The sequence below is a fragment of the Ylistrum balloti genome, unplaced genomic scaffold (assembly GCF_031769215.1).
Source record: "Ylistrum balloti isolate Yb309-2 unplaced genomic scaffold, AGI_CSIRO_Ybal_v1 Utg370388, whole genome shotgun sequence".
Lineage (NCBI taxonomy): Eukaryota > Metazoa > Mollusca > Bivalvia > Pectinida > Pectinidae > Ylistrum > Ylistrum balloti.
Window position 1 is genome coordinate 33179 of NW_026782269.1, and position 126854 is coordinate 160032.

The 126854-nt window shown below is 35.2% G+C and overlaps 7 protein-coding genes and 1 non-coding gene across 8 annotated transcripts; 5 read left to right on the forward strand and 3 right to left on the reverse strand.

The window, feature by feature from the left end:
* The first annotated feature begins 13513 nt into the window (after positions 1-13513).
* On the forward strand, positions 13514-28927 carry LOC132554249 (ankyrin repeat domain-containing protein SOWAHC-like). Its single transcript, XM_060218556.1, has 9 exons — positions 13514-13637; positions 18772-18833; positions 19978-20253; positions 22700-22858; positions 24543-24605; positions 25181-25282; positions 25842-25853; positions 28191-28280; positions 28913-28927. The coding sequence occupies exons 1-9, from the start codon at positions 13514-13516 to the stop codon at positions 28925-28927; spliced, it is 903 nt and encodes a 300-aa protein (XP_060074539.1).
* Positions 28928-29349: 422 nt separating this feature from the next.
* On the forward strand, positions 29350-43300 carry LOC132554260 (ankyrin repeat domain-containing protein SOWAHA-like). Its single transcript, XM_060218568.1, has 6 exons — positions 29350-29461; positions 29548-29628; positions 39229-39264; positions 40347-40597; positions 41500-41606; positions 42042-43300. The coding sequence occupies exons 1-6, from the start codon at positions 29350-29352 to the stop codon at positions 42112-42114; spliced, it is 660 nt and encodes a 219-aa protein (XP_060074551.1). The 3' UTR covers positions 42115-43300.
* Positions 43301-45871: 2571 nt separating this feature from the next.
* On the forward strand, positions 45872-52040 carry LOC132554261 (uncharacterized). The gene is made up of 7 exons (XM_060218569.1): positions 45872-46000; positions 48736-48865; positions 49251-49363; positions 50048-50169; positions 51007-51095; positions 51213-51266; positions 52012-52040. Exons 1-7 carry the CDS (start codon positions 45872-45874, stop codon positions 52038-52040), a joined length of 666 nt encoding a protein of 221 aa, XP_060074552.1.
* Positions 52041-52072: 32 nt separating this feature from the next.
* Positions 52073-68663, reverse strand: LOC132554244 (T-cell immunomodulatory protein-like). Its single transcript, XM_060218550.1, has 17 exons — positions 68477-68663; positions 67589-67813; positions 66997-67051; positions 66349-66417; positions 65773-65888; positions 64028-64074; positions 62925-63015; positions 62091-62170; positions 61575-61750; positions 60664-60820; positions 60211-60316; positions 59063-59106; positions 58260-58338; positions 57489-57610; positions 56803-56885; positions 55541-55658; positions 52073-54424 (listed from the first exon to the last, which is right to left on the reverse strand). The coding sequence occupies exons 1-17, from the start codon at positions 68661-68663 to the stop codon at positions 54365-54367; spliced, it is 1815 nt and encodes a 604-aa protein (XP_060074533.1). The 3' UTR covers positions 52073-54364.
* A 130-nt stretch (positions 68664-68793) lies between these two features.
* Positions 68794-96543, forward strand: LOC132554239 (phosphorylase b kinase regulatory subunit beta-like). Its single transcript, XM_060218545.1, has 23 exons — positions 68794-69148; positions 69568-69712; positions 69879-69978; positions 70403-70510; positions 71106-71165; positions 72618-72754; positions 73069-73228; positions 73514-73711; positions 74089-74146; positions 75444-75521; positions 75997-76155; positions 76576-76673; positions 77077-77307; positions 78127-78231; positions 83357-83439; positions 85178-85268; positions 86292-86462; positions 86717-86992; positions 89083-89285; positions 90679-90937; positions 91722-91829; positions 94611-94685; positions 95286-96543. The coding sequence occupies exons 1-23, from the start codon at positions 69013-69015 to the stop codon at positions 95487-95489; spliced, it is 3243 nt and encodes a 1080-aa protein (XP_060074528.1). The 5' UTR covers positions 68794-69012; the 3' UTR covers positions 95490-96543.
* A 3365-nt stretch (positions 96544-99908) lies between these two features.
* On the reverse strand, positions 99909-104655 carry LOC132554238 (tumor protein p53-inducible nuclear protein 1-like). Its single transcript, XM_060218544.1, has 3 exons — positions 104528-104655; positions 103559-103690; positions 99909-103217 (listed from the first exon to the last, which is right to left on the reverse strand). Exons 2-3 carry the CDS (start codon positions 103680-103682, stop codon positions 102520-102522), a joined length of 822 nt encoding a protein of 273 aa, XP_060074527.1. The 5' UTR covers positions 103683-103690; positions 104528-104655; the 3' UTR covers positions 99909-102519.
* A 1222-nt stretch (positions 104656-105877) lies between these two features.
* Positions 105878-105964, reverse strand: Trnastop-uca (transfer RNA opal suppressor (anticodon UCA)). The gene has a single exon. It is a non-coding gene; the product is annotated as a tRNA-Sec (tRNA).
* An 8752-nt stretch (positions 105965-114716) lies between these two features.
* Positions 114717-121318, forward strand: LOC132554254 (MOG interacting and ectopic P-granules protein 1-like; the record flags this gene model as incomplete). The annotated part of the gene is made up of 1 exon (XM_060218561.1): positions 114717-121318. A coding segment is annotated over one exon (3915 nt), but the record flags the coding sequence as incomplete, so codon positions are not given.
* Between the last annotated feature and the right edge of the window lie 5536 nt (positions 121319-126854).

Genomic DNA, 126854 nt, shown 5'->3' on the forward strand with positions numbered 1-126854 from the left:
TATATATATCATTGTTTGTATGGACTACTGGAATAATCGATATTGATTTTTCTATTCGATGCTTGACTATATATATATATCATTGTTTGTATGGACTGCTGGAATAATCGATATTGATTTTTCTATTCGATGCTTGACTATATATATATCATTGTTTGTACGGACTACTGGGATAATCGATATTGATTTTTCTATTCGATGCTTGACTATATATATATCATTGTTTGTATGGACTACTGGAATAATCGATATTGATTTTTCTATTCGATGCTTGACTATATATATATCATTGTTTGTATGGACTACTGGAATAATCGATATTGATTTTTCTATTCGATGCTTGACTATATATATATCATTGTTTGTATGGACTACTGGGACGATCGATATTGATTTTTCTATCCGATGCTTGACTATATATATATCATTGTTTGTATGGACTGCTGGAATAATCGATATTGATTTTTCTATTCGATGTTTGACTATATATATATCATTGTTTGTACGGACTACTGGGATAATCGATATTGATTTTTCTATTCGATGCTTGACTATATATATATCATTGTTTGTACGGACTACTGGGATAATCGATATTGGTTTTTCTATTCGATGCTTGACTATATATATATCATTGTTTGTATGGACTGCTGGAATAATCGATATTGATTTTTCTATTCGATGTTTGACTATATATATATCATTGTTTGTATGGACTGCTGGAATAATCGATATTGATTTTTCTATTCGATGTTTGACTATATATATATCATTGTTTGTACGGACTGCTGGAATAATCGATATTGATTTTTCTATTCGATGCTTGACTATATATATATCATTGTTTGTACGGACTACTGGGATAATCGATATTGATTTTTCTATTCGATGCTTGACTATATATATATCATTGTTTGTACGGACTACTGGGATAATCGATATTGATTTTTCTATTCGATGCTTGACTATATATATATCATTGTTTGTACGGACTACTGGGATAATCGATATTGATTTTTCTATCCGATGCTTGACTATTTACATATAAACACATTATCTCACTCCTCTTTACAGTGTTGGCTTTTATGAATGAAAGATAACCTTTCTTTCGTGATTGTTATAGTTCTGAGCACGTTTTCAACACATCCTAGAAAAATGGACAAATTGGCTACCATTGCCTTTACGAACATGTGTAACAATCCCAGGAGATGTTTGGGTTTGTGTAATTGAAATGGCTGGTAAAGTTACGTACGGATAATGAGATCCTACGGGTATAGTGAGAGAGTGTAAGACATCGACACGTGAGTAGCAGAACTTGGTGTCCCTCCTGGACCAGAATGTGTCGCTTCTCACATTAGCACACGTCTGACAAACAGGCGAAATCTTAACCAAAGCAGCAAGAACCATCCAGTGTTCCTTACAATGCCATGTTGTCTCTCGAATACTTTTGTTGACCTTGTCTTAAATATGTATAAAAAGAAAGCATTGTCCTCGTAGGTTTTCATTTCTACCACAATATAACTGTTCATAAATATATGAAACAAAGTGTAAATACGGAGCATCTCGAGTGATGTAATTTGAATGAAAATGTCCTGTTCCGGTCATATATTAGCTAATATTGACACTTCTAATACTACATAGTGAGGCTGGCATAAAAGATTTCCATCCGTCATCAAAAATAAATCCAACATACTCGAGTAACTGAGGTTTTGGTGAATCATTTTCGACTTAAGAAGACTTTACCGATGACGAAGTAACGGGCAGTCTGCTTATTACATATATCGAGATGTAAGGCAACTTGTTTATGAAGGTTCTACGATATTGAGAGAAATGGATTTGGAATTTCAAAACACTAGACAGGGAAATGGGGCAAAATGAGAACATGCTGGATTAAACTGACATCGTTTAAATCGGATTAATTTCACTGGAACTGTCATTAAAAAAACCGATTGCTCAGCCCCTCCCCAAGCCCTCTGTTTGATAGATATGTAAGGATGTCTGCAGACGCATTGATCCTTGTTTGGAAACACTTTTACGACTTCATGTTTGCAAAGAGTACTGGTCTTGACTAATCATCAAGGAAACCCTCAATGCACATCATCCTATTTTACCCAATACGGTATTATCCTAATGATGTTGCAGAGTTATGTGGATCCTGGCCTTCATCTCTGGTTTAATTGCCGACACTGTTTGTTGCACAGCCATGTCGTTTCATGTGATTAAATCAGAGTTACATTAATGTATAGGTACATTTATAGTCCGTGGGAGAAAGAATGAAATGTTGATATCAGCTTAAATAAAAGTAGTCCGAGGGGAACATCATCTTCATAAAAAATAATTTTCTGCGAAAACAATTCAATTTTTTCTTGTACACTGCGATAACCTGGGGTTTACAAGGATTTTAAAAGTTTGATCACACCGAAAGGGTTTCTGTCTATTTACGGTGAGACGTCAATGGCATCTATACACGTATAAATGTTGTAATAAGAAGAGATACCGACATTACAATGGCATGTTCCAAAACTCTTATGTTTCGTAGCTCCATAAACATAAAACTTGTGTTGACTATAGTGTAATGATTTAATGACCACTGATCTGACGACATCTTTGCGTGTTCTGTGAAAGCTTCGCTGATAACATTCAATGAAGCCTAACTGATTGAGAAGACGACCGGTTATTTTTCTAGTCCATGGTATAATAAGAAAAATTGATATCTGACTGCGTTCCGCTTTAATGCATTTCGATGTAATCGCTCATTCTGATAAATTATTGTCGGAAGATGAAGCGCTATTTACGTGAACATGACAAATATAGATACGTTTTCTACTATACCACTGGGAACTGTCAATAAAGGTATGTGGGGATTCTTTTTACTACCCACATAGATATATTTTCTTTTGGATTAATGGTTAGAATTTGATTCTGTAATTTTACTGGAGATTAACACAAATCCATTACGTTCGAAACTTCAGGGAACTCTTTGTTTAATATATCGTTAGCTCGACCCTCTATCCGTGAATTCTTACACTCCGATTGAATGATAAATCAGACTGCATCGTAAAAGTGCTGTCGCCCCTGTAGAACACGTTTGTGATGGTGAAAGTGTAGAAAACAGTAATAACATTTGATATTTCTAATCGTTGGTGACGAGATGGGTGATAATCCGTATCATATCCTGGCCTATTTATCGTAAAAGTTCTGTCGTCCCTGTAGAACACGTTTGTGATGGTGAAAGTGTAGAAAACAGTAATAACATTTGATATTTCTAAATGTCGGTCACGAGATGGGTGATAATCCGTATCATATCCTGGCCTATTTATCGTAAAAGTTCTGTCGTTCTGTCGAATCAGGACAGACTTTACTACACACATAGTATGTTAGCAATACCTCTGACAGGAATCAGGACAGACTTAACTACACACATAGTATGTTAGCAATACATCTGACAAGAATCAGGAGGGATTAAAAATGATAAATGAAGCTGGAGACAAAAATAAACCTTGTTTAGTTTAGAATCAAAAGCAATCTCCTCTTATGGGCGACATGTGGTCATTATAATTCTTTGATCAGATAAAAGTCCAGAGAGACTTCAAGCAGTGCCATCTCGACAATGATTGGTGTGTTTATAACCTAATGGCTGTTACCCTGACGACTAGTGTGGTATCACTGTCGACTCCAGTGAATCGGAAACATTGATGACAAACGTAAATTTAATTCATCAAGACAACTTACGCATCACATGAAGTATACCAAAACATAACACAACCCTCTCTCTCCGTCTCTCTCTCTATCTCTATTTAGTTGTATGATAAACTCTTATTGATTTTTATATCAAAAATTGTACATAAGTTTTATGTGAGAAGGTATGGAAAATACCAACATGTCAACAGAATCTTGATTCAAAATCAAATTCTACGAAACGAGGGCAAGAACAATTGACAAGCTGACCACTTAAAGAGTACAAGCGTTGCGCTAGGGTAAGCGCCTTTTGCTTCGTTGGTAATACCCGCCATTTGAATTGTGGTAAAGCAACTACGTGTACGTGTAATGTCATGTTCCATAAAGAGAACAATGTCTAAAGAAACGGAGATCCTAGAGAGCCTCAAACATGTCTGTGAAACTTCATATCAAAGAAGATGAAGATTTCCCAGTGAGACCGTTGCGGCAAGTTATTGTGAAGTATTTATGTGAAATTAATTAAAAAAGATAAGTTTGGTTTTTTTATTTCGTAACAGTTTGGAAAGGCCATTTACACGTATGATTTATTAATCTGTAAATCAATCTATATGACTTTTTTATTCCATTTCATGTGGTAAGAGTGATCGATACAGAACACAGATATTCTTTAAGAATTTTGGGGGAATATTCATGGCCAAACAGGGACACACGCTAAGCTTAACGACACGAAAATATCACTGGCAACAGTGCTTAGCACAGCTTTCCTAATGGTTCACCCACACAGAACGGTCAAAAAAGGTCAACACAGTAGCCTTAAGTCTCCTCCATCTAATAGGGTTAATTAAAACAACGCCGCGGATTTAGCGTATTCCTAGCCTAGTGACACCATCATCTCTGGCAACATCAGTATTTTATCACACAAATTGGGTGGAATGTAGGGTTGGGGCGTAAGTGACAGGTTGGGGGGGGGGGGGGTGTGGAGGTGATGGGGTAGAATTTTTATCTCAAACCTTCATAAGATAATCATTTCTATCCATTGAAACGTGATAGTATTTGATTTTTTAAACAATAATTCAAAATATGTTACTTCATTGTAAATATCTATGACCTTTATGAAATATCACCTCATCTTGTCAGAGTCATGGACTACGGGATCATTTGTTATTGCGTCTAGTAAAAAGCAGTAATTACTGGTTTCACTTCTTGTGAGTTATTGATCTCAATGGTATGGTGCGACCTTGAAGCCGCAAATTGTTACCGCTAGGAAGGATCAGACACGTCTTTCTGTAGGTAAACTGTTTTCAAAAATGCTGCAATTTAAAAAAAACGCATTAAAGATAGAAAACCGGAAATGAAATATACAGTGACAGGTTTTCAATAACACTAAAGCAATTGTCTGTTGGATGTTTTGTTTAAAGTGACGTGAAAATCATGCTTCTTTCACAACAGGAGATAGATCAGATGTCTCCTGTACGTCTTTGTCATTTCCGGTGTAGGGGTCTCTGTAAAGACAAGCATTCATATGGAATCTTCTTTTGTGAAACTTTTTGTAAAAGAAATGTGTTTTTATTTCGTTAGGACTAATCGACTTTTGAATAAAACCGTAATTCTATCCACAAAATCGTCTTTTCACAACATTCGAGATTGTAAGTGGTAGACACACCTGGTAGATTTTTAATCCATGCATGCCAATTCATTCGAATAGTGGCACAGATCGGAATATACACATGTACTTTTTGAAATTATTAGATATATGAAAATCACGAAAATTCATTGAAATATGAGACTAATGTATCTCCCCAGTTAGATTTAAACTTTCTTCTAATCCATTTTGTTTTTTTCAGTCGCTTGCTCTGGAACAGAATTGAGGCCTTCGGTGCCCTTGAAGGACAAAACAGCTGTGTGATGTAGTTTAATTCATTATTTGACTCTACACTATCTAATTCTATATTTACATTTTAAAATGTTATTCTCGTGCGTGTCTTTGATATATTTTATTTGGTAAACTTTCTCCTTTGACTTAATTGTTTTTCTTTTTATTTATTTCAATTTATAATCTTATTTCAAAAAACCGTTCAATAAGATTAAATAGAGATGAGATATACTATTTCTACGGTTCGTAAAATATTGATTGCCTACACAGAACGTTGATACAGATGTTATCCACCAAGTTCCAGGGCAATGAATCAGAAAAAAGGACTCTAAGTTAGGTGTAACATCGTGAACATGACCTCTTTTCATACTGATAAGTGTTTGTAAGATATATGGCTACTAACGAATAAAAATAGAATAATAGTATATTAGCAATCATCAAGCATGATTTGTTTTCATACATGGCCTTAATTTTTAAATTTCCTGTTTAAGTTTAGGTTAAAACAAATAAATTAATTACTGAGTACCTGTTGCTGATGTAAAATCATGTTTAACAGACTCCAACGCTTACAAATCAGACATATTCCGTTACAATTATATTCTACAAAATCAAAAAGTGCCATGTGTCCTACGTCGCCACACCTATCCAGACAGGAACCGCCGAGAGACCATTAATACGATACCGAAGGAACTCGTGTCCTGTTATCGAACTTCCTGGATATCACTTCATTTACTGTCTCATACGATGACAAGGGGTGTATGTGACCCGTGAAAAGAAAACCCTCCCTTCCAAACCAATAGCATCGGCATCAAATATCGTTCGTCGTGTCTTATATATGGAGTACCTAACGAAACGTGAAGACTCAGAGAACTAGCAATGCCTGGCTTTAATCGTTGACAGTAATGGATGATGCTTTTGAACGGTCAAGCGTTAAAGTAACCTTTCTGTATTGGATAACATCACTTTAGGTTAGTCGAACACATCCCATTAATAAAAGAGTGTTAAAACGGGGGTCAGGGTGTTGTCATGGCGAGAAATGTGACGGCTGCATTAGGAAATATAGACCCGACTCTGTCCTGCCTTAATATTTATTGGGGTCACTGACCTCTGCATGAATACGTCTGTTCGGAAATATAGACATGTTTGTTGGGTTTTACCAAAGATATTCCTGTATAGCTTAAAATAGTCCAGCTAAGAAATGAAACATAAACAGGCTTTGTCGGTCATGGATTCACGTCCTTCAGCTATATAAAGACAGCAACAGCAACAAAGGTAACAATCAAATTTCAAAACGATGATGTAAGAAGTTCACGATAAGACATCTCCATACAAATATAACGCATTTGTTTCCTCTAACTTGATCCTTGTCTGAAGACATTTTTACACCTAATTCATACAAACAGATCTAGGCTTGTTCGATACAGAAGGAAACCCTAGCTACACATGACCGACTTTTTCAAAAGAAGAAATATTAGGTAATCATGGTTCAGTACTATAATCATTGAGATTTCCTATCAATCTCAGGTATACAGACCCCTCTCGTTTATACAGGATTCCTAAACTTCACACAAATCCATAGCATTTTATTGCCTGCTCATCCAGTTGTTCAACTAAATCTTTATCAAAGCAGCAGTATTATCAAATCAGGGTTACTGTCTTTTTGTGATAATAGTAATTGGATTTTAAAGACATCCAAAGAGCTTTCGACCAATCCTGGACGCCTTCTTCTAATAAACATTTATTCTCCAAGAACTTTTTATTCTTTCACACTCTATTCTAAACTCTAGAAACACATTCGTTTTCATGTTACAAGAACTCTCTTTTCAAAAATTTAGACAGCGGTATAAATAGATGGTTACAGGTTATACTTAAGCGTATTTCATGGAAATGACGTCAAAATCAAAGAAACATATTCTTCGAGATTGCATGGTTATTTTTTTTTAGATATCAGCATACCTAGACAACAGACTGTGCCAATCTCCTGGCTGACGTAGTTTCGTCATTATGTATATGGATGAATTTAATGTAGATGTGATAAAGTATGTCACAAAGAGCTGACCAAGTCCTTCAATTTCCGAAACTGGACGTGTTTAATGCTCGTTAGTGTGACTGGTGTTTGTTGTGTAACTGGTTTTAATTTCGGAATTTAGCATTTCTTACTGCGATTGGTTATCGAGTAAAGAAGAAAACACTTCGTCTTAAGGAACACCTGACCTTGTTGTCCTTGTACCTTTCCAGAGATGTCCATTAAAATCTTTCTTTTGTTCATATTTTGCTCTAGTTTTAAGAAATTTTGGTTTGAAGTAAGTTTATTTTTGACATGTCGGTATTTTCTCCGTTGATTCTGTTCTAGTTTGAAAAAAAAAGCGTGATAGTGTTATAGGACAGGCGACCGGTTAATTAATAGCTCTGTAATTTATTTTTTAATTCGTAAATTCTGTTTTTGGCAGGAATAGTGTCGTAATATGGTTATTACTCTTATTGAAAATGAAGGACAGTAGGACGATACCTTAAATGTTAGATATTACATAACTTTAAATGTATGATGTATCGTCTCCACTCTCCATTTTCCTGTCCTATATATCGTCACGGTTAGATGTATGATGGTGTCATCTCCACTCTCCATTTTCCCGTCCTATATATCGTCACGGTATCATCTCCACTCTCCATTTCCCTGTCCTATATATCGTCACGGTATCGTCTCCACTCTCCATTTCCCTGTCCTATATATCGTCACGGTATCATCATCACTCTCCATTTTCCTGTCCTATATATCGTCACGGTATCGTCTCCACTCTCCATTTTCCTGTCCTATATATCGTCACGGTATCGTCTCCACTCTCCATTTTCCTGTCCTATATATCGTCACGGTATCGTCTCCACTCTCCATTTTCCTGTCCTATATATCGTCACGGTATCGTCTCCACTCTCCATTTTCCCGTCCTATATATCGTCACGGTATCGTCTCCACTCTCCATTTTCCCGTCCTATATATCGTCACGGTATCGTCTCCACTCTCCATTTTCCCGTCCTATATATCGTCATGGTATCGTCTCCACTCTCCATTTTCCCGTCCTATATATCGTCATGGTATCGTCTCCACTCTCCATTTTCCCGTCCTATATATCGTCATGGTATCGTCTCCACTCTCCATTTTCCCGTCCTATATATTATCACAGTTAGATGGTATCATCTCCACTCTCCGTTTCCTGTCCTATATATTGTCACAGTTAGATGGTATCATCTCTACTCTCCGTTTCCTGTCCTATATACAATTAATGGTCCTATTATTTGGGTTGAAGGTTGCTGGTCTGATCTATCACGGTATCATCTCCTCTTTCTATTTCCGTCTGGTTCAATCTTGAACAATAACTTTGAGAAGAGTGATATCAGACTGTTTTTTTTTTGGCATTCTTTGACCATGGCTGTAACGTCCCTCGGCAATGTCCCTCCTTTCGTTGGTCTTTCTTGGAAGAATCCCAAAGGTTTTGACCAATGAAGGAGTGTCCATTAAATAAGAAAGGTCCTTTAGATATTTGAATTAGTCTGGGACGAAGTGCTTCTGTCATATCACCATTATATTCAGAATATCTTACGCGATAGATGATGCTTGTCACAGACGTACAATACGGTTAATTATACGTTCTTGTCCTTGTGTAACTGAGGTCATTACTTTTTTTCATTTCTATCACTTATGATCGTACCGGGAATCAGTTGTTTATTGTTATGCCACTCTACCGAGCGCGTGATAGATAAATCATTCCTAGCCTTGTTGACAGGAAGCGGACAGTCAGGTTTATACATCATAACATGTGTGTTGAATGTTGCTTCTTTTCTCTTATTTTTCTGTTTTCACGTTCCACCATTAAAAATCGACAATAAATTTTCCGATGATTTGTCACTGTATTACACGTGCTTCATTACTTGTTTTAGCAGTAAAGCCATAGAAACATGAGCTATGATGAGTGTGGCCAATGATGTTAGTTTGTTTTATTACGTAACAGATACAGGCGCCGTTTTAGTATCAGAGAAGTATAATGTTGTATTATACTAAGTTTCTCGAAAACACTGTTTACAAGTATAAAAATTACATATTGAGAACGTTCTTTGCATAAAAAATGAATTCTTAATATCAGAAAATGGACGGTGTTTTATTTTCTGTGCTCAAAAATTGAATTTCTTATTCTGATACGAGACACAAATTTTGAATTCATAGAAAAATGCAACTATTTTCTGGTTTCAAAAATTGCATTTTAATATCAAAAATTGAGAAAATTATTTTCTAATATAAAAAGATCGAAAATAGGAAATTTGTAGGAGAAATGGGTGACTACTTGTCAACAAGGCCGGCCCAGTTGCTCAAAGCATGGTTAAATGTAACCAATGATTAGAACTGTTGCTACTGAGAAAACCCAAATACTTTCAAAGGAAAACTAAGATTTAAATTACATGTTTATAAATCAGATGCATCACAACAAATCTACAGAGCTCTGTGAAATAACAATGAAGGTTTTCGATTTCGTTTAATTCAAAGCGAGAAAATACCAACAAGTCAACACAATATAATTCTAACTCAAATCCAAGAAAACTACGGCATAACGTGACCGAAGGAACGACTTACAAGGAGACTCCTTCACAAGGAGAATAAGACCAGGTGTTCCGAAGAGTAAGCACCTTCTGCTTCATCGACGCAACTCGCAATGTCAATCTTGATCAATCCAAGTAAATAATGTCAGGTTCTCAAACGAGAACAAGGTATACAACAACAGAACAAGGAAAAAACATGCAAACTAACGGGCATCAAACACGTCCAGCTTCATATCGTACAAAGAAATATACTATTTCTCGATGAGATCACTATGACGATCGTAAAACTTTCCCATACTTTTTAACCAGCATCATTTTGAGACCCTGTCCGTCAGTTGACTTCTTGCATGAAAATCGTGATAATGGGTACAGGCCCTTGAAAATCGAATCAACAAGTAACAGCAGCTAGGGTGCAGAGAGCGAAAGTGATCGTATCCCCTCGAGTATCGAGGATGCTCTGTCACTGAATATTCCAAAACATCCATGTCCGTTACTAATTCCTGAAACTTCGCTGCATGAGAAAAGTTCAAATGTCACTTCGACAAACGATCTGTAATCCTGTTCAACTCTCCTCAATGTGAACCGCCCGCAGTTCGAACTCATGCATGGTAGAGTAAAAAATTATTTCACGAAGGCGGATGTAGTTGAACATGGACTGCACAGATAACATCACTTGGACAAAGGCATTGGTGTCCCAATTGACGACAATCTTCTTGCCCCTACAGTCACTCCTCCTAACTTGATACACTACTACCGTGAACAGATCAAGGACATTGATACTCCAGTTCTGAATAACAATAAACCCTGGAACTCTGTGTGAAAGCCCTTTGAAGATACTCCAACAGCCTGACAGGCATACATCAGATGAGAACCCTCCATCTGGAACGGACCATTCTTCCATACACATCATGGAGACTCTGTTATACAAGACGAGAAACTCTCTCTACCACTGACAAGATCGCTCTTGACTTCAACTGGTACCTGAAGATCCATCTCTTTTCTTCTTGTTACTTTCCAGTCAGTTCAATAATCTGCTGATGACCGCCCGACTTTGTCGGACACAACTGGCAATAAACATCAATTTCCTCAGTAAGGACTGAATCTCGTGTAAGGAGGCCATCTTTTTGTGTAACCAAATCAAAACCAAGTTAAGGTCTCCTCAACTCTGAAAGGAGGAACCTCTAATGTCCAGGACTCTGTATAAAACAACACTCACAGAAAAATCATTCTGGTAGGGGGAGAAACAGCTTTTTTCTGAGACACTGCTAAAAAAACAATACTTTAAGACTGTCCCCAAAAATTCAAATACGGCGTGACTTTTGTTGCGCCCCCAAAATAGACCAGGTAATTCAGGTCATCATAGCCTGCTTGCGAACAGATAAAGGAGACACAAGCAAAGATGATTCCCTGTCATATGTAGGCAACAGATCCGGAGCCATTAGACAACACTCTGATATATGTAGACAGCAGATCTGAGGCCCATAGACAGCACTCTGACATATGTAGACAACAGATATGGGACCCATAGACAGCACTCTGACATATGTAGACAGCAGATCTGAGGCCCATATACAGCACTCTGACATATGTAGACAACAGATATGGGACCAATAGACAGCACTCTGACATATGTAGACAGCAGATCTGAGGCCCATAGACAGCACTCTGACATATGAAGACAACAGATATGGGACCAATAGACAGCACTCTGACATATGTAGACAGCAGATCTGAGGCCCATAGACAGCACTCTGACATATGTAGACAACAGATATGGGACCCATAGACAGCACCCTGTCAAAATAAATTATTCTTTTCCACAATTATCCCACCAGTTGCTTATCCCCGGATCTATGGGACTTTATCTGAAGGCTCTTTTTAAATTTGTAAATTAGAAGGGTAGGCAACCCCTCCCCCAGGACTGGTCAAAAGTTACTCACCAAGACATGTATGCGGTGTTGACTACCTATCTGACCGAGAATACGGATATACATGCGGGAGTTATTTATACATTTATTGTGACAAATTTTACTTTAGGGAAATTAAGCTAACCAAGCTTTAAGCAACTACAAGTAAACCCTCTATGGAATTTTAGTTTTACGCGCAACGGAACCACAGATTCGTGGAAAATACAAGAACCGTTATTTTATGTTGAATGTATGGCAACGGTAAACATAAGCTCGAATTAACTTGTATTTCAACAAAGAAAAACAAAGGAACACAGTCATGTAAACATACTTAAGATCATAGACCACAGTAGATAACGGTGAAAAATATCAATTATAGCAAAGCATCACAGTTTGACACTATCTGCTGACAACCGAAACCGATGCTATAGGTAGCTAAGTAAGGATGAAAGACGTGGGTTTTTTTTTAATGAAGACAGTTGATCATGCGGGATTCTTTTACAAACATTGGAGATACTGGGAAGTACACTAACTGACCTATAATTGGTTTTGTCCAGACCGGGGTCATTAGTCTTATATACTGATGTTACCTGAACAAACTTCCGGAAAGATGCAACTGTTAATAAAAAGTAATTAAAGGTCTTAAAGAACTGGAATGGCGGTGTGTACACAACATTTTAGGATTGTGCACGATATGTTGTCTACATCTGTGACTTTCCTTTCTAGAACTTTAAATAAAACCGCGGTAACATCGCTGTGCCCAATAGCGGAAAAAGAAAAACTGAAAGGATAATGAATATGGTCCCTAATAATGACGACACTTTCATGGTATCACAATTAATATTCATTTTTTATATTTTGTTGTCAGCAACATCACTAAAGTGATAATTAAAAGTTTCACAAACTACTTTTGATCAACATTTATTTCCCCCACAATAAAATATTATTATCACCTTTGGCTTTGGTTTGATGGTGAACCATAAGTCTTCTATAGGACCGTCACTACATCAGACTCTAAAATACTCTGATACAGACATTTTTTTTCAATTTGATAACTAAATTTCTCTTTTTCCTATAACTTTTCCAATTTTCTGTAGTTCTTTATTTTCAGTATTAATTAAAACCGTTGGTTTTCTAAAAAATAGCTAAGCTTCTAAGATTTCCATTCATGTATGGCAGCTTACTTGGTCTGTTTTGTCTTTGCTTCATAGAAGTAAGATCATCGCTTAATTTTTCGGGGGCCCAGTGCTTATATTATAGCTCTGTTTAAACACTCTTTATTAAAATGTGAGTGAGCGAGGGAGAGCGAGCGAGAGAGAGAGGGGGTGGGAGAGCGAGAGAAGAAATTCAACATGCGTGTATGGACCTACAAGGATATATTTCTTTCCCTAATCGAACGCCGCCTAACATGATCAACTACACGCTTGTTTCTGAATGAAGCGTTGTAGCGATAAGGACTATTTTGAAAATGGCAGCTTCCGGGTTTACATTGGAAGCTGTCAGAGAATTTATCGAACAACGGGGCAATAAAGTCACAAATCACGAACTCGTTACAAGATTCAAGGCCGATTTAAATGATCCACAATTCAAGGGTAAGTATCCAATTAATGAAAACATGATATTTCTAGCACGTAACCTTCCACGATTACACCTAATTGTCGAAGATATTTCGACTGGTCGTCCGATTTACACGTTAAGGTATAGATTAAAATAATTTCGATTTATGTATCATACATTGGGACAATTTGTAACCTAAGGATCGGAACTATTGAGACTGAGTATGGTTGCAGTAATTCCAGCAACAGGCATGAGATCGGATGAGATACTTCCTTAGGTTAGGCATATCAACCCTTCATGGGGCAATAGTCGGGTGTACCCAATGAAATGTCCTGGGTATCTTTAGCGCCAGACAGTTCATTAAACTGCTGCCTTTCCAGATGGAGTCCACCCTAAGAAGGACCTATAGACTTGGTTCGCAAGACAACTGAAGCTGGCATTGTTTTGTAAATAGCCATGTTATTTGACTAAACATTAAAAACAGTACTTTTCAGGGTCAGCATATTTCAAAAGTGCCATGTCATGCCCGAATACATATGCATTTAATATTAATTTCAATCAAATTTACTGAATAAAAACAAATTGAAATGGCCTAAATATGTACATACTCAAATTCAAATTAACTGAAGTACAATTTACCAGTTTTTCATAAAATCTTTATATCACTAATTGTCTTATAATTCATGATGAAAAATGGACATATATGCTATGTAATAGAGGTCATTTTGCCATCTCAATGCCTCCGCTAGGAATCGAACCCGGGACCCCTGGCTTACTAGTCTGACGCTCAACCAATCAAGCTAAAGAGAAGTTCTCTCTAGCCAAGTGGTATATTGCGGATAGCATTTTACCAGGGTTACATACTCCCCCTCCAGGAAATAACTCGTCCTCGAGTTTCCAGGGGTTACAGCGATGCTGATGGGGCATGACTAAGTACTATTCCCAGGTCCCTACATGGGCGCCAGCGTGGGAGAGGTCATTATTTATTTCAATGCTTCCGCTAGGAATCGAACACGGGACCCCTGGCTTACTAGTCTGACGCTCAACCAATCGAGCTAAAGAGAAGTTCTCTCTAGCCGAGTGGTATATTGCGGATAGTATTTTACCAGGGTTACATGCTATATATATGCCTAGATGTTTCTATGCTTGTAAAATGAAAATTACACTGAAACTGTAAAATTTCTCAAACATGTTTATTGAGGACACAAGATACACGTAGTTCCTAACAAACTTTTAACACATATATAATATATATTACATGTACAAATAACTACTTGAGAGGTGACAGGTGACACTCGAACTGTACTTATCATTTAGCTGTGGTCAGTGTCACCAGGTAGATTAGTTAATCTGTAACATATAGAGTTGGGTATGCCCTCAGTAATTGAGTATAGTGTTATCTGTGGACACTGCATCAACTTAAACAGCATATTTCAATACTCTGTGGTAAGTCAATCAGAACAATTTTTTGCATGTTACTAGACACTGTAGTAAAGTGTATAATACAAAAACAATATAAAAAAAATATATTGATTAATGAACTGCTGGGCACTTAATGTGTCTCACGCCACTCCCAGGACACTCAATCCTATTAAACTCCATGACAGTTCACTATACTGCATTATCATGTGTATACATTATCTTAAAATGTGGATTAAGATATTTTTCAGATGGTCACTCAGAATGATTTTTCACGTGGTGCTAGACATTGGTGTAAAGTATATAATACAAAAGGAATTATTAAATGTTATTACTTCTAACTTTGTGTTAAAATAACGTTTTATATCACTAAATTTGTTCTGTACCTAGTACAAAGTGTAGCCAGTGGCAGAATTTAGTGCAAATGTCAAAGATAGGCCTGAATTTACTTAAGTTCTATTTTTAGCTACAATATAAGCAGTTGATAAAAAAATGGGGGGGGTGATAAAATTTGTGATTTTCACAAAAAGTGACACAACATAATTAACAACCTTTTGTTTAAAAATGTGTGATAATGCATTGACACATTTTTTGTTTGGAAATGTTTAATAGAACTACTTAAAATGACCCTGCATTTGAGTGGCAACTAACTGATTATTCAAAGTGGTAACTATCCCTCAAGTGTAGGGCTATAACACATATGAAATGTTGTGCCCAGCCTGTAGATCAACACACTTTTGCTGTTACGACCAAGACTGAAGTACTGGTAAATCTGGCTGTATAGCAAATGTAAACAAATGAATCCTGCCTAGTCTTAATTATGGTGTGCATATCAAAATATGGATGGCAAATCTAGTGAGGCGGTGAATCAAACATAGGGCACCTTTTCCACTGAGTTGGTCGAACTTCATCTGCAATTTAGGTACTTGCATCCCTTTATACTCATCTTCTTTAATTTCACCAAACCTCCTTTGCATAGATAGATCATCTGGAGTGTGTGAATGATGCTAAAAAAGAGATTGAACATATATCTATGTACATACAGTAAAGTTGATGTACAGGAGAGGTGTTAGAATAGTTTGAGCTGATTTTGATTTTGAAGCTGTATGTGGTAGCACTCTCTACTATGGTCGCAGGGAGGACATTCCATTAGACTGTGATTTGGGTAAAGAAGGATGATTTGAAGGCGTAGTTTTTTGCAGCTATAGATCTGAAATTGAGGTTCTAATGGTGAGATGTAAAATTTCCTAATTTCATTATTAACTACACTGCATATCTTAATTGCTTCTCCCACACATTTCACATTCATAGCACAGTACGTTTTTTGCACAAAAACATCCTGCTGAAAGCACACCTGTGGCTTGCATCTTTATTTGTAGACATCACAATGAGTGAATGATGCCATATTGGATTGGCACACTATAGTGTGTTACTAAAATGTGTACATAGATACTGAAAAATTGCAAAAATGAAATTCCAAGAAATCATCTAAAATTGAGCAAATATGCAAAAAGTTTGAATTTCACTGACAACCAGAATGTTCCAGGCAACCAGCTTAGCCTACCAAGTTGAAGTGTGTTGTGGTTTTTCCTAATAGATTCAGGCAACCAGCTGTAGCCTAAAATGATGTGTGTTATCAGTTAGGTTTCAGGCAACAAACTGTGGCCTACTAAGTTGATGTGTGTGTTGTTCTATCAGCGAAGTTTTAGGCAACCAGCTATAGCCTACCAAGTTGATATGTGTTGTGTTTTTTAAAAATAGATTTCAGGCAACCAGATGTAGCCTAAGATGATGTGTGTTGTTAGCAAGGTTTCAGGCAACCAGCTGTGGCCTACCAAATTCAGACAACCAGATGTAGAAGAAAGTAGAATATACTGTTTGGTGACCTGGCTTCAGGAGTTGCTTCTCTTCTTTTTTCGATTTACAGTGTACATGTATTTTTTTTTTAAATAGGTTACATTCACCTTAATCCCCTTTCAAGATTACAGAGGTCAGATGTTTGAAAATCTTCAAACAACTTCTCAATAGAATGAAATGCCTAAAGTACTGATATTTTAACTGTATCATGCTGGCTGTGAAGGGATACAAAGTTGATGCAAATGTATGACCTTGACCTGCTTTCATGTCACTGAGGTTTTCCATAACTGCATCCCACATTTTAATTCATTCAAACAATGGCACACTTCAGAATCTACATATCTACATAACATTTTTCTAATTATCAGATATATGAAAGTTATGAGATTTACTGAAGTATGGGGCTAGTACACCTCCACATCTAGCTTTAGACATTTCTTATTACCACTTTGGATGTTCCTTAATCACCTCATATGTTTAACGTTTAGGCCCTTAGCATCACTGACAAGGCCTAGGAGAATAAAACAGCTGTAGCATGCAGTTTAATTTATTGATTGGCTGTACTATATCTAACTCTAAATTTGTATTGCCTGGTAAATGGTGTTATTCACTTGTGTGTCGTTTGTACAATCTGTATTGATATATGACTTCTAAAAAAAGCATAAATGACCTTTACATAGGTTTTTGTTCCACTTAGGAAACAAAGTCAACATGTAATTCAACCATAATCATTATTAACAGTGTTAAAAGGCTTTGTGGAGCTCATTCTAGACATGAACTGATAGAGGCACTACATACAACACTGAACAGGATCTGTTTGCAAATATGTTTCTCGGAACAAAATATCAAAATTACAATTTGTATATGGTGCTCTTCAGTTTCAAACCCACAAAGGAATAAGCTTGTTTGGATAGCTGTCTTCACCAGAAGTCATTTTGGAAACTTGCTGTGAACACACACTGTAGAGCAATAATTTGTTCATGGTAGCAACATAACTTTGCAAATGTCAATTGCTCTACTATCTGACGTCAATACACAAAACGTGTGCATTTCAGAAAAGCTCTGTGGGTTTATATCTCCTACCACATATTCTCATTTATCTTAATAATGTGTGATACTAATTAGGTCTTATACATTCTGCAGAAAAAAGTTAAAAAAATATATTTCCTATTCCCAATGGCTTTCCCTTCATGCCAGTGTCAGGCAAAAGTAACAGATAAGCAGAAGAAAGAGAACTAAACAAGCATTGTCATTTTGATTGTCCACACGTTACTCTAGTTAAACGCTGCTGTTTGTTAGCTATAAATACCTTGTCAAGAGAGAATTTCTCTCTGGATTAATCAGAAAAGCAATATTCTAGTGAGTCAGGAGTTCTGGATCTGATTTCTAGCCGGGATGTAGAAAAATAATGGCTGTTTCATTGGTGCTCAGTATTGTTCATGTAAGAGAAAAAACTGACAAAAACACTCAACCTTGTTTTGTCTGTTCACTTAACAAGTTTTGTTGCTTGTTGCATATTCTTCCAATTTTTCAGTGTGAAGTATTTTGTTCAAGTGAGATATTTCATAGATCTCTCAACAGATTTATTTCATATTTATACCATAGTATCACAACATTAAGGTTTACAGCTTCTAAGATTTTGATAGTCATCAGTCAAAGTTAGAGTCAAAAGTCACATGATCACTTTACTTTTATCAAGGGACAGTACTTTTACATTTGTGATAGTGAAGAGTCATGTGAATGAAGGCTGTTCTTGTAAATGTGATTACCATTTCTTCATGAAGGATTTTCAATTTTCTAAATACAAATAAGCTAAAACAATTAGCTATACCAGGTACATATATTCAAAATGGTATTTGCAGATACCTTTGATAGTGTTTATTTCTATTTCAGGTAAAAATCGAGAAAATTTCAAGGATTTTGTAAATACTCTAGCAACTATCAAAGTAGATGAGGTAAGTACCTTTTTCATATTTCAGTGAATCTTGTAGTATATTTTACTAGGTATTGCGTCTATCAGGGGCCTGTCAGTAGAGGATGTAACACTTGTGTCTATCAGGGGCCTGTCAGTAGAGGATGTAACATTTGTGTCTATCAGGGGCCTGTCAGTAGAGAATGTAACATTTGTGTCTATCAGGGGCCTGTCAGTAGAGAATGTAACATTTGTGTCTATCAGGGGCCTGTCAGTAGAGAATGTAACATTTGTGTCTATCAGGGGCCTGTCAGTAGAGGATGTAACACTTGTGTCTATCAGGGGCCTGTCAGTAGAGAATGTAACATTTGTGTCTATCAGGGGCCTGTCAGTAGAGAATGTAACATTTGTGTCTATCAGGGGCCTGTCAGTATAGGATGTAACACTTGTGTCTATCAGGGGCCTGTCAGTAGAGTCTATCAGGGGCCTGTCAGTAGAGAATGTAACATTTGTGTCTATCAGGGGCCTGTCAGTATAGGATGTAACACTTGTGTCTATCAGGGGCCTATCAGTATAGGATATAACCTCTGCCTTTGTTGGTATCAGAGTAACTTGTTAGTATACATTTGACTCTTTATGATTGTGATTGATATTTCACATCTAACCTGAATTTTCAACAATAAGCCCACGCTGATAATAAGTCCACTTACTGCAGATCAGTCATGTTATTCTACTTATGTCCTGTAATAAGGCAACACCCTGATTTTAAGAGTTAATATGTTGATCACCTGGCTTCATTCTTGTCATGCCACAGATAAATGGCATTCATAGCAGTGTGTTTGCCACTGTTTTTGTTTTCTTTTTTTTAAATCATGAAATCTTCATAATGGATGTCACAATGACATTTTAATTTTCTTTCTTTTACATTTGGTTTGTATATTGTGACAAAAAGATCTGTTTTATACATTATCTATGTTCATAACATTATTTTCATGATTAGCCTTACTTCTCTTATACATTTTTTTCATGTTAATATCATCCCAATCAGGTTAAACTAAAATGAATTATGGAAGATTCAGGTCTACGTTTGATGTTTTGACCCAGGTTAGTAATACCTGGTTTGAGCCAAACTTTCATAACAAACAAAAAAAATGTCACTTATACTGATGTTTCCATTTCTTCATCAGAGAGGTGAAAAGGTTTTGGTGCTGAAGAAGAAATTTCGATCCGATGCTAAGGAACAGGGTCAGAAGGTCAATGACAACCAGGACCCACGAAATGATATCCGTGCTCACTCTGAGCCTCCAGCAAACCCAGGGGGTTCAGATCAAGTTGATGGAGGTGGCATGTCTAAAGTACGCAGTGAGACAAATATCACTTCAAGGGAGACAACTCCAGAAATGTCCATGACTAGTAGCGCCAGTATGGGAACAATATCTGTATCATCAGCAGCATCGTCCACGGTAAGTATAAACACTTACAGGACTTTGGTCGGAGTATCTTTGGTTATAGAGCATCAGGTAAAATATTCAACCTTCATTCCAACAGTACACATATCAAAAGTAAAAATCATGTCTACAAAATTTCTTATCATACTATCCACATTCCCTGGACAACATATATATACATGTATATAAAAAGCTCTGACTATCCAATGATATATCTGTGATGACCTGTAAAATATTCAGCCTTGTTTTGTGGTTGTTTGTTAGACAAGGACCTCAAGGACCTCCTCATCCTTATTCCAAACTTGTGCATTTCAGCACATACCCATTTCAAGAACTCTGACATCGCTTAAAGCAGGAACAAAAACCTTCTGTTGGTTCCTTTTAATTTTTACTATTGTACTGTTTGTACTATTTGTACTATGATAAAGGCAAAATGGGGTTCATCTGTTAAGGCCTTTTTACTTTTTAAATAGAGTTCAACTGGTTTTTTCACTTTTACTGTGACTCCAACATACACCTGAATCTTCCTTTTAAAGATAAATGACTGCCACTGTACAGATTTATATCAAATAACCATGTGTTATGTGTTCAAAGTTTAAACACTGACATTGTTTCATGTTGCATATAGTCAGTATGCAGTGCATGTTCATGTTTTAAAGCATGTTTCATGACAATGTTTGTTTTTAGATTCACACTTTTACATATGGAAATTGTTGTGAGGTTTATGTCACCTAAAGTCCTGACTAGATAGTTGTGATTCTATTGTAGAAACATACCAGTAGTTGTGTACTTGTCAATATGAGTGAAAGTCTTTTAAGTCTGTTTTGATCTTTAAAACATCCTCAATGTTTGACTGATACCAATAAATACAACTGTAGACATACAAACCTGTCTATATCTATTGTGCTGTGCTAACAATCTTGGTTCACAAAGTTCTTTATTGAAATTTCAAAATTAATTCTGTCAATAACTTGTTATCTATTATTTTTTTATTCATCATATCTATAAATAGATGATTTAGAATCATCAAAACAACTTAGATTTGACTTCTTTGGATATTAAACCCTTGAAGGGAATATCTTCCTTTTATTGATGAAAACCTGTATACATTACCCTTGTCCGGTACCAAAACATCTAAACCTGTTTCTTTTTAATTTTCGACATTGATCAATGCACAACTTACCAGACATTCTGCACCTATAATATAGCACAACATTTACAACACGTAATTATTATTGTATGTTAATACACTGTGTAAGTCTGGTTTGTATATAATTTGCTTATTGGGGCAAGTTTAGGGCTTTTTCCGCTGGGAGAGAACATATATAAAGAAGCTGGTGTGTATAGCTTACCAGTATATAATCCAACATTGTATATATGGTACATTTTGTATTCCCATTAAAATTGCAGTTTTTACATAATCAAGGGTGAATAATACAGAAAACGACTAATTACAAGGTACTTCTCATTATGTTTTTAATTCTATAGGTAAATAGATAAACACTGCCCCTTTACTTACGATTGTTCTCATCATTTCAGCATTCATGTGAACCTTGTTTGAAGGGTATGTTTACATGAGATTATTATGTAGGGGAATTAGAACACAGTATACAGGGATGATACACTTTATAGTGGGAGGAATGGTATACTGTATACAGGGATAGAATACTGTATACAGGGATGGTATACTGTATAGTGGGAGGAATGGTATACTGTATACAGGGATGGTATACTGTATAGTGGGAGGAATGGTATACTGTATACAGGGATGGTATACTGTATAGTGGGAGGAATGGTATACTGTATACAGGGATGGTATACTGTATACAGGGATGGTATACTGTATAGTGGGAGGAATGGTATACTGTATACAGGGATGGTATACTGTATAGTGGGAGGAATGGTATACTGTATACAGGGATGGTATACTGTATAGTGGGAGGACTGTATGGTATACTGTATACAGGGTATAGTGGGAGAATGGTATACTGTATACAGGGATGGTATACTGTATAGTGGGAGGAATGGTATACTGTATACAGGGATGGTATACTGTATAGTGGGAGGAATGGTATACTGTATACAGGGATAGAATACTGTATACAGGGATGGTATACTGTATAGTGGGAGGAATGGTATACTGTATATAGGGATAGTACACTGTATTTATCGTTAACAATTCAAGTTAAGGAGAACGTCTTGAAGGGAAATATATGGGACAAGCTGTTTTTCCATCACAACTTCTAATGAAACATCAACTTGTACCATCAGATGTGATGAGTTGATCATGATAAGAACCTGTATCTACTTACCTGCCTGACCACTTGTTTATCATACTTAATATTTGTGTGAAATCCTAGAAATTTGCATGCTCCAGATATCATATTTGGATATGTCATCTGATATTGTATGGTGATCATTGATGACCTTTGGGCGGTTTTGTACCCGTTTGACCTTGCAGGTGTCCAGGGGTTCCCAGCAGTCCATTGCCTCCAGTACAGACTTGGATGATGTCAATGCCTCAATCATAAGTGTCAAGGACCGTGCCAAACATTTGAATCGCATGGAGACAGAGTCTGAATTACAACGAGTCAGCCATCATAAAAAGAAAGACATAAGAGTCAGTTTTATACTAACTGGGGTTTTATCAGAATTTAGAGTTCATCTAAGTAGAACAAAAAATATTGTAATCATACTTACTATAATCCTTTCAGAAGATCTCTGACTATTTGTACCAAAGAACTTGTAAATTGCTATATTTTTACCAAAGGAATGAAAAAAAGAACTGTTGCTGAGTAGGATAAAAAAAAATCTTGATAAATCAGGTTTAAAATCTACATTTGACTTCATTACATTTTGACAATTTACAGTAATGTGATTCATTACTAAGATATGGAGAGAAATTTGTTTATAAACATATAGATGTATGTTACATTACTTTGATGTTTAGGTCTACTCCCAAGTATTATACAAGTACATGGTCTTTGATAATAGTGACTTTGACTCAATAACCTGTCAGAAAGATGTAGAAACGTACTGGTGACAGTCCTGTAGTTATCAATAGATAGGTAAAGTTGTCAAAGGTTTCAACATAAATTAGGTAACTTACATAACAGCATGTAGGTTTCACTGCCAGAGACTTGATGATGACAGTGATATTTTAAAACATCTTGTAAGTATTTTACAGGAACAAGCATGATTTAATGAAATTGTTTAGGTATAACAACAAAACACATTGTTTGCTTCTTCTTGCTAACTTTAATCAAAGTTCCTTGTTTTGCAAAATAACTGCTGCATACAATTGCTTCATTATGATTATAGTTAACATCACAGAACTGGAATCACATTTTTGTTTAAACATTCTCAGTTCCTAGTCTAATAATATGATACAGGGTATCGCTGAAGATTAACCTGAGCAGGTTATGCATGGGGAACTGCATGAAGTATTTTACCCTTTGTTGTGATATCAGCAAACTTTCTAACATGTGATGGTAGATAGTATTATATATGCCTCTTTACCTAATTTTCTGGTTGGATAATTGATTTATAAATTTAATTATTAAGGTGTCTTCTGTGCCATGATTCCGATTCAGACTATCCATGAAAAAACAGGATCTTTGAATTGGTCATCAGCTTATTATAAATATTAATAGTCTCTAGGTATAGTTCTGGTATACAATAGCCTTTATTTACAATTCCAGAGATATTTATAAATGATAATAAATGTCATGTACAAGTAGTTTCTTGGGAATTCCTTTATGAAAAAAATTTATATATCTACTCTCATTTTTTTTTTTTAAACTGTTGTTGAAAAAGATGCATTTCTATATTTCTATACTCAAACAGATCTATGTTTATCAGAAAACAACGTTGTATCCCCGAGACTGAAACACAGATTTAAGCCAAAACTTGTTCATAACATTTTACATGTACTTTTAGTTAGTACAAAGTGATATCCTTATGCATGGCCAATTTTTAAAATTTTCATTGCTTTTCTATAGAGTTCTAGGTTGAGACACAAAATCTTAAGATCTTTGTATAGTTTACTTACAAAATTAGTTTTTCAGGGTCTAATAATTTATAATATTATGAATGAAGTAAGTCAGGTTTTATATGAAATATTTGATTCTTTTTTTTTTTTTTAATTTTTGGATGGGAATACTTGTATACTAACAAAAGACTGGAGCTTTGTTTCTGTTTTTTGTTATAAGCATGCTTTAACTAAATTAATCAGTTTACTAAATTAAGAAAGTGTTTGTTTTTTTCATTTGTATTGATTTTGCTTTAACAACTATAAATTTCAGTCACGTGATCGAGAACGAGATGTTGATGAGGACTCCCACTCCTCAGGATCTGCCTATACTTTGGTATGTATGTCAACATGGTAATTACCTCCCTTTTAAACTGTATGCTGGAATGGAAACTCCATTACAGAAGTTGTTACTTCCCTTTGTTTGTATCTAAAACTTAAATACCTGGGTACATGTATATTATAAAAAAAAGTTAGTACAATTCATATATCTGTGAGCTGTTATCTATACATTAAGGAAAGGAGAATGTTTATCTCTTTTTCATTTGGTATTTGATGATTTTGCATGATTTAGAAAATTATGGAGAAGTTTTTCAATGGTAGTAGTGATCTCATTGAGAAATATTCTGTTTATTTGTGTGATACAAGACATGTGTGATGCTCATTAGTTTGCCTGTTTATCCCATTGTTATATACCGTGTTCTCATTTGAGAATGTGACATTACTTACATGGATTGACAAAGATTTTCATGGCGGGTCTTGTCAATGAAGCAAAATATGCTTGCTCTTCTGGAACATCTGGGTTTAGTCTCCTGCTACTTTTTTAAGAGTCTTTGTGTAAATATTTCTTTTGTCCATATTTTACCTCCTTTTTAATTAATTTTATATTGGGTTATGATTGTGTTCACATAGTTGGAACCTCATGAGCGTGAGTGGTTGGTAGTTTGTGCCTCCGGAGATTATCATCCCATGCACAAACTCCTCTCCAAGAATCCTGACTTGGTGAGAGTGAGGGTAAGTATTTTACATGCTGTAGTATTAGTGTGTAGGATTGTGTGTGGAGGCATTCTGTAAATTAGTTGGAGATAAGATTAGTGTTTATGCTAAAGTTTTAAATGCTACTAAAAACTATTTCAGCCACATTACATGAACTTACATGGATAAACATACCTACATCCCTGTAAATAACTGCCATTTATCTAGCATGACGATTGGGATAAGATAAATTTGTCATGGTCACACTACCTAAACAAGAACGATATTAACAACAAAATAAGGACCAGGATTTTTTGTGGGTTTATTAGGTGCTGGTTTATCTGAAACTGACAGACATTTGCATGCCCTGAGATTTTTTGTGATTGATGAACTGCATTTGATTGCCCAGAATCAGCCTGCCATAGTTTGTGTTTTGATTTAATATCAATTTTAATGAAAACATTTGACCGTAAATAGGTGAATTATCACAACATTAGAGCTTGTGATTATGGTCAGCTTTAGATGACCGTGTTTAAACATCAGGTAATTTAATGTCTGTTTTCTTTCTTTTTTCCCTGTTTCCTGTTCCATCTGAAAGGACTTCACAAATGTAAGTACTGTCTCTTTACCCCCCAACTGTTGATGGATTACCTCCCCAAGTAACAAACATTAGCTGTCACTATAACGTCTTAATCTTAACGTGTACTGAAACAACAAAGTTATATGTTTAAAGAGTTATTTCTGAAAGTTTTGGTTATACCTAGTTGTGTAAACCCTTTCTAGGAACTAGAATTAAAGTCTATACTTCCATGGTGCCTGCTTCACCTCCTCTTTGATGTAGAGTAATGTCTTAAGATAAGTGAAGTGCTGCTTACGCCTTCCTAGGACTGTCCAAGATTATAACACGTATGGTTTGAGATTGTTACAGCGAAAATGGTACTGAAAATAAAATAAGACATAAAGAGATTGGTGTCTTTTTACTGGATACTAGTGTGAATACTCTAAATTTAATCTCCTTCTTTTATTTCTAATATTTTCTCTTGATTCTCTTTTTCATGTCCTACCTCTCCAGGGCGTAAGTATAACACAGAATGTGATGCTGGCTAATGCCTGTAGTTGGTAAACAGGAGATTTATATGATAAGTCATTGCTTAGTAATGTTTTCTTCAGAGGTAATGTATTACTAGTTCACTGTACAAAAAATATTTATTGTATCTGTTAAAAATTTTGATGATATATTTCTCATATTCTGACGGTGTTACCACATACTGTCAATATATATATCTTTGTGGTGAACATATTTTAGCACTTTCAACACTCAAAATATTGTAATAAGATATTATTGCTTTCATTGCAGTTTCTGTCTGTTGAATATATAACAATTATTGCGGATGTATAAATTTATCGTTGTACCTATTTACCATAAGTTGATACTATTTTATTGTTTACAGTCTCTATATAAGGAGTCTTAATTGATATAAACAATTAGATATAGTAAATATAAATACTTTTCATGGTAAAAAATTACTGCCTGTTTTTGTGTGGATGATTTTTTAAAGGAATATTTATCATGTTATTGTTTCCCTGTCTTGTTGCGGCTGCTGCACTGGTTGGATCCTTCCTCATTAGTATGTAAGTACAGCTGGATGTGTGGTGATTTCATATAGGTGATAATTCTGTGTTTATGTTCTTGATTTTGATATCATGAATTATCTGTATACTGACCAACTGACTGAACGTTGTCATGTTAATGATGACCTGTACAAATGTTGTCATGTTGATGATGACCTATACAAATGTTGTCATGTTCATGATGACCTGTACAAATGTTGTCATGTTCATGATGACCTATACAAATGTTGTCATGTTCATGATGACCTGTACAAATGTTGTCATGTTAATGATGACCTATACAAATGTTGTCATGTTAATGATGACCTGTACAAATGTTGTCATGTTAATGATGACCTATACGAATGTTGTCATGTTAATGATGACCTATACAAATGTTGTCATGTTAATGATGACCTATACAAATGTTGTCATGTTAATGATGACCTATACGAATGTTGTCATGTTAATGATGACCTATACAAATGTTGTCATGTTAATGATGACCTATACAAATGTTGTCATGTTAATGATGACCTATACGAATGTTGTCATGTTAATGATGACCTTTACGAATGTTGTCATGTTAATGATGACCTGTACGAATGTTGTCAAGTTAATGATGACCTATACAAATGTTGTCATGTTCATGATGACCTGTACAAATGTTGTCATGTTCATGATGACGTATACAAATGTTGTCATGTTCATGATGACCTATACGAATGTTGTCATGTTCATGATTGTCATGTTCATGTTAATGATGACCTATACAAATGTTGTCATGTTAATGATGACCTATACAAATGTTGTCATGTTAATGATGACCTATACAAATGTTGTCATGTTAATGATGACCTGTACAAATGTTGTCATGTTAATGATGACCTGACCTGTACAAATGTTGTCATGTTAATGATGACCTATACAAATGTTGTCATGTTAATGATGACCTATACGAATGTTGTCATGTTAATGATGACCTGTACGAATGTTGTCATGTTAATGATGACCTATACAAATGTTGTCATGTTAATGATGACCTGTACAAATGTTGTCATGTTAATGATGAGGTATACAAATGTTGTCATGTTCATGATGACCTGTACAAATCACAAGAAACCATCGGAATCATCAAACATTTCATTGCCATTTTCTGGAATTTGGAAATTCAAAGTTAAGTCTTAAAACATAAAATAGTTCTGAATTTTATTTACAAAAATGTGATGATTATATCGTAGAAGTGATTAAAAGACACTGCTGATTTTTTAGGGCTATGATATTTGATCACCATGCGTCAGTGACTGTTAACCGATGTGTGTAATTGTGTTGACAGACAGCTGTACATTGGGCTGCTAAACATGGTAACCCTGAGGTTCTGAAGCTTGTGTTGGGCAAGACAAACATTGACATCAACAAGAGAACGGTAAATATCTCCTTAATCTTCTGTCCTTTTCTTACACTGGTTGGTTGACAGGTTTTCCATCTGTTCTGGCAACACATTCTTTCACAGATATTCTTATTTTATATCTCTTTCTTTGGTGACCTCACAAAGCTATGATGTTACCATAGAAACAATTGAAACCTTCAGCCAATCACAGTTCTTTTAGGTCATATTACACATGTGAAATTACAATTATGGAATAAGTCTTATTATACTTATAACAGGGTAGTTACATGATAACTTTATTTTGTAATAACTAGATAATGTATAGTATTTTACAACTGACTTCTGTATTGAATTTTGTCTCCACACTGATAATACATTTAATGATTCCTTTCTTTCCATGATCACCTGGATATGCAGAATGTAAGTATAATCTACACACTTTTCTGGCAAACTAGCTATCATTTATATACTTTTTTAGTGGAAGGAAGGTATCTCAGCTGAACAGACATGTTGCTGTCGGTTAATGTCATGAGTTATTCTGGTGTTGCATTTTTCCTAGGAGTTACTTCCCTTTAATAGTTCCTGCTTACTTTTGTATTTATGAGTACTTGTGCATAATATGGTTAATTTATGATTCTAAGTAATAAATTTCTGATTTTTATTGTCAGGATACAGTCGAGTAATGAAGCATGGATGCTTGTTTTTGACTGACCCAACACATATAACCTTAAGATATCAGGGTTTTAAACTGTGATACTTCAGCCTTACAAATATATGTCAATACGCCCAGCATGTATTTATGTCTGTTTTGTTCTTTTTCCATATGATGATCTTGTTGATGTCTGATCACTTGGCTGTCATGGTTACCATCACTAGGGGGTGAGTCTACACTGTATATATGATATTTGAAAATCAACCTCCTTGAAATCTGACATGAACAGTGTATCAACGAACAAAGATTTATCATATAAGACTACTCAAGTATTGAAGATAAAGGTTATCATCATTTCTTATCCACTTTAAAAGATGGCAGACAGTGAAAACTTTAAATATAAGTTCTCCCTAACTAATGATACTTGGGAAAAAAAGATTGTACATGTTACATATGAGTACTAAAACCAGGTCACAATTCACTATATTACAGGGCTATACACCTCTACATCTCGCCTCGATGCATGGCCATGAACAGATCATCGAGTTACTAGTCCAGACATTCAGTAAGTAGATCTACAATCACTTCTGTTATATTGATCCGAATACATCCTGATCAGCATTGATGAATTTTCTTATTTGTTCCTTCCAGAAGCTGATCCAAACATTCGAGACTTCAGTGGTAAAAAGGCAAAGCAGTATCTACCCAATTCAGCTTCTACGAAGGCTCAACGTAAGCAAATCATTCCTACGGTACCTAACCCTGGCCCAGGGGACATAACCCATGATCTAACAACCTCCGTTACCCTACAAGGGCCGGAGCTCCCATCCTCAGCTCGATCCTCTCTGGTCCTTCGCAGATCATCAGGGGTGGAGCCTAATTCCCGACAAAGTCTCCGATCTTCTATACAAATACAGCACCTCAGTATGGGTGGCCTATGACTTCCAACCTCCATTGGAATTGTTAATTACATGGATGAGGTTCAGTAGTTCCTAGACCTCTTTGCTCATGACTTTATTTGATAAGTTTGTTTTCTAAAAGATGGTAATGTTTACAAGAAAAGTTAAACTATAGTTTGCCATCTTAGATTTTAATTTCATCATATTTGATTTTTTTAGTTTTGTAAGTTTAAGATTTAATCATAACCTTAGACTTGTTGCCCTCGATATTGTTAGTGAGGGGGTAAAGGCACAGCAGACCCTGTTTCTTTGTAAGTGGTTTCAGAGACAGGTTGTTACAACGATTCAGTTATGTTACTGAGCTGTATACGCAGACAATGTTTACAAGGCAGCAGACATTATCATTTTTTTCATTGACTCTTTATTTACAGCTGTATTTTTTTTCTTTAATTGTTGCTTTTTCCATTTAACTGTATACATGCTGCAAACATATAGGTTATATAGACAAAGTTTGCACAGCAGATGTGTAAACAAGGTCATCTGTCTGTGCCATTCTAACACATCATATTACTCTTTGCTACAAAGCTTTTAATTTAGCTGTTATTGTTAGGATTGATACAGGCATCTAGAGAGTGTGTGTGTGAGGGAGGGGTATATAGACATCTAGAGAGTGTGTGTCTGTGTGTGAGGGAGGGGGGATATCGACATCTAGAGTGTGTGTGTGTGTGTGTGTGTGTGTGTGGGTGTGTGTGTGTGTGTGTGTGTGTGTGTGTGTGTGTGTGAGGGAGGGGGGATATAGACATCTAGAGAGAGAGTGTGTGCATGTGTATATGGGAGGGGGATATAGACATCTAGAGAGAGAGTGTTTGCATGTGTATATGGGAGGGGGATATAGACATCTAGAGAGAGTGTGTGTGTGAGGGAGGGGGATATCGACATCTAGAGAGAGTGTGTGTGTGTATATGGGAGGGGGGATATAGACATCTAGAGAGAGAGTGTGTGCATGGGTATATGGGAGGGGGATATAGACATCTAAAGAGAGAGTGTGTGAGGGAGGGGGGATATAGACATCTAGAGAGAGAGCTTTTGTGAAGGAGGGGAGATATAGTCATCTAGAGAGAGAATGTGTGTGAGGGAGGGGGGATATAGACATCTAGAGAGAGAGAGAGAGTGTGTGTGTGTGTGGGGGGGGGGGTGGTGGGGGTGGTGGGATATAGACATCTAGAGAAAGTGTGTGAGGGAGGGGGATACAGTCATCTGGAGAGAGTGTGTGTGTGTGAGGGAGGGGGATATAGACATCTAAAGAGATAGCATGTGTGTGAGGGAGGAGGGATATAGACATCTAGAGAGAATGTGTGTGTGTGTGAGGGAGGGGGGATATAGACATCTAGAGAGAGAGAGAGTGTGTGAGGGAGGGGGAATATCGACATCTAGAGAGAGTGTGTGTGAGGGAGGGGGATATAGACATCAAGAGAGAGTGTGTGTGAGGGAGGGGTGAGAAACAGACAGAGAGAGAGGTACAGACATCTAGAGAGAGAGTTTGTGTGAGGGGGAGAGAACATAAGACAGAGAGAGAGGAGTAGGGGAGAGAGAGACATCTAGAGAGAGAGAGAGGGGGGGTACCAATCCAAATATTTTTGTTGACTTGGCAATATATATTTTATAGACAAAGAAAGGCTTTACTCTTTGTTTTGGACACAAAAGCTTTAACTGGGTGTTGGTCTAAGCTGTAATCAGGAGAGTTCTGTCACTGGAACAAACAAAATGTTATCCCTCTAGCTTTAACTGGGTGTTAGTCTAAGCTGTAATCAGGAGAGTTCTGTCACTGGAACAAACAAAATGCTATCCCTCTAGCTTTAACTGGGTGTTAGTCTAAGCTGTAATCAGGAGAGTTCTGTCACTGGAACAAACAAAATGTTATCCCTCTAGCTTTAACTGGGTGTTAGTCTAAGCTGTAATCAGGAGAGTTCTGTCACTGGAACAAACAAAATGTTATCCCTCTAGCTTTAACTGGGTGTTAGTCTAAGCTGTAATCAGGAGAGTTCTGTCACTGGAACAAACAAAATGTTATCCCTCTAGTCACAAACTTCTAATATTACTGTTACATAAATTAGTTTCTTTATAATCACTTCAGATTTTAAGATTTTTTTGATGTAGTTAATGTGATACTTGACGATACGAGTTTTGTTGACTTGTTTGTTATATATGTGTGCCTTATACTACCAAATATATGTTTTATAAAAACTTGTGATGACTATATAATGATACTCCTTTATACACCATGCCTAGTTACATACGTCTTGTTTTACTTCATTTTATTTTACATCATCTACAAACAAATAGTTGCTTGCCATTTTTCTTAAATTTTAAAAGTTTATTTCTATTTAGAAGAACTATAAATATAAATTGCTTGCCATAACAATTTACAATAACGTAAACAAGTTTGAATTCTTTTGAATTTATAAAAAAGTTAATATAGAATGGGTTGTATTACACACATTTCTAGTGCTACATACCTCAACTTTGTATAGAATCTGTTCTGTCTGTGAATTCTCAAGAAGATTTAAAGTTTATCAATAACATGAATTTCAGGTCATTGATTCAAAAACTTCCATTGTTACCATGACTTCAGACTCTAGTCTAGAATCAATGTGTGAAGTTAGTTTAAGTGTATGCCTTGAAATATTCCTGCACTGTGAAGGCATGTAATAGCCAACTGGTGTGTTATATGCCACTTGTCAGTAAATCTGAATAAGGAAACCAGAATTATCATCTCCTGGATGTCATTAACAGTTGGTATTTTTTGCATGATTTTTGCTTCAGAAAAGTTTTTAGCACAAAACCATGCAAAAAGAGATATTAACCACTTAATCATGCATTGATTATTAACTTCTTAACAGTAACATCATTACAAACAATCCTTGTTTATATAGCAAGGTTCATCACGTCAACATGGTTCAATATTTACTGTGTGGAACCTCTCCAAACTGGTTAAATAAAAATACTGTGTGTTACCTCCCCTAACCTTGGTTAAATATTAACTGTGTGTTACCTCTCCAAACTGGTTAAATAGAAATACTGTGTGTTACCTCCCCTAACCTGGTTAAATAGATATGTACTGCATGTTACCTCTCCAAGCTGGTGGAATAGATATAAGCTGTTTAACCTCCCCAAACCTGGTTAAATAAATTTCTACTGTGTGTTACCTACACAAACTGGTTAAATAGATAGGTACTGTGTGTTACCTACACAAACTGGTTAAATAGATAGGTACTGTGTAATACCTCCCCAAACCTGGTTAAGTAGATATCTACTGTGTGTTACCTACACAAACTGGTTAAATAGATAGGTACTGTGTAATACCTCCCCAAACCTGGTTAAGTAGATATCTACTGTGTGTTACCTTCCCAAACTGGTTAAGTAGATATCTACTGTGTGTTACCTTCCCAAACTGGTTAAATAGATATGTACTGTGTGTTACCTCCCCAAACGTGGTTAAATAGATATCTACTGTGTGTTGCTTCTACAAACTGGTGAAATAGATATCTGCCATGTATTTTCTTCCCAAACTGGTGAATTAAGCACCAATTGACCATATGACATGAATAATTAATGTACTCAGTAGTGGTAAAATGCTATTTTTATGATATGTACCATATAAGTAAAGGCAACAATAGCAGGATTGTTTAATAAAACCTGTCTTTTGTATTTACATGAAGGACAGAAACTGTGATGATGATGATTATTGCAGTGAAGATACTGTGATTGTACTGCACACTGTTGATACTGTTATAGGGAGATGACAAGTAGTTTTAAGGAGAAGGGTTATAAGTTTTTATATGCTAATCAGTTATTTATTCTGTAGACTAAGACTGTGAGGATTAATATTGCATATTCAAGTTGTCATTTTATTTTCTGTAGCACAGATGCTAGAAACCGGTAAATCTTATTTAGATTATTTACCTATGAATCTATATGTTGAATGTCATTTTCTGACTCTACTACAAGACTCTTCACTTTTCTTAAGTTCTCCATCAATGATTGTGGTTATTTACACCTTTAAGTTAATGATGAATTGCATATACACATTTCTGTAACAGAATTTTGGGATGATGTTGAAATAATTATCTCCCCTGAATGATTATCTCCCCTTAATTAAAATTCCACATGGTGATAACATAGTGAAAAGTATGATATGAATATATGAAATTATAAGTATTTTACATGATACTTTGTTGTCAAGACAATACAATTATTTAAACATTTGTTTATAATTGTCAATAATGATACACATTCCTTTTCTAACTTTAAATCTTGCTATGGGCCACTTTTCTTTGAAAAGTCACTATATTTTGAATGTGTTCCAACCTTTGAAAATGGGTCAGTATTACATGTTTTTCTTCAGCCAGTAAATCCATTACTAGAGCTATTGTGGTGTTTTAATGTATGTTTTTACTATTTTATCATTCAACAGGATGTGTTTACAAGCGAGGAGCGATTAGACATAACCCACAAACTGAGGTCTTTTTATATAACTTATCCTTAAACCCTGAATGATCATGACGTTAATTTATTTTCTGCAAATTTTTATTTGCTTATTTAATGAATTAGAACAGAATTTCCACATATTCATGGAAAAGTTGTACATAAAGCACTAGATGACAGCATTACAACAATATCAGCATTCAAACTGACCACAACCTGACCTCATTTTCATACTACATGCATTGCAGCTGCACATTTGTGCTTTGTAATGTCCTTGTATTGACACATTTGAATGATTCTGGCATGACTTTAAATGTCTGTATTTCCCAATTTCTTTGTTCCTTCCACATACACCTCAGTAACTACAGTACAAAGCTAAGCCCATGACCATCATCAGTATTAACTTGGAATTACTCGTACCTGAAATTATTTGGCCTCATTTGAAGTCTCACTTCACTGAGTTGGCTTAATATTAAGGCTGAGATATTATTAATGTGAAATATTTGCATGATTAACTTAGAAATCATCAACATAAGAATGTTTCCGCAGATTTGTTTAACTTGTCACCATGATAAATGAATGCACTGTTACTCTGTCTACTGGAATCTTGTCCATAACATGATGCTTCATGCTGAAAACATACACAGCTTAATTATAAAAATCAAACCTGATATTGATGACCAGCGTGAGATAGACTACTTCCTTACTTTGGAGTTCTTATTTGTCAGTTTTCAGCCTTTTTTTATAGCTTTTCAAAAATAATTTACCGTAAATTTCATGTCACCATTCTTCTTGTGGGGTCATGTGACTGTGAATAGCATGCTCCACCTGTAGAGTGCTGGGGTCCTCAGTCAGGTGTGTAGGAGATCATCGATCGTGTCAGTTTTCTCTTTGTATTCTAGTCTACTCCTACATTGAAAATAAAGAGTCAAAATGAACATGAGCACTCTCATCACAGTCAGCTGGGCTGAAAAATAGGAATCACCTTGTCTCGTTTAGTAATTGTTAAAAAGTGTGACATTTGATTATAATTGAAATTTCAAAATATGCAAACAAAAAATATTTAAAATGTACCAATATGTTACATGTTAAAGTTTGTTGATACTGGATTTATCTGTGTTAAAAGTTACAATTACATCGCATGAAGCATTTTTCAAATTATTTCAGAAATAAATATGTTGGTAGATTGTGAACTGCTATAGGTTTAGCATGAATTTATTGTACTACTTTAGACAATACGCATGTTTAAGTGGATGTGTATGGCATGACAAGAAATCAACTGATATCATGTATTTAACAATGATAACATTCAGTTTTGTTTTGCGCTACTTTTTGGTGAAATCTAATTGAGAAATGTAATGTACTTACTCTAATGACGACTGCAGCATTAAAACATTAACATCTGTGATTGATTTGTCTCATGTGTAATACTTTTATCATTTGTACTTTTAAAAATGAGTGAATCTGTTTAGAATGTATGTCTTGTGATAAAGAGATTGATACAAAATCAGGGATACTGTTGGTTATACAGAGATAAAATTCGAAGGTAAAGTGTTTTTGTGTCACAATGATAAACTATTCTGATTTAACAGAGAGTATAATAATCTTTTTCTCTCTAAATAACAGGCTAGATTTAGGGTCAAGTCTTGTAAATTCAAATTTAAATTCATAATGATAATTAAATTTTGAATAAAATGTTTAAAATGACAGTCACAATACTTGCAGCCTTGCTTCCAGCGCTTGTGTCACAACCCTGTCATACATCAGTGAAGTTATAATCTACTTCTGTGCTATGTTTACTATAGATATACATTTCAGTACGAAGCTTACATACTTTTGGTTAGCTCAATCAGAAGGTTCTTTTGTTGTAATATTTTTTAAATAGCATCAGTTAGCTTTTCAATGTTTTTGTATCTAGAGAAATGTAATTACTTGTTTATTTGTACCTAGTTCCTGGTATTGTTATATCAATGTCTAAATAGTAATATATATATATATATTGTAGTCGTTAAGTTTAAACTTGCTGCCAAACATAAGCTATGCTCACTCAATTCATTAACTCTTCTAAATGCATAATTTGTTTCTCAATGTTGGATTATCATGTACGGTAGAATTAAGGTAACAAGACATACATACAGAGATTTTAATAGGGAAGTCAAACACATTTATTACCCAATAAAACCTTCATAAAAATCAAATTAAAAAGGAATAAGACTTCACTAAGGCCAAATGAAACATTTGTTTTTTTGTTGTACCATCTCTCCTATATTTTAATGCTGTTCTTGTGACACACCTTTATTCACTTATGTCAACTAGGGTTTTAAGATACAAAATAGTGCATAATATAGAGATATAACACAGAATCCTGGTCTAATTTCTTATATAAATGATACATACTATTAATGAACAGTCCAGCGCTGTGCTATACATTACATGATATAGACAACAGTATGTCTCTATATACCATTGTTGGCTCTTAGCTTATTTCTACTGTACTGTTGTTATGATGTAAATTACAGACCATAATAAACTATTGTATCAAATGTATTTTTGTTTTGTTTCTTAAATAGTATGTTATTTTACTTGTCTGTCTAATGGATTATAAGTCATTGTGTTTACTTTTGTCAGACTTTGATGTGTCTTATGTTGTAATAGATCAACCATTGGATTGGAACTACATGAACAATTGATTTGGGTTTCAGAATAATATCGCTATTGTACATAATACAAGATCAATTTCACTTACCATTATATCGCTATACAGGAAATAGAATATAGATTGGTAACTTAGCAGAAATTTTTTTTTCAAAAGTCTCGAGGAACATTTATACATATCTTTTCTGAGTGCAGTTTGGTTGGATAAGAATTAGACTTTTGGAAGCTATGATTCATCAATTGATTTACAGATCAATCAGGGAGAAAGACTTTTCTTTCTTGGAAACAACACGTTTGTTTAACCCTATCAACAGCACCATGTATTACTGCTGTTTAAATTCACCTATGGTGTGATATATCTCAAATACAGAAATGTCTGTTTTTATTAGAAAACTATCCACATTGTAAAAAGCTCAAAATCATTATGTTTGTGACTGTGCATGTTTCATGTAAAATGATTTTTTATCTTTTAGAAGAAAGGTTTACTTTTATATATTTAAATTTGGATGACCTCCAGGGGTCAGAGGGACTCCTCATAAGGTATTTGTGTAAGTACTTTTTGTTTATTTGGTATGAAGTGCCTTTCTTACCCAGATATTATTTAGTGTATAGACAGTTGTCTCCCTTCCTTTGAAACCTTGTCTTCACTTTAGGTAGTGGTTGATTCTCTCTCATGTGAAATATATTATTTTTGAAATGTTTTCTCTGTACCAATCTCTGTTGGATGTAGTTACATAGCGACTGATTTCATTATTAACGTTTAGGAGAAAACTTTTAGATTTATTTGAAAAAGAAATACATTATATAGCTTTCAAATATATTTGGAAATGAATGTAATTTGCACTTTTCCCTCTTCACACTTTAATCCTTGCATCAGTCTCTGGAATGAAGACACATCCCTGTTTTTACCTGTAATGGTTTGCAGTGTTTGTACTGGGAATACTTGTAGTGTACTGATGAGAAATAGTAACCAAGATGTGTGTGATGGTCCTGATTTTTACTGAGCTTGGAAGGGGATTTTACTCTGCTTGATAAATGCCCCTTGATACTCATTCAGGGGTCAAAGTTTATAATTGACATTAATGTGTATTTTAAAGACAAGGAAAGTTTGGTCAATTAAATATTTTTTTTATAATTTGTATCCACATAAACATGATGTAAATGAAGTAAGAGAGATACAGGCCTTATATAACTTTTGTTTTATAAAATGATCTGTACATTATTTTATTTCCAGTTTTAGCCCTGTAATTGATTCTGTATGATTTTGTTATGATTGGTGTGTTCTTAGTTATCATTGCTGCTTTGGATTCTGTTTCTGAGACAGTTAATGACTGTGTACCTTTGAAGGACTGATGATTTTTTTTACTGTAAGCCAGAATTGTGTAAATGTTTTCTCTTTGTTGTGCTTGTTTGTCTTTTTTTATAAGATGAAGTGCCACCATATTGTTAAAATTACCAGCATGTGTTACCATAGCAACAATTTATATTATAACATTTACTTAAACATTAACTTTACTAATTACAGGAGTGTACAATGTCTTGTCTAGAGCTTTAGTATGTCTAGGTTTACCTTTCAAAATTCGACTTGTCTGAGAATTTATTTATTTGAATCTTGAAAAAAAAATATTCCAATACTCCCGAACAATGGAAGTGCTAGCTGCTAGTTGTAGACAAGACTACACCCCTGAAGTATTATCTCTACAAATTAGTAATTCTGTACTGTAATTCTCTAGCGATGGTGGATTGTTTCTTAGATACATAAAATACAAATATATACATCCATCAAGTAAAGAGGGTGATATCTGTACTGTGGATCCACTGGTCAACTTTTCGAAAACTGTTGATCGACAAATTCCACAAGTCGACAGTAAAATAACAATGAATGAGTTGTTACAATGTTTCTGTTTACAATGATGTACATTTCAGTTATGATCATTGGCTTACCGACATCTTGACAATAAGTGTTCAGATAAATAGGTCTAGTTTTCTTCTGCTTGTTTCAGACTAGATATACAAAAAAACTGATGAACATATCCGTAATGATGTAAATATGCATGCTTCAGAAAGGATGTGTTCTATTGAACAAAAATTTTCATATAGTTTCCACTTATATTGATGACTTTATATTCATCATGATATATTGATTCACAAACATCTGATGATAAATAATATCATTTGTCGGACCAAACAAAGTCCACAGAAACAGTCATATCCGTGATAATCACACTGTATCTCATATTAGAAACAGGAAGATCTGTCTTTGTTTATAATGTAAGACTTTCTTATTTTGCAGAAATGTTGCTTTCCCGACGACTTGGTGCTTCATTAGGTAAGTCTTGCTCACTGTTGTTTAGTATGAGATGTATATCTTCTTGTTAGTACTGTTATAAACACTGTACCTATATTTACATGTCCTGACATTGATACAGAGTAATACAAACACCATCTTGATATTGAAACTCAACAGCTTTTCTGATATCTTTTTTTTTTCAAACATTTTAGTTTTTTTTTTTTCGATTTTGGTCAGTTATGTGCTAGTTAAAATAGATGATAAAACAGATTTAACCATTTTTTACTTTTCTGCTATTGATGTTTTCACAAATGTTACTAAAAAAGTAGATTTTAAAAGTCTTTGTAATGATTTTGATATACAGTGTTAATGATTTGGTCCAAACATTTTAATTTCTATGAAAATATTTAGAAAATTGTTTAACTGACAGAATGCTAATGACCTCTGAACTGTAGATAAATATGTCGGTCCACATCAGTGATGACAGAGCAGTCACAGCTATACCTATATAAAAATATTAGTGGTATCTGTATTAAGTGTGCATGATCAATATCTACAGAAATCTCTCGCTGCTGTCTAATCCTTCCTCAATATCTTTCACCTTTATTGCTGTGCTGAACTTTACAGATGCTAGTACTATATATACAGGAAAACTTTTGTAATCTTACACCCTGTGCTACACATCAGTCATATTACAAAGAATGACAAAATACACCGATTTCACTGGTGTCAGATTACACAGGTCTCTGTGTATCGATGCATGATGTGTTGCCAGAAACACCAGGAATAGTGGTCAGAAAATCGCCATTAAAAGATTTTTTATATTACTCACCACCATTATTCACTCTATAAAATTTTTGTTTCGTCAAATTTCATTATTTTCCATTTTTTTAATCTTTTTTCCTGTAATAAGCCCAGAGACTGAAACAAAAACTTTGATTCCATGTAAAGGATGACAATTCGATAGTATTTGTGTGCTATAATCAAGGGTGGGCTTAATACCAGACATGGCCAGATATATATGTTACATGTATTAGAAATGTTGAGACCACTTCCTGGTAGACTGGCTGATTAGAGCATGCTTTATATTGTCATTGTATAACTGGCTTGTTGACTTGCAGTATCAAGCCGATCTTTAGATGACTCCTTTTTAAGAAGTACTTCATTTAGAAAGAGCAATCGTGCAAAAGCCATCACATCTCTTATACAAACAACATCTGCTGGAATGAGGAAGGCCATGCTCCGAACAAGTTGGCAAGGATCTGCAGAGAACATGGCAAGTGATCGATCCCGAGGTCTACGATCCCGAAGTCCAAGCTCTACACCACCAGGAAGTGCTGGCCCCTCACCCCAGACTCCTCGACGAGGCGTAGTAAGTCGAAGAATATTTGGTTGGGACACTACTCTTTTTTCTTTTTGTTCTGAGATACACAGTGACTCCACATGTTTTTACCTGTAATATATCTGGTCAGTATGTCACTATTTTAGATGTAGAAATGTAATATATATAGGTAATCACATTATAGATAATTGATGTAAAGCACCCTTCAGTAGTACCACCTCAGTAGGAATGGTTCACCTCTGTATGTCTTTTGTCATGAAATCTGCCTTTAGATTTGACTTACCAGTTTAATCTTTTATGATAATATAACCATTTAAGATTTTTAGCATTAACTTTTACCTTTTAGTTTGTTTAATGTTATTTCCTTTTGGATCGCTCTGTTATTCACCGGTTGATGGCCCTAATGACCTTTTATGTGTTGATGGGCCGTTTAGATTGTAATAACAATAATAATAAGGAACCTCAGATTCTCTCATCATAAGGCTGTAAAAGGCTGAAAAAAATATTGCTTTTTGAAGATATTCTCTTTCAATCAATCTTCAATATACAATGTTTTCTGCAATCTATGGCTTATCTCTTTGAAAATTAGATAATTTCCCTTTCTTTTTATTATCTGTATCAAAATAAGCTTGTTCATTTAGTTAAAAATAGTAAAAATAACATTCCATCAATTTGGTGGTGCTGAGGGAATCAAATCGGAACACCTAATACATTAATGTTACATCTGGTAGAGCTCATCAACACTGTAATTCATCAGCTAAATTCTGATTAGTCTGCCTCCTTTTTAATGAACATGCTTCACAGCCTGTAAAAGACTTGGTTGAGTCCGATAACTTTACTTGGTGAAGGTGGTGTGACATGTTATGGTATATTATTGAAGTGAAACTGTTGGTATTTATGAGTAAAACATTTGTGAATTGTTTGACTTTCAGAGTGCAGGCGATCTAATGCCACCTCCAACTGCTCCAGTCAGGAGAAGTAGACATCATCAAGATCGAACAGGAAGTAGGGAAAGTCTGGAGGACGAAGAACACAGACGGTAGAACAGTTCTTGTCTGTCTTAGAATGGCATGTTTCACTGGCTAGTGCTATGTATAAGCTATGCTTCAAAATACCAGTAGAATATTCTTCTTCAAGGTCACACATGTGTACTGGGAGTAGGATATTCTTCATGGTCACACATGTGTACTGGGGCAGAATATTTCTTAATTTTGTTTTCTGTCTTCTAAGATTATTAACAGCAACACGGTTAGAATTATTTGTCTGGTATATTAGATGATTTTTTTGTTTTAGTTTTTAGCAAAAGTCTGAATATGATGACGATTGATGCTTCCAGTCTTCCAAACTCCCAGTATGTAAAGGAAACTCTGTATCAAAACAAATTAAACCATACTTTACTTCAATGTATTAAGACTTCAGAACTCAAATCCATCACAAACTGGATAGACTTTTAAACTACATTTCTCTATTCCAGAATGACAGTTCCCAGATCAGAATCCGAGCCCAGTATTGGAATTGTGGAATCAAGCAAAAAGACTTATATATGAAGACTTTTTTTCTGGGATATCTTTAGACTTTTTGATAGGAAATTGAGATTAGTACAACGGAAAAAGAATCGGAGATTATGTGTATAAAGACTGTTTACAATAATGCTAAGTTATACCATATACATGCTTTAGATTTACTAGGTGTACTTCATCTCTCAGAAAACAAACACACTTAATTTCATAAGATATTTAATAGTGTTGTGTTGTTTATCAGACTATTATTGTTAAGTTTGTTCCTGCTTTGTTTATGTCTGATTATGCCTACCAATTCCATACTGTACACATTTCATTGTTATTCTTGTGATAAAAGACATCAACTTTTTCTGATTTTAAGCGTTATACATATGTGACATACCTGCATTTGTCACAGGAAGTGGGAAGTGTAATGTATGTGTGTGGACCAGAAAGTGAAACATGTTCATACCTTTATTTGTAAGAAAAAATTACTTATTGGTATTTTCACAGTTATCTATCACACAATGTTGATATGCCAATTATGGATGGGTGCACATCTGTTCACCAAAATGAGACAGGTGTGTGATGGAAAACATGACACATATGTTCATGCAAGTATATGTACCACAGAATGTGTAGGTACACACTGTATTATGCAACACATTGTGTGAAAGTCACCTCTCTCAAGACACTTGAGCATGTTGTAATTGTGTTGTCATAGAAACACTATGCTGTAATATTATTAGTATTCATGGGAGTTTTATTTGATTTGATTTCGTTGGTTCATCCACCAATCAAATGTCCATGAATGAAAAAAAAACATTTAAAAATGTGAAATGCATATCCATCAATGTATTTCCAAAGTGCAGTTTATCAACAAAATATAAAAACATTGTTAAAGACAAAAAAAACACAAACATAGAATTTGAGCCATTTTTACTGTTAATAGACTGCAATAAAACAAACCATGTTTAAAGTTTTGAATAAAACCCCTATTAAACAGGGTTGCAAGAGGGTGAGAAAGTGTGTGGTATGTACACACCTGTTAGGTTTTAGGAAGAGTGATTATACACATGTGTTTGTGTGTATCTGAAAATGTGACACAGAATTACACAACTGTTTAAGTAATTGTTACAATCCTTCACACATGTTTATGTGTAATATCACTTTTGTGTTGCTATGTTGTAATCATTCTCTTGTTTCTGACAATAAAGATATGTTAATTACTGAATGGAGTGGTTTCTGTTATTTACGAAGCCCAGCTGCTCTGTTATAGGAGATCACACCACAGAACAACATCCACGTCTGTGTCATCAGACCATTATCTGGCAAAAATTAATTAAAACAGCCTGTTTGATTGTGTTTTAAAATGACCTACAGGCGGCATATTTTTTGTATCCAAATCAACTTGGATTGTGGTATGTTACCTCAGTCAAGTTATGTCTGCGGTGTGCTGTCTCAGTCAAGTTATGTCTGCGGTGTGTTACCTCAGTCAAGTTATGTCTGAGGTATGTAAACTCATCAGTCAAGTTATGTCTGAGGTGTGTTACCTCAGTCAAGTTATGTCAGAGGTGTGCTGCCTCAGTCAAGTTATGTCTGAGGTGTGCTGCCTCAGTTATTTCGTTGGGGTCTGAAGTAATATCCTGTTGAAACCAATTTATATATCATTATATATATATCAAATCTTTTGTTCCTTTACTCTCAGTATGCCCTCAATATTCCAGGGGAATTACACTAATGAAAATAAGTGTATCAGATTGAGCACACTTGGCTTGCAAAGATGCCAAAAACATGACTCCATGTACCTGCCCCGAATAACTTAAAAGACAGGACAAAGCGGGCCAATGACCAGCATGGTCAGTTTCACTACCTCCCCCTGACACCTTCAGACAGGACAAAGCAGGCCAATGACCAGTATGGTCAGTTTCACTACCTCCCCCCTGACACCTTGAGACAGGACAATGCAGACCTATGACCAGCATGGTCAGTTTCACTACTTCCCCCTAACTCCTTGAGACAGGACAAATTAAGCCTATGACTGGCATTGTCAGACAACCGTTTATAAGGTACAGGAAGTATAAGACCAGGTGTTCCAGAAGAGTTCAGGTCTTCATAATCGATGACACCTGCCGTGTAAATCTTTGTCAATCCAAGTAAGTAATGCCACGTTCTCAAATGAGAATAAGGTATTCAACAACAGAAAAACTAACGAACATCAAGCACGTCCAGTCTCATATCGAACAAAGAAATAGAATATTTCTCAATCAGGTCACTATGGCAACCGTAAAACTTTCCCGTCACTTTCATCAACTTACATCTGTCTGTCAGTTATCGACAACTTGAAGGAAGGAAAATCGTGATAATGGGAACAGGCCCTTAAATATCGAACCAACTGCTATAAATTAATTCCGTAGGTTGGGGATGCAGAGATGTTAATATTCAGAAATGGAAAATTCACAAAAGGAAAATTGATATCACCACGCTTATCATACAGCTTGTTGGGAAGCGGTCTATGTTGGTTTCGTTGCTGGAAAAGATCGAGATAAGCAGGTGATGTAGAAGTGCCTGTCGTGTCCTTGGTTACTATACGTATGGTATAAGTATATATGGGTATATACGATAAACGTAGTGAATAGATCTCTTGTTATTTAATAACAAGACGTCATCAATATATGTGAATGTGAAAAAAAATCACAAGATTTTTAAAAGTAAAGCAAAAACACTCTCTATAAACAAAATAACAACACGTCACCTGGGGGAAAATTGTCAATAATATGTAAACATACACACATAACTACTGCCGTGGGCATGGGGTGCTGGTATGTTTACAGTTGGTGACGGTGTGTTGGTAATCTCTAATCCCCCAGTTACTTGTAAGGTCACTACCTCATTCTATCACCAACATTCCTCACCTGCTGATGCAGGTTACATGTCATATTACGTATTCATCTTACAATTGTGAGAAGTTCCATCGACAAACCTGTCATGCACATAAATAAATTATCTATTCATTGAAATAAAACCACTTTAATATTCCCGTCAGAAATTTACATCGTCGCATTGCTTACTTTTCTACCGGGTAGGTGACATTATTCAAGTACTGATATAGATAATATCACTAAATCATTTGTTATATTCCTTATAATAAAAAATAGTTATTGAAAGGACGATTTCATTAAGTAATATCAACTGGTTAATATCACTAGATTTTACTTCATTTGAGTGAGATCCCACTGTAAAGTTCTGTATGACTGTTTTCCAGACGCCCTACTTTATCAAATATATCTATTCTTTTGTCTGTAATGTATCAAAGGGTAGCTGAGAATTTTATCTATGCTACGTCAGGGACGTATACGTTTGTGACTCATTTTTCGTTCCTGGATATATTTGAAAAAAATGCCTTAATTCTTCAATTTCTTAAATTTTCTGATTTTTTAGAAAGGAATATAAATAAGAATAGTAACTAATACGTCCATTTTCCGTTTTTTCAACACAACAGGAATTGAATATTGTACATAAATTGTTGTAATTCAAGTTGTATTTTTCACAGCTGTAAGGGGTTTTTGTCGAGTCGATTTAAGTAGGTGAAATAGATAACGAAAACAAGCACAGTAGGCAATTCATTCCTTAAAAAGTAAAACATACATTTCGTGATATCAATGTATGAAATAAAATTGTTTATGTGTCTCATGTTTCGTAAATCGATTCTATCGTATACGACCGCAGCACTTGTGAGTCACGTGATTCGGGTAGGTACCCGGTTAGCCGAAGGACCATCAAACTGCGGCACAACGCCGAAATCATGACAACTGTGCTGCTGCTCACGATTGTGTTCTCTGTCGCTTTGGCCGCTGGAGTCCAAAAAAGGGACTTCCTGGAAGCTCACAATTATTTCCGAGCGAAAGAAAATGCAAAAGACATGCAAGAATTGGTAAATACATGTTTATTACATATCTTCTATATATTTGTATAGATTTCTGATTTGTTATATAAAACAACTGTGTATTTAATGTGTTTTGTAACGTTTTAAATCTGGCTTAAAATTGAATTTCAGTATAAAAAATATAAAATGAAACTACTGTATACCAAATAGAAAGGTGCCAAACTGCTGTGGTAACTGAAAACTATCCAATAGTGAGAAAGATCACAAACTTCTGTGGTAAATGAAAGCCAATTTAATTCTGAGAAATATGACGAACTTCTGTGGTAAATGAAATCCGTTAAATTGTGAGAAATATGACGAACTTCTGTGGTAAATGAAATCCGTTAAATTGTGAGAAATATGACGAACTTCTGTGGTAAATGAAATCCGTTAAATTGTGAGAAATATGACGAACTTCTGTGGTAAATGAAATCCGTTAAATTGTGAGAAATATGACGAACTTCTGTGGTAAATGAAATCCGTTAAATTGTGAGAAATATGACGAACTTCTGTGGTAAATGAAATCCGTTAAATTGTGAGAAATATGACGAACTTCTTTGGTAAATGAAAACTATTAAATTCTGAAAAATATGACAAAATTCTGTGATAAATGAAAGTTATTAAATTGTGAGAAATATGGCAAATTTCCGTGGTAAATGACAGCTATCAAATTGGGAGAAAGATGACAAATGTCTGTGGTAAATGAAATCCGTTAAATTGTGAGAAATATGACAAACTTCCGTGGTAAATGACGAACTTCTTTGGTAAATGAAAACTATTAAATTCTGAAAAATATGACAAAATTTGTGATAAATGAAAGTTATTAAATTGTGAGAAATTGCAAATTTTGTAAATGACAGAGAATATGACAAATGTCTGTGGTAAATGAAATCCGTTAAATTGTGAGAAATATGACAAACTTCCGTGGTAAATGAAAGGCATTTAATAGTGAGAAATATGACAACCTTTGTGGTAAATGAAGACTATTTGATTGTCAGGAATATGACGAACTTCTGTGGTAAATGAAAACTATTTAATTGTGAGAAAGATGACAAACTGCTGTAGTTAACGAAAGCCATAAAACATGACAAACTCTTCAGTCATTGATTGAAATCAATAAAACTGTGAAAAATGCGACAAATGGTATATAAGGCGTGATTACATAGTGAAAGCGTTTAACAGGTGGTTTCTTGGCTGTAGTGTAATTTAATACTGTTCATTTTATTGTATCCAGAATGTCTCACCAAAAAAATCGCCAAATTTATGCAAGATTACAAAATCTACACGCACCAATTGATCCAAAATATTTCTTTTATTCATTAGTTAAATCGTTTTACTTTTTTACACCTGAGGTGGATGGGAGGGGGTTGCAGATTCTCTCAAGCTTACACTTGTAGAGCGTTAGACTGGTAAACCAGGGTCGTTCATCCCTATAGAGGAGACCTTTTACAACCATAATGTTGTCTGGAGAAATAAGAACAAGAAAACATTAAAACTTTTAACCCGAAGAATCAAACGAAGACGTTTCCTGCTGGGAGGTAAGGGAAAAATAAATTGCGCGTCGTGTTTGGCTAATTTAATATATAAAGTGGCGGTGTTGAATTTTCTTTCTTTTACTCAAAGTTACAAAAACCATTCATAGCCATCCTGTTTTTTCGTCAGTTGATTTTATGTTTATACGAAATGGCGAGATATATGATTAGGTAGATATAGTGTCTTCATCCAAAAAGCATTTCGCAATAATACCTTTATCAGACAGATTTGTAGTACCCATTTGTGATAGATATGTATTCGAGTGTATCCAGGCGAGCTTGTTTTTATGTGCAAGTGAAGTTTCTGTTGAATCTCCGATACTATCTCGTTCAGCAACAGATTTAGATGATTAATATCCCGTAGAGGCAAATATTATTATGACGATCTGTTGTACTCGGATCGTCTTACTTAATCGACTCTCACACAGGAAACCTTTGTTAAGCATTTGAATAATCCTAAGTTGAATTTGACACTAACGGTGATTATAGAAATGAAGTTTTGTTAACTGGGCGTGCGGACAGACTGGCCCGGTGTTAATCCTGCTGTTACATGTGGCGAAGGACAATAATGCTCCAATTTGTTATACCTGGTCAACAAGGCCATCAATCTGAAGCTGATCAAACTAGTTGTCATCGGGTGAAAATATCAAACGCAATATTTATTCCTTATCTATACATCAGTAAGTACAGGCGGGTTACCTGTCTAAAAATAATATGTACGTCACATACCAGGAAACTGAAATTGTTGACAGAAAAGCCAACAAACCTTCTTTGGTATTCTGTATTTCACTCTGATTGTTAAACACGTGATGTGATCTCCTTCAGTTTCATCCTTCTTGTTTTACACGTTTAAGCAATCTCCACGTATTTTATCCTGCTTGTTTCACATTGTATGCGTATAGACATCCAGATATTTCATACCCTCTTGCTTCACACATGGTGATAACTTCCAGTAATTTCAACCTGTTTGTTCCAAACATTAATTACCTATACAGATATCTCACCCTGCTTGTTTGTCCGTGTGGCGACCTCCCTTTTTAACTACCATCTGATAGTGACCTCTATATATTTCACGCAGCCTGTTTCACACTCTGCAGTAGTTTCCACGTATTTCATCATTCTTGTTTCCCACTTAGTGATAGCTTCCAGTTGCTTCGTAGAATTCTGACGACACTCATGAGTAGGTCGATAATTAGCCCTAATTTTTTTCAGACTTGGAGTAGATCACTACAGAAGAAAGCCGCAGATTGGGCTGATAAATGTTTGTGGGAACATAGCCCCAAATCGGACCGAAAGTTCAAGTCGGCATCTACCGCAGGAGAAAATCTATTTATGTCTACAGGTAAACTATCACAACTTTCGAGTGACAAAACGCGGACTATTGACTATCCGGGTTCGAATCGGAACGCTAAGGCACACAATGGAAACATACGTCCCGTAGAGAATTGGTCAAGACCCAGTGGACAGAATTGCTCGATATTTGGGGAATTAAAAGATCCATAGGCAAATTTACTCATCTTCGATTGATTTATATAACAAATGATGCAGACGAAAGAAAGCAGTGTAACAAACAACGTGACAGGAAAAAGGTGCAGATATCGCCAGCTATTTTACATCAATGTCTGGTGTATTCAATATTTTCCTAATCTAAAATTCTTTATTGTCAAGACGTGTATACACGGAAATTATAGATTTCATCAATCTTGATTGTGTTTCTTGTTTTGTAGCGAAAGATTTGAACGTAACCAAGGCTGTCAACATGTGGTACAATGAAAAGAAATACTACAGTTACAAACATAATTCATGTGAATCTGGGAAAAAGTGCGGTCACTATAAACAGGTATGTAAGCCGTGGGAAAGAGCTAGCCACTTTGAATAGCAAAATATTAACTTCCGGTAAAGATAATATGTGTTGGCGTGCATCTGTATATCCGGAAAATAGTGTCATCTCTAAAACATGTAAACATGCACATGGACCAAGTTTTGGCTACCTCGACAAATAACCTACGGGATTCACATAGGATGAATTGTATTGCTCAAGAACACTTGCATCGTTCACAGAAAGCTTCACGTGTGCTTCTGGGAAATACCGTTGTTTACAGACAGGTAAACATGTTTTTATGAGAAATAGCATTGTCTTCAGTCAAAGAAACATGTTCTTTCGGGATATAGTGTTATCTCCAGTCAGGTAAATAAGTTCTTTCGGGAAATAGTGTTATCTCAAGTCAGATAAATATGTTCTTTCGGGAAATAGTATTATCTACAGACAGGGAAGTACGTGTTTGTTCAGGGAAACAGTATTGTCTACAGAAAGGGAACCATGTTCTTTCGGGAAATGATATTGTCGACGGAGAGGTAAACATGTCAGTCCAGAAATGACTCCCTTCAATACAAGCAGGTTATCATTCTTCAAAGGAAAGACAGAAGATCCAATCGCCTTCAAGTTGAAAAGTGAATGTGTTACGTGTAGTTTAGAAGGAAAATCTCTATGTAAAATTTTGTATTCTCCTTCACTCTGTTGCAGGTAGTGTGGTCTAAATCTTACAAACTTGGGTGTGCTGCCAAGAGATGTCAGCCACTCTACGAAGGAAAGACCGTGGTGATGAATCCGAAGGCCTGGTATATCGTATGTCAGTACGGACCTGGGTAAGTTTGCCTGGTTTGGTTGTGTGACAGCACGCACCGGGATAACTAGGTCGGATAGTTCGTCGCGTGTTGGTATTTACTTACGTAAACGGGCATGGTTTGTCGACAGTAGGAACCTAGGTAACTGGGGCGAACAGTTCGTAACGTGTTGGTACTGATTACGTAAACGGGCATGGTTTGTCGACAGTAGGAACCTGGGTAACTGGGGCGGACAGTTGGTACTGACTTACGTAAACGTGCATGGTTTGTCGACAGTAGGAACCTAGGTAACTGGGGCGAACAGTTCGTAACGTGTTGGTACTGATTACGTAAACGTGCATGGTATGTCGTCAGTAGGAACCTGGGTAACTGGGGCGGACAGTCGTCAGTAGGAACCTGGGTAACTGGGGCGGATAGTTCGCCGCGTGTTCGTACTGATTTACGTAAACGGGCATGGTTTGTCGTCAGTAGGAACCTGGGTAACTGGGGCGGACAGTTGGTACTGACTTACGTAAACGTGCATGGTATGTCGTCAGTTGGAACCTGTGTAACAGGGGCGGACAGTCGTCAGTAGGAACCTGGGTAACTGGGACGAACAGTCGTCAGTAGGGACCTGCAGATTTACACGTGTCTATACAGACCTAGGTTAGTGTGTTTGGTCTATCTAAACTGCAGTTCTGTCTGCAGAACTTGTAAAGTATCTCAAATAAGACTACGACTTCATACAGATTTTGTATTAAGGCATCTATAAAACTGGAGGTCTTCATACAGAATCTAAAGGATGAGGCATAAATAAAATATAAAGTTCTAAGGTGGTAACTGTAATATTTTTAATGGCTACGATCATATTCATTGCAGAGTTTTAAAAGGCGTGAAACCATACACAAAAGGGATCCGGTGTTCCCGATGTCCTAACGACACCACATGTGACTCTAGAAAGCTGTGTGGTAAGTGGCAAACCTGATAATTAAACACTGTAGGTAAACAAGCAAATATGATCAAAAATTAATTGTGATAAAAAAGTTGGAAGCTCCAATACTAATCGTGTTACATTATTATTGTAGTGATCTCCGACAAGCGGCGAGAACTTCAGCTCCTGCTGGAGGCTTTTAACAAAGGTAATTGTGTTTACTTTTGGTTCCGACTTACTTCTACTAAAGAAGACATTTTCTAAACAGATGAAAGAATAGCAGCTGTGAAATGTGTTGGTTATACAAAGGGATTGAATCATAATTTCTCTTATTTTAACTTATGATTCCCTTTTTTGCATGTGTGTTTTTGTATGTTCTATCAGACCGTCACACAGTACTAATACTGACAATAACTCCCTATTAACTCCAGCTTGCCCTCACAAAGAAACTTACTGTTGAGTCACTGTCATCATTGGTTTTATCTACGTTTAGTATTTACATTATACAAATGCACAATCTGAAATGGAGCGACTCATTTTGTACAACCTTGTCTTGAAATGGAGTGACTCTTTCTGTACAATGTTGTCTTGAAATGGAGTGACTCACCCTGTACAATCTTGGCTTGAAATAGAGTGACTCATCCTGTGACACCTTGGCTTGAAATGGAGTGACTCATTCTGTAGAACGTTGTCTTGAAATGGAGTGACTCAATCTGTACAATGTTGTCTTGAAATGAAGCATCTCGTTCTATACATCATTGGCTCGAAAGGACTGACTTGCTTTCTACACCTAACATGTCTGCAGTGTCCTTGGGCTGCTATAAAAAGTAGACATTTCTACCTGCTTTTCCATTGATTTATGAAATACAACATTATTTGATACTCTGTAATATCAAGTATGTAAATGATCCACATACACGGAGAGGTGAAGTAACATTTGTCTTCTGTTTCAGACTTTGAAGAAAACATCACTGAGGAATGATCAAATCACCTCAGTATGAAGAATTCAACCCATTTTGATCAAATAAATATTTTATTGCTCATCATTACAAGTGTCATTTATTATTAAATAAGTTTTCCTTTTTCAAAGCACCCACCTGTACATACATATAACCATGGATACACAAATAAAATGGCTGTGTAAAAACTTAACAAAAGCATACAGATTTTATGCAATAAATATACATACATACACATAAAAATGAGAGTAGACAGGACATAACAAGGAAAAACACTGACGAAATTATCTACCCAACAAGCACCACAACTTTTTCTGCTCTCTCCCATGTGTTCACTTGCTATATTAAATCAATTACATTTTCTTCCATATGGTATGTTTAGACAAACACCTTAACACTGATTACTTATACACCTGTATGTTGTTAATGAATAAACAATTTCAGTGATTTTTTTGGTTTAAACAGTAAATTAAGTTTTTACCTTTCAAGAATACTAAATCATTATCATCATACATGTTATTCAAATTTCATTTCTTTTTTACAATATTTTCATACTGCTACCTTTGTAGCTTGAAAATAAAATAGCTAATTTGACTGTCCGACCAAACTTCTACAGACATGTTCACATTTCATGTCATAAAGTCCTCGTGAACTACACAAGCTGTGGCCCCAGTCACTGAAACTTTCAACTCTAAGAAAGTTCTTCACTACATATTCATACACTGAGCATTTTTGTTCTCTGAAATTTGTCATCAGTTCATTCCAAATTGAAGGAAATCTGTAAAATACATCTGATAATTATTGTCTGAATGAGTTTTTTTTTTACATTCAAATACTAGTTATCATCTAAGAAAATGATGCTTGTCATCAAATGACAAAGTAAAATGTAACCTGAAGTTAATCCCATACAAACTGTATATCACACATTAAATCTTCCGACATGACTCACATTTTGACTACCATACATCTAAAATGCATTCACAATGCACTTCACTCAAGACTCTCTCATTCTGACTTCACAATTCTAACAACTGTATAGTCATTCATTTAAACTTCACAGAATAATGTACTTGAATTTACATTCAACTCTGATATCTTGACAGCCATACATCCTTACAGTCTTGTACTTCACATATGACTACACACATTTGTCATTTTGAATACCAGACATTAAAATTCATATGTATCTGTGTCAGTTTTGCAATTTTGAATACCATATAACATGGTAGGTCACTCACCACTGTAGACTTTTTCACTGCTATACAACGAAACTTCACAGAACTTTGTACCTGAATTTACAGACTACTTCCACCTTATAACTACCACACAATACATGTACAATCACAAAATACTGATCATACACAGTATAAAGACCTATCACAGCAGAAGAGGAATGTTTTCACAGCTCACTATAAAACAGAAAACAATCTGAAGGCAGGCAAAATATTTGTTACATTTCTTGAAAGACAACAGATGTCATCTATTATCAATATGAACACATTTTCTCTATATTTGTTAATAAATTACTTCATCATATTTGTACAGATGATATAAAACACCTGCTTAAAATTACCTACGTGCATAGCCTTTATATTTCTATATAATACTTCATCCCACTCCAACATGTTTATACAAAAGCCTAATTAAGGTTACACAACCATCGACACATTTAAAAGAACAGTTATATCCCTCCCCCATCCTGTAAACTTATCCGTGAATATCCTACAGATACCATTGTATTGGAGTGACCGCCTTCCCCCACCGAAATCCTTAACCAAGTGATGGACACCTACATTAGAAAAGCACAATTCAGACTTCAATTTTTCAAATCAGTCCCTTGAAAACTTATTGCACTCATTAATCAGGGATTTTGTGTTCCAGATCAGGAAAAGCTCCCTTAAAGAAGAAAAAAAAATACTAAAAACATATTTATGGGGCAATATTGGAATTCAAATTAAAACCATTCAGCAGAGAATGACAACTATACGAATCTGTATTTTGTAAATAAACATATGAGGTTGGTATGATGAACACAGAAGAAACTGAATGTAAATCATTATTGATATGGACGGAAAAAGTTAGCACTTAAAGCCCCTTGATTACTGTGGATAGTGTAAAGAGATAAGCAAGACAGTCAGGTTATACTAATAATGAGATTTCAGAAAGGATCCATTTCAAACTGTTTCTTTGCTGGACTCTAAAATTCCAGATAAATGCACTGTTGTAGATGTTGAATCTCGTCTACCTCAACAGTAAAACAGACAATCCAGGGCATCCATGTGAAACCCTTCACCTCAACATGGTAGAACTGACAGAATGAAGGACTGTTAGGATTTCCTTGTGTGGTTTACATAGCATCAAAGTGGAACTTGTGGGCATCTTGTAGTTTTTCTTTTTTATCTTCAACCTGGAATACCAAGGTATATTCAAAGTAACAATTATAAATTAAGTAAACCTTGTCATACTGAGAGATTTTCATAGCACTGAAATACCAGGCAATTGTTTTTTATTCAGTAAAATGTTGCAGTGAGACTATGACTGCCTAATGTATACATTGTATATGGCTGTTATGGCAAACATAACACTGGGAAAAAATGTAAAGTTCTCTATGAGAGAACAAGAAAAAATCCCTGAGCTAATGTACTATCTGGTTCAATGCACTATCTGGTTCTAGTGCTGATCTGAAATTCGCAAGTGATTCGGTCTTTGTATAGTAAGACAAGCTGTAAAAACTTTTACTTAAATCCTCACTATTGGTATACAACATCTGATCGGATGCCTGAACAGATCTTAACAGGTACATCTGACCAGAGTTAGTAGCCAAGTAGTGTATTCTTTACTGTAATAATAATTCTTGACAAATGGTCAAAGGTCAAATCATGAAGACAAAAGTTCATACGTACTGGAGTCTAAACAAATGTATGTTTTTTTTTTCATTTCCTTCAGGTTGGTAATGTTAATAGAATATTAGTTCTAATAACACAACCAGTAGAAGATTAGAGTGTGAAGTTTCGATGACTACACAGTCACCTTCGTCACACAAATGACCAGTGTGGAGCGTACTAGCACTGACGTACTTAGTGTACGAGATGGTAAGTTGGTTGATTCATACTGGTCATTTGTCTGATGAAGGTGACTGTGTAGTCACACTCTGATCTTCTACTGATTGTGTTGTAAGTACTTCTATTCTACCCTGCCGTGAGGAAACCAAAAAACATAGCCAATGTTTAGTGACTGTTGACTCACAAATATTGCCATCTAAAATATTCAAATTAACGATATTCATGTCTACTGGGTAAAATGAAATACTAATTATACTTAAGACTGGAAGAAGAAAGTATTGAAGCAAGGTTTCATCAAATAATGTATCCTAATTACACTTTTCAATAATCTTGAAATGGAGTGTGTTTACAGAGATGTTAAGTAGGGTACCCCAGTCCTCTCTTGAGAGTGTGTGTGTACAAAGTGTCATTACAGATACAAAAGAGTTTCATAAACATAAGCCTTGCAAAACTATCATTACCTTCTCTCTCCAGTGTAGAATCCCAACAATCGCGGCCAGAAAACCACATGTCCCTAAGAGGGCAGCACCAGTCAACAGTACAAGCTTGCTGGGAGTGACAAAAAGCTTGTTTGTCCAGCTGTGACAACAAAAGTACAATTATAAATACAAACTGATCTTCTTTTGGTTGGTTGGTTCATGTATTGTGTTTTAACTTTATCCATAATGTAAAATAAACTTTGTAGGTACTATTTATGTATTTATTTGATCTGATTTACAAATCATAATGAAATATAAAAAAAGGGTCCTTTCTTCTAACAGAGAAAAGGAAACAGCGGAAACACGGATACAACTATTTTAAAGCAGTTAACAGTTTCCAAGTTTCTAGGACATAACAACTCAATCAGCTGAAAGGAAGAAGAAAGTTTTACTAAAGAAGCAGCAAGATTATTTTCACTTCAAACTGGGTTGTTCTGACTTTCACCAAAAATAGAAGAAGTGAAAACGTGTTTCTTAAAATCAGTAAAAACTTATGACGCCCTACAAACACAATTAAAGCAAGCCTCTTCTAGGATACAGATCCTGATCCTCACCACAAGACGATGTTTGTCACAGAGTTTGATACCTTTTAATGTATATTCCTATAAAATCTGAAAGTTTCTCAAGTGAAATTTGAAATATGTTTTGGACTCAACCTTCATGACCTCAGCTCTTGATTGGAGTCTTGTCCTCGGTAGATTTTGAGCATCACTACTAGCTAATGATTATGATAGTTTCAAGAAATTCAGAGACAGAGTTTTGTAAATCAGACAAGGAAATCCTACACTGGTAAAAAGCGTGGATTTACTTGTCTTGGGTAAGAGAATACTCAGGTCTCTTCTGGAGTATACTTTTCATCCTGACCTTAAACGTATAAATTTAAACATGCCTTAGGATTTTTTCTTACTAAAGGTGACCTATTTTCCCATCCTCATCCCAAGGGTTTGACTACTTGTTAGGTATTAATTCTGAACATAATGATATTTAAAGGAAGATAGTTGACAAGTTTGTGGAAAATCCATTCACTTTACCACAGAGAAAGAAAATAATGTCATTTGTAAAATGAATAACAACATTGTTTTACAAAAGACAACATATGAACATAAGGGAATGCACGTTAGATTTTGTGTCTGGTGACCTTATAAAACAAACAAAAAAATTTTGATACTAAAAGCTGAAGTGAACATGATTATCAATCAATTCCAAACTTAATAACATATCTGTGATATTCTCCCCAGTCATACCTGGATGGTTCATCGTGAGGGTAGGGTATGACGACAAGCTGAGAGTTTGGTATGACAGACGACCAGCTCCTTGTCCTGACGTCCTGTAAAGAGACAGTATACAATGATAAATATACAGTTATCTACACAGCAGGATGTGTAAAATCGAGTCTTCATACACTGAACTGAAAAATAAAACCTTCCTAATTTGGGATAAAAAACTTCAAGCCTTGGTTGACACAAATACAGGCAACTAGCAAAATAATTCATTGCCATTTCATTGCAAAGCCACATATATCATTCTGAATTAAGCACCATTCAAGTTTAACCCTGTATGTCGGAAAAATACCTCAGGACTTACTTGTCCTAATAGTGGGAACTACTGTTTTGGAGTTTGGTTATTGCCTCATGAACAACCAGCATCTCCTTGTTTAGCAATCAATGGCTACCTCACTGAACAACATATGAGAGGTCCATCACATGCCATCCAGTGCAATAAGGATGATTAGGGTGAAGTGTTTTGCCCAAGGCCACAACCATAAAAGTGCATTTCTCAGTTTCCTTCTGAACACAATTGGCTATGGGAAAGGAAAGTTTAACTCTACTGGGACAAACCTCAGATCATTTGAGATCATGTATTCTAATGCTCTATTCATTAAATATACAGCCCTCCTTGTTTTGAAGTAGTAACAATTGGCAAAACTTACCGTGCCATTAGGATGTGGGATCCCAACATATAACTTGTCTACAAAGTTTGGTGTCTGTCCAAGTCCAAACACAATATAAGGCTGCTGCAGAGAAAAGTATGCTGACTGCGTCAACTGGGTGGCTGTTAACACAAAATGCCAACAAATTTTTAATAGTGCATGGACTTGAACTTTCAACAGCTTTTAAAATTCTATTAACTTAATCCAGCAACATTGTCATAAACAGTATTAATTTGACCTTGTAACAATGCATGAAGAAAGGGTCACCTTGACCTTACAACACTCTCTGAAACAGTACATACACTTAACCTAGAAATAATGTCATAAACAGTGTGTTAACTTGACCTAGCATCATCGTAATAAACAGTGTGTTAACTTGACCTAGCATCATCGTAATAAACAGTGTGTTAACTTGACCTAGCATCATCGTAATAAACAGTGTGTTAAGTTGACCTGGTAACACTAGTCACATGGTGGGTTTGATGTTAAAATAAACTTGTAAAGTCTGATTGGCTTAAACAGTCAGTGTTTAATTCAACTGATCTAACTCATATGGAGTGATGCTGACACTACAATGTTTGTTATTGAGTGGAATTCTGTTATGAACTTTGAGCTACATTTTTATATTGTTTGTGGAGATTGTGTATTCTGGAAAATTAACAACAAAAATATTTCAATTAAATCAGTCTACTAATTATACTGTGGATGTGTAGTCATGTAAAATTTAAATGACAAATTTCCAAGCCTGCATCTAGGAAATAAAATACCCACCAGCGCCAACCTGAGGGTCTCCATTAGTGTCCAAAGTAGAAAACTTAGCTACTGGACCTGGCTGGTTGATTCCATATGGCTGAAAAACAGGAAACCTTAATCTAAAGAAATGTACAATAGGTATTAGTAATGAGGTTAGGATATCAATGTGCTACAAAGAATGGCAGCCATTGATATCTGGATTTCTAACACTTGTTTCTGTACTTTTGTCAGCTGTGTTTTATTATGTAAATGGTAAGAACATTAGCTTAACCTTAATACAGCTGATGGAAGACAAAAGAAACAAAAAATACATTTAATTTGGTAAATAGTTCAATGCTTAACCTGGTTAACTACATCAACATCTAACCTGGTATATAAAACAACACTTAACTTGGTTAATACTTCAACAAGAAACAAATAATTTAACATTAAACCAGGTAAATACATCATTAACTTTTAACCTGGTAAATGCTTAACCTGGTCAATACTAAGACAGTAAACCTGACAAATACTTAACTTTAACCTGATAAATAATTCAACATTTAACCTATTGATTACTTCAGCATTTACACTGGTAAATAATACAACTACAACAATGAATAAGCTAAACACTTCATAAAAACTGAACCTGGTAAGTACTTTAACATTTAACTTTGTTATATAGTATTGCAGTTACCTTCCTAGTACAGATAAGTTATATTCCCTCAACCTTGTATTCTTCACCCTGTGGAGACCTTTCACTAATGAAGTTACATTCTTTCTAACATTTAATCAGTGAAATGTAAAACATATTTATCATAAATTCACAAATTCAACTATACCTTTCTGTGAGCTGGACAGTTATCTGAACAAACCCCACTGGTCACTGGAAACGTAAAAATCAACATCAACAAAGATAAACAACAACAGAAAACATTGATCAAAGACATTTGGTGACCTGATTTAATGTTTTACTAACCATAGTTATGGATTAAAGAATTTTGGTGACCTAATTTAATGTTTTACTGACTAAAGTTGTAGATTAAAGACATTTGTTGACCTAATCTGACGTTTTACTGACTATAGTTGTGGATTAAAATTTTTGGTGACCTAATCTGACGTTTTACTGACTATAGTTGTAGATTAAAATTTTTGGTGACCTAATCTGACGTTTTACTGACTATAGTTGTAGATTAAAAACTTTTGGTGACCTAATCTGACGTTTTACTGACTATAGTTGTGGATTAAAATTTTTGGTGACCTAATCTGACGTTTTACTGACTATAGTTATGGATTAAAATTTTTGGTGACCTAATCTGACGTTTTACTGACTATAGTTGTGGATTAAAATTTTTGGTGACCTAATCTGACGTTTTACTGACTATAGTTGTAGATTAAAATTTTTGGTGACCTAATCTGATGTTTTACTGACTATAGTTGTAGATTAAAGACATTTGTTGACCTAATCTGACGTTTTACTGACTATAGTTGTGGATTAAAATTTTTGGTGACCTAATCTGACGTTTTACTGACTATAGTTGTGGATTAAAATTTTTGGTGACCTAATCTGACGTTTTACTGACTATAGTTGTAGATTAAAGACATTTGGTGACCTAATCTGACGTTTTACTGACTATAGTTGTAGATTAAAGACATTTGTTGACCTAATCTGACGTTTTACTGACTATAGTTGTAGATTAAAGACATTTGGTGACCTTATCTGACGTTTTACTGACTATAGTTGTAGATTAGAAACTTTTGGTGACCTAATCTGATGTTTTACTGACTAGTTTTGGATCCTAGTGTACTACATTATGGTTTAAGGTCTTGGGCCCTTTAGCTTATACCTGCCCATTCTCACCTTATTAGTATCAAATTAAGTCAGAAATACCATCAAGAACTAATCTATACAGAAGTGGTGATGACCAGAAAACCCATCAGGACTTACAACTGTTATCTAATTGGATTTCTCTTGAGGCAACATACTTACCCATGACTTTCATAAAGCAGGCGTCTTGTTCAAACGTGTGCTGCATCATATGAATCTGATACTGATTACTACTAGTGTAAGTTGTCACCATGACATCCATGATACCCTGAAAGATGAAATTAATGTTAGGTCAAAATTATCCTGACAGATAAAATATAGACATTATCAAACATCCAAAATACCTTGACAGATAAAATACAGCGAGTCATTATATGTCCCAAATACCCTGACAGATAAAATATAATCATTATCAAACATCCAAAATACCTTGACAGATAAAATACAGTGAGTCATTATCATAAGTCCAAAATACCCTGACAGAAAAAATATAATAATAACCATGAACAGATATAATAGCTTAACCCTAGATTTTCTGGTGAATGATGAACATGCAATACACTGTCAAGTTGACAAACAACTCAAGTGTACATCATTTTTTTGTTTGAAGCTTACATTTTCCTGGTAATCAAAGAATGTGGCGAGTACAGCTCTGTGGGAATGACTATGTAGGTTAGTAGTCCATGATACTTTGTACGTCCTGGGGAAGTTTTCACACCCTGTTCCACTACATCCAACATTCAGCAGAATGTACGCCCTCTGTAACAACTCTCTGTAAAATTGTAACAGGGGTTTACAACCTTCAGTAACTCATAATATCAGGATGGTATACAAAACTCCAAAAGTTTGGAATATTATATGATTAACGAAAGTTGTCCTTATTAAACTATTCTAAGCAGTTTCAAGTTATGACAACCCTTCTAGTGTTAATAATTTTTCAATATCTATTCAGTTCATGAATAAAGCCTACAATTACAAGATCAAACAGGTGTTTACTCAAGTATATATCATCAAGGTAATTTGTCAAATAAATGTAGATTTCCCTACAACTGTTTATAATATTACATTAAATGATACATTTATCAGTATATACATGTATCACCAGTCCATCTATTATCAGGTCTTGGAATAGTGCCTGCTCTAATCCTTAGCTGTAAATAACAGAACATGGAATTGTGGTGTATAAGGAAGTAAGGCTACAATGTACACCTACAATTATCTTTGAAATGCATGCACAGTCAGAGGTGCTTGATGATCATGCATTCAACTCTCACTGAGGTGTGATGTAACCATACAGAAATGGACAGACCAGGTCAGGCCTAGGTATTGAGTACATATACAGATATATATGAACTCTCTACATTAACGGTCTGTAAGTTGACATTAAGTGATACAAAGTACTGAGTTTGTTGAGAGAAAAGAAGTGATTTTCCAGTGATGAGATTGTACAAATTCTTGCATGGTGGACCACACTACATGCTTGAGTGAATATTTTCTATAACTACCACTCTAAACGTATATATTACCCATCAGTCTTGGTGTGTTGGAGTACAGCCAGTAGATCTGGGAAGCCATCCAAGTCAAAATCCCCAGATCTCAATGTGACAGGAAGCTGTTCCATCCCTGAAGGGTTCTTTTCAGGAGTCACAAATCTCCACATGGTGTCGCTACCCGAGTTAAAGTTGACACCAAGTTTATGCCACTGCAATAGGTGCAAAAGAAAATATTAATTTCTGAATGTCTCTTACATCTTCCTGTAACATGGAATTAATTCAAATATATCACATGCATCCCAAAAAAATTTTAATATATGCAAAAGAGAATAGTATACAAAGTCTGTTATCTCCATCAAGTATTGGTCTACTCTCTCTCTGACAGCTGTACAATAAGTGATAAAGCTTTTGTATATAATGCACTACAATAAGTGATAAAGCTTCTGTATATAATGCACTATCAATTCTACTATTGCATGATCTGAAATCTAAGCATCACATCACATGTGAACATCATTCAAGATGCAAAGGTTGATCTGTGAAACTTACTTCAAGCTTTGAGAGGACCCAGATGTCACAAACATCTCCATCACAACTTGGCATCAGTACATCCACCTTGCTGTCTGCATCTACCAATACAATCAATGACATTTTTTTCACCAATTTCCTTATGACTTGTCATTCTATCTCCATCTTTGACTGATTAATCATGGCTGCTGATGGTTTGACAGTCTCTTTTAGATTTAGGGCAGATTTGAAGAGTGGGTTTTTGCTTCAAACCTAGTCTTCAAGTATTTCATTTAAAGCCTTTACTTAATGTGACTTCTGCCTTACTTCAGCTATATGTAAAGTTTTCACATAGATAATGATTTCTAATCATATCAAACGTTAACAGAAACAGAGACATTTTGACCTGAAGATAAAGATATGTATGAGGCTTTGCAGACTGCTGGACAAAAAAATCTTATCCTAAATTATGAGATTTATGTACATAAAACAGAGGTAACAATGAATTTCCTCCCACACTTTCTGAATAAGTTTTTGTGTTAAACTGAACACAGTACATTATCAAAAATGAAACCTGAAATGGGTGTCAAAATAATGGATGTTTAAATTCTGAACACGTTGATGCCACACGGACAGATGATGACAATGTAAGGGTATCTTGTATTAATTGTATTGCAAGATATGCATAAAATGTCTGACTGTACAAAGTTGTAAGTAACTTCTCAGTTCTGATTAATTACTCAGCACTGAACATAATATGAATTTTAAAATAATCTAAACAAATCCTTTAGAATCTACACCTGCTACATTATCATATTTAGCTTCAAATAAATTACATATCAAAGAAAACTTTGTTGATCTAATACATCAACCTACCAACATCCACATATGTTGCCTGACCTCGGGTGCCATCCTTCATCTCAGAGGGGTATGCAAAAACAGGGTGATCTGTGTGGAATGCACCATGCTACAAACATAATATTTCATAAGCAATAATACAAATAATTATCTTGTTATGCCCAAAGTCTGAAAATGTTGAACTTATCTGCGATCATCTAAAAATCAGCATGAAGTTGTAATATACTCTATTTTACTGGTTCTCTACATCAAAACCCACACTTCCTGTATCTATTATATTTTTATGCTGCATTTGATTGAACACTCAAGGTAGGATATGAACATTTCAAACATTTTCTTTATTAGCTGACTGTATGATTGTATGTTTGTAAGTTGTATGGCACGAATGTTAGTAAGGGCTAGGGCGGAAGTACACGTGTGGAATGACAGGTAAGGTATGCCATGAGTAATGGTTGTGTAGTTTTTACCTATAGACGAGTTATCGGTTAACATGGATTAAGACTGTGGTGAGTAACTAATATTGTTACATATCTTTCATTTCACTAATTTGGTTCTTTACATGTCTTATTTTCCGGCTAAATGTATTTCTAGCTTATATATATATATATCTTTGCGTGCTGTCCAATCAAGCATAGCGATTGATTAGGAGTTGTAAACGTGTATGTTGATATATTAGTATTGCCATGTCTAGTTTTTCGGAAGATATATTGTAGTGATTATTATATGTCAAATGCAGTATATAGAAGAACGTAAATGGTAATGTTTTGCATAAATGTCCATAAACAGGGAAAACTAGGTTGGAAATTGACGCCAGTATAAAAAAGTATGGCAGCCTGTGGACGCCATATGCGTTATATTGTTAGAATATTTGATAGTGTAAAATGGACCGCCACGTGACAATGCCTTTATTTTAATGGCATTTGTATTAAAAAAAATGTAAATATTTTCTAGTACAATTGCTATGCGTTCTTGCTTTCAATTCTGAACACCTAAATCCGACGCTTGTCCTACGTTACACAGACAAACAAATGTCCTCTCCATTGAATGAACCATTGAACTACAAGGAGCAACTGCCAGCTTCTTCAACATGGAATCTTACCCAATATATCTGTTTAACTCACCACATTATTCCACTGTTCAATTCCTTTGTCAGTCACCAAACTTATATCTGTCAATACAAAAATGACAAGTAAGAACGATACACTGCTAAATGGACAGTACCTCAAGCATAGAATTTACACAAAATCATACAACAGCAGAGTGTTACTTATTGTGTTTTGATAGTAAACAATTTATATACCTAATACCTACATATATGCTACTGTATGTACCATCTGTGGATATGCATCATCTTTAATTGAAATATAAGTGTATATAAGTGTGATCATCTGGAAATATGACTTGCAATATTCCCATATGTCACATTAAATGAAATATATAGACATAAAACAGGTTCATGGGGCCTGTATTTCACACCTGATAAAACACATTTTAACTACTTAGAAAAAATAATTGTGCTAGTTACCCAGAAAAAGTGAAATCAGTGTTTGATGAAAAGTATCTGTTGCAGAAAATGTCAACAGGATTATAAAAATAGAAGTTTCATAGATAAGAAATCCAGAATCATTTGTTGATTACTAATGTAGTAGAAATACTTGGTCAATTGTCACAGAAATAGTGTAAAGGAATACTGAGTCATGTGTCACAAAAATAGTGTAGAAGAATACGGAGTCATGTGTCACAGAAATAGTGTATAGGAATACAGAGTCATGTGTCACAGGACTGGTGTAAAGGAATACAGTCATGTGTCACAGAAATAGTGTAGAGGAATACAGAGTCATGTGTCACAGAAATAGTGCATAGGAATACAGTCATGTGTCACAGAAATAGTGTAGAGGAATACAGAGTCATGTGTCACAGAAATAGTGCATAGGAATACAGTCATGTGTCACAGAAATAGTGCATATCAATACAGTCATGTGTCACAGAAATAGTGTAGAGGAATACAGAGTCATGTGTCACAGAAATAGTGTAGAGGAATACAGAGTCATGTGTCACAGAAATAGTGCATAGGAATACAGTCATGTGTCACAGAAATAGTGCATATCAATACAGTCATGTGTCACAGAAATAGTGTAGAGGAATACAGAGTCATGTGTCACAGAAATAGTGTATAGGAATACAGTCATGTGTCACAGAAATAGTGCATAGGAATACAGTCATGTGTCACAGAAATAGTGTGGAGGAATACAGAGTCATGTATCACAGGAGTTGTGTCACAGAAATAGTGTGGAAGAATACTGAGTCAGGTGTCACAGAAATGCTGTAAAGGAATACAGGGTCATGTGTCAGTGTCAAAGAAATGGTGTAAAGGAGTACAGGGTCATGTGTCACAGAAATAGTGTATAGGAATACTGAGTCATATGTCACAGAAATAGTGTAGAGGAATACAGAGTCATGTGTCACAGAAATAGTGTATAGGAATACAGTCATGTGTCACAGAAATAGTGCATAGGAATACAGTCATGTGTCACAGAAATAGTGTAGAGGAATACAGAGTCATGTATCACAGGAGTTGTGTCACAGAAATAGTGTGGAAGAATACTGAGTCAGGTGTCACAGAAATGCTGTAAAGGAATACATGGTCATGTGTCACAGAAATAGTGTATAGGAATACAGAGTCATGTGTCACAGAAATATTGTAGAAGAATACTGAGTCAGGTGTCACAGAAATGGTGTAAAGGAGTACAGGGTCATGTGTCACAGAAATAGTGTATAGGAATACTGAGTCAGGTGTCACTGAAATAGTGTACAGGAATATTGGGTCAAATGTAACATATAAAGATGTTTAATTGCACATTTTTACCTGCTGTAAGGTCACCATCTACGTCCACAAAACCACTGGACTGAGGCTTCGTGAGATTCAGTTTTACTGATGGAGTAATGACAGCCTGCTTGGTGATGTTTCCTCTGTCTCCCTGACTATAACAATATGAAAATATCATATTTACCAATCAGCAACAAATCCTCAAGAAATCTACCTACTTTTAACATATACAATGTGTCATTCTAACAAAACGATTATCACGTAAATTATATCAATGGATTAAAATTCTGTTACAGTTTAAATTATATATACAGTGAAATAGCCCTGATAGACTTTTCCTCTTGACTTTGAACTTTAAATTATCACAAGCTTCATATCCAATTTTAGGCATAAAACAAACAGTATATTTACAAATGTATGATCATCAGAGGTTTTCATGAAATTAAATTTTCAAAGCTCTGGACCTTCGATTTTTATTCTACATTTCATTCTAATGACTAAACCCCAAAACTATGACCTCAAACCAGCAGGAATCCAATAATAAGATACATTGTAAAGATAATAAAATCAATGCCAAATAAGATATTACGAATAGGTAGATGTATAAGTACTTACTTGAATATCCAATAATAGGCATTTCCATCCTGCTCACCAAGAAGATCAGGTATGAGATCACCATTTGCACTGAAAAAGTCATTAACATAAAGCATGTTATCTCAAAAACTTGAATTTGTTACCAAAATTATAACTACATAAACTTTTCATACAGATAATACATATACATAAAAAAGGACTTTAAGTAATAGAGCCAACATTGTTCATTTTGTTGGGTGGGTTGTGGGTTCCTTCACTCTCCAGCTTGATACCTATGGCATGCAGGGTGGCTAAGTACAAGTATCAGAAAAGGATACAATATCAACCTTACCTGAACATAAACAAGTGTTATTGGGATCAAAATTTACTGAGGGTCTTGTATGTGTGGCAACACATTTAAATGGTTAAGAAATATACAGAATCAATCAAGGTTGATAGTAATGGGGAGTGTAAATGTTATACACATAATTAAGAAAATCCTTTCTCACTTTTACTCAAAATCAATTAAAATATAAGCCTATTAAAACACTTAAAACATTGTAGAAATCATCTAAAATGGAATTCTGAAACAACCAAGCTGAAACATGGAACTTACAGCTGCTGTTTAGCTACAAAGTTATGTAACTCTGAGGTGATTAACACAAACATACAATTAACATTTATACTTACTCCAATAATAGGGGCTGGTCATCAAAGGTTTCTGATAATGTCAATGGATCTGACTCTGTAATCAATGTACAAAGAATAAATTCATTGTTTAATTCCAATTTGTTCATAAAGCACTGCTACATATATATAATAATGATTCAATCTTCATGGTGTGGAAATGAATCTACCTTCTTGTTTAAATTTAAGTACTGTCTGGAAAACAAGAAATTCAACCACGTTCATCAAGAAAAAACCACAATGCAATTTCTGTGGCAAATCAGCAAATATCCCAAAACCTTGTTAAGGACTTCAACATTAACTAATATCTGCCAATTTGACATATAAAAATGATTTATCTAATATATGAAATTATCAAATGCCAAAATATATCTATCAAAATAATAGTTTATCTCTTTACAAAGTCCCAAATTCCACAAGCTTATATGAAAATTTATTTCAAGACAAATTAAAAATGTAATGTGTCAGAAATGATATCTCTAACTCAGCTAGGTTATACATGTAAATGTACCATGTAAAGTATAATAATCAACTAGGTCTATTATAGTAACATTCTCATTATAACTAAAAGACACCCATTAACCATTTACATTACCTAGACTGTCTGTGGTCAGCATACCCCAGTAAATTTGAACTTTAACACTGTATTTTGTGGATGTGTCGACTTTACGAGTGACCAACAAATCCATTTGAGTATCTCCATCAAAGTCAGCAGGAACTACATTGCTGATAATTCCAATGCTGCTGCTGTTTTTCAACAAAGTGACACTTTTAAATGGCTCATTTTCCATAGATGTAAGTAAAACTTGGACACTGGTTCCTGAAATAAGAAATATAACTTTTTTTACAGATAATATATCCTGGTTAAGTTCCAACAAAATGAAATTGTTTAAAAATTTTGTGTATACATTACTTCATTCACAATATCAGTAATAAATTGGAAAAACATCAGTCTCTTTCTATAAAAATCATTCCTTTTCAACATTATGATTTTAAGATTGTGATTTTGACATTCGTAAAACACCAATGTCGCCAGGGTCAAACTATTATCGGCCGTACCATATGCATGGCCTTGTCAAATCTTGAAAAATGCTCAAATTTGAATCACCTGACATTTCTTCATTTTTGATTAGCATTTGAAAGCTTCCAGTTCAAGTTGGGGAATTAACGTAATCAAAATAGTAATACACTACATATAAGTTGTAAGTAAACTACATTTAAATAAATAAATATATGACACAATACAGTACAACATAATTGATTATAATGTACTTTTATCTGACTACCCTGAAAACACATTGCCCGTCACCCTTGATCTTGAAGTCTGTGACCAGCTACTATTTCACAAAAGGATGGAGACCGTGAAACATCAAAATATCAACAGCAAATGTCATCAACCCACAAATCCCAGTCAATAGCTCAGATATGTCTATCCTTAGCCTAGTTTTAGATAGTCGTTTATATTATAACAACTGTGGCCTACCTCCATCTGTTATCACAAAAATATCAATGTTTTTATCGGCATTGAAATCCCCAAACGCAGCAGTGACACCCTTAAAATTAGGTCCAAAAGCCTCTGAAGTAACATCTCTCAATGATGCTCTAGCCGGAGTTGAAAATATTGAGACAATTATGATTATAATACACAAGAAAACATTGCTTTGCAACATGATTGCCCCACACATACAGTTTGGGCAGAAATCTGTGTCGAATGACAGCTTCGGCAAGTTAACTATCTCCGAACTTAACTTTCAAACGCGCCAATGACTGTGAAGGTTAATCATACCGGAAGTTTATCTGACATTTGCTTGATATCATAACCATGTGCCAGTCTGTCAAAAAGGAGTCGAAGCTCTCAAGAATTATCAAATATCAAACCATGAAGATCGATACTTAGCTATTTTCTTTAATCGCTTTTCTCCTCAACCCCAATTCCCCTTTTCGACTTCAAGTATATGTTGTATTGATATTAATCTCATTGGGAGCAAGGTCTCAAGGCCAACACAACTGACCTGAAACATGAGTGAGGTCACTGAAAGTCGTCGATCTAAGCTGAAGCGACTTGACGGTCGTGTAGGATATACTAGACAAATGTCTGTCCAATCTGTTGAGCAGGATTTATTATCGAAAAGATTACACGAACAGTACATAATATGTAAGTTTAAACAAAAAGTTCAATTTATAGTTGGCAAATGTGTTTCATGTGTATATATAGGTCAGTTAAGATTAGGTTACTTTTTACAAGCTTAGTTATATTTACATGATGCATGACATTTATTTACGGCTTCATCCATAATTGCTCTTCCATTTTTGGAAATGCTTCATGATACTGCAAGAGTATTGGAAGAATAAAACTTCTGTTATATATTAACAGGCTGTGTAAAAATAATCCCAGTTATTGTTAATTATTATTATATAAGATCAAATTGACATTGAAGAGTTTGTTAAAGATACTACACCCTTCAATTATTGAAAGATATTCACTGTTTGGTAATAATTTGGTTGTGGATCTGGGCAATTTTATTGATCCGAGATTAGACAGATTTTATGGCCTGACATTTGTTTTAATCACAGTGAAGCGTCAGATTTTAAAGTACCAGGGCTGCGTATTGGGATTATTTCCTGCCATTGGGAGAGATGGAGAACAAGCTAAGATCGCTCATGTGCGAGACAGCATCTACTGTGCTGTGGCCACATGGGCATTGTCACAGGCATACAGGTACTTCAGTCGTTCACTTATAAAAATTGATATTGTGAACACAAGCATTATTTCTACAAACCTTTAATAATTACAGTCCACACTATTCTATTTCACTTTTTTTCTGTAGCAAGTTTATTTAACTAAAAAAACCCACTTAAAATGCAGTGTTATTTTCCGTTGATAGGAAAATTGATGATGATGAGGGACGGATACATGAGTTGTCCATGGCAGCAGTAAAGTGTATGCGAGGAATTCTCTTCTGCTGGATAAGACAGGCAGACAAGGTGAGTCTAAATGGCCAAGTCATGTTAATTTGTTACCACATTTGTCCAAGCTGATACCTTGTTTATACAATTCATTTTACACTTACATCATTTCGCTGAATTGTGAACTCATTTGCTCAATAAAGGAAATGTACATTTTGGAAAGCCATTAAAGTACAATTTTCAGTCACTGTTTGTGAGTTAAACTGCATTTCAAAATGTTTCTATACGAAACTAACAAATGTCATTCTGAACAATCCAATTTTTGTACTGTGAAGTATGTAAATTGTTGTGTTAAACAAGTTTTAACAGTGATGAAAATCAATCATAATGAATTCATTTATTGCGCAAGTGTAATAATATTTCCGAAACCATGTGATGGTTGTTTTAGACACTTAGTGGAATATACTGAAAAATGACATGTTTTTTTTGTGATGATTTTCAGGTCGAGAAATTCAAGTTAAACCAGAGTTCATCATATGCCCTTCACTCTGTGTTTGATATAGTTACAGGGGATCCAGTGTACAGTGATGAGGAATATGGACATCTACAGGTAAACTCTGCAAGGTCATTTTCTCACATACAGATCAACATAGTCATTCTCTCACATACAATCAGGTCAACAAGGTTATACTCTCATATACATATCATACATAGCATATGTCCTAGCCTACCTATTGTACTTTACTATACTATAGACATCACTTGTGTCATATTAACGGCATTATTAACAAAATATCATATATTGGTTTGGAAAACTACTCTGTTTGTAAATATTATTGTAGATATGTTTCTCTGTACAATTTATTTTGTGAAAGAGAATGAAACTGAAATTGAAAAATTGAATTCAGGTGAACTGGGTAAACAAGGTGAGATGTTAGTTTACCTTCAATACTGTAGTTTAGAAGTATTTTATTTAGTTAATTAATGGTGAGTTATACCCTTATAAATATTTGTCATCTTTACAGTGGAAATGGATATAAGATAATGATTATATTGCAACAAAAGTGACAAAGTCAGACAATTGTCTGGTACATCACGGATGTATTTAGTAATTTTATTTAGTTTATGTGTAACAGCATTGTTTACTCATCAAAGTTTTAAATAATTGTTTTCCAAACATAAAACAGATGCTTTCTTGTTTGTAGATTGATGTGGTGGGACTCTATCTTATATACTTGGTTCAGATGATTCGGTCAGGATTGAAGGTAAGATTACACATAACAGCTTAGAGAACCGCAATAACTCATTGTATAAGAAACATATTTTAGGAGGATGGTATTTATTTTTGCAATAATACGAGAGGAGAGTCAATTGGAAATATAAATCACCCATGATTATTTGTACCAATCTGTTGATGCCATCATTGTAATCCTGTTGTCAACCTTTATTTATGTTTACACTTCCATTATATTTTATACCTTATCATATCATATAACCAAATCTGCTAGACATATATTACTTTCAAATCAAACATCTTTATAACTCTTTACTTTTAAACAACATCCCCAGCAGAACTTGACCAATTGGCATCATTTAAATTTACATCTATAGGTCAGAGGGCAGAGGTTGAGCACATATGTGCCACAATAGATATACCAGGTAATTGTAAATCCCCGATGCTATTTCTGTGTTGGAGAGGTGCTTAAATGTTTACAATAACAGAGGTTATAACATGCAAAAGACCTCTTTTGATTGAATTACAAAATGCACAGCAGGAAAAACTGTTAATGACATTACCACTTGGATGAGTGCTGTACAATTAGTATAAAGGTGTAGCAAAGCACAATGTTAATCACTGCACTCACAAACGTCTGGGCTATTGAAGTCCTGTCATCTTACACTGAAAACAACTCACATCACTCTTCAAACGAAAAAGCACGTGGAGTGTTCACGTTCATTTCTTTTGTCTGTGTACTAGCTTGTGCTCAAGTAAGTTCTATTCATTATGGACATACGTGTATCACATGACTAAATCACATTTTATGTATAGTCACATGACTCTCTTAAGCAAAATTGCATCCAATATGAATCTGTTGGTTGCCCATATTGGAGCTTTAAAGAGTCCATGTCTCTAATAGCTCATCATTGACGAATTCAATGTCATTTCTAGATCAGCGTTTGTGAAATCATGTATTCACAAATATGTCTGCAGAGGTGAGTCCACGAAGTCTTAGTGATTTACAATATTTTAAATCCAAGAAACTGATGACCATTGTATGTTGTTAACAGTTTATATCTGTGTTTAGTCAGTTTAGTGGGAAGTCAGAAGTTTCCTAGTGAGATTAAAATGGATACTTTCATATGACAATACATATTAATTTTATATAACAATATACCTGGTAGGTCTCAGACTTGTGTCTGAGTGATAGCACAACAGCTGAATATTAAGTTACACCAAATCTAGTTTGTACCTGTTTCAGTAAGAATTGGATAGTATGACAAATTATCATGGTTTGTCTTTATACTGTTTTCCAGAATAGATATGTGTATCTGCCAGTTTACAGGCAGCATAGCATGAAATGTAGTCCTAGTGAATTGACACCAAACATGGAACAATTATACAGTATCTGATCTATTGATAAAAGCCAAATAAATCTAAAAGTAGATTGTGAATCCTTCCAATCTAAAGTAATGACTGTTAAGGATTTCATTGGCAGGTGATCTACACAACAGACGAGGTAAATTTTATACAGAACTTGGTGTTCTATGTGGAACGTGCCTACCGGACTCCTGACTATGGCATGTGGGAGAGGGGCAGTAAATACAACAATGGGTCTACTGAGGTCCATGCCAGGTATGTACACGAAAGTTCACACCAGGTACCCAGATATGTATAAAGAGACTCACATCACATACATATACAGAGGTCCATGTCAGGTACATTTTATATTCATTTTATCTCACTAGTACTATACCTGGTATGTTATCGCAAGAGTGTGCCCAGGCAACAAGTGATTAGTCCAATCAGAGACACAATAGTAAAGAAAGAGTTTACAAATGTCAGACAATGTTGCCACTCATTATGTTACCATATATTTGAGTCCCAGAAAAGAACAATTGTTCCAGATAAACATTGATTTCGAGGTATAATTTTTATGATTTGTTCAGTTCTATAGGGTTTGCTAAAGCTGCCTTGGAGGCTATAAATGGAGAAAACCTGTATGGACCTGAAGGGGCTGTATGGTCTGTCATCTACGTTGATATAGATGCTCACAACAGAAACAGAACAATATTTGAAACTATTCTTCCTCGAGAGTCTAACTCTAAGGTACATTCCAGATATAGCCATTGATACCAAATTTAAGAATGGATGCTATTTCTGAATCAGTACTTTTTAATCCATTCACTGTACTATACTAATGATTACATTAAGCTAGTTAACCATTTCATTCTAGAATAATGTAATTCTACATTAATAGCATGATAGCAAAGTTGTTATATATTATTATACCTAATTACTTTCAAACATTACCAATCAATGTTTGAGTACTGATTCTTAAACTATGTCTAAAAAGAATATTGTCAGTGACTGCAAAGTTGACTTTTGCCACAGAACACTGATGCATCCCTCCTACCTACTGTCAGCTGGCCAGCTTTCGCTATACATAAGAAACCTCTCAAACATCGTACAATAGACAAGGTCGTACGCAAGCTCAAAGGAAACCATGGAGTCAAGCGCTTCTTACGCGATGGTTATCGGACAGTGTTGGAGGATAAAACCAGAAAACATTACAGACCAGCTGAGATAAAGGTCAGTTACTGATCAGTCTTTAACAGGTTACTGGTAATGTGTCAGTTACAGGTTAAAGTCTGTTACAGTTAACATATTAGTATCAGTGAAAGGTCAAGGTCATTAACTGGTCAAAAGTTCTGAAAGGTAATGATAGGTAATAGGTCAATTACATTTTTTTCCTATACTGTACATATGTTCAGAGTGGTCAAGTTTTTTCCATAATGGTGAACTGTGGTGATCAGTATCAAGATAGAGTAGATAAACAATTTCCTCCTGAAAATATTTAGGTTGTAGTGTACTGGTGCAACTTGTTAACATCAGTGATTACTGAGAGTTGTCTCCCTTATGCCTGATGAAACTGCTTTTCTACATTTCGATGCCTTATTTATTTTCAGTTGTTTGATGGGATAGAGTGTGAATGGCCATTGTTCTTTGTATATCTCCTCATGGACAGTAAGTATGGCAAAACGCTTTCTCCCTCAGAAGTATTCAATGCCCTCCAGGCAGTCTTAATAATTCTGAAAAGTAGATGTTATTTGATAATCAAGATATTATTGAACCTTTCTTGGAAAATAAGCTCCATAATGTCCCACAAAAGCAATGAAATCCTCTTTTGATCCTTTAAAAAAACCTAAGGGAATGAGACTCTCTTCTCAATCTCAGAAATACTTACTTATGACTAGAGATGATCGACTCCTATGATCCTATAGAGATCTAGGATTGACTCTTATTATCCGTTAGAAATCTGGAAATTGACTCTAATGATATCTTCTCTAATGAGAGAGGATGGATAGACTCTAATGATCCTGTAGAAATCTTGGATAGACTCTAATGATCCTGTAGAAATCTTGGATTGACTCTAATGATCCTGTAGAAATCTTGGATTGACTCTAATGATCCTGTAGAAATCTTGGATAGACTCTAATGATCCTGTAGAAATCTTGGATAGACTCTAATGATCCTGTAGAAATCTTGGATAGACTCTTGGATAGACTCTAATGATCCTGTAGAAATCTTGGATAGACTCTAATGATCCTGTAGAAATCTGTAGAAATCTTGGATAGACTCTAATGATCCTGTAGAAATCTTGATAGACTCTAATGATAGACTCTAATGATCCTGTAGAAATCTTGGATAGACTCTAATGATCCTGTAGAAATCTTGGATAGACTCTAATGATCCTGTAGAAATCTTGGATAGACTCTTATGGTCCTGTAGAAATCTTGGATAGACTCTAATGATCCTGTAGAAATCTTGGATAGACTCTAATGATCCTGTAGAAATCTTGGATAGACTCTAATGATCCTGTAGAAATCTTGGATAGACTCTAATGATCCTGTAGAAATCTTGGATAGACTCTAATGATCCTGAAGAAATCTTGGATAGACTCTTATGGTCCTGTAAAGATATAGATCTCAGATTGATTGATGATTCTGTAGAGGTCTTGGATTGATTCTTATGATCCTTTAGAAACCTGGGATTAACTCTTATGATCCTATATAGATCTAGACTTAACTCTGATGATCCTGTAGAGATGTACAATTGACTATCATGGTCCTTTAGAGGTCTAAGATTGACTCTTATAACCCTGTAGAGATCTAGAATTGATTCCTGTGACCCTGTACAGATATAGGATTGATTCCTGTAACCATGTAGCAATTGTAATTTGATTCATTAAATCCACAATCAGAGATATTGTCTTCAAATACAATTGTTTATTTTCAATCATGTGACATGTTTTTGTCCACAGATATATTCCGCAATGATAAGGAAGGAATAGAACACTACACCAATCTCATTAACCCCTTGCTCCGGAAGAGTAATGATGGTAAGTTCTCAATTAGTCATTAATAATGACTCAAAATAATATTTACATGCATTTATGAATTTATCTCTGAACTATTTTACCAGGTTTTTCCTTGGTGACTTGACTTTATTGTGATTTGATATGTGTACAATATGAGAGCTCTGGTTGTTGAACTTTATGATAAAATTTTTCATTACCATTTATCAGTCATACATACATACTTGTGTCGTTTATAAGGGGTATAGACCATTTCAGCTACATTGACAGGTAATCATTTTACTGCATTACAATCCCTTATCTAACTCACAAATATGATATCACCTTGATTTATTCTGTGTTTTGATAGTCGTAAAACAAAAAATTTGTTGGAGTAAGAATTTTCATGAAGCCAAAATTGTGGGATGAATTAGGTTTGTTACAATGTTTGTTAAACTGCTGACTGTTTCTATTTTAATTGCAGCTGATATTTCAATTGTTTAATTTAATCATATTACAGGAGACTTGTTGCCCATGTTCTACTTTGTACCGAAGGAACATCTAGATTTGGAGCGTAACATGAGACCGGGCACTGCCGAGTGGTATCCTAGTGCTGAGGGCTCCACAGATGGGGTGTTTTTGTGGGGACAATCCATCTACTTTATATCACAATTGCTAAGTTAGTACCAGTTACTGTTACTAATAAATATGTGCCTGGGTGTTTTTTTGAGGGGATGAGGAGTGATCAGGATGACTTAAAAAAAGGTCATCTTGTTTTGACTGTAGTTAAGTGTCATCTACAAGACTTTGCTTCAGATTCAGATCAAACTTGTCTGGAATGATCCTGAGATGATCTGGATAAAAATAGCCATCAAATATGGCTGCTTGTTTGAAAAAAAAAAACACATCTTGAACTTGTAATTGGTTCGTTAAATTTTTGAGATAATTTCCAAGACTATTTAGTATCAGTTTGATAACTTGTCAAAATGTGTACAAAATAGTAAAAAAGATGATTTAAAGAGTCTTTACATGTACATGATGAAACTAAAGACATCAAAATTAATGTACATGGATGATAAGATTTGTTGTTTTTACATAGTGGGAGGGCTGCTGAATGTGATGGAACTAGACCCAATTAGACGCCATCTGCCTGCCTCAGAAAGACCTGTTAACAGCATGAGGTACTCCTCATTCCAGGTAAACAACTTCACACCTCATCTGTATTCATTTGCACTTTAAAAATTACATATCTGGAATAAATAGAGGTGGACATGCAATTATTAATACAGATGGTTAAAGGTTTCATTTAGGCTTGTAGGTCCATTCTACATACATGAATAACCCTGGTAGGATTGTTCCACCCCAGGATGCACGAATTTTGCGGTAAAATAAATGTTGTGAAAAGTTATAAATATTAACAGAATGGTCTTGGTTGATGTTTTTTATTAACACTTGTATTAGCAAGTGTGCCACTTTTAAAGCTTGCCCTAAAGATTTGTTCACCACAATAAGATACCTGATAGCTGCGCTCGGTGCACTTGGCTTTGTCTTTGTCATAATTTATATTGAAATTGTAAACCTTCATAATTTTAAATTCCAGGTCACTCCTCCTGATCTTGTGGTACAGGTGGCACTCATAGCAGAAAGTTCACGACTGCAGCAGGTGTTAGCTACTTATGGCATCCAAACTCAGACTCCTAACCAGATAGAGCCAATACAGATATGGTCCCCCAAGGAGCTAACAAAGGCCTATGAATACCTGGGCATCAACAACAAGCTTGGCCTCTCTGGTCGACCCAAACGTCCCTTCGGAGTTCTCAGCACATCAAAGGTAAACTTGACCTTGATATCATAACAGGCTATGTTTTTTATGACAAGTTTTTACTGCTAGCTTGAAGCAAAAATGATGTAGTATATTTTACTGGATGAAATGAAATTGACTGTTTCCTCTATTCATTTTATTTTCCAATGCATCTAGTTTTCATGATTTTAATCTGTCCTCAAAAATATGAATAAGAATTAGAATTTCTCAAAATTAACACCCAGAACAGTCTACAGTTCTTGGTACAGTAGTATGTGATTTGACCTTTTACTGCTTCAAACTAGTAAAGACTTCAGACTGTGTTGTGTATCTGTTACAAACTTTTGATACTCTGGAGATTTTCTAATTTCTACTCAAACTACAAACTTTCATGGACATTAGATTTACTGTGTATCCATTACAAACTGATGAAGCCTGAACAGAGCAAAACATGTTGATGAGTGCTATGAAGTGAAGAACTCAATCTTGGAAGATGTGGTGGCTGTTTTACCCAGGATTGCTTATTTCAAACTTGGATCCACTTGAGATTTTTTCTGATTTATATTTTCTGCTTCTACAAACTTTCATAGATGTTAAATTTACTCTATTACAAACATTGATGCTTTTGAGATTTTCTGTGATATGTAATTCTCGCTACAACAAACTTTTACAGATTTACTGTGTATCTATTACAAACATTGATGTATTTGAGATTTTCTGTGATATGTAATTCTCACTACAACAAACTTTTACAGATTTACTGTGTTTTATACAAATTACAAACCTTGATAGATTTCAGAATCAGTGCTTTGTATAAAGTAGATAATAACAATCTTTTGCTGGCTCCAGATTTACCGTGTTGGAGGACAGACTGTGCTGTGCTATCCTCTCCTGTTTGAGGTCAGTGATTTCTACTTGGCTCAAGACATGTCCATTGTCCTGGATGACCTCAAGGTAAGTACCACTGTGACTGGGACGTTCAACAATGCAGGTTCCATATGTCGACAAGTTCAGCATTTTCATGAGAAATTTTAATCCAGATAAATCTAGTTTTTTAGAAGGTCTGTTTAAACTTATGTATACCAAAATCTGTATCTAAAATTCCAAAGGTAGAGTCATTTTGTGTATAATTTGTTGTCTGTCCGACCATTCTAATCAAAGAAACTTCAATGTCATAAGTAAATATAGTCATTAGTTTGCTCACGTGTTTCAATATGACACACAATATGACACACGATACAACACACAATATGACACACAATATGACACACGATATGACACATGATATAACACACAATATGACACACGATATGATGCTGTAGAGAAGGCTGTAGCGATACATCAAAGTAAACTGAAAATTGTAATATATTGCTCTGGTTCAGTACAAGATTCTTTGTTCCATGTATCAATTTTTAATATTCCAAGAAATAAGCCCATTTATGGAATGTAAAACTTGATTAGTTTGTAAGTTTACATAGCCTAGTAGCTATCAACATTGTAAATTTTGATACAACCAAGCATACAATATGGCAAAGTTGAAATTAAGAAATTCAGGCGTTCGCCTTTTAGACATTTCTGTTATATGCTGACAATAAAGCAGTGTACAGTTGCAAGTTCTAATATGGTGGCACTTTAGGAACTTTTTGGGGAGAGAACAATGATTGAGGGCTCAAGTCACCACAGCAATTCAAGTTAAAATCTACTTGTTATATCATAATGTATATCATGGATAGATATCGCTGTAGGTATTGTATCATGACATCAGTGTATCGTCACAGCCCTAGCTATAGATATGCTGGATTGCATACACACACTAAAGCTAAAAGTTTGAGCATAAATTATTTGTCAAAAAAATAACAAGTTCATCCTTCTTATTCTTGTTACAATTACAACACTGAAACATTAATGAAATTGTTACCTCCTTCATACCTATTACACACAGGATCTGATCTGGATATAATTCTGAATTCAGACAAGGATTTATGACAATATAGCTACATATGGTTGAAATATAAGAGCAACTATCGTAATTATAAAAAGGTTTATGTCTTTGAAAACCTACGTTTTATGTGTCATGTGTCTATGTGTATGTGACTCATGGTTTTTGTTGTCACGTCTAACACTACCAGAGGGTAAGTGTAACTGGTATATATCTTTAGTATCCTGGCTGTGGCTGTTGTAGCTTATTCACATGTTTCTGCGAGAATGTGCTGGCCATCCTGAGTTATGGCTACTAACCATTTACCCTGTACTATATAGGAACAGACAGTGTGAATTATCTCTCTCCTGACTTGAGTAAGCATCTCTCATATCGATACAGTTCTGTACATACATAGTCAATGTCTTATAGATTAACCAGTAATCTTAATGGATGTTGACTTTGTTGGAATTAAATATAAAAATGTGCACAAATGCCTAAGAAATGTCAGGGGGTTTATGATAATGAATGTAAAATAATGAGAAAAACAAGTTATACATTGTAAACACCTATTTCCATACATATGTTTACAACAGACTGTAGATACCTGTTTATGATAGGCACTTATAGACCAGTGAGTTAGCTACCTCCACAGCTGCCCACAGTATCCCTGTACATTGTCTGTAGTCTGTATAGTCCTGCATTATAATTTGTTTTGATGTCAATGTTGTACTCTTGAAACCTCATATATCATGACATTCAGGAGATAAATATCCAGTCAGTTACTCCCAGAAATCCTGAAAGTCAAGTCAAAATCCTGGGGTAAAAAAGAAATATTTAATCTTGAAGGCCATTTTTCTTTTTACTGTAAAAAATTAACTCATTGATATTATTTGATATTCATTGGTTTGTAAATGAATTTAAATCAATGAAAGTCAGAAAAAATACCTTTTGTCGTTTCAAATTGGTTATTGTCACTGCAAATGTGTTTCACTAGGCCTATAATGTTTCCAGGACTTTACTCCATTTTCAGGAGATTTATTTTCCTGCATTATGTACATATTATATTTGGAAATCTGAAGCAATATCAATTAAATTTATTGTGATTTGATAAAACCTATAATCAAATTTTAGTGAATTAAAAAATCAAAACTGAAAAAACATTATGAAGTACTTTGGAAAAAATTAATGGTATCATTTTGATTTCATGTACACAAATATCCTATCTTAATTGTAATGAAGTGATCAAATATATTTGCCACTGCTAATGTTGCTGTGTTGATCATGTAAGGTTATTCAGGTTATCAACATTGAATGGCTGCAACAATAGCTTTTCACCATGCCACTTGCAATCAACTTGTTTATTTTAAACTTGTGTGAAAATCTTTTTGTTGATTAAAGATATGTATTTCAATGGACTTTTTATTTTTTAACAATGTATACAAACATAAATGTTTCCATTGGTTCCATTTTATACGCCCGTCCAAAGATGTAAACTTTTATTTGTCCAGAGATCTCCTCCAACATTTTTCAGCCGATCTTTATGAAATTTGGTAGGCTTAATCACCATGATATGAAGTTGTGTTTTCCTGAACGGGTTTTGATTTGGTGATTTGAACAAGAGTTATGGCCCTTTGTTTATTTCACTATAGAAATCTTGTCCGGAGATCTCCTCCAACATTTTTCAGCCAATCTTTATCAAACTTGGTAGGCTTAATCACCATGATATGAAATTGTGTTTTCCTGAATGGGGTTTTGATTAGACGATTTGAATAAGAGTTATGCCCCTTTGCTGTTTTGGATATTCACGGGCATATTTTGTTCCGCTTTGCGGTACTCTTGTTTCCATCAACATGTTACTCCCATGCAAATTTCAGAAATATCAAATGATTGTCAAGAATCTATTGTGCATGCAGATGTTTTTCTATTGTAAATTATGGTCTGATAAAACTTGTGTGCATGCTAACGCTCTACCAGATAATCACCTCAGAGTGTCACAGTCATAGCTCCTGCACAGTAGAGATGTAATGGCCTCCTTAGGTTATTTCTGTTGTCATTATAATTCACACATTTGGTTTGTTATCATTTTGTCATTACATAGAAATCTTAATTTGTTGAGTTAAACCATAAATGTTGTCTCTAGACAGGTTCTAAAGTAGTAACAGTTATATTGGTCTCTCTAGAACAGTTTCTATTGTAGTGTCAGATGGATTGCATGTCTCTGGTGACAAGTTATATTTTAGTGAAGGAAGAGGTGAGTGGTCTTTCTAGACATGTTGTGCTGTAATGAAAGATGGAGTGGTTTCCTCAAGAAAGCTTCTATCTGAATGCCAGTTGATGGTCTCTCTAGACAAGTTCTGTTGTTTATGGAAAGAAGTGGTGATTTCTCAAGACAGGCTCTGCTATAGTGACAGAAAGAAGGGGTGTCTCTCAGGACAGGTTCTACTGCAGTGACAGAAGGGATGGTCTCCCAATACAGGTTCTACTGTAGTAAAAAAAGTGGTGTTCTCTCTAGGCAGTTCCCATTGTAATGATAGATGAAGTGGTCTTCTCAACAAAGGTTCTTCCCTAATGGCAATGGATAGTCTATCTAGACTGGTTCTTTTGTGCCAGCTCAAGAATGTTCTGGATCACAGGACAAGTCTACTGTATTGACAGAAGTGGTGGCCTCTGGTTCTTTTGCCTCTGCAGGTTCTACTGTATGACAGAAGTGGTGGCCTCTCAAGACACCTACTGTATTGACAGAAGTGTGGCCTCTCAAGACAGGTTCTATAGTGACAGAAGGGAGGATCTCACAGGACAAGTTCTACTGTATTGACAGAAGTGGTGGCCTCTCAAGACAGGTTCTACTGTATTGACAGAAGTGGTGGCCTCTCAAGACAGGTTCTACTGTATTGACAGAAGTGGTGGCCTCTCAAGACAGGTTCTACTGTATTGACAGAAGTGGTGGCCTCTCAAGACAGGTTCTACTGTATTGACAGAAGTGGCGGCCTCTCAAGACAGGTTCTACTGTATTGACAGAAGTGGCGGCCTCTCAAGACAGGTGCTACTGTATTGACAGAAGTGGTGGCCTCTCAAGACAGGTTCTACTGTATTGACAGAAGTGTTGGCCTCTCAAGACAGGTTCTACTGTATTGACAGAAGTGGTGGCCTCTCAAGACAGGTTCTACTGTATTGACAGAAGTGGTGACCTCTCAAGACAGGTTCTACTGTATTGACAGAAGTGATGGCCTCTCAAGACAGGTTCTACTGTATTGACAGAAGTGGTGGCCTCTCAAGACAGGTTCTACTGTATTGACAGAAGTGGTGGCCTCTCAAGACAGGTTCTACTGTATTGACAGAAGTGGTGGCCTCTCAAGACAGGTTCTACTTTATTGACAGAAGTGGTGGCCTCTCAAGACAGGTTCTACTGTATTGACAGAAGTGGTGGCCTATCAAGACAGGTTCTACTGTATTGACAGAAGTGGTGGCCTCTCAAGTCAGGTTCTACTGTATTGACAGAAGTGGTGGCCTCTCAAGACAGGTTCTACTGTATTGACAGAAGTGGTGGCCTCTCAAGACAGGTTCTACTATATTGACAGGCTCTACTGTATTAACATAATTATTGGTGTTCTCTCTTGGCAGCTTTATACTGTAGAGATCGAAGTGGTCTGTCTTGAAAAGTTTCTATAATAGTGACAGATGTGGCAGTTTAAACGGTAGTGATCGAAAATGTTGTCTTTCAAGACAGACTCTTCAGGATTCCTTAGTGTGTTGCAGGTTTTATGTCAGTTGATTTAGTTATCTATTAACTGTAAAATCATGATCAAATGTGACACATGGGATGTCCCAAATGTTGTTCATTAGGTTTTAATATGAGGACATATATTATAGTAAATTATCCCATCTTTTTAAAACCATTTGTAATGTACAGATGAACTTCAGTCAATATTTTAACACATGTCAACACCAGTCCAGGAGAAAAGTGTTGCTTCAATATCTTGTATACTCACTTATGGAATGGTTAAACCCCTTTAAAAGTATATGACTGGACTTTTTCATTCACATTGGTGTGAATCATAAGTGTTTTTTAACAGTGTTGTGAAAGTGAAGGATTATTAAGAAACTTATCATTGTAAGTTGACAGATAGTTGAAAACTATCACAATTATGAATATTTCAGAATGACTTGGCCTTCCTGTCCCAATGCTGGAAGTTGTATGGCCGTCCTACATTCTGTATGATTCTCCGGGAAAACAACATCAGGTAAGATACACTGTCACGGAAAAATCGGTCTTAGAACTTCAAATTTTAATTGCCTTTGTGATTTATTTCCCGGGAATTTGTTATTCACTCGCACCCGTCTGGCCGGAAGTTCTTTGTATCACAAATTCAAACAAGTATTGCGTAAAAAAGATGATTTAAGCCTTATACCAGGTTGAATTTCCTTAATCTTTTCTCAAATACCATTTCTTACATGTAAGACAAAAATCTGATTGTGTTTCAGTAGGTTCGTATCACTAAAAATATTTCTACTTCCGTGATGCATCTATGCATCATCAGGGATTTAAGGGTTAAATCGGGTCAAGTCAAGGGGGTATACTGGAATTAGTCTGTCTGTCATAGACATAATATATGACTATGCATCAGCTCAGCTAATACATCATGCAAAGTACCTGTCCTATACAGAGTTGTGTTCACTAAGTGATTTTGTTGTTGAACACCTTTTATAGAGTTAAACCTCTTCCTGTTAGAATTGAACACACACAGTTTCCTCCAGCAATGTATTCACTCACGCATCAAACACATTTGCTGGGGATGTTAATTTGGGCTCTGGGTCGTGTTACCATGGCAACAGGCAAATCTACAAAATTTTGCTGTTTCTGTAGTAAAATGGTAAAATTGTTCCAGATTACTACCTGAAACTTTATCAACTTTTAATCCTTTCACTCTTTATTGCATTATGGATCTAGTGAACCTCCCCATCTAGGTCAATCACTTTGGATTTTCCTCTTTCGCCTCCAAGGCTTCAAAATTAGGCCCTTAGTGTAAGTAACACGTCTTTGAAGGACAGCTGTTTTATTCACTGTTTGGCTCTATTCTGTCTAACACTAAATTTGTAATAGAAGATGTTATTCACTTGTGTGTCTTCTTTACAATCATTACAAGCCTGTAGAAACAGAATTACAGGTAAGATATCCAGTCTGAGGCTTGTTATCTCAGGCTACCAAACTGGCCAGCTGTGAAATTCAGGAATAAAACTGAAAATATATTATATCTATTGAATTGAAGTGAATTAGCTTTGAGAGCATTGAAATATCATCCTCAGAGTCTTATATGTTTACAGTTGTGGCATGATAAACAGGATGTGAATAAATATTACAGGTATGTTATTATTATCATATCTGATAATACCAATCCATACAACACTGACAGCTTGTTTGGCCTTATCTGTACATCACACACAGACGGCAACAGGTTTAAACCTAACTACTTCTATAGCAACAAGTTTAAACCTAACTACTTCTATCACACCACACCTCAGACCAGTGTTCTGCTCCCTTCCTATCTCCCTAGTGTAGACTCTGACTAGCTTTGTGATGTGGACAGGGTCATTATTGATTATCTGAACCATCATTATTAAGGTACTATATGTCAGTGTAGAGGCACCGGTCTACAAACAGAGCACACCAAATAAAAATCAATACTCATAGCTATATCCACTTTGGTTTTCTCTATGTCAGTGTCAGTTCCCTAAATCTAAATAGATTGGAAAGCCTGCCCTTCTTAATATCAAATACTCAATTATGAATGTGTTTGTTTTGAGCAAAACAATTTCTGACTTGGAGAGATGGACATGAAATATAGTAAGAAAAAGATTATAATTTGTAATACAATAAGACGTTTAAGTTAGATTATACTTTAAAGTTTCATGGATATGTTAAAAGGTAATAGCTGATGTAATTTTTCCCCCCTTTTTTATTTTTGAAATCTACCACCTCAGGGGTCAAAACTTTGGGGAGTTTCTTGACCTGTTGGCTCAGTTCAAACGTGGACAGGTGGACAATATCCGAGTACGTTTGGGGAAATTACAGGTGAGCTTTTAATTACCACCATTTGGTTAATGTTTGTGGCTCCTGGCTATATAAAAGTATTAGCAATACTGACATGCTCTTGGGCAGTGATTATGTCACTGTCACTTAAGAGAATTCTGATCTGATCGATAGGAAAGCATTGTTAGTTTTTTACAGTAATTTGTCTTTTGATTGTTAATTGTTTTCCTTTCCCGACCTTGAATAAAATACACTTTCGGTAACTACAGAATATCAGAGGTAATTTATAATTACTTTATAGATGTAATTGTGAACACATTCAGATCAAAAACTTTGTCCGTTATAGATTACACTATCTTTAGCTATAGAATATTTGATGTGATTTAAAATTTCTATAGATGTACTTGTGGGCACATTCAGATTGAAAATTTTCAAGCTGGCCCTATGTAACAACTTTGCTCTGAAAATTATCATGGGCAGAAAATGATGTACGAACATCACACATAGTATGATACCTTGTGCTTTGTTGTGATATGGTCTACATAACAGTACAGATAGCTAATGGAAAACTTTTCAGGTAATTAAATATATACAAACATGACCGGAGGGTGAAAAATAAAACGAGTTATTGATTTGGTTATCTTTTACATGCAGGGAAATTTTCAAAGTTAACAAAAAAATAAGAAATGAGAGTTTCCCCTTTGGGCTAAAAATTGTAGAATGATATTGCGTAATGGCTGGGTTTCGGCTGAGGCAAATGCCAAAGACTAAATATTATTCTGGTAAACCAGTCAAGATAGCAACAAATAAGAACTTAAATAAGAAAATAGAAAAGATGAGGTTTTGAAGGCAAGTGTTACTATAAGGTCCAGTGTATATTTCTTTCCTATATTTTGTAACAACATTCATTAAATTGACACATTAAATTGATACATTAAATTGCAGCATTTTATCCTATTCTGATTAAGCTAGCAATGTCAATTAAATCTATTGATGAATATTTTGCTTTCAATAGATTTCCTCATTAATTTGTTGTACACATTAAATTTCATCACTAATTTGCAGTCACTGATCTCAGCTGCGACAGTAGAACACCTGGACTTCCTATCCAACCTTCCTGATCCCCTCAAGTTCTGTGCATTTCAAGGGAAAACAATCAGTTCCAGCTTTCGCAGCCTGACAGATATCCCCAAACTTCCAGAACTCAATGATGCTGACCTCAACATGTCAGATACTGTACGTACTAAACCAAGCTACAGGACAAAACACTTGTCTCCATGTTTAATAAGGGCCATTATTTTGCCAAGTTTCCAACACTAGTATTAATTCATTACATTTAATTTTTAACATTTTCTTTGTTATGTTGTTCAAGCCTTTGTGAATTTCAGTTTTTTCGTAGACAATGTTTAAATGAACTTTTGATTACTGATAACCTGTTTGTATGATACATGAGTCCATTTAGAGTCGATGGCTTACACCTCCTGTTTAAGGATCTCAGTCACAAAGCAACCTGGGACCTTGTTCAGATGCTTGGTCACTACGAAGGTATGACAGCCCGGTGTAGACTGATGAAAGTCCTCTACCAGCGTGAGGGGCCTCAGTTCCGTATTGACAATGAGCCATTGGCCAGTCGCATGGACAAACTCATTAACCAAGCCAGTCTGTACAAGAAGTGGTCGGTGGTCAGGGTGATGGCAGCTATGCTTGGCAAGTTAGTGGATAGTCTTGCTCCATCCATCACCACTATTCTGGTCAGAGGCAAACAGGTAACGATGGAAACTTACTTATCTAGGTCAAATTAGGGCTGTCTATTTTTGTAACTTATCTTCACCAAACTAGGAGTATCTAAGAAGTTATCTACTGATAACATATGTAGACTAAACTAGCGATATATATTTATGATTTGTCATGGTAAAACAAGGATTATCAATTTTCTTAAGTTATTTAGTCCATTTATTATCTATAAGAGAATCTTTTTATAATTCGTTTAGGTCAATTTGTAGGAATCTCTGTTTATAATTAGTCTGCCATCAGGAACTGGAGGGTACTATAGTATTGTGTTCTTTCTGTAGCTCTTCCCTCTTTAGGCTTTCTTGTCTGGGTCCTATCTTCTACACTATACTTACTTAGATTATGGGTTCACTTTAGTGAGATATTGGGTCATGTACCAAAAGTACCTGGTAGGTTATCATGACCTCTACATTTTGACTTGATCTACATAAAAGAAAAGGTTCGTTTGAGCTCTATCTCCTACATTCTTTATCACTTGAAACTTCATTCTTAAGGTATGAGTTCACATCGGTGAGTCACTGTGTCATGTTTCAAAAGTAGGTCTCTCTAACCTACATTATGACCTTTGTCCTGGCTCTATCTCCCAAACTACTAGTCACTGGAACTTTATACATTGGGTATGGGCTCATCTTGGTGAGGCTGTGTCATTGGGGACTGTAATTCACCAAATGGTCTTGTTTATCTATATCAAACTATATGTCAGGGTCATTTGTTTGTTAATCATGTTCATTACGCAAAGTATTTACATAATTATCTTGGAAAGTATTGTAATTGTAATAATGAGCTGACCTTCTCTAAGGAATGTGTTGTCTTGTGAAAAAGATAGTGATTGGTTGTCCACTATACCACTCTGTATAAAGGTTGTACTTAGTCAGGCCTCTCTCTACAAACATGTGATTAGTACTGTTGGGTCAGATTGGACTCTGAAGGACTGACTCAGTCAGGCCTCTCTCTACAAACATGTGATTAGTACTGTTGGGTCAGATTGGACTCTGAAGGACTGACTCAGTCAGGCCTCTCTCTACAAACATGGGATTAGTACTGTTGGGACAGACTGGACTCTAAAGGACTGACTCAGTCAGGCCTCTCTCTACAAACATGTGATTAGTACTGTTGGGACAGATTGGACTCTGAAGGACTGACTCAGTCAGGCCTCTCTCTACAAACATGGGATTAGTACTGTTGGGACAGATTGGACTCTAAAGGACTGACTCAGTCAGGCCTCTCTCTACAAACATGTGATTAGTACTGTTGGGTCAGATTGGACTCTGAAGGACTGACTCAGTCAGGCCTCTCTCTACAAACATGGGATTAGTACTGTTGGGACAGACTGGACTCTAAAGGACTGACTCAGTCAGGCCTCTCTCTACAAACATGTGATTAGTACTGTTGGGACAGATTGGACTCTGAAGGACTGACTCAGTCAGGCCTCTCTCTACAAACATGGGATTAGTACTGTTGGGACAGATTGGACTCTAAAGGACTGACTCAGTCAGGCCTCTCTCTACAAACATGTGATTAGTACTGTTGGGTCAGATTGGACTCTAAAGGACTGACTCAGTCAGGCCTCTCTCTACAAACATGTGATTAGTACTGTTGGGACAGATTGGACTCTGAAGGACTGACTCAGTCAGGCCTCTCTCTACAAACATGTGATTAGTACTGTTGGGACAGATTGGACTCTAAAGGACTGACTCAGTCAGGCCTCTCTCTACAAACATGTGATTAGTACTGTTGGGACAGATTGGACTCTGAAGGACTGGTTCCAGATATTCTATTGTACTGTTCATTACCATATTATCAGTATTCTAATGTAATTTTAGCTTATCTATGTCAAAACTATTAGATTGTCTGTGTATGACTTTCCAAGGTCAATTTATTAAGAATATCTATTTATAGGTTATATGAGTAATTTATCCAGGTTAGTCAAGGAATATTAAAACTCACCTGGGTCAAATAAGGAATACAGTGTTATTGTAAGTTACCATAATTATACTGTAAGAGTATTTAGTTTGTCAAGGTCAAATTACAGAAAAATCCATTACAACTTTTCATACTTTTGTAGATAACAGTGGGTGTTTATGGACATGAAGAGGAGGTTCTGGACAAACCCATTAGTCCTAATGAGCTGAAAAACATCCTTTTCTCGGTCTGTCTTCCACACGATATTCCACAAGCCGTCATACAACAGGAACTGATTCTCTGTATTGGTAAACTCATCGCCACACAGCCAGAACTCTTTGAGGGCATCCTCAAAATTAGAATAGGGTAGGTTAAAATCTGTTACAATGTTTAGACAGACACAAATTAATATATATGTTTTCTGACCTTAGAATCAGAGAAGGTTAGGTTTGTCACTGTCTTAAGAATCAGAGAAGGTTAGGTTTATCACTGTCCTTAGAATTAGCGAAGGAAAGGTTTACCACTGTCCTTAGAATCAAAGAAGGTTAGGTTTATCACTGTCCTTAGAATCAAAGAAGGGTAGGTTTATCACTGTCCTTAGAATCAGAGAAGGAAAGGTTTACCACTGTCCTTAGAATCATTGAAGGAAAGGTTTACCACTGTCCTTAGAATCAAAGAAGGTTAGGTTTATCACTGTCCTTAGAATCAAAGAAGGGTAGGTTTATCACTGTCCTTAGAATCAGAGAAGGAAAGGTTTACCACTGTCCTTAGAATCAGAGGATATATTTACCACTGTCCTAAGAATTAGAAAAGGGTAGGTTTATCACTGTCCTTAGAATCAAAGAAGGGTAGGTTTATCACTGTCCTTAGAATCAGAGGATATATTTACCACTGTCCTTAGAATCAGAGGATATATTTACCACTGTCCTAAGAATTAGAAAAGGGTAGGTTTATCACTGTCCTTAGAATCAAAGAAGGGTAGGTTTATCACTGTCCTTAGAATCAGAGAAGGGTAGGTTTATCACTGTCCTTAGAATCAGAGAAGGAAAGGTTTACCACTGTCCTTAGAATCAGAGGATATATTTATCACTGACCTTAGGATTAGCCAAGGATAGGTTTTTCGACCCCACCAGATTGAAATATCCACATTTCCAGTGACGGCATGATATCTCTATCTTACCCTGACAAGACAGCCTGCACGCACAGGAAGTGACATTTCTGGCTCCTGTAATTGTCAATAAGAAATCTCTAGCCTCGGAGGAGATTCCTGACAGTATAACCCACAGGAAAGCCTCGGTTTAGACAATCAAAAATCTCCTCCACAGGTAGAGAATTCTCTGTCCTACCCTCCAACTATGGAAATGTTCTATTAATCACTGTCCTTAGAATCAGAGAAAGTTAGCTTTACCACTGCCTCATTGTTTTAGACAGAAAATAATTTGATATGTGTTTCCTGTCCTCAGAATTGGGATAAGGTAAGTTTAACAGAAACTGATTTTGATATGTGTTTCCTGTCCTCAAAATCAGAGTAAGGTAGGTTTGTCACATGAACCAGTGTGCAAGACAGATAATAGCATCCTCTATTTGTCATTTCCAAAGAATTTCCCGATGTTTGCATTTGATGTTGAATAGTTTACAACACAACAGTCCTGGTAAAATACAACTCATGTTGATATCTATTCTAAACCATTGAAATTTGATTATCTACAAAAACTACTATAAATACAAATTATTCCACACACCCTAACTTTGTTGTCAGGTGGTTTGTGCGTGCCATGCAGATAGAACTAGAATCAGATCAGACAGACTTATACTCTCTGTCACCAAGTGATATCAAACAGAGGCTCTACTCCTTGCTCACTTGTAATGTAGAAGACGCCCATCTTCGTACACCGCTCCAGCGAAGACAGTTGGACGGTGCCCTTAATAGGGTACCAAAGGACTTCTATGATCTAGTGTGGCAGATCCTCGAAAACACTCCTGGTGGTATCAAAGTGGCAGGCTATCATCTACCACAGGTAGGATGGAAATATCAGTGTAATAATATTTACCATAGATAGGTAGTATGGCATCAGTGTAATAATATTTACCATAGATAGGTAGTATGGCATCAGTGTAATAATATTTACCATAGATAGGTAGTATGGCATCAGTGTAATAATATTTACCATAGATAGGTAGTATGGCATCAGTGTAATAATATTTACCATAGATAGGTAGTATGGCATCAGTGTAATAATATTTACCATAGATAGGTAGTATGGCATTAGTGTAATAATATTTACCATAGATAGGTAGTATGGCATCAGTGTAATAATATTTACCATAGATAGGTAGTATGGCATCAGTGTAATAATATTTACCTTAGATAGGTAGTATGGCATCAGTGTAATTAAGTTTACCACTGACTGGTAGAAAGTCATTGGTGTAATCATGTTTACACTGAAAGGAAGGTAGTAGGGCATCAGTGTAATAATGCTTACAGATATGTAGGATGACATCAGTGTAATATTTGCCATTGATATGGTGACATCAAATGACATGATTATCATAGGTAAGGTGTTTCCCCTGATAGAATAAATCTGTTTTATTTTCTTTCTGTTGTCACTATTATCTGGAATCAAATTGTCACACAAAAGTCAGGATGTTAAAAATAAATTTGTTTCCGGATAAATCTGAAAGTGGCAGAAGTTTATTATTTAAATCAACAGGAATAATCTGTGTGTTATGTGTCACTGTTAACCTCTGACTAAGGAACAGGAATAATCTGTATGCTATACTGTCACTGTTTACCTTTTGCAGCATCCAACTCTCTCTGACATGACTATGTATGAACTCAACTTCTCCTTGTTGGTGGAACAAATGTTAAGTAAGATTGTTGACCCGTCTTACCGTCAGATCATGGTTGAGGTATGTTTGATTTATCTGTGCACTTTTGTCTGTGAAAATCATCAGATTGAGGTCATTAATGTTATAATTTTCATTGGACCCATGATAACCAGGCTATTGATAGTCAGGAAAACTCACAACCTGGATGGAAATTTTAGGGAACAGCTTTTTTGTACTCACCAGTCAGGAAGTTCAAATTCTCACCTTGTATATACTTTTTTGGAACAGAATGAACTTTTCATTGTTATATTCCCTCAATACTCTTGACATCTTATTGTTACCATCTGAAGAAAATTTGTCTTCAGTCACCTGTGCCAGAAATGTATAGCACACAGCAACTGCCTGAGGCATTCACCTGTGGAATTCATGTCAGAGTTATCACCCCTGGTATTTACAGGACTTAGGAATTAATTTTAAAGAAAATATCAAACGTTTAGCAATTAACCCTGAATTATCCTATACAGAGAATAACACATTTTTTTCATTTTTTCGTGTGATTTTGAACATTGATAGTAACAAGGAATACAAGATATAACATTATTAAACTATGTCCCCCAAAGGAAGTGGGGGACATATTGTGTTTGCTCCGTTTCTTCTTATTATTATTTATATTATTCTTATTTCTTCCACTTTCTTCCGCCGGCAAGGTTTCCGAGGCGTTTCTCAAAAACTATTGCATAGAATTTAACAAAACTTTGCACACATATTCATACATGCGAGGCGGAGTCCAGGCCACTTGAATTGTTCCAATCGGTCATCTGAGCGGTCAGCTGTGGTCAAAATTTGGCCAAATTGTAGATATTATTTGATTTTCATGAAAATTGGTATATATGTATTAGGTGGCACTAGGAGCAAAATGGCATAGTCCATTTTTCATTCGGCCATCGATCGGTCATCTGAGTGGTCAGCTGTGGTCAAAATTTGGCCAAATTTTAGATATTGTCAGATTTTCGTAAAAAATTGGTATATATGTATTAGATGGCATTAGGAGCAAAATGGGGTAGTCCATTTTTCATTCGGCCATCGATCGGTCATCTGAGCAGTCAGCTGTGGTTAAAATTTGGCCAAATTTTAGATATTGTCATATTTTCGTGAAAATTGGTATATATATATTAGGTGGCACTAGGAGCAAAATGGCATAGTCCATTTTTCATTCGGCCATCGATCAGTCATCTGAGTGGTCAGCTGTGGTATTAATTTGGCCAAATTTGAGATGTTGTCTTGATTTTTGTGAAAATTGGTATATATGTATTAGGTAGCACTAGGAGCAAAATGGCATAGTCCATTTTTCATTCGGCCATCGATCGGTCATTTGAGCAGTCAGCTGTGGTCAATTTTTTCATTCGGTCATCGATCGGTCATCTGAGCAGTCAGCTGTGGTCTAAATTTGGCCAAATTTTAGATATTGTCCGATTATGTTTTAATGGACCATTGAGAAGTACTTAACATTGAAATTAGCAGACACAAAATAAACTCTTTGTCATACTGAGGTAAGGACACTTCTCTTTATACCAAACTAAAAGCATCAACATTTCCTGTCTTCTGATGTTTTAAAAATTTGCGTTCTCATTTCCATTCAAAATTGGTGTGTTCATGTTTGTCATGACTGCAGGTCTGATTATTCAGGGTTAGAAAAATCCACTTGTCCACTCGTCTAGACGAGTCAAAGCTACTTGCGTGCGAATGATTGTTTCAGCTAATTGTTCAGCGGGCAAGTGAAATTTGTAGTTCTGACTATTGGATATTCCATAATAAATTACTTTTATCAACTTAAACACTCTTACAACTAATTAAGATCCTCTGATAGTCAATCAAATACATCGATGTAGTATCCTTGTTTACACCACGTGTCAAGACTCGGGCTGATCCAGACTACGCGAAAACGCGAAAAAACTATTACGTCATCACAAATGTTGTAAACAAGGTTGTTTTGTGTACAGAGTTTCTGTCGAAAAGTCGATGTTCTTGTTTGGGTTAACAGTGAATTAAATATTAGTAAAACAATAAAAGCAAGTGTTGAGTTCAAACATTTGATATAGAAATTGATAATAAAATTTGTGTTCCTTAAATTACGTTTTGTTGCCTTTTTTTCTTCGGGTGAGTGAATATTGTATTCGGGCAAGTGAATTTCAAGTTTCACTTGCCAGGACAGACGAGTAGCTGAAAATATTTTTTTCTAACCTTGTAATTGTGATCATTTACTGCTGAAGGGGTTGTTTGGGGGACATTTGTAATGGTCCCCATTACAATTAGTACCTGTTGTATATGGTTCATGAGATAAAATATAGAAAAAATATAAATGCTTGATAAAAATCATAAAATACGAATTTGATGAGACAAATAATTAGGGGGCATTGTCCTTCAATAATTCTACATATCTAACATAGAAAAACACAGCACGGATTTCTTAGTTATTAATGTATGGGTTATAAAAGCATGGGTTATTAAATGTTTTTTAGTAACTTTCACTTCAGCAATTTTATTCATGTACAATTATTTATGAAAAAGAAAGTTACTTAGACAGTAAAGGATATTTATAGATAATTATATCCATAGTAAAAACTATACAGACATTATCATAAAAACAACAGCATCCTGCTAGTGATTTATCATCATGTAATCAAGGGCAGTAACTCCATTTATATTGGCTAGTTGACTAATGTCGGCAGTCTGGTGAAACTTGTAATCCACATAATTTTGGCCAGGGACAAATGTTTCCTGATTATTGAGAGTCTACTGTACACCAATATATTTTAAGTTTTGGCTTGATTTGGGAGATAACTAATTTTTTGGGTGTTGCAGACATTTGTTGTGGTGTCAACTATGCTGACAAGAAACCCAGAGGTGACATTTGAGCAGTCAGTCAACATGGATAAGGTAGGTGATAGAACAATCCTCAGTTTTTACATTTTCTTCTTACAAGCTACTGATACTATATACAGTTGAACCATTTTATCTGGAACTCGTATTACTCAAAGACCCTGTTTAATTCAAAGCATTTTTAAGTCCCCACCTAACTTGACACAAAACATTCGAACTAATTCAGAGTTAAGTAATCGTAAGTGGCACATTACCCAATATATTGGAATAAATATGTTAGTTTTATAACCAGTATGATAAAATACATTCTATATAACATAATTAACCTGTTCTATTATGTAGTGTCGCAGACTGTACATCTACAATATGTCTTATGACAAATGCATGTAGTAAGTCAAATCTGATATCATAAATGCATTACATCACACAGTTGTTAGAATTGTGAAAAACCCAATGTCCTCATTTAATTATTATAATGTTTTATTAGAAATAAATTTGAGGAATTTTCACTTTAACTTCTGTCATTTACTTTTAATTAGTCGTTGTGGGACTTTTTAACCTTTGAGAGAAATTTTACAAATGAAGACTTCAAACTTCAGTGAAGTACATAGTCTAATATGGATAATTTCTATATGGTGGACCTTCTTTTTTACACAGATAATCCATGATGCATTTGAGGATTACCAGAGAGACAAGAGTAAACATGAGGGTCAAGAAAAGATGGATGAGATGCGAAATTTTTTTAATACGCCTGCCAATGTCCGTCATGGTACGACCAGCTACATTACTAAAGCTGTCATCCGTAACCTCCTAGAGGGAGAGGTGAAGTTTGTTGGTGACGACTTCTGCTGCATCACCTGAGCAAGATCACCACGTCAAGGTCATAGTTTTATAGTCCAGCTGTGATTATGCTTAGGTCTTGATGGCTTGATTGTGCTCAGGGTCAAGGCCATCATTAGACAGAAGTAGATATCCTTGCAAATGCAGTTTGTTGATGCCAATGGATAGACATCTTCATGCTTACCACACTTTCAAGGTTAGTTAAGCTTTAAGGTCAACGATGGATACCAAGAAGATCTTTTCATTTATCATCATGACAGCTGTTTCTGATGTGAAATCTTTCAACACACATAGTGGTTTAGGAGAGAAATGTGTGACTTCCTTAATGAAGACTTCATATCATCCTCTAATGACAACTCTCATTAAAGACCACCCCAATACTGTGAGAAATATTCCTATTAAAGTGCTCACATTCTGTAACACACCTACTTATGTGACATTTTTCAACTGAGGTTATGTTGAAATGTTTGGAAAATTCCCTGCTCTTGGATTTTCTCATAGATTCCAGGAAAATGTTTTTTTTTCTAAGAAAAAAAAATAATGTGGAGGTTTAGTAATAAAAGGCATAATAGGTAAGTATATGTATGATGTAACTGTGCTAGATGTGTCATAATACCGTACTGAATGTATTTATATTATCATGCTATATTGATGAATAAGTTGAATTAATATCATGTTCTTATGAGAAGAGTTAGATCTGGTGCTACAAACTGGTGCAATAGTGTCTCGCAAGAAAGTTGCTTATGTCAGATGTCTGTGCTTCTAATTATTACTGTCACAAAAAATATGGAGCTGTGTGGTTTTAGAATCAGTCTTGTTTGTTTTTTCCATAAAAAAGTTGACCTCTAGTACCTAAATTTTGTAGCTCTTTATCCAAATGCCGTCAACACCAGTAACTATTAGTGTCAGATACCTTATACATGATTGTACATATATTCCAATAAGAAGAGGTTTGCTTGTAAATTAGTGCTATCCTGAATGTTATTTACGACCCTGTTAAGTCTAGACAGGGACCCAGTTAACAGTGTTTCTATATATTTATATCTGATTGTTGATGAATAAACTTTCGTTTTTACATGTGATTTTACTTGTAACTGAGATACAAGAGATCAGCAACCAAGCCAGTCTCTGAAGAGATGAAGCCAATGTTTTGGTGTGTGTATTTTGATTTTTGACATGTGTTTGGTTTTCACTCATATGTTTTTGTCTATGGATGGATGTATTAATAACAAAAATGATGGAGAAATGATAATCATTTTAGAGAATTGTATTATGACATGGTCATACCTTCTAGTCTTTGTTTTCTTTGTTTTTTGTAAATTAAATTCATAAGTTAATAGGAATAGTCACAAATGTTAAAGTTAAGTTTGATTTTCAAAAAAAAAAAAAGTTAAGAAATCTTCATTCTTGTTGTGATTTCATCCAATCCTGTTATACCCACCCTGATACCAGGATTCCAACTAATGAACATGCTACCTGATAATAAGTAGTAATTGATTAGTGTATATTGAACAATTAGAAAGTTAATGAATAAGAAACTAGTTTCAACAGGAACTCTCACTGATTTACACAAAACTTTCTTCTCTTTAAACTGTACTAGATATATAATTATAGCCAACTGTTCCCTACCTAACAAGCTGTCCTGCCATATGCTACTTGTAGAATGTTAACGATATCTTTCCTTTGTGATAAGAGTGAGTGACAGCTGTCAAGTACTGACAGACTGGGACAGGTGTTATTAACTTCTCTTCACAATTTACTTAGAGATTCTTATAAACAGAAATAGACTGATTTCTCATTCGCTTACATAATAGTGGACAGAAAACCTGTTAAATAGATAAAATAAAATTTTGACTGATTTAGCAAGACTTGAGATTAAACATGAAGATTAGTAAAAATGATTCTTGAAAACTTAACCCTATTTAGGTATCTAAGACTCATGCAATCCTCATTTCAGCATTCAACACATTTTTTAAATTAGCATTTGGGTGTTCCATACATATGAAATTCTCATTTGAGTATCGCCACAAATGTAATTTTATTAAGGTATCCCATATATGCAATGTGCACAGCAAGGTCACTATATAAACTAACCAGTTAAGATACAATAGGTGATGGCCAGCATGTGACCATTATGGTGCCAGTATTGTAGACATAGATGGAGACAATTTGCCTTCAAATTGACTGCTGATTTTGACAGATTCTCAAATTATAATCAGTATAAGACAAGGTTAGGAAAGGTAAAGATCAGCATTAAACACTCTCATGGCATTCATGGTAATATTAAATGACATTATATGCAGGCAGACATTTTGCCCATATGATGTGGGTGCCCCATACCATTTGACTATCTAAAATATAGTTCAAATATAATTCAAACATAATTCAAAGTACATGTAGCCAGAAAAATGCTGCTTGCTTTCTTGTGTTATAGTCTTTCACAATTTATCAAATCATGACCCAACCTTAATCAACAGTGGTGTCAGCACACAAACTTATGTAATCATACCCTGCCTCTTCTGTTCAAAATTTTATGTGATGAGATACAAAAGTTGTTTTCCATTGGTAGAATCTATTACTGATGCCTGATACATATGATCACATTCTGTAGGTTTCTATGAGATTTTCTACTGGTCACTGATACACATTATCACATTCTGTAGGTTTTGGTAGGATTTTCTACTGGTCACTGATACACATTATCACATTCTGTAGGTTTTGGTAGGATTTTCTACTGGTCACTGATACACATTATAACATTCTGTAGGTTTCTATGGGATTTTCTACTGGTCACTGATACACATTTTCACATCACACTTTGACCTTGCCCTGTTCCCACTAGTGCTGATATATATTGAAAGTATGAACAGGAAAGGGGTAGGGGTCAACATACAGACATTTATACCCTACAGGGTACTTAAATTGCAATGCGATGTTAGATTATCTCCCTTTTCATGGGATAATCAGTAAGCAGTTTATATATGTTATGATCAGACTTTCGCTTAATAACTGTATTAACTTGTATTGTTAAAAGTGTTTAAACCTCACCTGGTCAGTCCATGGGTTAGTTGTACTGATAGTTTGCCTTACTCTGACCAAAGGTCATTGTCCTGATATGTTTGGACAGGTAAATAAATCCTGACCAGGTAAACTGCCCAGGTGAGCTGGACAGGTGAAGATATTACAGTTGCTATTTAAGAATAAAAGCACATTTTAAACTGAGGCTTATATATAGCTATTTTTAGGGAGGGAAAAGTTTATTGAAGGGACTGGAAGATACATGGCTAGTTTGAAGGGATGGCTATGAAAAAAAGTAATTAAATGGCTAGTGTTGATCTAGAAGGGTGAATACACATACATGGTTATTGTAGACTTAGAGAGAATGGGTGAATACATACTTGGTTGGTGTTGATTTGGATGGAGTGAATAAGTACATGGTTCGTGTTGACTTTAGAGGAATGATAGTGTTGACTTACTGGGGTGAATACATGATTAATGTTGACTTCTGAGGCATGGATAGTACATACATGGTTAGTGTTCATTTTGAAGAGTGTGAAAGTATATGGTAGATGGATTTATCCCTTAGAAATATGCCTATAAGCTACTTTAGCAGCTTATGTGACATTATGACTCATCACTAAATGCCTATAAATAAACTTGCCTTAAGGGGTAGATTTTATCATGATACACCTTCATGGACCTTCACAAATACTTACCCAAACCATAATCACAAGGGTTTCTCTCATCTTCGGACTAAAATCCAACATCAGCAACTGTGTTTTTTCTATTGAGAGGATTATTGGTAACAGTTGCATACATGCATATGCCATCTATACAACTTTTTCATTTTCCTCAGGTCTTGAAATTCTTGAATATTTTTATGGATATTTGCCTGAAACTTTGTCTTCTGCATGATTCAATATACAATATAATGCAATGTATTAACATTTGTCAAAACTAGCTGTCCTGTTGTCAGGTCAACTCCACCTCATCACATCAGTCTTATGGACATGTCAACTCTGTCTCATCTTTGTCTGTCACCTTTTCAAGGATTGATGATAAAATAGTATCATCTTAGGTTCAATTAGATGGTAATAATGTGGGTCAAGTCAACATGAGACATGTTTGTTCAGGAACATTTAACATACAGTTCAATGTCAATGTTGTACAATAATTATTACATTTACCCTTAAGGGTCAGACACATATCTTGGCCTTTTCTGACTTGTTGGTGTTTTAGTTGTCAATTAGTGTCAGTATCATTGACATATCAACATTTCCCTTCTTGCTAAAAAACTCAGTCAAAACAGTCTTTATCAAAAGTGGCATATATGAAATCAATGTCAGTCAATACCCTCATGTAAATTTACTTTGTCTTGCCTCCTATAATGTGATATTGTTTGATATATATTGTTTAATCAAATGAAAAACTAAAAGAAACTTTAACATAAATTTTTTTTTTATTGTTTTAACAATATGCAAATATGAGGTTTTTAGTCTCACAATATCTCCTATATAATTGCTTGTTGTAACTCTTTTAGCTGATGACCTCTTTCCTGACAGGTAGCTACACACAAATGTTCAACCAGAATGTCAACCAACTCTCTGCCACACTAGCGTACTTTTAATAAATAGTTTAAAACTAAAAATCATACAGAGAAAAAACAGAGAATAGACATTTTGAGCAACAGTGATTGCATGACTAAGGATGTTATTACATGTCACAGTGACTGTATAAAATTATGTCGGGTAAAATGAGATTTTTGAAATACATATGCCACTTACGACTGCTCCCTGAGGTGTAACAATATAAAATGCAGGTTGCAGCCACCCAAGATAATTTGGCAGAGCAGACAGTCACTCGCACAATGCCACTGCAAAGGGGAATCACTCTCAATTATTTAGTGTCTTCAGCGACCGAAGCATATATCACACTCACACTTTTCCAACTTGATGTTTCTTTCTAAATATGATCTTTTTGAGTTACATAAACATAAATCAATATGAATCTGACTCGCCATATTGTGATGGAGAAGTCAATCAAATTTACACATTTCTTTGCAGTCAATAATTACAACTCATTTTCACTAATCCATGCTAAGCATTTTGACACAGTTTTGCATAGATTTATAGATACAATATAGTGCAAGTTGTAGAGCATACTTGAATATTATATGGATGATGCACCCTTACAATAGTATATGTTGAAAGCCCTAGATGTAAAGCTGGCAACAACAGTCTTTCAAAACAGTAAAAACTTTGATTTGAAATCAAGTAAATTTACATAAATCTAATGCAATGTTGTCAATAAGGACCCTCTTTTGAATATGACAGCAACTATGGTAAACAAACAAACGTTAAAATGAGCAAACAAATTAAAGTGGGGCGGATATTTGCTAACCATCAATGAAAACAGTTGGATAATATGCAGTGGTGTACAAGATGATAAAATATGGAGGCATTGATAGGAATCATCATATATCATTATCAGAATTCTTTATATTTCAATTTGCACATCAAAGTTCATAACAGGTGCAAAATTTGGTAACAAAAATATACAAGAATATAAAATAAAAACTTGTAAGATGAAATTTTACACTTCATGCTGGATCACTGCTGACTGGATGACCTCTATATACAGATGAAATTTTCTGAGGTGATGATGTTAGTATTGTCCACTCCATCAACACTAATCTTGTTATTTCAACAAACACATATATAGTATTGCACACTCTAACAGACACAATGCTATCTTTTCTCGTGTTCAACAATAATTTAACTTATTATGTAGTGGATATCAAAAGTAGACAATATCATAATATCAAACAACTTTGCTATTTACAACAACTAAAATTTACGCTAATTTCTGTAATTATTTACATTTGTCCTGCAGGTGGAATACCTTATTTACTTTAACTATTTATATCTTACAAGTAAACTTTACTTATCAGCCTTATTAATAATGAACAACGAATATGACTTGCAACAAACAAGAGTACGGTAAAAGGCATTGAAACAATGTTATTGGTGTTCTAGCATTACCATTTACCAAATGTTGGATTACAGAATCTGTACCAACTATCTACTGAACATTAGTTTATGCACCAGATGAATTAACCAGAGAAAAACAAAACTGACTAAATTTGACTGGATATTTTTTCTCTAAGTCGGCACCATGTCATGTAAAACTGACGTGTTACAACTGTGACAGTGATCTTTCATTGAACTTGTCTCTGTGAAATAGTTTCACAATTTATATTTGTTTTCATAAAGGCAATGCTCCGAGATAGCTGTAAAAATAAAAACATTTATTTGCACAATACTACAAGCATATTTACACCTAACTAAATAAATGAATATGTATTAATTTCAAACAATGATTGAATTGTTCTATTTCAGTTCACATACGTTTGTGTGGTGACATGATGTTTCCGTGTGTACTTCATTCTTTTCCAAGATGATAATGTTAAAAAGGACAATAAAATAATTGTAAATGTGGTATTTACATTCAGATCTATTAATTCTACCCTGGAAAATAAAAAATCAAAGATCATCTTAGAAGTGATTTGCATTGATCACGTTTAAATGGCAGGAAATCATTAATATCTGTCTACTTACAGTTCCATCAAGTTTATTTAAAAGATGGTTATACATCACCTCAAATAACACCAAAGGATGTTCTTGTCATGATAGATATATTACACACCACCACGATGGTTTAATGTTGAAGATTATTCCTATTTTAAAATCAGTATTGAATGAAAAAAAGACATTCATAAATGGTAATGTCCTGCAAATAAGGCTGTCTTTAAAACTGCTAGTTAAATTTTTTCATCAAACAATACTTCACTGAAATAACAACTTGGATTGACAATTAACAAATAAACAGGTGTAACAACTGACCATAAACAGATATACAGATAATAAAGCCAGCAAAAAAGTTAAATATTCTGGGATATTAAATACTAAACAGTATATATATAAACAATAACCAGTCAGAGCTAGGAGCTACAATTGAAGGATCAACATGGGTAACTAGACAGTCAGAAACATTAGTGCTTGGCCTGGTAGGTCATAACACAACTCTTTGGACTGTTGATGCGCTGGCGATTATAGCTACGTTTGGCCGATGTGCTGAGTCTTGTGGTCTTGTTTTGCTTGTTTAGGGTGGCTCGTGAGAGGTGGCGAGTCTCCTTGAACTGCTTAGACCTTTGGGAGGACTTAAGGGAATCCGTCTGAGTGATGATTCCAGCCCTTGCTGCTACAGCTTGGGGTTTCCGTGGTGACTGCTGCACAACAACACCACGGGCATTTCTGGGACGGAGACCACGTCTTTGTATTGTTCTAGAAATATTATCTGTGGAAGACTCGGACAAGTCACTTTCCTCACCCGCACTTCCTCCAGAGCAATGGCTGTTGTAAACAGACATGCTAGGATGTTCTATGAGGAGATTTTCCATGGGATCCATTCCTACTTGGGAAGAGGTGGCACCGCCTGCAGTGAAACATGGAGGAGGTGTAAGAATCCAACTTTCATGAAAACCAATTTTAGGGTTCAAACAGTATCTGGAATGTCCCACAGGGCTCAAGGAGCCGGGAGTGGATGGAGTTTGGCTAGCTGGATGACAATTGGAGGCAGTTTCAGAATCACTGTCACTATTTACAGGATTTGCTATTCGCACAAGTCGGCGACATTTTGATTGACCATGAATTTCTGCTTGTGGTGAAGTTGTAGATTTGAATGCTGTATCTGTAACGAACAATACTGTATGATACAGTAATGCTCAACCTATTTACATCCACACCAATTTCAGACAAATTCTTTTTCACATAGAATTTACTTATAAAATGATGCATTTATAAGTCACCCATATTCATGTTTGAAAAGTGAATTATTACTTTGTTCTCTTATCTTAGATTTTCATGACTGATAATACCCAGTCACTTGCTGCTCAGTATTGAAAAATTTAGATTAATTGTTGAAAATGAGAGTACTTGGAAAAGTCCTCATACAATGGCTGTAGTCATTTTTACATTTAACCATTTCTATAAATTTCAATACTGAGCAGTTGGGCATGTGTTTATAATTACCTGGGATATCCACAATTACCCAGTCCTGGTCGGGTGCAGGCTTGGTCTCCAACTCCACTGGCGAAGTGTCCATATCCTCGGCACCAGAGCCCCCGAACAGATAGCTAGCCACACTTGTCAGCATCTTGCTACCTAAAATATGAAATATTCCAAAGATTCAAATTTAACACTGTGAGTGAGTCATCTCTTTCTACATGTTATGCAGGAATCAATATGTATATACGTTGTCTTTCCTAAAGGTGAAACAGTAAATCTATCACGATTTATACGCCAGCCAAACATCAGGTATTCTAAAATTGCAACGCATGATGTAATCATTTTCTGCTGTAAGGTTTATTTTTAGGTCGGTCAATTGATCCTGACCTGAGTTATATCGACAGGTATCTACGCAACGACTGTTTAAAATTCAAAGGAAAAAAAGAGTTGCTAAGATATCATAGCTTTAACATGACAGGATCCACACAAAAATTGCAGTATTTTCCCCCGTTGACCTTCTTAGTAGAAGAATAGGCTGAACAAACATTTTTCGAGTTTGGGTTACAAGTCAAGATAATTTATATTTCTAGTTCCTGTCATTTTTAGTTCAACTGAATAATATCCTGAACGGAATTTGCCCATAATCAATAGCATCACATTGTGTTAGCGTCAGCAGTGATAATTAGTAGACGCGGACCCAAAGTAACGCCCTTTGTTAGACATCACATTCAAATCAACAAAGAAAATCGTATCCACCTTTCATTTTCAAAACAACTACATGCACTGTCTGACAAAATCATATTGCATATGTTTAAGATATCTTTCTTGATATCTGCATTCCAAAATCAGGTAAATTATTGAGCAAAGTCGTCACATCGAGAATTGTTTGCAAAAGATCGGCTATTCAAAACGAGAAAATGAAGGTCGCCCGCCCGTAAAGCATATCTGATCCTATTTCTACAAGACCATAGAAAGAATTGCTATCAAACATACCTGACTCTGTACCACCAATGTCCTTTTATCAATCCCGACCACTTTCGATGGAAACTTCGACAAATTTCAGTGAAAATCTGTTAATTTTCAGCAGTGTTTTTCTACAGTCAGCTGTTCAACTTCTGACAGATAAATGCCTACGACGCAGTCGTGTTTACGTTTTGATGGCGCCCTGTGATTGGCTGATAACGCTATTATGTGTGTCATATATGGTATTCTCATGAATATTTATGACTTTTTGGTCCCGTATATGGCAACGGGCCTGCGTGCGCATTATATTGATCACGTGTAGTTGTTGTGGTTGTTTGACAGTTCTTCTGCTCCCAGACGTACTTTGACCCAGCGGTTGTGTTACTGCCCGCACAGGATTACTCATTCGTATTATATAAATGGCTTTATCATCGATCACGTTCAATTATACTGTTTTAACCTGGGTTGATTTTATCAATGCATAATTTCATTTTCCTTTGAAAATTTGACCATTTTTGTCAAAAGAAGTCAGGGAACGAGGCTTGCAAAAGTTCTTCGGTATATTCCGATGAACTCCGGAATATCTATAAATAAAACTTTATGCAAGTAGCCAGTAACCTGACATCCAGGCATCACGTATTCACGCGTGATTTTTCAGTTATTACACGCGTGATTTTTTCATTTGTTGCATAAATTGCTCTCTACATCCCGTGCTCAAACCCTTCGTCCCTCGCTGTAAAGCATATATGTTCTTGAGACAGGTACATTTCAGTTAAGTACTACGGGATGGATTTATAAAGATACTTTGCATTTCATTTCGAGACGTGATATGATTGGCCTGAGAAACGTTATGCCTGATAGCAGGGACGTTCTTGCTGATAGTATGGAATTGATGAATAAATGAAAAAATAATTTCAAAAAATAGGAATGTGTAATACATGTCCCTGAAAGAAATTATTTAAAGGAATTACACTAGGGATTTATATTTCAAATTTGGTGTCATTTTCCCTTTTTTCATGATACTGCTGTAACTTTTGCCACAATCAGCTTCTTAAGAAAGAACGAAATGAGCAATGTCATGTTTCCATATAAGAACAATGGAACAAACAGCTATCGTATCGAGCTTCAAAAACATCTTATTTCATATCAAATTAAGAAATAGAATATTTATCAATGGAATCATTATAAGAAACGAAAGAAAGACAATGTACATTTAGTTTTTTCTTCTAATATTCAAATCCACGACATGTACTAACTACTAGCGGTTTAACATACAATGCATATCCTTAATCGACGAAAAACTTACTCTGAATGTGACGAAAAGGTAGAATATGTATAAATGAAAGCAATGAAGGATTAATGACTCTTGGAAGGTAAAACCGCCCGAAAGGTGGAATTGAACCACTCCGACGCTAATCGGCTACAGGTTTGAAGCCTGCACTCCAGACCACTGAAGCTCATCCGGGCACTTGTAACTAGTATCAGCACTTGTTTTATACCTGTCAATATCTTATCGTCTTCTTACTAGGGTGGATGGTTATTTACATATAAAACACGAAGATTTTACTTCCTTATTTAAATAGTGAATAAAGTAGACGGAAATACATTCATCTCAATCATCACTTTTCTGTTGACATTCTGAAATTAATCATTCGAAATAATGGTAGGTGCTACAGATGAGAAATCAGATTTAAAACAGAGACGGATAATATATATAATTTGAGAATAACTCGAGTTGTCTCTCTTGGTATATAAACTATTCATTAAATTTCTTCGCTTGTTCTTAATGACCCCGCATTCTTTTCAAAAATGTGAATTAATGCAGTTTCTATTACTAAAAGTAGTGTCGGATTACCATAGTAACTCAACCTAGATCAATGGTTATGTCCCTGCTCACACGTGTATATATACGTCCCTCGCTGCATATATATCGTCATTGGAATCGCATTTTAAAGGTGGCTCATATTATTGTTATTGTTGCTGTAAAGGGGTAGATGTGACCAAGGAGTCGAAGTGACTAAATTAAATCAGGGACGTCCCTGATTAAATCTACCCAACAATAAAATTAATTTATTTAACGGATTACATCTGCTGACAAGACAAGTGCAATGGTGTGTGTTTCAGTGTATGTATCATACATCATCACCTGACCCCTAGACCCTCCCCCGGTGGGATATATCCGTATTAAGGATATCATTTCACATTCAGGACCTTCTGAGTTAGGAAAGTTTCATCACAAAGACAGCTACAACTAATTAACAAATGAACAGTTTACATATTGCAGTAATTATAAATCAGGGCACATATCAAGCTAACCATACGTCTCGGAACTCTGATATAAACTTAAAACACTTCCAAACTTTTAACAACAATTATAAAACAGCTTAATTTTAGATGAGTAAGGATGAATGATTATGAAAAATCCGCCAATCTTTCAAACATAAGTTCTTTATGAGCATGAAGTCAGAGAAAGATATAGATATATCGATTACTGTCGTTGTTTTATAAACACGATTTTTTGCTTGCTTCTTTAAAAAAATGTAATCGAAAAGCAATGAGTACGGTAAATTACTGTTTGATAATTACTGATATGAATTGACGATCGTCAAAAAGTATGACTGTGTAGTATGTTGTATTTGGATTTTGCATTTGCTTTCCTTAACCTAATGCAATGAATAGTTTAACATCTACTGTGACGTCACGTGCATTAGATAGAAATGACGCAGGAACTAAGCCGTAAACTTGATTCTAGTAAAACGAAGTCGAAGTTTCAGTCTATCAGAAGACGTGCGGAAACCGTGAAGAGATCATAACCAAATTAATAAGGATGTGTTGTAATTTGAAATATATAACGTCATTATTTGACGTCATTTTATTTCAAAGTGATGACGTTTGCTTGCATTTATAGTTAGAAAAAATATTTGACATCACCTTTTACAAAAACGTTGTTTTTTACAAACTTTAACGTCATTTCTGTATTGTAATTAGAATGTGACGTCATAGAACGTTGGATTATAGGAACGAGGCTGTCACGTGACCTCTCTTATGTCATCAAGACATTACAACGCATTGAACTCTGGGAAACATGAAAGAGCATTTTGATTGGTCGGAGCGTACATTATGTCTGACGACTGCCTACGTCAAAAGCAAATTCAGCATATCACGTGACCAAGTGGACGCCATCTTGGATTTGGTCGATGCCATTGTACAGACAGACGGATATGGCCGATATGACCATACACACAAATAATTGGAGATTTGTTAGGCTTTAACCGGTAAGCTATGAGTCTGATATTAGTGAAAGTGATTCAATATGCATTTGACTTAACTGAATAACTCTGTTTGATCTTAGTAGATACAATTCTTAAGTAATTTACACAGATAAAAAGAGCTCTACACGAGAGGAAGTGCGCGAATTATGGCGGTAAAACATGATGCATGGTTTACGAAAAAATGATAACTTAACGAATTAGTTATCATTTTCAATTTTTCTCTGAAAGCAACGTTAGGTAATACCGAATACTTGATAGTGGAGAGGGAAATGAATGGAAATATGTCTAAATGTTTAAGCATGCACCATTTATGTTCAGTAGTAAACTTCCTGTTGTGTCGAATTCGATATACCGGGTTCTGTGTGACCTATATGATGCTAATCTCACCAGACAATGAATGGAAAAGTGTACGTAAAGTTATTGTTATTAAAACTTTAGATGTCTTACTTCGTATATCTGTTAAATGCTTCATATTTTCGCATAGTTATTTCTTGTTTACATCGACAGCAACACGTGAAGTGTCCATTCATAATTATGATTTGCTCATTGTCTCCCTTTGTCTGTTGTTAACTAAACCACTTGATCTCTAGGACGATGTGTTATTTTTTGTATTAACAACGTTATTACTATTACATTTGAATTGTAAAGTTAACCTCTCGCGAAGTAGATTTGTTTTGTATAATATAATTGATATAGCTGTGTCAAAAATTCAGAGTGGGATTCCACATTTCCTTTTGTCTACGGACTAAACTGTGAATTGCATTGCAAATAAATAGTGAACATACTCCATTATTTTTTTCTAAAGTTGATGCTTGAAATGCCAGCTGGTTAATGCATGTAAGCAATATTGAAAGGTTGGTTCTTTTGTTGTTTTTTATTCAAACTTTCATATTTTTTTTTCAAAATCATTTACATGTGTACATATCCAGTGTTTTTTTCCACTCATTTGGGAAAGGGTCTTATTGTCTCGCTTAATGAAGAAAATTGATCATTTGGAAGGAAATTTTAAGGAGTAAACTATATTCTTCAGAATGACCTATGATGAGATCAATTCAGTTCGAAATAAGGCTTCTAAATTTACTGATTTTTACTAACATTAACTGGTATGTTGTAAACACAACATTGATTGCTGATATTCTTATATTAAATATTGAAGCAGAAACAAAAATACGGCATGAGTTAATAACCATATTTTTAGGGTTATAAGTCACGCTATATAGACCACAGAACTGAGTTTTAAAGATTCTTTCAATTTGATCCACTGAATAACTGCATCCTTTCTTACAATATGGTAACCATTATGTTGGTTGATATAACAGACAGTGGAAGGTAATTGTAGTCAAATGTTAATAAAATTAGCAAATGATTTATGCACAAATAGTCCTTTATTTGATGTATTTTGAAAATTATTCTGTGCATTCAAAATATATGAAATAGCAAATATGTCTGCACACAGTAGGACCTGACATTATGTACAGTTTACTAAACAATCTCTCTATCTTTGTCCGAATTTGACCTATTACCCAATGACCTATCAATCCCAAAGTGCAGTAGGCTGTTATCAACTTCTACCATTCTCTTGTCTGAGATATTATTGTGATTCATATTGAAAGATATGATTGATTAAATCCACAAGAACATTATTTTTATTGCATTTTTCATACCGCACTGTATACGATTACTAGTGCTGGTTCTGTATGGTCCATTTCAATAACAAAGTTGCAGTGGGCAGATACTCATAAAAAGATGTTTTAGTCTAGTAATAATACACATTTGTTTCCATTTTACTAAATTATTTTTCTTCAACATATAAACAGTATATAAGCCACACACCCAACTCCAGAGGAAAACGGTTGCGGCATGCAATCCGAAAAATTATAATATACTATCATGATACTTAATTTAATCTTTAAAAATGCTTAAAATATGTTTTCTTATCCAGAAATAAAACTCGTACACAGCTGGATTCGAAGACTTTAATTTTCATGTAAGCCTTAGTTTTACAATAAATCTAGTATAGTGCTTATTTATTTCAAACTTGTAAGTTTTTAAAGATTAACAAATTCAACAATCGTATGAATGTTTGATTTGACAATAAATTTGAGACTCTTCATACATTGTTGGCAGAGCCATGTATAAAAATATAGTGTAACACTAGTAAAGGTAAGATAATGCAGTCAAACTTTGATGTTTCAATGTTCAAGGGACTACTTGATACTTCAAGACTTTGAATAATTCATGGTGGGTTTTATGGAACTTTTTTATGTTCATGGCTGTATAAAGTTGATGACACAATATTTCTACAAGAGCAAACACAACAAATACCAAAACACAAGTTTAAAGGAAAAGATGCATTTTTATCAGTCATGAAAATACAACTTTAAAAAGAAATCAATGAAAAATTGATTGTGCATGTGTAAGTTTGCATTTGTGTCGTCACGTCACATACATAGTATATGTATATTGCAGATCAATTTTAATTGAAACAATGCACAGTATTAAAGTGGTCTTCAGGTGTTACAGCAATTATTTCATGACTGGTACATAGACGTTATAGGCACTAATGAATTTAAAAGAAAGCAAATTAATAGCATATATTCTGTCGGAAATGACAGCACTAACATCACACATCTTCTATCATAGAAATTACAAGAGTGTTAGCTGATGTTCTGACTACAGCTAGTCTCAATCAATCTGAGAACATATGATTCAGATAAATCACTGTTTCTCATACTTTCATGCTTAAAGCTGAAAATTTTCGAAATTCCATAAATTAGACCTAACCAAATGCCATTTCCACAATGGCGATGGTGAACATCACACAATGTCCCATTATCTTTGATTAAATATCATGGCTTGTAAATAAGCAGTTAAATTTTGATCTGTGTTCAGTCATTAATTAACCTTGTAACACAGGGCTAATGATAAGTAGGTGGTCATAATCCATTTCTCAGGTAGCACACTTCATTAAAATGTGTGAATTTTTGCGGCAAGACGAAATTACCAGTACAGGTTTGATTCATAGAAGTTTGACTGTATAGCTACTTAACAATTGAAGGTGCCTGTAATTTCACAAACAGTAGTTTAATTTGGATCAGTTTTATGACACTTTGTCATTAAATTTCGTGCAGCAAAAATGCTTCCTTATCACTGGTTTTTACCTTTTGATCAGGAGCAATTTTTAAAATGCCACTACTTTCATGTGAACAAGGAAATGCGCAACTGATTTATGAGAGTTCAATACTTTTAACCTTCAGTGGCCTATAACCTTGCATTACACTGCAAAAGATGCAGATTTCAGTGTTACACTTGATTGGGCATGATCAGTCATTATGTCTACCTCTCCAATCACACTCTTGCCAAAATGATCATATAAAGATTTCATGTCTATATGACTATAACCTTCATATACACGTGAAACTCGTCTTGAAATTCAAGGGACCTTGGAAAATATTTCGACTTATCCAAATTTGTCTCAAACAGAGTTTATAAATAAGGTAGAGCGGTTGAACAAAGTAGTTTAATCTTTTCTTTTAATTTGGCACTCAATTAATAAATTTATTGTTTAATCTAAACAACAAAACATGTAATAACTCCAATCAAATACATTTGTACTCGTGATGTTCTGTCCTGCACATGTGTATAATACCCCAACTGACCAAGCACATATACATCATTTTTTTTACAGTGACAATAAAACAAAATTAATATTTGCTTTTGACAAAAATTGATTTCGAGACAATGAATGACGTTTCTCTTGCTTTACAATAAAAGGGTCACTTAAATAAGCAGTTATGTAGGTCATTTCTGTGGGATATTTCACTTCCACAAAACTGAACCCTGCCTAATTTGACCTAATAATCATGTCCCAGACATGGTTGGTTTGAAGAGGTTTCAATGGTTTCCTGAAATGAATTTTCTAAATCGGACAAATATTCTAATAGTAATTCTGCCATATTGAAATTCAAAGGAATTTGTCATGATCAGTGTCCTTACATTTTCTTTAGTTAAAGCAAAAACAGAATTCCTATTATGCATGATGAATATACCAGTTGTCGGTGATACTCATTCTTATATAAATTGTAGGACAGTAAGGTGTTTTAATTGCGCTCTGTGAATGGTCGCCATGCTATAGAGACAACCACAGAGACGAAGTTGTCCTTACCCGTCTAAGGATGGGCCATACATACCTTACGCATTCATTCATATATGTTGAAGGTGAAGAAAACCCTTGGTGCATAGGATATGATGAGCCATTCATTGTTAAACATTTTTGATTGGACTGCATTGACCGTCTGTCTTCTCGAGAAATTTTTTATCGTAACATTACAAGTCTTAAGACCCTTTTTGAAACTGTTGAGATTAATAAAATTCTAGGTTATCTGAAGGATGCTGGTCTGTATTATAGACTATAACTAGCATTTTTAATCTTTTGTGGTTATATAATCATTTAAAATTTTGAGTATTTGTCTTTTGCCTTTAGGTTGTTCGATGTTATTTCCTTTTTGGATCGCAGTGTGTTTTACCAGTTGATGGCCCTAATGACCTTTCTTATGCTGACGGGCTTTTAAGACTGTAATAATAATAATAACAGTTCATTAATAGTTCCAAAAATTTTTAATATTACTGAAACGGAGAATTCATACACTTTCTGAGATGATTGAACACACAGTAAGTCGATTATAGTTTTTAACTGATTTTTTCCCATCACTGATTACAAAATGTGAAAGTAAATATGGTTGGGCTTCATGATGAATTTTAGTACTGATACAATGTACATCACATAATAATCTGCTTTGAAATCGTATCCTTGCCACAAAAGATGATATGGATAAATAGGGACCTGCCCACAAGTCCTACATGCTTCATTTCTTTAATTGTCACAATACTTCATAGATGAGCTCACACGCATCACCTCATGTACAAGTTTGTGTTTCAACCTTCTGCAGTCAAAAACTAGGACACCATTTCTGAAATTAGAATTTGACAGAATTTTTTATGTCATTTACAGACTGTATTTCTTTTCATATTTGCATGATACTTCTCACATATGTACAAATGTCACCTTGCTGGAGAGTGCATTTCAACCCTCTGCAGTCAAAAGTCAGGTCATTGTTGCCATGAATAGAAGTTGACTTTATTTTTTATGTCAATGCTCTACAGCAAGCTACTTTTTTAAGATTATCACAATACTTAACATTCTTGTACAAGTTTGCCAACTACAGCTGAGCCATTTTCATTCAAATACTATAGCACTTTTGCCATTATACTTTAGAGAACTTTGAACCCTTGGACACTATCACAAATGCATATATTGTAATAACAGTCATTAAAACGCTCGTTTTATCTTATTCAGTTATCATTGTTGGAGGCACACAATTTGAAGGTTTTGGCTACAAAGTTGAAAAAAGGGAATGTGTCATGACCATTCAATATGTACATAGGTCTATTAAATGACTATCCATATGTACACTGCTTTAAGTGACTGAATGGTATAGGGATCATGATGAATCATTATGATTTGATACACGTATAGCTATGAATCTCTTCACCTCAAAAATTTTAGATCATTATAACATAGCCTTAATCAGTACATGTGGGTTATAATTTCTTTTCAAATCAAAACTTCAAACAATTAATGAATTTTAATATATACAGACTGCAGATAATAATCATATTGTCTTTAGGAAAATTGCTATTCTGATACTGAAATCTACAGTTATAGATATATTGTTGCTATTGTGGAAGTAATTGACTATTGAATGGTTAAAAATACAAAATATTTTCCAATGTGTGGCCATGACAACTACCTAAAAATAGAGTTTTATGTTAAAAAAATATACTAGTATAATCCATAAAATCAGTTGGTTGAGGGTTAAAAGGTGCAGGACTGATGCCTCTCCAATCTTAATATACTTTCAAATTTTTAAAGAATTTGATCTGCAGGTATTTTGCAGGGGAAGAAAAAACTTATCACTTAAAACAAATAGTTCATTCTGGCCAATATATGTTCACAAATCATAGTGACTCATTTGTTGTATATTGGGGAGAGGAATTCGGTCAATACAAAAATAAATATCAAGCATTATAAAAAGCACTATGGCCAAGATTTGGAGAATGCAAACCTAAAGATTAAAAGAAAAAGTATGAGGCTTATCTCTGAATTATTTTCCATGGGGACATAATTTTGGTTCAATATGTCTTTGCATTGCAGACATTATTTCACTTCATAATTAAGCCTCGTATATACACTTGTTTTCTTACTAAGATTGCTTAGATATGAATGTAAAATATAAAGTAGTTGCAATGTACTCAACTTTTCAAGGATTCATATCAAGTTCTGTGACGACTTTATATCTCATCATTTTATTGATATAAACTTTATTTTACAACAGTTGCAAAAATAAAAGCTTTAAGCCTATGTTAATCACTCTTGTTGGCCCTGATGGAAACATGCAAGAGGTTTTAGTGTGGGATTAAACTGGAGTAACTAGGGAAAACTTAAACTTAAAACACTAAAGTAGTGTGTTCCACTTGAATATAAAGGGACAGTATATGGTAGAGCTCTTTTTGGGGGCTTTGTTGGGGCGTATACAGGCTGCATTCCGAAGTGTATTGATTTCTTAATCTGACTGAATTCCCAAAACATACTTCACTCCATAAAATTTCCTTTATAATTTATCAATTATCTTTCCAAAAAGGTCCTTTTCCCAAATGAATAGGGTAAAAAGCACTAGATACCTCAGAATAGATTCATTTAAAGCTAGAGTTCAGGGATTAGGGGTATATATATCTGTTCATTTTGTTTTTATTTTATGAGTTAGCTAACTTTTCTGTAATATTCAATTGCATTCAACCATATTTCTGCTTTAACTGTTAATTATATCTATGTTTATATTGATTACAGGCAGCAGCTTTAAGTAACCTCCCTCTCATGACCTTTGATAATGTCTGCAAGCCCAATGGATAGCATCGTAGTAAATGGAAACATTGAGGAGGGACCTGCCCATGTCGGTGGTAAAGTTGAAGATCAAGAAGATCTGATCACTTCTATCAAGAAATTGAAAGAAATTTCATCACAGAATGGCACAGATGAGAATGCTGCTGTACCTGAATCTGACGATGGAAAAGCTCCTAGTTCCAAAGAGAATGCTGTCAAAGAAAATGGAATTAACACCAGCATAGTTTCCAGCGATGAGGAAAATAGCAAACACACAGAAATCACTGAATGTGGAAAGAAGGAGGGTACACCAGCAGAAGATAATTGTGTCAAGGAGCATGCAGTGGAAGTTAATGATGGGAAATCAGACAGTATCACAAATGATGCTGAATCTCCAATGGAAACCGATACCACTACAAAAAATACACAAGACGATGCCACTACAAAAGACACACAAGACGATGCCACTACAAAAGACACACAAGACGATGCCACTACAAAAGATAAACAGGACAGTAATATTCAGAGTTCCATGGATGGAATGAAACCTGGAAGTGGAGAAAATGAAGAAAAACATAAGTTAAACAATGAAGCGGAGGAAAAATTAAATGAAGGAGATGCCAAGAATAACACAGCCCAAGAGACAGATAAACCAGGTGTGGAAAGGCTAAGTTCAGAAGAAAATAGGAGTGTCTGTGATGAGGGACAGAGCTCCTTAAAAGATGAAATAGCCACGCCTAATCCTGAATCTTCAACCAATAATAATGCTACATCTGGAAAAAGTGACAAACAAATAATCAGTGATTCAGAAAAGAAAGTTTTGAAAGTCTCTGAAGGTGATCAACATCAGAATAGTTCTAAAGTGGAGGAGTCAAGTGAAGAAAATGATTCAAAGCAGGGGAATTTCAAAATAAAAGACGCTCCTGCAGAGGAAAAGTCTAAAGTGAATGATAGTTCAAAAGAAGGAGAGCAAAAGGTAAACAAGGATTCAAAGTCAGTTGATACTCTGACTGATGAAGATGGTTCTGAATTTATCATAACTATAAATGAGGATGACAGTGGAAGTGAGAAGGAGGAGGAAGTTGTTACAGATAAAACAATCATTCAGCCAGTACCTACAAATACACAAAATATACCACAGAAATCTGATGCTAAAGTCACCTCTTTAAAAAGTAATATCCAGAACTCCAAGCCTGCCAAGCAGCAGCAACAACCTAAAACACAAATTGTATCGGCAACTCAAGTGGTCAGTCAGACTACATCTGCTCAGGGTGGACCACTACAATACTACCCCATACATCAAATTCAAACCTCAACAGGAACATCACAGTATATGCAGTCTGTAATGGTTGGAGGAAAGTCCGTCCTTGTTCCAGTTTCATCCTCGGCCATTGCTGGAAATTCTACACAATATTTGATTGACCCAAAGAATTCTGTCATGTCTAAAAAGCCGTCTATGGCAGCTGGTATGAACTTAAAGTCTAAAACATTTACACCTCCACAACCTGTAAAGCAACTGTCTGGTCAAAAACAAGAGACCTACAGTGTTCAGAGGGGCATTGAAACAATTGAAAGAGATGCAGATCTACCTTTGTCCAGCTGGGAAATGATTGATCTAGTCAAATGGGAAATTGCAAGTCACAAACCTGACAATACTTTTTGGATGGGATTATGTAATGTCAACAAAAAAGCAGAGTTGAGTGCTCCTTCCAAGTTTTTGTTTGATCTAGGAAGTGATATTGTAAAGGAATCTGCTTACAAGCAAATTACTCAGGTACAAACAAAGAAAAAAGAAGCAGGAAAGTTGAATGATGTAGAAAAAGAGAATCTTGAGAAAATGAAAAAAGTTGTGAAGGAATTAGAAGACAAACTCTCTCACATGGCAATGAAACAACAAAAATGTAGCTGTGGTTTTCAAACAGAATCGGAAAATGTTATGATGTTCCACAAGGAACATCCTCACATGCGACCCCCCTTGAACCCTCATGGTTTAATGAGCTGTGCTCACTGTAACTTTGAAACAAATGATGGGACAAAGTATTCGTTTCACATGGAATCTGAACACAACATGGTTGGTCGAGTATATAGTAAACCAGCATTCTGGCAATGTGGCCTATGTTACTATGAACACAATAGTAAAAACAAGTTAACAAATCATAAATGGAAATGTATGAAACATTTTAAAGCCAATCAGAATCAGGCGCCGCATCACACAGATATAAACTACTGTTTGAAGAACATTTATTACAAGTACCAAATTAAGAAGCCCCCACCTCCTAAACCAGCCCCTAAACCAGCCCCTAAAACTGCTCCACAACATAATCATAATACAAGGAATATTACTAGGCCACCTGCAGTCATACAACCCCGCCAGGCACAGGGACCTCTGCTAGCTAATCAATTACAGCAGAAGAATTTGCCGCGGCCAGCAATACGTGCTGCAACACAGATTCCAGGAGTGGTATACAGCAATCAGGCTACAGCACTAGCAAACCAACAAAATAGAAATCCTCCTCGACTACCTGTCAACAACCGAAATGTGAGGAACCCTATGCAAGTTGTTGTACGGCCACCTGTCACTTACAAAGGAAATACAACAGTTAATCAACTGCTGATGCAGGCCAAAGGTTCAAATCAAGTGCAACGGCCTCAGCAACCCATTACCAAAAAACCTCCTCCCCCCAAACCAGCAGGAGGGCCAACATTTGAAGTATGCGAGATATGTGGAGGTTATGTGAAGGACAGAATGTCATTGAGAATTCATTTTTTCTACGCACACAAAATTGATATACCCCAGCATGTTTTCAATCGCGATATGGCTCCCTTGCTTTGTGAAGTGTGTAAAGCTAGGTTTTGGACAACACAGGGATTGTCCAAACACAGATTAGCTACTCAACATAATGCTGGCACACCTAAACAATCATCAGCAACAGTCACAGGAGACAATACATGCTGGATCTGCCACCAACGCCAGGCAAACCTGTACACTCATCTCCTTCAATTTCATCGACTTAGCACTGGAGAGTGCATGCTGCTGAAACGATGCATGTTCTGTGGAAGTCTGTCCAATAACAGAAAAGACCTGGAAATTCACATGGCGGCTGCCCATGGAGTACTCATCAAAGGAGCCAACAACCCATCCAGCACAGCAGCGGCGAAACCACCACCCAAACAACCAGCTCCCAAGACTGTTGTTGTAGGACCGAAAACCAGTGTTACTACTACAGGGGGTAAAGGATCTGGACTTGTGAGGAATAATTTTTGTGTTTTCTGCTGTAAACAGTTCCCAGACAACACACAACTTACATTACACTGTCTGAGCACGCATGCTACTTGCAGCAGTTGTGGCATGGTTGTAGCTCAGAACAGTGATCTGAAGACCCATGTGTGTCGTTCTGGATCAGTCAGGAATTGCCCAATGTGTGGAGTTAAAAACCTAAAGCCAAATGCTTACACACGGCATATTTCAACATTTCACTTAAAGAAATGTTTTGTTCGTCTGAAAAGGATGTCTCCAAGACAGATAAAGGAAGCCACTCGCAGAAGGGCGCCAGTGCTACCTGTGGCTGGTACAGTGGTTATAGATTTACGTCCTCCTGAAGATAGAAAGCGATCAGCATCTGAAGAGGCCAATGAAAACATTTATGTGCCAGATATTAAACGAATGAAACAATCTGAGGTTATTCCGGAAGGTCAGAAGGAAACCAAAGAACATCATGAGGAAATGATGGATGAATCTAGCCAACAGCTTCATAAAAAAACTTCTGATGAGCCAATGGAGGCATCAAACGAGAAGCCAAAGCAAGAATCTAACGAACAAACAGAGAAAAATTGTGCTGCCAATAAAGACACTAATGACAAATCTGAGGATGACAGTCCAACCAAAGATGATAACAATAGTGAGAAAGTGATTCCTGAATAACCCTTCATGGCATTATAGCAATCCAATACTAGACTTTTATTTAATGATGGTTCACTACAAATATGTATCACACAAAGTTTTCAAGATTAGAAACTGTTGGTGATTTAAAGAAAGCATGGTATCCTGAACAACAGTTTCCATGTTTTTCTATAAAAACTTTTGGCTTAAGACAAAGAAACATGTTTTATTTTTGAAAAAATTTTCCCCATCTGGTAATAAATATCGGCACACTTGATTAGCTTACTGAAATTCATTTTTTAAAGTTCACATCTAATTACTGCTTACATCTTAATTTCAAGAAATAAAGATTTGTGGAGGAGGGGGAGGGATTTAGGGAATGTACAGAATGTCAAATTGTGTTAATCTGGCTTGGATCAAAGTATGACTATGAATCATGGAAGCTACCTTATTCTTTATCATAGACACCTTAGTATTATGTGGTATTTGATTCTCATAACAAGAAAGTCTCAGATTATTTTTCCTTTTGTTAAATCCATCTTGCTTATTGGATTCCACATTGAATGTATTGCCTTCAGTTGTAGCAAAAAAAATCTATAGTAAATGTCCAGGTTGTGAAATTATTTTCTGTTTCAATTGTGTAAAGTTAAGATTAATTCTTTGGTTGGTGATAATACATCTGAGTAAAGGGCTTCTATTTCTATATCTTTATGTCATTTTAATTCATTTTGAATTTGCAAGATTCTATTTTACAATGTGGATTAATCCTGGGAAATAGTTCTTAGCAGAGTCTTGTCTCTTCTGCTGTTTGCTGGCACATGTTCATTGACATTTTGTTGGTTTGCATGATTGCATATATTTAAGTTGTACAGTTGAGTTTAAGAGTTTATTTAGTTAGAAAAAATCAAAGTAATATCCAATTTCTTTCATTTGGTTTGAACAATTTCAAATTGTTAAATCAATGTTGGTCCGTGTTTCTTGGTCGACTGGTTATGAAGAGTAAATATTAGTACTTTAAAGTGTTATCTTTCATTATAATACTAGAATGGCTGCTCATCTGAAGTGTCCATCTTCTGTTGTACCTCTATATACACAGTGTGTTGGCTGTTTATCAGTACCATGATGTACGACATCAGCTGTATGTTTTCTGTAGATAGTTGTACTTTGTTGTTTTGAAAATAAAGAAGAAAATTCAATGTAGTAATTTTTAGCCTTCAACTCAACTGATACTTCAAATACCTAGTTCACAAATTTTATAACCCCAGTTATTTTGAAATAACACGGTCAACTGGAAATGTGCATGCTTGTTATGTACGTTTATTGTAGTATTTTTTATGACCTCATTACAGATGTATGTGTGTGAGTGAACATTGCTACAAATTGTCATATATACGGTATATAGATATATATATATGAAGAGTATCATGATTATAAAAAATTTTTTTACTTCGTAATGTTTGAAAAACAAATCTATTTAGAGATATATCTTCATTGCCTTATTCTTGTCTCCTCTGGGACAAACCATTATTTATAAATGTGTTGTTTCTGATACAGTTATATTGTCATGTACTAAACTTGGTCATTTTGTAAACTGTTGATTTTGTTGTGAGTTCCTTTCATGAAGTCCTATTTGGTATTTTCACTATGACAATACCTGCTCTGTATCTATTTTGCTGTCGGCTTTAATCCAAGCAAATATTAGCCTGGTGTTAAATGATATCTTAAATTTTTCCTACCATCAGCATGTGTATAGAAACTTGTCAAATTACACCACAGTTGAAACAATAGTCTGCAACATTTTATGATCAAATGTTTGTTTTTGTTTGCACTTTCAGAAAAAGTTTTGAATCAGTAGTTTCAATATCATTCCGTACATGTACATGTCATTCAAATTTAATATTTTGCTTCCTTGAATCAAGAAAGATGATGATAGGGTATAAAGCAAAATACAAAGTGTTAGCTAAACTTATGCATCCTTTAATAAAACATTCTCTGAAATATTATGGAGTCATGGAATTGAATCCTGTTATGTGGTCCAACTTATTAAAATAATATCAAGTAGATTTAATCTTTAATCGTAAGAGGACTTAACTCTTGGCTACATTCATACAAAATTTCACTTTTTTTGGGAATGTGTAAATGCAAAACTAGTTTTATTGTAAATAAACTGTATGCAGATTTGTTTCATTTTGAAAGTTCATTTTCTTGTTTGAATCCTATCATTCAGCTGCATTCTCATTTTCTGTCCAAATCAACTTTGATGTGGTCAGAAAAGGTACATGTACACTACATTATGACAAAGTAATGAGAGGATAGCTTTGATAATGAGTAAGGGCTATATGTTACAGAAATGGATATTTTAGGTCTTGTTTGCTGCTGGTTCTGGTTATCAGATGCCTATTAAAACTACCAAAATGACTGAAATACTTCACTTGTGGAGTAGCTTACAATATGTTACCTAAAAGGTGTGTAATTCATTGTAGCTTTTTGTTTGTATCTGTATGATATATGTTGTAACTTTCTACCTTGCACGTACACATATATGACCGTGGATCGGTTACCTAGTGCGTGATAGGTAGAATTGGTTATGAAAATCTGTAGTGCTCATTTCTGTGGAATCAATGTTAAATATTGTTTCAGTTTCAAGAGGAATTTCTCCGGAAATTGTAGAACATGTTTACTGTTTATTTGATGGTAATAAAAAGGCAGATGCATAAATATATGTCAAATCACGAACAACTTTGATGTTATTATTATATCTTTTCTCATCAGTTAGGAATTTAGCTCTGCTGGTCCAAATGGCATTTTGTATAAATGGCAGGTCTAAGCTCCTAGGGGCTGGAGGGATAGGGCAAAATACAAGAAATATGGAAATTCTACATGTACTCTTGTAGGATTGATGTGATGTTGCCTTAATTTCATCTGAGGCATCCTTTGGTGAAAGGAATAAATTTTGTTTAAGTGATGGGTCTTAGCTCCCTCGGATAGGGATTTTGGGCTTAAGCATTGTTCTAAGCAAAATCATTTTTTGATATAAACTTGGGGCAGGGTCTAGTAGAGGGGAAAGGGCAATTCTTAAAAATCCTTCTGAAGGAATGCCAGGATTCTCTCTGAATTTGGTCTTAAGTACCCTTGGTTGACTAGAATTAATTGTTGGTCTCTACCCTGTGGGGTGCGTTGGGCAGGGCCAATAGGGGAAATCCCATCTGTTGTGGGAACTGAAATGCTATGATTCTATTCAATTTTGTCTGAAAGCAACCCAATTTTGTATAAACCAGGAGTCTTAAGACCAAGGTGGTGAGGCCAGAGATGTGGAGACAAATTGGCCAGATATCTGTTCCTAAAATTTCTTTCGAACAGGGATTTTTGTCAAAGTTTGGCCTGAAGCATTCCTTGGCAAATGGAATTCAATTTTTCATAAACAAGAGACATGACTTCCATTTTAGCACATGTCCGAGGCTAAATATGGAAATTATTTCTGAAATTATTCTTTCTTTTGGAAATTATTGACAACTGAATTAGCCAGGTGAACAATGCAGGCCCCATGGACCTCTTGATTTAGTCCTCATTTATCAATGGTCCATCAGTAAAAAGTTCTTATAAACAGTATTTCTTGAGAATTGTGTTATCTTTCTCATATTTTGTGTGTAGCATTTGCTCTATCCCTAGTTGCAACTGGTCAATTTTTAATATGTTCACAAAAACAAAATGGCCACCAATTTTTCTGGAAAAGTGCCTATAGATGGATCTTTCTCAGATTTCATATATAGGTATGGCACTGCCCTCATCTTTTCCTACTCACTTTTGGAACTGATCAATGCTGAAACATTTTTTACTTCAGTGTTTATTGCTATTTTCCAGAGGGGTGCAGAATTTATCTCTTCCAAATTGTATATGAAGGATTGTGGTGGTCTGATGTGTCTAGAAAATTTTAGATTGGAAAAATATACCTTGGTAATGGGTTACATGTAACCATCTGGGATTCAGACATCTAAAGATTATTGTTACCAGAAAACTTTAGAGAGAATATTCTAAACTCCCAGTTAACAGACAGTCATGTTAGATTTTGATTATGAAGATTTGTCATTGCTATTTATTGAAAAGTACTAGATAGATGTGACACAAATTTCACAAGCAAGTTTCTCTTGGTCCCTAAGTGTGCCCTTTTGATTTTTGAAATGATCAGAAAAACGAGGCCAAAGGGACCTGCATTCCTCACCTGGCTAATTAAGCTATTCATTCATTTAACAAAGAATTTCAAATATAACAATTTCTGAAAATAATTTCCCTGTTTGGATCCTGTTCTTGTGGGACAGTGGGACCTTTTCCTGGAAGTGATAATGATGTGAAGATTGCAAAAGCCATCATGGATGGTCTGGAAAAAGATGACATCATGGATTGAAGGTTTATGGATGTTATGCTAGATATAGAATCACGTAATTTGACAACAAATATGCAGACTCAACATGTTGACCTAAAAGCTAACCTTGATAAATCCTAAACTAAATCCAGATGGATGGACTCACATCATGGCAGATTCAAACAATGGCTGTTTTTCAAAACACAACTGGCTTCCAACCATTTCATTGATGTCATCAAGGCAGTCGCTAGAATAGTAACTACCTGTCTCAGTGTTATCCATAGACCTAGGACCCATATATGTTAGAACACAAGAGCCAGATGTGAAGGATAGGGCGCTGGCTGGTTCAAAATAACTTGAAAAATGAGCCATATCTTACCAGAACTTGAAAAATGAGCCATATCTTACCAGAAGGGCCAATTCACTATTCATCAAACTAGATGCTACTGCAGCTGGCTACAAAAGTGAGATCCACTTGAGGTACAAGAGTAGTGTAAAGTTCAATGTTTGGATCCAGCTTGACAGCTCTGATGCCATTAATCCACAAAAAGGATTAATATTGCTGGTGTCCTAGTGGACAGAGAAGCTTGGGGTTATGTGCCAAGGTAGCCAGTCTCCTGAACTATTTAGGATACTACATGCATTAGGAAACCAGTACACCTTTGCATCTAAAAGTTGAAAGGATTAAGACAAATCTCAATTAATATAGATTTTTCTACCAACTGTCATCTTCAAAGCATCAGGTAAAGTCAATTTGGACAATTAGAACTACCATCCTGTATGATGTAGACGAACACTGACATAGCCAATCAGATTCTAGGACGAAGAAGCCTTATTGGATTCCAAATAAGGTGGTTTAATATGTAAACCAACTTCAATCTATCATTCTTAATAGAATATTGATTCAACAGTTATAAGAACATTTAGTTTTTGTGGATATCAGGGAACATGACGGCCATTCTGAAAGTTGATATTTCACTTTAGTGGGTTATTAGTGTAGGTGACAGTCCCTTTGTACTAATAAAACCAAGTGTAAACATTTTATTTCAGTTTCCATTACAATACTTCAATCTAAAACAGGTTTTCCCCTTTACATGGCAATACTGTCAATCAATTTTAATCACTTTGCACAATTACTATTTTTGGGCAATTTATTATGTACTGTTTGAAGAGGTTTTTTAGCACATAATTACTAATGGACTCCAATAGAAAATTGTAATTTTGACCTTCAGAAAATTTGCTTAATGTTAAAAGAACATTTCTCGGTGTCCATCACATTTTTATTATGTCAAAGGGTCAAGATGAATATTGCTATCGTGCATCACCCAGCGTTGTGGGTCATTCACCGTCTGCTGTTCGCCGTCCGTAAATTTTTCCTTTAAAACACTACTTACACCAAATATGGCCTGAAATTTCTGTAGAGGTTGGCAAATAATTCTTAGATTCAGAAAGTTGATTCTACACAGAGGGATTTAGGAACAGGGCTCCGAAAATAGAAATTAGTCAATATTTTGCTTCAAAACACTACTCCTTCTTAATGCCTAGGTAGATTTCAACCAAATTTGATCTGAAACATTGTTGCAGATGGGTTATTATTTCTTAAATGCAGAAAGTTGATTGACCCCTAGGGACATGGGGACAGGGCCTCAAATGGTAAAGTTAGTTAATGTTGTTTAAAAAAAAATGAAGAGAGGATTTTTCACAAAAACTATGTTTTTCTTTAAAATGCTATTTTTCCTTAATGCTTGAATGGATTTAAACCAAATGTGGTCTGAAATATAATCATGGCAATTCATCAGATTTGTCAGACCACCATCTGCAAATACTGTGGTTTGTCCTTTCATTCATAGATTGTCAGATAACCATTAAGGGTCATGACTCTCTTGTCTTTTCTTTGCAATGTATTTGCGATGATGTTATTTTCAGCATGTTCATATCTGGTTTCCTTAAAAAAAGAAGAAATGATTTTTCACAAAACTATACATTTTTTAAAATTTTTTTGCACAAAAAGTGCTATATTCTTGTGTATGTACATGTTTGAACTTAAATGCCTATTTGTAAATGTACGACAACAGAGGCTACCAATAGCACATACAAGCTGTTGTATTTGCTTCTTTGACCATTTTGAACCCCCACTTTTGGCAAGATCCCCTATTGGGCCCCGCTCCTTCAACCTCAGGGTGGCTGAGACCTAACCTCTATACAAAATAATTTCACCTTCACCAAGCTATTCATTCCGACAAGAATATAGTAGGATTTTGAGACAGATCAGAATAATAAAATGGCAGACAAATGGCCATCTTGAATTTTGACTTTGAATGTTTGTTATCACCATTTCTTGAGAACTGCTGCATAGATCTTTCTCCAATTTCACATGTAGGTTCACCTTGGTCCCTAGTTTTGCCTGTTTGATTTTGGGACTGGTCAGAAAACCAAGATTGCCAACATGTGGCAATCCTGAATTTTGACTTTGAAAGTTTATTATCGCTTTTTCTTGAGAACTAATGCTTAGATGTGTCTCAAATTTTGTGTGTAAGTTTCCTTTGGTCCCTAGTTGTGTCGATTTGGTTGGTTTCATGACTGATAAGAAAAAAGGGGCTTCCAGATGGGCATCATGGATGTGGATGTTAAAGATTAGTTATCACCATGAGCAAAAACAGAGAAGAGAACAGAAGGAAAAGATCCAACAAGTGAATAAAGATCAAACAATGGTGGGTGCCTAGATCCCTTTGGGATGTCTTGTTACATGTTAAACTTCTTCTCAAGTTCCAGCAGTGGAATTGATCGGAAATTTGTATGAAATGTTCCCTAGACAGTCCTGACCAGGTGTTGTTATTCAGTCGCATGGTCACTATCTTGAATATTACATCTTAAAATCGGAAAATTTGTAGATGCATTAAGGAAGGCAAGTCCACAAAGTGTTATTTTCTGTCCTTGTTCAAAGTTCAATATGGCAGCCATTTTGGAATATGATTGTACAATTATAGTTTCTCTGAACAACACCTATTTTAAACTTCTCAAGTCCTGACCAAGACTTTTATTTCCATGACAGTCTGATATCCAATAAGGCTGTCATCTTGAAAAACATATTTACAACTTTTCTTAATGGTGCCATTGAGTTGAAAATTGGTAGGGATGTGGGAAAGGAAGTCAACAAAGTGTTGTTGTTTTTGAGCCTCCATTGTTCAATATGGCAGCCATACTTTTGTTGATTATTGATGGCACCAATCAGAAAACGATTGTTGACATAATTTAGACAATCATTTTTAAGTCATGGATTGAAATTTGCACAAAAAAGGCTACCTCCATTTGATTTTGTCTTCAATCTCTTTACTTTGAAACCTAACAAAATGTAACTTTCCTGAGCGATGTGATAAAAAGTTGCTTGACTTTGTTCATGTCATACAAAATTTATGAAATTTGTCTTGAAAATTAAATTTTTGCTTGCAAAGGTTCCCAAAAATATATACTTCTAAGACTCGTTTCATAAAATCTCATATTTATGTACATGTGTTTATATGTAAAACTGAATCATAATGGAAAATAAAGTAAAACCAACGATGTTACAGATAAATATGTTTTTAATTATCACAGTGATTGGCTTGTTACCAAACATCAATCATTTATTCCTTAAATACTGCATGCTTGTTTCAGAATGAAAAAATATTGGCTTATGGAAAAGTCCTAAATATATCATTGTTCCATTTTCAGCTGCCTTCTAAAAACTTTCAACGAATATGGACAATTTTCACACTAGCTTTCTTAAATAATTTGATTTCAACTTCTACATGGTATATATATCAAGTGAAAAAAGGTTCTGAATAACTTTCATTTAGTTTAGCTTTTTCTGCAAATGGAAACGAACATCAGGCATTCATATTATAAACACATAAATGGTATCAAAA

Bases quoted from the DNA above. Each gene is read 5' to 3' on its own strand.
- LOC132554249 (XM_060218556.1), top strand. From the start codon at position 13,514: ATGGCAGCTTCCGGGTTTACATTGGAAGCTGTCAGAGAATTTATCGAA. The intron at 13,638-18,771 runs GTAAGTATCCAA...TTTCTATTTCAG, and splicing joins AAATGATCCACAATTCAAGG to GTAAAAATCGAGAAAATTTC. The intron at 22,859-24,542 runs GTCAGTTTTATA...TATAAATTTCAG, and splicing joins ATAAAAAGAAAGACATAAGA to TCACGTGATCGAGAACGAGA.
- LOC132554260 (XM_060218568.1), top strand. From the start codon at position 29,350: ATGAGTACTAAAACCAGGTCACAATTCACTATATTACAGGGCTATACA. The intron at 39,265-40,346 runs GTAAGTCTTGCT...GTTGACTTGCAG, and splicing joins ACGACTTGGTGCTTCATTAG to TATCAAGCCGATCTTTAGAT. The intron at 40,598-41,499 runs GTAAGTCGAAGA...TTTGACTTTCAG, and splicing joins AGACTCCTCGACGAGGCGTA to AGTGCAGGCGATCTAATGCC.
- LOC132554261 (XM_060218569.1), top strand. From the start codon at position 45,872: ATGACAACTGTGCTGCTGCTCACGATTGTGTTCTCTGTCGCTTTGGCC. The intron at 48,866-49,250 runs GTAAACTATCAC...CTTGTTTTGTAG, and splicing joins AAATCTATTTATGTCTACAG to CGAAAGATTTGAACGTAACC. The intron at 51,096-51,212 runs GTAAGTGGCAAA...TTATTATTGTAG, and splicing joins TGACTCTAGAAAGCTGTGTG to TGATCTCCGACAAGCGGCGA.
- LOC132554244 (XM_060218550.1), bottom strand. From the start codon at position 68,663: ATGTTGCAAAGCAATGTTTTCTTGTGTATTATAATCATAATTGTCTCA. The intron at 67,814-68,476 runs GTAGGCCACAGT...TTCTTATTTCAG, and splicing joins TTTTGTGATAACAGATGGAG to GAACCAGTGTCCAAGTTTTA. The intron at 64,075-65,772 runs GTAAAAATGTGC...TTGTATTGACAG, and splicing joins AGATGGTGACCTTACAGCAG to ATATAAGTTTGGTGACTGAC.
- LOC132554239 (XM_060218545.1), top strand. From the start codon at position 69,013: ATGAGTGAGGTCACTGAAAGTCGTCGATCTAAGCTGAAGCGACTTGAC. The intron at 85,269-86,291 runs GTGAGCTTTTAA...ACTAATTTGCAG, and splicing joins TACGTTTGGGGAAATTACAG to TCACTGATCTCAGCTGCGAC. The intron at 90,938-91,721 runs GTAGGATGGAAA...TACCTTTTGCAG, and splicing joins CAGGCTATCATCTACCACAG to CATCCAACTCTCTCTGACAT.
- LOC132554238 (XM_060218544.1), bottom strand. From the start codon at position 103,682: ATGCTGACAAGTGTGGCTAGCTATCTGTTCGGGGGCTCTGGTGCCGAG. The intron at 103,218-103,558 runs GTAATTATAAAC...TGTTCGTTACAG, and splicing joins GGTAATTGTGGATATCCCAG to ATACAGCATTCAAATCTACA.